The 118,384-nt window shown below is 32.5% G+C and overlaps 5 protein-coding genes, 2 long non-coding RNA genes and 1 other non-coding gene across 12 annotated transcripts; 4 read left to right on the top strand and 4 right to left on the bottom strand.

Moving 5' to 3' along the window:
• The first annotated feature begins 5,720 nt into the window (after positions 1–5,720).
• LOC105197044 (L-threonine 3-dehydrogenase, mitochondrial) lies at positions 5,721–13,637 on the top strand. 3 transcript variants are annotated; one of them, XM_011163244.3, is made up of 6 exons: positions 5,721–5,830; positions 5,962–6,154; positions 6,982–7,245; positions 9,397–9,657; positions 12,100–12,366; positions 12,741–12,901. In XM_011163244.3, exons 2-6 carry the CDS (start codon positions 5,989–5,991, stop codon positions 12,899–12,901), a joined length of 1,119 nt encoding a protein of 372 aa, XP_011161546.1. In that variant the 5' UTR covers positions 5,721–5,830; positions 5,962–5,988. The 3 variants fall into 3 exon arrangements, with proteins under 3 accessions (XP_011161546.1, XP_025993508.1, XP_011161544.1); XM_026137723.2 differs by having other exon boundaries at positions 5,729–5,833; XM_011163242.3 differs by lacking the exon at positions 5,721–5,830 and having other exon boundaries at positions 5,989–6,154; positions 12,741–13,637.
• Positions 13,619–16,385, bottom strand: LOC105197046 (DNA primase large subunit). Its single transcript, XM_011163245.3, has 7 exons — positions 16,232–16,385; positions 15,582–15,919; positions 15,279–15,506; positions 14,813–14,950; positions 14,352–14,730; positions 14,108–14,272; positions 13,619–14,027 (listed from the first exon to the last, which is right to left on the bottom strand). Exons 1-7 carry the CDS (start codon positions 16,383–16,385, stop codon positions 13,720–13,722), a joined length of 1,710 nt encoding a protein of 569 aa, XP_011161547.1. The 3' UTR covers positions 13,619–13,719.
• Positions 16,386–18,431: 2,046 nt separating this feature from the next.
• On the top strand, positions 18,432–62,944 carry LOC105197047. The gene is made up of 5 exons (XM_011163247.3): positions 18,432–18,686; positions 41,669–41,773; positions 41,937–42,050; positions 46,761–46,957; positions 56,058–62,944. The coding sequence occupies exons 3-5, from the start codon at positions 41,999–42,001 to the stop codon at positions 56,991–56,993; spliced, it is 1,185 nt and encodes a 394-aa protein (XP_011161549.1). The 5' UTR covers positions 18,432–18,686; positions 41,669–41,773; positions 41,937–41,998; the 3' UTR covers positions 56,994–62,944.
• Positions 62,945–70,404: 7,460 nt separating this feature from the next.
• Positions 70,405–95,501, bottom strand: LOC120358719. The gene is made up of 2 exons (XR_005575603.1): positions 95,209–95,501; positions 70,405–77,065 (listed from the first exon to the last, which is right to left on the bottom strand). It is a non-coding gene; the product is annotated as an uncharacterized LOC120358719 (long non-coding RNA).
• LOC120358720 lies at positions 83,400–85,402 on the bottom strand. The gene is made up of 2 exons (XR_005575604.1): positions 84,179–85,402; positions 83,400–84,098 (listed from the first exon to the last, which is right to left on the bottom strand). It is a non-coding gene; the product is annotated as an uncharacterized LOC120358720 (long non-coding RNA).
• LOC105197048 (facilitated trehalose transporter Tret1-2 homolog) lies at positions 89,407–108,436 on the top strand. 2 transcript variants are annotated; one of them, XM_011163248.3, is made up of 11 exons: positions 89,407–91,142; positions 94,435–94,720; positions 94,813–94,957; positions 96,387–96,522; positions 105,088–105,296; positions 106,031–106,300; positions 106,413–106,635; positions 106,768–106,964; positions 107,036–107,215; positions 107,876–108,010; positions 108,099–108,436. In XM_011163248.3, the coding sequence occupies exons 2-11, from the start codon at positions 94,698–94,700 to the stop codon at positions 108,204–108,206; spliced, it is 1,626 nt and encodes a 541-aa protein (XP_011161550.1). In that variant the 5' UTR covers positions 89,407–91,142; positions 94,435–94,697; the 3' UTR covers positions 108,207–108,436. The 2 variants fall into 2 exon arrangements, with proteins under 2 accessions (XP_011161550.1, XP_039309771.1); XM_039453837.1 differs by lacking the exon at positions 89,407–91,142 and having other exon boundaries at positions 93,493–94,720.
• LOC113005646 lies at positions 103,792–103,910 on the top strand. The gene has a single exon (XR_003269554.1). It is a non-coding gene; the product is annotated as a 5S ribosomal RNA (ribosomal RNA).
• A 643-nt stretch (positions 108,437–109,079) lies between the features above and the next one.
• LOC105197049 (enolase) lies at positions 109,080–113,842 on the bottom strand. Of its 2 annotated transcripts, none has more exons than XM_011163250.3 (7): positions 113,688–113,842; positions 112,686–112,791; positions 112,431–112,604; positions 112,139–112,296; positions 110,412–110,712; positions 110,041–110,327; positions 109,080–109,937 (listed from the first exon to the last, which is right to left on the bottom strand). In XM_011163250.3, exons 2-7 carry the CDS (start codon positions 112,746–112,748, stop codon positions 109,616–109,618), a joined length of 1,305 nt encoding a protein of 434 aa, XP_011161552.1. In that variant the 5' UTR covers positions 112,749–112,791; positions 113,688–113,842; the 3' UTR covers positions 109,080–109,615. The 2 variants fall into 2 exon arrangements, with proteins under 2 accessions (XP_011161552.1, XP_039309772.1); XM_039453838.1 differs by lacking the exon at positions 113,688–113,842 and adding an exon at positions 113,510–113,529.
• Between the last annotated feature and the right edge of the window lie 4,542 nt (positions 113,843–118,384).

The raw sequence follows: 118,384 nt of genomic DNA, 5'->3' as shown, positions 1-118,384 counted from the left end.
GTTTTTACGTGTGGAATCTTGAATGATATGTTCACGGAAAAAAATTGTGTGGTTGGCCTAAAAATCTGTTGGTGCCAATTAGATTAAATGACAAAACATGGAGCAACTATGGTTACTTGAATCGTAGTACAATGGTTGTATGACTTGTATTGGAGCCATGACGGTATCTGGTTGCAACAACTAAACTAATTTTTAATAAAAAAGAATTCGAAAATATTCTGAAAAATTCGATATTATATTTTATAAAATTGTAGTACGTTCATCACAACTGTAAAATTGTAATGCATGTGTACTATAATTCTATAAAATATATTAAGTTATATAAAGTATCAGATTTTGGAATTTTTAAGTTCCTAAATTTTCCTGGACAACGAAGTCGCGGAATATGTGTACATATTCTAAAGTAGAAGAAATAGACGGAAAAATATATTGTAATTTGATAAACCAATACCTGGTGAACGATTAAGAAATTCTGAGTGAAATTATTAAACTTATGTATGTAACTTAATCAGAGAAACTTTGAAAATTTAGACTGATTTTTGATGACTTCACTTCTTGAATCGCTTTTGTTTTCTGAAATTGCTGCTTCAATTACGATATAGTATTACGATTGATTCAACTTTACGAATAGTTTATTATGATAAATAATCTTCTAACAATAAATTGTGGTTATTACAACATCAATGCATAGTTGACACATTAAACTAGATAAATCATATTAATATACACACCTGTCATACAAAAATATTTAGAATGATGTTGCTTTATTGCTTATACATGTATCTAAAATTTTTGGTGACGCAAATTCTCAGATAGCAAGCTGGTATAATCTGTCGTCATTTTGACGTCAAAATAACGTCTTTGACGACACTTTGATGTCTAAATGACGACAAATAACGTCAACTTGTTACCTGAGTAATATTTTTTTCTATGTTATACTTAAATTCTATTTCTTGCAAGCTATATAAAGTAATAATTTTAATATTATACATATATCTATATGTATACGTACAGATTTGCAATGTTATCGGTAAAAGTGGAGCTGGCATAATATATAGCTAAGATAATTCTATTGATAAAGCAGAACTGTTATATTATGCATTTTATGTTCACCATGTAACTACGTTAAGACAACTACATTGGTATGCTCAGAATTGGTACGATGAAGTTAGTAACTTGTACTATCTGCGTTTACGATTGTAGGTACGTTCGATAGTCAAATTTTTTAGTGAATTATTAATGATTACATCTAAATAATAAATAAGATTTGTGTTAAATGTCGTAGTGATTTGATTGTTATAGTGAATGACATTAGTTCGAAATATTCGAGAATCGAGAATCGGTTGTTAAATTCCAAGTAGCCGTATAACTGTGGACATTTAGTGGAATTTTACCTTCTTGTAGAGCTTCTCTTATTTTAGGAATGTGAAGCAGTCATTAAAATCATTTATATATCATTGCTTCATCTGCGATTAACATGCCAAACTCATCTCGCGCATTGGTATAATGTGAGTACAATAGTTCTTTTGTAACCTTGATATTCGTACGATATCCTCGAACGTCTTATATATACTCTTACTATACGTTTTGTTATTCTCGCTATGCGGGATTAAGCAATAACCGGTTTTCGATCGTACGAGGAAAATAACTACGCTATTGGTCTGCACTGACCAAGCCTCCATCGATACCGTAAGCAAACGTCATAGGCACAAAAGTAAATTTCTGAAAAACTTGAATCTTAATTTAATCTTACGAAAAGAATACAAATTCTAAATTGAGAAGATATTTAATACAAACTTGGGAGATAATAATTTTTTAAATTATGAATCAAATTACATTTAATTATATTTAATTGCATTTAATACTAAAATTTATCAATGAATATTAAATAAAATAATTATTATTTTAAAAAATAAAAAGCTTTTGTCTAAAATTATTTTTACAAAATTTGTATTAAATCTATTGTTAAAAATTGAATTAATTAATAATAATACTATAAATACAATAGCCGCGACAAAATAGTCGAAAACACGAGATGACGTGATGTCTGTAAATGCCATTGTGAATAAATTGAATGTAACTTTAATAAAAACTTCAACACAATCCTCATGGCTGATGTTGTCAAACGAGTTATACATGCATAGGTGAGAAAGATTAAGAGCCATTTAAATTTCTTTGTGTAAAGACTCATTCACACTGCTTGTGAGCAGAAGTGCGATTATATCCGCGATATAACATGTCGCAGTTTTTATTATTTCTACCAATTTTCATAGAAGTATTTTTGACATGTTGCCTGACATTCTATGATGTGTCTTACGTTGATGTGAAAATCTTGAAAATATTTTCTTCGTGGAACAGCTTTTTTGAGAATTTTTACCTGACATTGTGGAATGTAGAGAGATAGCGATTGCAATGACACAAATTATTTGAATATTTTTGAAGTAATTTGGGATCTTATACGAAAAGACGATTTAATATATGTGTGTGTGTGTGTGTGTGTGTGTGTGTGTGTGTTTGTGTTTGTGTACATATATAATAATATAATAATAATATATTTAGCTCGCTACCCATTGGTCATACATCTCTGAATAGAAAGCATATTTTAGCTCATATTTGATAACATTAAAAATTTACAAATGCAATTTACAATTTAAAGAGACTCTCGAGATTTAAACGAAAAATATTGTCAAGGCTAATGAGAGTCAGCGCTGTTATCAGTGCGCACAAGAAAAAGTTTATTCTATATGTCAGTTATCAAAGAAAATGGACGTTTCGACTCTCTTTGGAGTCATTCTCAACATAGTACAAATTTCGACTAACATATTATAATCATAACAATTAATTGTCCGGCCATTGTCGATCCGATATTCGGCTGAGTCACTCACGATTTGCACAAGCCATGGTGTAGCTTTTCCACCGTGTATGATAGAGGAGATGGCAAGCTCTCTCTATAACTATATGGAAAATTCTGCATAAAATCTAAACGATTGATAAGATTATTTAAAACAGTGACTCACCACCAGATCACGACGAAGACCACCGAAGCCATAAATAAAAAATTGTGGCAATTTGCAGTTACTATACGGGTAATTTTCGATTGCTGTAATTCAGTGTTTTTGACAGCGCTGCTTACAAGTAACTGTGTTAACTGTGGATATACGAAACATTGAAAGTCAATTAGAGAACATATATATTCAAGAGGGAACAAAACTGGACAAATAATCTCCTTGTGATTTACGTGATCCGAGCCTTTTATCTTTCGTTAATTTTAATATTTAAGTTTTAATTTTTTATAACTATCCATACCTTGATTATATCGCGGAATAAATAAGTTATAGGAAATAAACTAGAAAATACACTCTTTTTTTTAGCGTTAACCGTGGATATATTTATACGAAACATTGAAAGTCAAATACAGAACATATATAATCAATATTCAAGAGGGAACAAAACTGGACAAATAATCTCTGCCGTTGAAAAATAAACAAATTACATGAAGGAAACAAAAGTTATTAGTTAGATAATAATTCATTTTTATTATCTAACTAATAACTTTTGTTCTCTTCATGTAATTTGTTTATTTCTCAACAGCAGAGATCTGGACAGAGATCTCTGCTGTTGAGAAATAAACAAATTACATGAAGAGAACAAAAGTTATTAGTTAGATAATAAAAATGAATTGTTATCTAACTAATAACTTTTGTTTCCTTCATGTAATTTGTTTATTTTTCAACGGCAGAGATTATTTGTCCAGTTTTGTTCCCTCTTGAATATTGATTATACGAGGTGTGTTCAAAAAGTATCGCGAATTTTGTGTTTTTTCAAAAATTATTTATTTATTCATGAATATCTATTTTGTCCCCTTCAAAGTAATCCCCATGAGATATTATACACTTGTGCCAACGGTTTTTCCAATCTTCGAAGCACTTCAAAAAATCATTTTTTTTTATCTTGTTCAGCTCCTCCTTCGATGCCGTCTTTATCTCGTCAAGCGTAGCGTAACGTCGTCCTTTCATGGGCCTCTTCAGTTTAGGGAACAAGAAAAAGTCACAGGGGGCCAGATCTGAGGAATACGGTGGCTGCGGCATCATTAGTGTGTTGTTTTTGGCCAAAAAGTCGCGCACAAGCAACGATGTGTGAGCAGGGGCGTTTGGTACGAATTTCGCGGCGACCCGTCTCATGCCCAAATCATTGATAAAAATCGAATGGCACGAGCCAATCGATATGTTTAGGTCCTCAGCAACTTCTCTAACGGTGATTCGACGATTGGCCAATACCATTTTCTCCACTTCATTAATTTTTTCGTCTGTTGTTGAAGTGCTCGGGCGTCCGGCACGCTCTTCGTCGTTCACATCTTCTCGGCCTTCTGAGAACATTTTGTACCACCGATAAACGTTGCTTCGGTCCAAGGTAGCTTCTCCGTATGCCACAGTCAACATTCGGAATGCATCCGCGCACTTAATTTCGTTTTTCACACAAAATTTGATACAGGTTCTTTGATCCATTTTTTTGAATAGGTAAAAATCGAAGACGATCCAAAACACGTGCAAGCAAAGCAGCTGTCAACAATTAAGTGAACATTCAAAATGGCCGAGCTTGTCGGCATAAGTGAGAGACATGAGTACCAACATAACGCCACAAAAAGATCGAAATTCGAATATACGTAACCCGCGAAAATTCAAAATTCGCGATACTTTTTGAACACACCTCGTATATGTTCTGTATTTGACTTTCAATGTTTCGTATAAATATATCCACGGTTAACGCTAAAAAAAAGAGTGTATTTTCTAGTTTATTTCCTATAACTTATTTATTCCGCGATATAATCAAGGTATGGATAGTTATAAAAAATTAAAACTTAAATATTAAAATTAACGAAAGATAAAAGGCTCGGATCACGTAAATCACAAGGAGAGAAAAGATACCTTAAGAGCCAACACAGGATGTTCGTGTATAAATTACAGTATATATCGACAGTAAATTATTAATGATTACAATAAATATATACTGTAATTTACACACGAATATCTTATGTTGGCTCTTAAGGTATCTTTTCTTTTTTCTAAATATTAAAGTTAAAAAGTTAATAACTTTTAACTTAATTTAGTTTATTTTGTGAGTTAAGTTTTAACTTAAACTAAGTTGTTTAAAAAAATCATAAAATTTAACTTATTAACTTTTTTCTTAAGTTAAAAATTCATTTATGTAAACTTTCTTTATGTAGAGATAAAAATATAAAAGAAAAAATACATTCCTAAATAAAAATAATATTTTTTTATTACTTCACATAAAACTTTATTTACAAATAAAATGTTGAATTTATTTGATGATCTATATTATAATCATTTTGAGTAATCTAACTTTTAAAAATTTCTAACAACTTTCTAACTTAATACAAATAATGTTTTTCGAAATTAACTCTTAATTTAATTGAAATAAATTTAATTTTAACGTAACTTTTTAGCTGAGTTAGTATTTTGTTGATATAATTTTTAACGTAACTTAATTTTATACGTCATTAACTTTAACTTAATTTAGTTTAAAAAATTATTAATTTACGCAAAGCTGAATGTAATTCTTCCGTTATGTAATATAAATATTGAGCGAGGCGTGATTCTACCTATGTGAACGAGCCTTCATTATAAATACACAGATGAAGCAGCATCCGTGATCTAACTGGTTTTGAAAATGGACCGTACTATAAAGTAGAATTATTGCTCGAGCCTCCAGTTGTCTATCGACCATCAACGAGAAAAGATTTCATCTTTCTGTTCTCTACGAATTTCTTTATAAAAATCTATTTTATTTTTGACACAGTGGACACTTTAAAGTAGTGCGAAACAATCTTAGACTATCTTTTTTTTTTATAAATATAAATTATTGTTGTATGAAAATTGTTCAAAATTAGATTGGAATCAGACCGATAACATTGTGACGAGATCTTTCGTTTATTTATTCCAGAATCGTGGTGCATCGATTACTAAAATAATGTTGTGCAAAAATATTATTCGTCTTTCGTCTTACTTTACGAGAAACGTTCGCAGAGACTTCCAGACAGCCATCAATCCTCTTTGCAAGATGATTAAAGAAACCGGTAACGTCAGGTCCATCAATACCGGAAATGCAAATAAACCTCCACGGATACTAATAACAGGTAAGTTAAATAACTAAAACTTGTTTACCTTGAATTAATGTATCTAACAAATTGTATGTGGTTCAACAAATTCAACTATTGATACTATTAATATTGATAAGGATAAAATAATAAGGATAAAACTATATTCTTTTTTTATTCTTTTAAAGTGTTTTTATATGGTGTTTTATATTCTCAATTTTATCTTTAGTTTATATTTATCTAAATTTATTTTAATTTGTAGACTTTTGGCCATATTGTTATTTTCGTTATATTTTCTTGTATTTTGTCAAACTTTGTTTGTTGATAAAAATTCTATGTAATTGTTAAAACGGGTGACAATTACTTGATATTTTTATGAATTATTGTTATTGTAAATTATTGTAAATTATATTTATTTTAACATCCTGTTTTGTTCATTCTTTTGTTTCTTAGCTTTTCAATTTTTTAATTTTGTTCTTTTAACTTTAATCATTTTATTTTATTTTGGTATTTAAAAGAATTTGAAAAACGAAAATTATTTTTACCGAAATTTGTGACGTTAAAAATAACTTATTTCTCATTATACTTTCACATTGCACTTGATACGTTTCTAATATGATTGTGTATTTCTTGAAAGAACTCGAGTTAGATTCAAGATAAGATGATATTTCATACGTGAATACAATCGCATGTTTTCAACCTTTCACATCATATGTTTGCAGTTTGAGATTTTATCAGAAAGCATTTTCGTGTTTCTTTATGCATAGAAAAGTATTACAAGGATAACATCGATATCTACGTTTTATCACGAAAGAGGTACTTTCGTCATTTAATAAATTTTCATGCTTTTGGCGATTTTTATTCAGGTGGCCTCGGACAATTGGGTACGGAATGCGCGAAATTACTTCGTCGAAATTATGGCAATGAGAACGTCATACTGTCAGACATTATCAAGCCATCGGAGGAGAACTTGGAGAACGGACCCTTCATCTTCGCCGACATCCTTGATTTCAAGGGTCTGCAGAAGATCGTTGTGGACTACAGGATAGAATGGCTGATCCACTTCAGCGCTCTACTTAGCGCTGTTGGCGAACAAAACGTACCGCTAGCTGTCAGAGTCAATATTGAAGGTGAGGGTCGTATGATGCACCTCTGTGTCATTAGATCAGATCGGGATCGCGTGTATCTAACGGCATATTATTATTAACAGCATAATTACAGAAAAGGAGACGATTGTGGAATACCATTTTGTTTTCTAACAATAACTTGATAAATATTAACATGATACAATTTTAATCAACACTAATTTATTAGCCATAGAGTTCCTCTAATCACCTTATAGGTAGATGTTCATCGAGTATATAAAACGAACGTAATTTATAATTTACTGAAGAGGGGAAAAAAGGATGCAATTGTGTATGAAATATTAGGAGGTTCGTGGAATACTAACAATTAATGTCACGAAAGGCACTTTTATTTATTTAAAAAAAATAATAATAATTTTTGTTGAGTTTACATATAAATAAGTGTCACAAAACAAAATTTTATGTTTCATTTAAAAAAATTTTTTTGGCTTAAAAATTTTTTTAAAATAAAACTTAAGACTTTTTAAAATAATTTCTTTGCTCCTAATAAACATTATACAACATACTACAATACAAAAGATTGTAAAATCGCAAGAGAAGTGCATATGGCGGAGACCATATTGCAACCACAGCCCACATACTAGTATAATATAATTTCATTTGTCAAATTCATACACATATTACGATACACATTAAATTCAATAATACTATTTGAAATTCGTATTGAATTCCAGGCTTTCACGTTAGACTAAAATTAATATGTAACATAACTTCTCAAAATTACATAGAAAGTATACATCTGTAAAAATTTCCACTGCCTGCAAAACTGAAATTTAGCTTTTATAAAAACATGAACACTAATGGTAACCATCCTATCTAAATAAACTGTAATTTTAACGAAGTAATGTTAACGGTTGCTTTTAGAATTTAACGCGAATTATACGAGATAACATGAGATATTCTACCTTCTCAGATATATTCCACGACCATCGTCCTTCTACTACTTCTTGTTTTTTTTTATATTTAATAGAACGCAAAATCTCTCGTGCGAGAACGTGCGTGGTTTTCCGCGAATTGCGTCCAAGTGAAATGGAATGTTGTGCCTACGAGTAAATTTGTCATTACGATATTAATTATGACGCGGTCGTGATCACGAAGGGAAGAAAGTGTCCGGGAGAAAGCGGACACAGAATAGTAGTTGTTGATAGTATCGCGATTTACAAAAACATACCTGAAAAACAGAAACCGAGACCGTTTTAAGGGGGCGTATACACCTAGGTCAAAACGAGGGTCTAACTTTGCAAATTTTTTGTAAAAAAAACAAAAAGAATAGAGAAATTATATTTCCTTCATTACAAAGATCATACTTTTCTCTATTTGACATTCAAATTTTATTTAAAAAATAATATAAAATAGCGTCGCTCTTCAAGTTTTTGTAAATCAAGTATCTAAAAACGCGTAGTAACCACTATATGTTGAAGATCGATCAATTTGCAATTTTACTCACTTTTTCTAAACTTTAGACAGTATAAAGTGTTGGAGTATTTTTTATGACGCTTAATGTTTGTTGCCGCATAATTAATAAGAATGTGCTATGTTGTCTTTAACAAACTGTTACTTTATTCAAAAACATTATTTCGAAAAGTGGCTACATCAAGCACTAGATTTAATTTTATAAAGTTTGTGTCACTTTGATTTCTAATGTATCTTGTGGCGGCTGATCACCGTTATTTTTAAAAAATACGATTCGAGAGAATTTGAAGAGCGACGCCATTTTTTATTATATTTTAATAAAATTTAAATGTCAAAGAGAAAAGTATGATCTTAACAATGGAACAAATCTTCTCTATCTTTTTTGATATTTCTACAAAAAAATTGCAAAGGTTTCGTTTTGATCCTTCTAGACATGTACAGTGTGATCCATAATGGTTGGAACAACTATTTACCATAAAAGATGACTTACCGACTGCACTTCATGTAATTTATATGGAGTGAAGTCAATAAGTCATCTCTCATGGTAAATAGTTGTTCCAACCATTATGGATCACCCTGTATGTTCCCTTAAGGAAAGGGTGCGTGAAGCTATGTAATTCTTTTAAAGATATTTAAATTATTTGTTTTGAAAACATTTGCGAATATTTGTTTGAGCTACATATAACTAATTAATCATCCCTGTTTTTTTTTGCAAAATAACAGGAATGCACAACGTCATCGAGTTGGCGAAGCAATATAAGCTGAGGATCTTTATACCATCCACGATTGGTGCATTTGGTCCCGATTCACCAAGAAATCCTACCCCGAATGTCACGGTGCAACGACCCCGTACGATTTATGGTGTCAGCAAGGTCCATGCCGAGCTCTTAGGAGAGTATTATCATCATCGCTTCGGTCTCGATTTTCGGTGTCTTCGATTCCCCGGTGTAATTAGCAGCGATCCACCCGGCGGCGGTACCACTGGTGAGAGAAGATGTTGCTTCTTTTTTATACTTATTGCGCATTTTGTTATCGTGTCTTTTTTTTAATGAAATATCTTAGATAACATATACATGCACAGAAAACAAATTAATATTAAATCAACAATCATTGTTTCATATATAAGCAAGAATATAAATCTTTTTGAAAAATTTATAATCTTAAACAGACATGATTTGTTTACATGAAAAGAAAAATTTTCTTGACGTAAGCAAATTATGTCCGTTTAAGATTATAAATTCTTCTAAGATTTTATAATCTTGCTTATATATAAAACAAAGATTGTAAATTTTTGATAAATCTTTTACTGTGAGTTTAAAATTAATTTATGAGTGTTTGTTCAGAACGTTTACAAACGAATTCTGGAATTATTTGAGTTAAAATGTTTACTCGAAAAAGATTAATTAGAAGAAGAATAGATAAAAGATTAGATAAAACTAATTTTTTTATGGATGGAGAAAATGTTCTAGAAATGTTATAGATAAAATTGTTTTGATAAACAATACTATTGTATATTGTAATTCAAATGTATATTTAGTACATTAAAAAATATATTAATAATCAATTTCTGCTGTGTTCAGCAGAAAAAGCTGTTGTGTACTGCTGTAAATTTTTTTAATAATTTTGGTTTACACATTTAGATTTGGCAAGAACTAAGAGCAGAAATTGTATTAAAGAATTTTACAACAGTTGCAAAGCTGTTTTTTTTTTGCTAAATGCAACCGATATTTTTAGATGAGACGAGCATTTCATACATGTCAGACAGTCTAAATAAATTTATACATCTCTCTCTCTTTCTCTCCTCAAACATATATTAAGGCATAAGAATATATTATACGAGTAGGTGGAATAGCTTTGGCGGATCAGATATTAAAATCGATTGACAGATATTAAGACCGATAGGACATAAATAAAGAAACGTATTGATACATTATTTATAGATAAAACGTATATATAATATAAAATAATAGATAATATTATTATATATAAAAAGCAAATTATGTATTTATTTCTTATATTATTTACAACAGAAAAAGTAAATCTTTTCTAACTACAGAAATCAAAAAACTACATTTTACGAATTATAGTTTTAAACGTTTCTTATTGTTTACGGTTATAAAATGTATAAACTATATGATTATAAAACGCATGTGCTACCTGGGATATAACAAAAACATGTAAACTCGCTTCATATTTTAATTATGCTAATAATGATTTCTTTACTATTAAAAGCAGCATTCGCTATTAAATGCGTGGTAATAGTTAATACAGTTTTTCTGAACAGGTTTTCTTGAATAATGCACACGCCTATTATTATCTGTTTACGAATCCACTATGGAATATTTTAAAAATGAGATATTTTTCAAACGAACGTTCGCGTGTTTCAAGTTTCCCGATTCTTGACAAGATAATCGTATTCATGGTTAAGAAACGCTTAATGCCGCATGTAGAATAGGCTGATAACTGAAAATTGATATCTTTTACCTTCTTTCGTAAAGAACTAGAGCATTAACTGCGATTAAGGTAACTACATAATGGAGGAATGTATCGTTTCTCAAGGACAATACTGCTGGCAAGTAATGCAGCGAGTCTTGATTCTTGATCGGTTGTTTTTGCATCTTTCTTATTGTAATCCTATTATAATGTGTAAAGTACTTGCAAATATATTGGCATTGATGAAAAACAGGTTTTTACAAACATTATTTATTCATTTAAAGATTATATATCGATAGAGAGTTTATTATTATCATCATTTTTTTCTATGAAAAAGTCTATTGTAAATGTAGTAATAAAAAGATAGATTTTATTAGGCAAAATAAATTATTAAATTATTAAATTGAAAAAGACTATTTTTTTCAGTGGTATTTCTTGCTAGAAAGAACAGATCAATGGTTTCCTCAAAAAGTAATTTGAAGTTCATAGCTATATTGAACTTTTTTTTAACGAAGAATTGCATTTTCTTAAAATTATATATTTTGATGCAAGTATTTGTTTATTATTTACGTAAAAATATTTACTTTCAAGTAAATATACATATTACTTTAGGTATATAATTTTGTATTTTTACATTTTTTTACATTTAAATAATGATTTTAAAAATAAGCTAATAATTTATTAAATTTAATTAAATTTCTTAGATGAGAAATCTAATTATCTTGTTATATAAAAATAATCTAATAGTAAATATTTTCTACAATTAACAAAATATTTGATTAAAAATTATTTCTTTATTTAAATAAAATTTTAATTAAGAAATCTTTTAATTTATAAGTAAATAAGCTATTAGGACCACAGAGTAAACGGTTTTTTTTTGTTTTTAGTATTTTTTCTGTCAGTATCTGTCTGCAGTTTTTAATTTTTTTATTTTGTTCGAAGATGTACGTTACACGTTTGAGAGATTTAATAATAAATTTTCCGCTTTCACAGATTACGCCGTAGCGGTATTTCACGAGGGACTGTTAAACAAAAAGTACGAGTGTTACTTAGAGCCTCATACGAGGCTGCCGATGATATACATCGAAGACTGTCTGTCGGCACTTTTTCAGTTTTTGAATACACCTGACAGATTGTTGCGTAGACGAGTTTACAACGTCACAGCCATGAGCTTCACACCCGAGGAGCTGTTTAACGAACTCTTCAAGTATATACCGGATTTGAAAATTACTTATAAACCTGACAAACGACAGCATATCGGTACGTATGCAATATTCAAAGTAAAAAATACTTTTTAAAATATTATAAAAACATTTATTTGATATTAAGGATGTTTTAGCTATACAAAATGAACTAAAAATTATCGAAATTTAAAAACTGAAGGGTTCTCTAGGTTTCTTTTTTTTCTTAATCAATAACAAAAAATTTTGGTCGCGAAAACCCGAATTTTAGTCCTGAAAGTAGCTACAAAGAAAACAAAAAATTTTTATTTAAATATTTTTTTACTTGAAAATGTATGTAAGTATATGAAGTTTTTATTTGTTTATTGATTGATGCAGTGATCTTATTGTAATTCGAGTATGTAACAAAGTAAATCAAATTAAAAATTTATTAAAACGTTGATATGATTTTAGCGGAAAACTGGCCGCAAGTTTTCGATGATAGCGAAGCACGACGAGATTGGGGATGGCAGCACAAATATGATCTACAAAGGCTGGTAGAATTAATGGTGCAGGACGTTAGCACGAATTTTCTACCAAAACACCGATTGAAAGAGGTCAATAGCTATGTATAATTACATAAAAAAAATTTATGTATATTATAACTATTGACTTGTTTCAATTGATATACGTTTTGTAACCTTTTGTATTATGAATTCAATACATTCGGTTTCATGACGAAGTTCTTCGATGGTAAAAGAAGCGACTCATGATAAAAAATCGCTAATTAAAAATATTATGTAAAAATTAATATAAGTATTTTTATACATAAATTATATAAGGTGGCTCAAACAAAATGTAGCAAACTGATATCTTTAGATAGACATTAGATAAAAATAGCGATTAGACATTAGATAAAAATAACGATTAGATATTAGATAAAAATAGCGATTTTCTCGTTACAAAAAGATTTTTAAATATATAAGGATTAAATTTCAGAAACTATTCAGAGAATGGATAGGGAAGAGTACACCTTTGAACTTTCAAATTGTAAAAATAGTACTGTAATTAAATTCAAACGCTAAAAATTAACTTTAACTCTAAACATATTTTTCTAAAATTATGTAAGCAAAATTTATGAAAGTTAAAGATCTAGACCTATATTCTCAATTCGCTTTTATCGATAAATACGTACATTTATTTCTGAGATTCTACAGTATTTACAACATAAACTACATGTTTAAAAATGCATTTATCGATAATAATAGAGAATATAGACTGTAGAGATTAATATTCCGCATACATAAGTAATATTTATGAAACTAATTTGACAATTATCAGAAAAGTATCAATAAATAGGAATAAAAATAATATATATTTGAAGACATTTTGTGAATAAAATCCAAGAAATATAAATAGATTTATATAATACAAAAAGACAAACCGCTATTTGCTAACTCTGATTCATGTCTACATCCATAAATTCTGTAAAATCATCATCGTCCAGCATTTCCGCAATGTTTACTGGTGTCATTTTACTTTTTTTCGAAGGCGTTCGATAATTTAGTTTGTGGTCTTTTATTAAAGGTGTACCGATTGTGTCTGCACTTCTGGTAGGTGTAGCATATCTATCATTTCTCTTTGGCGTTCCAGTAAACTCTGTATTTCTAGAAGGTGTAGGATATTTATCGCTTCTTCTTGAAGACAAGCTTCCGGGAGTACCAACCGTACTTTGAGAAAATTTCTCTTTGTTTTCTACATCTGCGAATAAAATATTATATACACGTAATACAAATGCTGAACCATTTCTACTTAAAAAATTTTTTTCCTTCTTTTTTTACCTTTACTACTCTCGTCTTCGGTTAAAATTGCACGACTTTCAGCATAGTATGCATTTGGATGCAGAAGTGGCTTGCTTGCTGGTTTTTTATGCATAACTTCAAAATACTTGGCACATGCTAAGTGATATTGTCCATCCTTGGCTAAGTCTAATATCTCGGTCATATCTAAAATAAATTAATATTAGATGTGAATGATAGAAAACAGTCTTGCTTTTTACAATAGTGACAAAATCAATGGTCTTACTAGAGGCAAATATGCCGTAACTGGTTAACTTTTGGCAAAGCGAATCGCGATCCATATGTCTGAAAGGACATCCATGATATTCTCCAGGTCCGACAGAGCTGGATATAATCTTTGAACAACCGAATGGAGTGTAATTCGTTTGCTTTCCCTCTTTACCAAAGTAATGCCTAATAGAGTATGCATATTTTTTCTCAAATGCAACCCCGTCATACTTTTTTGAAAAGGCATCTCTCCAAAAACGAAGAGCATCTTCTAAAGTGACACCTAGACCTTTCAAGAATAACCCATACTGCATGCGTCCTGAATTCTTTAAATGGTTGTTGGTGAGCAGTGCTTCGTGAAGTGTTCTCATACATAACGGATATGATGATTTTGCTAACTGAAAATAATTTACAATTAATTTCAAATAAGACAAGCTTAAGAAAATACAGCTCCTAATTAAAATAATAATTGACTTATACATCATTCAGTTTATCGATGGGTGTGGCTGTAGTTGACCACACGACACGCGTCATTCCAGAGAAAGCTGAAGGAAGACCCGTTAAGTATTTAGTCAATCTTTCGTCGTCCGATATATTGTCATACATAATTTTTGCAGTCTACAAAACAGAAATTAATTAATAATTTAACTCTTCGTCTGCAATCTTGATCTTTTTTTTAGTATAAGCGAAATTTTAATCTAAAATTTCTTTGCTTTTTCAATAAATGTTTTTATAAACTTAATATTTTTGAAAATATTTAATAAATATTTGAGTTAAAAAACTATTTGATAATATAATAGAGATGTTGAAAAGTAATCTTTGAATTTTTTTAGATCTTTTAAAAGCCTAGAACGGTAAAAAAAGAGCTAGACAAAAAAACCCAGATTGATGGAATAAAAATATGATTATAGAAAGCTAATTTTTTTTTAAATTAAAGATTATGTACCTCTAATCCTGCAGCTAGATGTTGTCTAAAATATGAGACAAACACAGAACTTAGATCCATATGAGTGATATATGCCATCCCTGCTTTGAGGTATACTTTACGTCCTTTGATCAAATCAAGAACTTTATCGAAAGGCACTTTATAAATGTCAGTGATGTCAATATTTGTAACTTTCCCAGAAGACCAGCTAAGTTCTTCTTTCACCTCAAACTTTTCATCTTGTGAAATCTTAAGAAACATTAATAGTCAGATTATAACACATGCTAATTACACAATCTCTTATCAAAGTACAATAAAACATACAGGTATGCAATCCAAGTTGCTGATATTCAATAGATACTCAATGCCCTTCTTATCTAACGAGCTAAATCTCAATTTGAAAAATTCAACTTCCTGATTAATAAACCACTTGGCTTGCTCGTCATTATGGCAGTACACTAATCTTAAAATAAAGTGTGAAATATGATCCTTCTTTCTAGTCTGTGAATGCTCTTCTGATTGTGGATTGGATCCATCAGCGTACAAGAGATTTGCATAGTACTTCAGTCCATCGGATTTCAGGGAATCGCAGAGGGCTTTCTTGCGATCCTCCAGCGTTTTCAGATCACTTCTGCAATTCATCGTTTCTATCAACCGTAATGCTGCAACAAAGTCAATCAGTAAACATTAGTGATTAATATCCATTTCTACTAACATAGATTAATTTTGTTTTCAGTTTGAGTTAATCTTTATCTTTTTCTCATTTTTAAAACTAGAAAAAGATTAAAAATTAAGCCAAAATTCATTGATAAAAATAAGTACAGAGATGCATTCAGATTCCCTCCCAAGAGTCCCTAGGTATCATTATATCTTTATTGTTTACTAAATGTTAGACAAAAATAAGATTATATTTTGAATCTGAACGTACTCCAGAAAGGTCAGAGGGTTCTAGAAGACTCTTTAATACGTCTTACCTTTCAACCTGTCAAATCCTAGCTCTTGAAATTCCTCCAGCGACATTTCACCTACTGGCGACACATCGTACATCTGAATGTCGTGAGGATAATCGTTGTTGGTGCTATGTACGTCCGCAACGGTCGTGTAACGCCGACGTGTCTTGTAATCCATTTTTCGATCTACGCTGATTTATTTCTGGCTGCACAGAGTGCACAGAGAAGACGAAGATAAACGTGAATCAAGTGCACGTGTAGAACGCTGTGGGTTAAGTTACGTCTGTGCAAACGGTAACGTTTGATATCTCTAGATCTTCGTGACACATCGACTACTCGCGATCAACAACGGGAAAGATGTAGAAACAAGACATTCCAATTCCGAGGAAGATATAATTCCAACGAAGAGTATAATTTCGACGAAGAATCACTTTGTAACTTCCCACATTCAGCTACTTCGACTTCTCGCCATCATGCTCTGTTTCCCGCCTTTTTCCCATGATCCCGTCACGTGATTTAAACGTCAGCTGGATTAAACGCAATCGATTGGAGAATCATTTAAATTAAATAATAGAAAAGAAATTAATCAGACTTACTTCGTCAATTTTTTGTTTTTCAGAAAACCGTAATTCATACGTATTTTCAAGTAGATTTAAAAATACTTTTTTATCGACACTGCTGCACACTGAGCCTTGTTAACAGGCGCTAGATGGTGCCTCATAACTTTTGTATCGTTACTATTTCAGATAGCTTACAATATTTATTATATAAAGATTTACAAAATTTTTGTAATAATTATTTGCATATTTTATAAATATTTTCAAAAATATTTCTTTAATATTTTTATGATCTTAAATTGAAAAGATACTAAAGATTTATCATAAAATTTGCATAAAAATATTTATAAAATAAGTATAAATATTGTTTACAATTTTAAAAGCTCGGAAGAAAGTTCGGAAAAAAGCTCGTTTTTTCTGTTTTTCTCTGGCTTTTCTCGCTTATAGATAAATTTTTTTCAAAAATTTATTTTAGAAAAATCACTTACAAGAATTTTTCCAATATATTTTGCTTTCTTTGAAAAAAGAATGAAAAAAAACCGTGGAAAAATTGAAAAGCTTCAGTTTTTTTAAGCTTTTAAAATTATGATATTACTATTAATATTTATAACACTTTTTTACTTACCATAAATATTGTATAAAACTTATAATCTATATTTTAATAACATTTTTAATGATTTTTTTTCTTCGTGAATATAAAATATCTATAAAATATTTTTATAATATTTAAAAAATAAATGATAATAAACATTTATAAATGTTTATTATAAATATTCCGTGCTATCTAGAATTTTATTTCATTCTTTTCCGCACGTTTTTCATTTCTATAATATTTTTTTCCGTAATCATTTTCTGTTATGCAAAGAAGGTGTGCAAAAATAACGTTTGTTATACATTGGCATGTTTATTACGTGTAATGTTTATTATATATTGATAAATTTTAATCAATATGGAATTGAAATGTATACACAATTAAAATCTCGTCTTCAAATCATGATCTTCCTACATTTCGTGATAAAGTTTTTTTCAAACTTTATATTATATAATATTATATAATAAATATTAATATAGTACACATAATATTGTTTAAATTAATATATATAATATTAATATATATATAAAATTAAATTAATATATATAATAAGTATTAATATTAATTACAATTGAAAAATTGTGTTTTCAATAGTCTTTCTCAGTTTTTTTATACGCCTTTGAGATCATTGTGAATCATTTAAGTATTTCAGAAAAAATCTTTATTCCAAAACAGTCGTAAACGAATTATCTGACAAGCATTGTAAGAATATTATTAAAAGTTAACAATTTTTTTCTGTATGCGGCAAGAAATTCTTCAAATATAATTGCATTAATATTATTAAACTTTAATTTATTCGTAATTTTGGAACAAAATAGGCATTTTATAATAATATTATGATATTTTTCTAAATCTAAATCATAACAAGGAACGTTTTTCATGTTTTTCAACATAATATTGAACAGTCCCTTATTCTCTTTCTTCTGATTTTTATTGTTTTTTTTTTTTATTATAGGCAATCTCTTAGTCTTCTTTGCGTTACGTTTTTTTATGACTTTTTAAAGATCAATTTAAACCGAAAGTTTGAGATGTAGCCCAGATAAGATGGACAGTTTCAAAAACACACGCATGTCTCGCTTTATTTTGACGTGCTCCATCCACCAACGAGTCTGCGCGCTGCAAGAGATTTCTGTTTGGCTTTTCCCGGCAGCGACGGATACACCTATTCCCGTCAGTCACGTGGTGAGCTTTCGCGGGTAAGGATCGCGTTCCTTTGTCGGCTTTTTTTCCTTCGGTGGTGTAAAAGAGACCCGAGAACCGAGAGCGAGAAAGAGAGGAAACATCTGGATTCATTACGGTTCAAGGTGCATTTTAAACATTGTCGCCAAAGGTAAATATCTTTTTAAAAGTCTTCATCAGTTCTGTCGTAAATTTTAAATTACGTTTATATGGAGTATTTACTTATTTACTTATTTTTACACAAATCTGTTTTGTGTGTAGTCAACTCTTACGGAAAAATATTATAAGAATACGAAACAATTACTGGTATTCGACACTGAGGGAAAAATTTTTGAAATAAAAGAAATGCGTTTTCTAAAAATCATATAGTATGATGCAAGTTTATTTGTTTATTCTGTTTCAATAGAAAAATATTTTTTTTTTAAGTAAGTAGATATATCACCTTAAAAATATAATTTTGTATTTTTATATTTTTTATATTTAAATAATGATTTTAAAAATAAGCTAATAGAATTATTAACTTTAATTACATTGTTTTCTTTGTTATTATTATGATTAAAAATTTGATTATTTTAAATATAAAAATAACCTAATAACAAATATTTTGTGAAGGTACAAAATGCTTGATTACATATTTTATTTTCATTTACTTATATAAATATTTTAATCAAAAAAATTTTAATTTATTTGCAAATAAATAAGCTATTAGGACCCACCGAATAAATATTTTTTTGTGTTAAGTAAAACGTTTTTGTTTTAAGATATTTTTTTTTTTAGTTTTGAATAACTGCAGTTTCAAGAGAATATAAGCAATTTAGATTGTTATAAATTAAATAATTAATACAGAATACAGAAAATACTATAATACAGAAAAAAGTAATCAAGTTGTAAAATTGTTCATATATCTAATTTATTTATTTGAATTTTATTATATTGATAAAATCAAAATATATTGAAAATAAAATAAAACGCAATACAATTTTCATTATTTGTTTCTGATGAAATCTGAGTCTACTATGATCTCTAAATTTTTTACAATTATTTAGACACGTAAAACATAGTTTACGTAAAATTTACATCCCGTACATGTAAGGCAGATTATTTGTATTTTATGCATAAATGTCCAATCCTGGTTTTCAGCGAAACTATCGTATTACGTGACTGAAAATTTTTCTCGTCTCTTTATAAACGATAAAGTTAGAGGTAAATGGCGTAAAAGAGCGATAATAATACAATATTCAACGTTTTAACAACGGTGGAGAAATTATCCATCAAAATTGTGTCATTTGACTTCCTTTTAGCAATCGACTTTATCACCGTTCTAATTTGTAACTTAAAGAGCCATACGTTTGATTATAAGATAATTCGTCATTTGACATAATTGCGTTATTAAAGAAAGCTGAGAACATACTGCGGAAGTAGATATACGGTCGATATCGAGCAACATAGAGTGTCTACACTTTGGAATCTAATATCTACCGAGGGAACGCAGGCTCAGTGTTCAATGATACTTGGTTACTGTATTGAATAATGAAATATGCATTGATGCTCACCTGACGATGGCGACATTCTACCTTCGCGCGACTTCTCGTGGATTGATCTAGAGAACAGAAAAGTGGAGTTGTCGTTATAAGACGAGTTTTTTACCTCGATTGATCAATTGCTTTTACAGAGCAAAGTTGCATTTGCGCATAATGCGATTGATCAATCGATGAATTAGAAAACGCCCATATTTTGATACGCACTATTTCGAATTTTGAATGCTCGATCTGTCACTTGTTTTCGAGTTTCTTTTTCACGAAAAAGGGGTTGGGTTTTACATGGATTTTATGTTCGTTTAGTTTAAATCTTCCACTAATATATGTATATATATTTGTTACAAAACTAATTATCCGGATATAGGATATTAGAAGTGTAAGCTAATATTATAATTTATTAGAAAAAATTTGATTAGAAGTAAACATCTTTTCCAGCGATGCATTTCAATCAAAAGCATACTTGTTTTGTAAAACTGAAAAGGTTCACTGTTCTATTGTTAACAAAATTAGATTGAAAGATTTATTTAAATAAAATTGCATTAAAGCGCTGATACTACTTTATCTCCGTTTTTTATTTAGTCTGAAAATATATGTAAAAAGTACTAAAATTATAAATTATAACGCAATAATAAGTAAAAAAATTTTACACGAGTAATCTTATACACAGTTATATGAAAGTAATTGTGTGAATATAGAAATGTTTATTTTATGCCGCAAATCAAAATACTCTTGATAGAAAAGTATTACGGGCAAAGGTTTTCAATTGTAATTGAGTAATCCCTAAAAAACAATTGTGACATTTGGGGAATTTGGAGCGTAAAATAAACCTTCAAAGGCTTGTGTCCGGGCAATTAGATTTGTGATTGTGCGCGCTCGAGCGTGTGTGTGTATGTGTATGTAAAGGAAAATCACCAATGTTAGTGCCCATTTTATTTTTAAATAATATTTCTTAAACAAACGCTTAAAATAAAACTTTAAAAATATAAATGCAAATTAGAAAGTGTCTTCTATTAGATGGAATAATAGTTTTATAACACTATTTCATATTTTGTAGTAATTATTGTTTTTGCAACATAATCCAAAAAGAAATTGAATCTCAAATTGGGTAAATTCTAGTAATAGCAGAATTCAAATACGACCCCGCAGGAAAGAAATTTATGAAACTGCACGCTGAAAACATTTTCTTAAAACACAGTTCTAATTGTAAGTTAAACAAGAAATAGTAACATCACGTTATTAAATTAAAAATTAATTTAATAATAAATGATGCTAACAAGCATCTACCTTTTTCACCTAAAAAACTGTAAAAAATTTGTCGCGAAAAATAAAAAATATAAACAGTTTTAAAAGAAGCTTTGAACATGTAAAATAATTTAATATTATTAATAATATACCTGCTATTCTTTAAACTAAGCGAAAATTGTGTAAATTTTATTTTTGTTTTTCAAGAATTCCTTTTCAACAGATTTTATATAGAAAAAAGTTACGAATGTATTCTAAACTATGGGTTTTTATTTAATTATCGGAGCAGATTACGTTTTCATCAGTATATCAGTTAATACGACGCAATGTTTAATTTCCGAGAAATACGGGGATGCTGTTAGATTTATAAGATGAGGGCCATTAGCGACGTTCCTTTATGTATTATGTACACAATTTTATCAGAATGTTGTTACATGTAGATATGTAAATAGCTGGACAATTATATTTGCATGATTTTATTGCGCTGTGTTTAAGGTAGTCGGAATAATTTTACTTACACAGTTATGTTTCAAGTTAATTATTTTGCATATCGATTAATATATTGAGAAAAAAATAGTTGCATTGTAAGTTAATGACTATAATCTATATAATCTTTTTTAGTATCAACTATATGTAGTGTTTTTAATGTATCTAGTAATAATATATATCTAATAGTTATAGAAATTATAACTGTTAGTTATTATTACTAGATAAATAATAAGCAAATGCTAAAAAATGTATTTATATTTACTATAAAAAAATGTTTATTGTACTTGTATCGTGGTGTTACTGTATTAATATTTATGCGTGGTTTTACTGTATTAATATTTAAATTCATAATTCAATTTTTTTATAGTCAGTAGAACCATAAACGTATAAGGATATTATTACTAGTATTATATTAATAATAATTATAAAAATGGAGCTTCTAATTATACACTTATTTTACCATGCAATTATAATCACAAACATGCCAAACATTTTTCTCTCAATATAATTATTTTGTTCGTGTCTGGTGCGCTTGCTCCAAAAAAGAGTGCTGCGGTTTGGATCCGGTTTTGTTCTTACCCCCGTTTGTATGAAATTTTTTTCATGTGATTTTAAGCTCTCTCCCCTTTTTCTCTTGTGTAATTATATACGTATAAACATTATCAGAGAATGATGTACATTCTTTTTATAAGACATCTGATAATAACACAATTTTTCTATTTTTTTATTTTTTTAAGAGTATTACATGAATGTTTACTCTCACTCTTGTTAAAGCGAAACAATTTTATTTTTGCCAGAATGTAATGAAATTTTTCTGATGATTATCTGTCGTACCTTATCGTCATCGCAAGAAAGAAATTACATACGTGACGCGAAGTTATAATCTTAACAGAGTGATCTATATATATATATATATATATATATATATATATATATACCTAGCACGAGACATTACTATATCTTTTGATAATGTACTTTATGTACAAAATAAAACATACGCAAAAACGATTTTGCTGAAATACAGATCTGAAAATAATTATGTTCAAATTTAAAAAATTATATTGGACGTTTAAACTAGATCGTCAAAATTTTTTGCAGCAATATTATCATACTTAAATGTCGTACATAATTATTTTAATAATTTGATATAAAATTATTTTCTGATCTGTGTATTCATCTAAATTTTTTGATACTGCATTAAAATTGTTTTTTGCGTGTAGATTCATTTATAAAATATTTTATCTTCCAAGTTTAATCTTTAAATTATAGACTGACAGTTGGAATTTTAAGAACAACCATAGCCTTTGACGAGAAATTTTTTTATACTTGTGTTTATTTGGTGAAAAAAAGTGCTAAATAAAAGCGCTTTTGCGTGTTAAGCAAATATCAAGAAGTTGCCGCATCTTTACGCAAATCGTACAAGCTAGCAATTTGTATTTATTTTCTATCAGTTTTACAAATCCGTTCGAAGACCTCGAGACCTATTGTACCTCGGTTAAAGTTTTCGAATGCATTCCCACGGGGTTGATAGACGATTTTCACGTTTCAGGATATAAAGCACGATTTATTTCTCTTTAAAGGCGTAGTGGTTGAGCTCACGGTCTCCCGGGACGGTGGTGGTTCATCTATTAGAAAGATGAAATTTTAAAGAGTTGAAAATCTTTCGTAATGAACCAGTCAACAATTATATGTTGAAACAATTATGTTTTGCCAAACATTATTTTCTTTGAAGAAATCTTTGAAGGAGTTTTTTGGGTGGGGGAAGGAATAACGCATGGATGCTTAACATTTTAAATTGTAATGCAAATTTATATGCAATTGTCTTTTGTTATTTGTTTAAAAATGTAAAAATATATGTATATTAAATGTATATTAAAAATGTACATTAAAATGTAAAAATATTTATAGCCCGTTGTATTCTTATGTATTAAATTATGGATTAATCGTGGCATGTAATGACGATTTACGCTGTTCAATCCTTTTATTAAAATTTATTAATTGATCAAATTTAATTGGGCGGAAAATTTGTGGTAATGAACAACGGCAACGGAAGTTTATAAAACATTAAAATATGCTGACTATGTCACGCAGACGTAGTCAGTTAGAATAATCGAAAAGTTTTAGTTCGCGCGCGACCGTAATTCATGTGATATATGCATAGTACGTTTATATACTTCATTTACTTTCCATGACATATAGTTAATATCTAACGAACGATACGCAATTACGAAATGGAATTTTTAACGAAGCAATTTGATTTCTCGATTTCCACGTCGACAGGATATTTGTGAACTAAGGGAGGACAGCGCAAACAAATACTTCCGATATAATCCCTGGTGATATTACCGCGTTGGTGAAAACTCCATTTTCCATCGGGAAACACAAAATCGCTTTTTTTCATGGATCAGATAACATCGGTTTGAATTCACCGCGTGTAAAAAAAAATTAAGCAAACGAGAACTTCTCCTGTATGCGTTCACCGCGTTTCACCGGGTTTCCGTAGAAAGGTTCTCGTTATGCAACGTATTTATGAGAACTCGTCAAAAAGTAAATTTCCTGACTCTCCGTCTTTTATTTATATACCTTAAACTCTTTGAGTTCTTCAGTTCGTGTTATAGTGCTCTTTTTTTTTTAGTCGGAATAACAAAATCACTAGAAAAATTAAAAGCGATGTTGAATCTTTGCTAATTGAAAATGTTAGTATCATTATTTCGGTCATATTAATTTTATAACATAATTTTTTATGCAATTCGATCACCTAGCATAAATATATGGTGCTTGTAAAGCTCTTTTAAAGGCGTAGTTTTGTTGCTTAGTTTACAGTTTAAGCTGAGTATGAATTCTATTGAAATTTGCATAATTTTTTTATATGAAATTTTTTATTACTGCACTATTTTTTTATTAAGAAATTTATTTTTTTCAAAAGCTTTGTTAATATTGCGAGTGGCTGCAATAGTACTATTATTCGATTTAAATTTATAAAAAAATGTTTCAGTACAATTCACATTTGTTTCGAACTTTAAACAAAACTACCAAATTGCGCCTTTGAAAAAAGTTTTAGGAGTAGAATATAATAATAATGATACCATTATAGAACTTTAACGAATAAAAAAATAGGGTATTCTTTAATATCATAAAGAAGTTTTATGTAAAGGAATAGATAATGTGTTTTTGCTTTGAAAATATGTATTTTTATAAAATTAAGTACGAAAATTAAAACAACTATGAATTAAAATAAATAATAGCTTTTTAAATTAATGCACGTATCTGCATAATAGCCATAATGTAATTTTGCATCTTCCTTTTTTCAATAAATATTTTTTAATATATATTTTGAAAACGGAAACACATTATATTATATATCTTCTTCTTTAATCAAAAGAGGACACGATGTTAAAAAATACCTTATTTTTCATTATCTTTACGGAAAAAAACTACAAGAACTAAAAACTTCAGTTTTTTTATTAGTACTCCAGTAATTTTTTCTAATCTTATTCTTGCAGCTTTTTTCTGTAAGAGTAGAGTCTCATAATTCCTTAAATTGCATATAATATAATGCTATAAAGTTAATATGATCAAAATAGTGATATCAACATTTTCAGTTAACAAAAATCCAACATAGATATGCATTAACTTAATTTCCCCCCTCCCTCCTCCCTCCTAAATATCTTCTATTGATGAAATTACGGATCATTATTAGGATTATTCTTGCTTATTCAAATTAGCAGAGGATTTATTTTATCTATTTATTATTGTTCTAATACCTTGTATACCTTTAATAGAATTATCCACATTATATAAAATATTTCAAATGGATGATTAATATATAACATCCACATTAACGGAGCAACATTCTTCTTCATTTGTATATGTACACATATTACCCGAGGAATTTATTATTCCTCCTTTAAATTAATACATACATGAATACATACATAATCGAAAGTTTTATTTTTTTTATTTCTATAACAACAGCATTCTTAAAATATATGTACTACTTTAAGGCCAAATATCCTTTTGAGCAGCAACAGTAATTACTAACTTAGTTTCAATTATTCCCTACCTTGGAACTATAATTGTTGAATGAGTTTGAGGGGGATTCTCAATTAATAATGCAACATTAAACTAATTTTGTTTATTCCACTTTATCATACCGTTTGGTATGCATTAACCTAATAGTTTATAAATAATATATTAATTAATTAAGCTAGGAAAGTGGGCATTAAGCATGATTGGAAAATCGAAGATTTTTTTCTAGTAGAAATGTCGAAGAAAGTCTATTTAAGCAATTTCACATTTTAACATTCTGTAATTTGATAGCTAAGTTTCAAGTTCAGGTATCATTAAAGTTGCATTAGCTAGGCAAATAATTTAGTCTCTAAACCACAGATGCGAGCGAGGTATTTCAGTGCGTCGTTGGGAAATCCGATGATGAAACGAGATGTGGGTGGATAGGAAATTCGATGCGCGCGGTCCTTTGTGGTGATTTTGATCCTCGATTGAGATTAACGAACCTGACCAGCGAAACCCTAAGGGTCTTGTGACCCATCGATTGTCCCGAATTTCTGCACACGAGCGAAAGGATGAATCTTTCGGGGACGTAAAAGCTACAAGGGAAAATTACGAAACGATATTAAAAAATTTGGATAGGAGAATTTTTTCGTGCTACACATTGTTTCGAGAGAATATAGAATATATTTCTAATACACGGAGAAACGGGGGACGTAGGGGAAGAATAAAGTCGATATTTCACGTAATCGTGGCATTAGATGAACTTTTTCCGTCGCCCCTTTCGTCGCGGCCGTTCACGGGTGAAATGTACCTACAGCCACTTCACTTTGATACCGAAGTCCCTTTGTGGGATCTGAGTCGTTGTTAATAACTTTAAAGCGCGGTGTCCTACGGGGAATTCGCCGGTGTATAACTTGGCAACGCACGCGGAACTTCACCGGTCGCTAGGCGAAGAGATATTGAACTCTGTGTCTCATAAAAAATGGACTTCAGCCGCAATTTTGCGGAACAGACACAGCGCCGGTCACTTTCGATCAGCCGTCGAGAGAGACAATGTTATGAGCTCGGCTACTATGACCGATGACGTAGAAACGTTCGATTTTACCAGAGAAATAAGGGCATTTCAGGCAAGGGTTGAAATCCGTCTTGCTTCAGCGAATTCAAATTTTGATGTCGTATATTCTACGATTTAGTCGATATATTCGCAACCAAACGTGAAACAAAAATTGAAATAGAATGCGTTTACATTTTTGTTTACAATTGAAAATTATGATAATATCTTCAGTGGCTCTGTATCGCAACTAATCTTCTGCATATATATCTTGTCACAATAATAGATATGTTCGAAAGTTATAATTTTCTCAAATTCCCTCTTGATGCTGTCAGAAATTAATGTCTTACAATTTTTATTTGAGATCACGTCGGTGAAATTGTTCGGAAACTAAATTGCGTCCAAGTAGACAATTTATGCCAAGAGAGAAAAATCTCGGCGAACTGAAAACTTTTGAAGCCGTCGCGATATTGCGTACTACTGGTCTCAGATATACTTTACTTTTTCATTTCCATCTAATTTGTGTAAGAATTGCAACGAGTATAAAAAACTACTTATAAAGTTTTCAGTTGATACGGAAAGGAAAGGAAAAAAGTTAGCTGGATACGAATATGAAAATGTTTGTTAGACCATTAAAATAATTACATAGAATGCTCAAGCTAATTACTAAGGTAATGTCAAAGCTTTTTGCAACATTGCTCGTCACGTTTGTACGCCCAACAAAATTATTTTTATGTCTAAGTAAATTTTTGAATACTTCAGCCGTTTTCCTCATGTAAATAGCCTCGGACAATTTTTTTATCTATGTGCCTCTGAAAAGTCTATTTAAAAAGATTTATGTGTCATATTTCAAAATATCAAAAATATAAAAATACTTCATAGAATATTCTTATATTATATTTAAGTGTCTGTGTAAAATTTGAGCACAATTTAGTTTAAAACTTATTTAATTTTTTGTTGACTTTTGATTGTTGTGTAAAATTGTGTGTTGCTGTACTTATTTGCAATTTGATGAGAAAGCATGACCAATTAAATTAAAATTTTTTACATATATTAATAAATTCTAATATTCGTACAAAAATTTATTTAGATCTACTTACTCGTTTAAAAGTTATTTATTTAAAACAACTGCAGCAAAATATAAGTAATTTTCGCTGCAAAACCATTATAAATCAAAGTTTTTGTTTTCTTTTTGTGCAGCTAGTTTTAGGATCAAAACTCGGGCATTTGCAACCAAATTTTTTTGTTGTTTAATAGGAAAAAAAAGAATAAATCTAGAGAAGACTTCAGTTTTCAAATTTCGGTAACGTTTAGCTCGTATTCTATAGCCAAAACATTTTTAATTAGTTCGTCATTGATTGCTGTAAAGAATAGCTTAACTATGATGTGAAAAAGTCATAAAAAAAATGTGTACGTATTAAATTGAATTGTCATAAATATTTTATTCAATTACGTCGCCTTTTGCTTCGACGCCGACGCTTGGGCCGATCGATCTCGGTCATCGATTGCTTCGAAATAATAAATGTTTCAATTGATTGTTTACACGGATTGTGCAGCGCGCGTCTATGATCGAATGTGCTGTCGACTTCTACATATTTGCACTGGTTCGAAGAGTTAATCTTATTTCATCGCCGAGATTCAGCGGCAGGTCTGCGCCATGAAGCGGTGAAAATAATTCGATCAGTTGTGCGCGGACATTAATCTCACTTATTCTTTCGAATCCTCTCCGACGGCAACGTACATATATATAAAATGGAGAGGAATGAATACGCGTTATCGCAGAGTGGATAAAAATGAAAGACATTTTCTTCGTATTACACCTTACCCTTTTGTCAAACGAGAATTCTTACGAGAAAAATATTATCGTTGGATTTTTGTGTGACTCGAGGATAAAATCCTCGAGTTTCCGCTTTTCTTCCCACGTGACAGATATAACGAGCTTTAAAGAATTATCGGCGCTTAGACCTTTGCGTCTCTTCCGAACTACGGCCGGCTGCTCGACGAAGGCCAAGTTTGTTTTCACAAATTCTTAGAGAAACCGCATGTTTCACCGTTGCTTCAGATTCGTTAATGGCATCCCCAGGCAAAAAGATGGAAGGCATAAGTAAAGTGAATGCCACTAAAAGTGCATTTTCTTGTGACAAGTTTGTTAGTGTCTTGGAAGATAACTACATTGCACGTTCAGACGGTGCAACGTCGTGATAATATTATGAAATTTTCTGATCTAAAATTAAATACAATGCAAGTCCCTTAGTCATTTTGTTTCTCAATATCGCCGAAGAAAAATATAATGCATTAGGACTTTACACGCAACAAATCTTTAAATTATCAATGTTGTTTTTAATCTTTAAGAACTTATATTCCGTATATTTTATGAGATTGTGATTTAGTCCGGTATTTAGAGTCACGAATAATTTTTAATCTTTGATTGAAAGAAAAAAAATTGCATGAATTTATGAATGAACCTGTAATTGATTACGCTTTCAATCAAAGATTAAAAATTATTTACGACTATGAATACCGGTTTTAAGGATTAAAAGATTTAAATTTAAATTTTAATCTTTAAATATTACCAGTTATTAAATTATACAGGTCTACAAAATTTAGATCATACAATTTTTTAAATTATTGTAGTGTTCTTAATACTCTTAATTTTTCCCAGCTGAACACGATCCGTTGTCCGAATTAGGTTACCACGTCATGATCTTGAAAAATGGCATCAGAGTAGCGGCAAAATTATCGTTTTTTCTTAAAATTGTGACATAATAACTAAAGGATAATAGATTCGTGTTCAGCAAGCAAAAATTGATTAGAAATGACGATTTACACGTGTATATAAAAAAAGGTTAAAGTGTCTCGGGCAGTAATTTCTCAGAAAGGTTTTTTAAATAACAATACTAAAAATATTCTTGACATACTTAGGCTTGTTGCAACTTTATATAATATAAAAATGAAGCGATATTAAGATAAATAAGATAAGGTCTATCAATTCTTATTTTCCTTTATTGAATTAAATAAGCTTGATTTATTGTTTTTGAACCAAGAATAATACATATAAATTTTAATTAAAAAATTTTTATATTTAGAATAAAAATGTATTCAATGTTGTAGCGCACGATGATTAATCGCTGTACGCAGTTCTGACACCATCGATTAAGGAACATGTGGATCATGTTCTCTCGTAGAAAAAATTCACATGCGATACATTATAATTAACTCATCCACGGAAAGCTCATCAGCTTTTGTCTACGTGTAAAACGAGTTCTTTACATTTTGAGAACGGTATTAGTGGTATCTACAAAGTAAGTTCCTTTATGAACCTTCGTGAAAATTTATTTTAAAAAATGCTTCAAATTTTTTTTCAGACAATATAGTATTGAATCAAGAATATTATAATTTGCCATAAGTTTCCATTATTCAATCTAAATCCATCTGAAAAAATTAATAAGGCAATATTATTTTGTTCTAGATTAAAAAATTTTTGTATTTAATTAAGTATAACGTATTTCATTTTATGATTTTTCCTTTATCAATTTTATTGCATGATACATAGAAGAGTAATAACATTGAATCCAGAAATCTTTTCTGTGTTACATGAAAAAAGAACTATGTTCAAATATTACTACATCTCAAAAATGAAAAATCATATCGAAACGAATCAAAGTTTATTTAAAAACTAAATGTGGATACTATCGCGTGGCATTAATAAAATTTAGAAAAAAAATTACTGCCTGTGCAATAATGTCATGAAAATCGTCTAGTGCATTGTTTTTAGTTTTGCTTTGACGCTATTTTGACTCAAAAATTGATGAATAATTAACTTTGGACAACAGATTCATGTTTAGCAGACAAAAATACATTAAAAACAGTTGCAATTGTTAAAAAAGTTTTTATGACTCAAATTCTGTAGCACTGTGCTACTGATATCTGATTGTTTTTTATTTGGTATCAATTGCGATTAAATTTGTCAGATCATTGCAAAAGCTATGGAAAAAGCCATATAGTTACATTAATGATTCTCATTGTACTCTCTAAAATCTTCGGAGTGAAATTCCATTCTAAAAGTGTGAAAATCCTGCCAGTCTTGATAAAGAGTGGCAGGATTTTCACACTTTTAGAGTGGAATTCTACTCTTTTAGATGAAATTTCACTCCAAAACATTTAGAGAGTACTATGTTGTTTTTTCGAAAAATACGAAACGTACATACGAGGGCTTATGGAAAAAGATTTAAACTATGAAAAACTTTGATGCAGCTCTACGCAAATGGATAGAATGAAACTTCGTTTTGATAAGCGAAGTTTTTAGAACAACTAGTGGCACTAGTGACAAAAAGCAGAAAAAAAAGAGGCCAAGAGTATCGTGATGGATTTACGTTGTTCTCCTTGCTACTTCAATTCACTGCCGACGAGTCTGATAGCCTTAATGTCTTGTACATTATAATGGAATCATTTTAATTTCATCTGTTTTTCAAACCTTATAACCTTTTCCTCTATCAGAAGGACTATTATTAGCAACCTCTTGGTTGCTTGGTTGAGTAATGTATAGTGATACATTACTCAACCAAGTCGACGTGTTCATTCTCGTGTTTCATACCTGTATTGTGCTTTTATCATCGAAATACAAGAATGAAAGACGGACCCTCTGATGCAATTGCTAACGCAAATATTAATATTTGTGTTATTTTAAGACTCTTGTTACGTTAAAATAAAAAGCAGTTAAAATTTGAAATCCATTTGTTCTTTGTTACAACCCCGTGATTTCATGCTGTGATTAATGCTTCGCTTTATCTTCTCGAAATGAATTACTCGCGCGAATCATTCGTAATTGTATACCCGTTCAATTTTGAGAGTGAGATTGCACGTAATGCAAAATCGCAAATTTAATCATCACAAAATCCAGTCAAGCTAGATATATCTTTGCCGATATCGGATCTAGTTATCTTCATTTTCGTTACCTCCCGGCACGAGGGCATGGATTAACTTGTGAGGATCCTATAAATTCCACATCGACGGTAGATTTCGTAGCATTGATTCAGTTTCGTTCGCTTATCGCGTTAGCTTTAATTAAATTGATTTAATTACGCACAAATACACTGGAAGATGTTCGATCTTATTTAATGCCATAAAATCATTCCTTTTTCCTGGCAAGAAAATCCCTTTTTCATTGATATCATTAAGAACGAATCCCTGTAAGGACAAATGCAAGGCTGGCCTAGTAGGGTCCAAAAAAGCTTCCGAATAACCCAAGCGTAATCCGTTTTCATCAATTACTGTCTACCACGACTTTCTTCGTCTTCTTTCCCTGTCTGTCTTCAATAAAAAAAAAGCTCGTCTTAATCACAGTGTAATTCTTCGCCTGCTGGTACCCGTAACTTTTTGCGCTTCGCTGGTGCCGGATATCCATTAATCGTCCACGATATTGCGCATTTATCGAAGTCGTATAGAGTTTCTCCGTGATATGAACTCTCAATAGGTTGCATCGATTTTTAAATAAAAACCTTACTTTTATTTATAGCCATAAATGCTAGGTGTCTATAAAAAAAAGTCTTCGTACATGCGAATATGTAGAAAAAGCACTCGTAATACAGATCATTCTTTCGATCACCAGAGATTCGATATTGAATGCATCGATCACCTCTCACGCCTTGAAATCGATCCAACCGATTAATTATGCAGAAATGCTAACGAATGGGCAATTGAAAGATTTGCATTCAGCCGAGTTCCGCAATTTCGTCGCAGCTTCAGTAGTATCGATCTTCCGACGTTGCAGTTGACGATATCTCGGAGATCGTTTGATAAAGCAGGCTCATCGAGTTTTCTCAGTATTTCAGTTAGCTTTTGACGAGGGCCAATTTTGTAGCCCGGCAACGTGATTTTGGCACAAACAGTATGCATATGGCTCACAGACATGAGAGGCCTACAGAACTGCAAAGGAAAGCAAAACATTCGGCAATCAGAATGTTATAGAAAATGTCAGTAAAATGCAAGACTCGTCAGTGCACATAGGATCGCAAGTTTGAAAAGCGAGAATAGAGTTTGATATAAATATTGATGTTTCCCTCCAAAGTGAAGAAATTTCAATAGCCGTTTTCGTGTAAAGTCAGGCCATACGTATATGTACATATACGGACAGAGATAATGTAACAATACGTAGACATCTATTTTATATCTTCTCGATTGTAGATCTTTTTATTTTGAAAGTCAGTGTCAGTTGTTGTATTCCTTGTTAAAAGTATGATACTTGCACGATATTTTTTTATTTCAATACTGTCACATATTATTGTCAGTCTTTTTCGATATTATAATAATGTCATAATAAGACAATATTGTTAACATTTTTTTTCCTCTGATTAATCATATTTTTTTTACAAACAGCTTTACATGCTCTTGAAAACTTTTTCTGTACGGGGTGTCTCTAAGATCATCCGATACACTCTTTCTAAAATGAAGGAAACATGAGATTTTTTTATGACAGATTTAGATGCTGATACGCATAACCATAAAATGATCTTAAAAATATGATGAAAAAAAACTTAAATAAAAAGTTAATAGAAGCACACATTTTCCGAAAAAAATGTTTGAGATAAAAGTTTTTTATTTTTTTTTGCGTGTAATCCAAATCTGCACGCACACACACACACGTATATATACAATAAAAAGTACCATGTAAAAGTACATTGAAAAATTTAACGTTTGGTCTGTATGTTTTTAGTTCATTTTTGCTTGAAAAAAATCAAAAATTGAAAATATTCATTTGAGAGCATATACAATTTATTAAAATTTTTGGGATTTTTGATAAAAATTATTATATTTCTCTTTATTTTAAAAAGAGTGTATGGATGATCTCAGATCTTGTATATCGCACTTTTGTAAGAAAAGTGATAGAAGTAAAAAATATAAAGTTATTCAGGAGAGAAGAAAGAAAATTGCATTGTATTTAAAAATCGATCATTAGTAGTAGGATACACAAGTTAGCTTATAACTAATCACAAATTGCTTGTTTTAAATTGTCTAGAAGTAGATATTATTTACGTTATGTTAGACTAAAGACTACTCTTTGATTTTGATTAACGTCTTTTTTTTATTTTTATTTTTCACAGTTTCCTTTTTCTTTTATTTGAATTTACACCTTATATTATTTTTTTAATTGGTCAATGTAATTAAATTACAATCAAAACACGTGCAATTCGAAAAATTTTACTTTTTCTGCGAGAGTGCGATATTCTTTCGGCAATAATGTGTGTATAGTTGAAAAATACGTATTTTAAGAAATACGTAAAACATTACAGATTAGATAGAAGAAGGTAGAAAAATCTATTTCTCTTGTGACACCTAAATGTCTTTGGTGATATTCCCTCGGCAAATCGAATTGGAGTAGTTCGAGATGAAATCATTCTCGCTCGGAAACGTGTTACGAGATATGGGAGGAGAGACGTCCATCGAAGCGGCCTCGCTTTTAGCTCCGTTCGTGAATTTTCTCGTGACCAGCCGAATGATAGAGGAAGAATAACGTGCGCGTATTATAAGCACCGTTCCATTCAAATGTTTCCCCGCAAACATTTCCCTTTGCTCTTCGCGGCAGTTATTTCCTGCATGGTTTCCTTCTTGAAATTGAAAGAAGAATGCAGCTTCTCTGACTATCCTATCTCTTTCCGTTATATTCGCAAACAAACCGATGCACTAGGTAGGTACAACGATAACGTAATCGATGTGTGGTTCAACGCGCATTCTCCTCGCGATTCTTATCCGAGAGAGTACGAACATCCATATCACGTTTCTCGAAGAATACCCGCATTACATGAAATACCCATGAAATAGTACTCACAGAAAGACCGGTTTTGCTGAAATATAAAAATTAAGTTAGATACAGAGATCTGAAAATAATTATACCATCAAAATAATTATGTAAAATGCTCAAGCGTGATGATACTGGTGTAAAAATTTTTACGTTCTAGCAGCTAGCTTGAGCACTTAATTTAATTATTTTCAGCCTAATATAATTATTTTCAGATTTACATTTAGCTAAACTTTTAAATATTTCAGCAAAACTTTTTTTCGATATTCGTGTATAAAAATAAGTTAAGTTAATTAGATCAACTTCACTAGAGTTTTGTTCAGCGCAACGTTCCGAATAATGTCGAAAGTAAAAGTAGATAGGCGCCTTTCTTCTAGTTTCAATCAATAACTACACAGAAAGAACAATTTTGCTGAAATACAGATCTAAAAATAATTATGTTAAGTCATTTAAAAAATTGGATATTTAATTTAGTTGTTAGAATGATAAAACTATTTGCAGCAACATTATCTTGGCATCCTACATAATTATTTTGATGGCTCAACATAAAATTATTTTCTGATCTGCATCTAGCTAAATTTCTGATTGCCGCAGTAAAATTGTTCTTTCAATGTAGTTACTTAATATTAAGCTTAAATAAAATCAAAAGCTTTCCAAAGATGATCTGAATGATATTTTTAGCAGCATCTAAATATATATATATAAAAAAAAAAATGGCATTTGCTACTTCTTAAATATATGAGAGCGTACAATTCGACATAACCACATTGGATTGCATATGATGCCGGCTATCACATTACTATAATGTATAACATTATCACAAAACTATAATGTATAACATTATAGTTTTACATAAAAACTATTGCGTGATTGATTTGTAATTATAGGAGCACTTGCAGAATTTTGAAAAGAAATTCTCCGTGAGCAACTTGATAAAGAAGTACAGTTGGAAAATGGTGCATGCTTCCACAGATATTTGAGAAAATGCAATCTCACTTTTAAAGCTTTCCTTCTTGTCGAATAGTATTTTCTTCACAATATGTGCTCTTGAAAACTATCCATCATGTATCTCCAATATTGGATGTTTTCTATTCTTTTACTTTTTTTTATGTCTTTTATTGTGAAAAAGGACAAACTTTACAAAAGATAAAAATCGTTATTCGACAAATTACTATCGCAAAAAGACAAATGATTCTAATGTGAACCACGTTGTGTAATGCGCTTTGTTGTGCTTGAGATAACAACTTTGTATCGTATTACATCACCGTTGGACAACTCGGAGTATATAATTCTATTTGGTTCGGTGAAACTGCAACTTTACTTTTGCATGTAACTATGTTACTCCTTTTCAATGTTATTTAACTGGAATAACTGTTTATTATGTAATTAATTACAACGTGAATACGAGAATAAGCTCTTTTGACGTTAATCATCTTTTGTTCATATTAGAGATTAATAGAACAAATTATTTAAGATATAGCAAACGCATTCATTGGCATTAATCAGATTAAAATTAAAATTCACAGAGATTAAATTAATTTTACTTTATCTTTAATAATATTAAAAGGATTATAGATCTTTAACTTTTGAAAATTGCCGTATAGTCAGTTTTTCTTTTGATTAAATTGTGACGAGTCCATTCGCTTGAAAGTTGCGTTATTATTTCCGTATAGTGCGAAGTTTAAGAGTCGCTGGACAGCTGTGTGTTCCCCACGGGTCGAGACAATGTTTGTTCTTTACCGCAAGACGCATTTATCGTGCCTGTGACTGAAGCATGCTGTGTTCTGGCAAACTTTGAGCTAAACCTCGGAACGCGCACCCTATTAGATCTTTGATATTTATTTCTACTTCCTTGCCGACTTATCGCATCGATTTTGTTGAAACTTTCGCTCAATTAATTTTCACAAATTCTCACATTGAAACACTGCATTTCGCTGAACTAAAATTATTATATTATACTCCATTGTCAACTGCTAAACGTAAATGAAATTATATAATCGTGAGTCATAACTTTTCATTAATCCGAATGGTGTGCACAATGGGTAATATTATGAAATTATTAAAATAATAAATATGTGTATGTGTAAAAAGATATTATTTTTAATTTAAATAGTTATAATAATTTGTTATAAGCAATTTATTCAATTTTATTTATAATAAAGAAGATGCATTTTTTGTAATATAAAATCTGAAAAAAATAATTGAAAATATAACTTGAGAGCGACTTAAGATTTTTTACCCCGAGAAGTAATTATAATTCTTATTACTTTTTCTCGAACGAGGTCAGTTATACGTTTAATGAACTTTCAGGTGGAAGAAAATTGATAATAACGACGTTGTATTAAAACATAATACAATTTTTTTCAAGCTCTATTGTTCAATATAGTTATACGTCCTTTTCTTGAAATAAAGCATCGGATTCTTGTGAAAAGAATGCTCGTACTGATTAAGAAGCAGCTTAATGCTGGTTTTATGCGGTATTTTATTACGTGTAATGCTTTATTGCATGTGTCCCGTTGCAGTAGCTTGACTCGTAGTTGGTGCGTAGAATCTCTTCAATTCTAGTGACCGTTATCGCACTCTTCAATTTTTTTCCCATGGTACGTGGCATAACGTCTGAGAGATGGAAGTTGCAATTTCTCGGAATTGTCGTGACAAAGTGGAAAAACTGTTATAAATGTAGAGAAGCAATGCTCAAGGAAAAAAGAGAATGTATGTAGGTCAACTTTTTTCTAATCATTGTAATGGATAAAGTATACGGTAATAATTCTATATAAAAATAACAATTGTATTTATAACAAACAAATATATTTTAATATTTTACTATTTTATAATATATTAAATAAAATACATTAACATATGAAATTAATATATTCTGTGTTTATATTTTTATTTTTACTTTTTCTACTTATATTTTGATATAAATTTATATATATAGAAAAATGTGTTGAAATATCTGTCACTATTTTTGTATGAAACATTGTACACATCTTTATCCTATTATATACAACTTATATTTTAAGAGTTAACGCGAATATGATATGACAGGTTTCATAAAGTATTTTCTTTGTAATATTTATTACAGACAAGGTATTGCAGGAAGTTTTAAATATATTATGTTTGCCTTTGGCTGTCGTTTCTCAAAATCTAAATTTTCCAAAGAAAACTCGCATTTTCTCTCGTTTAACGTCAATAGAAATATTGTGCATTTGATTTATTAACTTGAGTTTTATTTCTCGTAAAATAGAACAATCACTTTAGAAGCATACTTCTGGGTCTGCTAGATCTCTACATTCCTGCATTTGACGTTCTGCAGTTCTAAGATTTCCTGAAGCATTTCAATGTGCAGTGCTCTTTATGCCGATAGAAGTTGTAACGATAAATGAGAATTTTGAGATAATTATTTATTCGTACAAATTGTGTCTTTTAAGGAAGCTTGAAGTAATAACAGCTTTTATTAAAACAAATAAAAGCTGATTAATACAACGTATTATATATTAAATTAACATTTCAAAATAATAAAATTATTATGAAGTTATAATATTAATAAAATTTCACGAAGTTAATTTGATATTATTTATCAATTTTTAATATCATGAAAATTATTATTGCATTTATAATTAGCTATTGTATTATTTTATGAGTAATAACAGCGTTTATTTTACAAATTATTTCATTAATTGATAAATGCATCCAAGGGAAAATAATGAAGACGCATTTTTGTTCCGAAACAAGGTAAATCATCTTTGTAAATATATGTACGTTCTTCTTTGAGAACCGGTATTACTTATTATATTACTTATTATATAATCGGTCACGTCATGTCGGCCGACTTTACATAATGGAATCGAGACGGTTTCAGCACATAATAAATTTATCTAATAGCACCGGTTTATTTTCAATCAATAGAAGTAACATTTTCGTATAAGGCGAACTAAAATTACGTCATAATTGCGGTCTGGAAATAGCGTTACTACAGGAATAAAATGCCCGTGTAACAATGCCCCGTAGAGTTTTGCGCGCGCGTACATACACCGCACTGTAATACAAAGGTATAATTAAATGCATGCGCGTTGATCTCCCAAGTTTTTTCTATTGTGCAAGTACTTTATCATTCCAAGGTCGTAGTTTTTTTTTGCAAAGAACAAAAAAGGCATGCCGCTACTTTGCGGCTCCATTAAATCTCGCGCTTCGTTTAAGCGTCGCGATTATCTCTCCTTCCGCCCTCGTTGTCCACGGGAGAATAAAGCACGAGAAAATGGCAGAGAGAAAGAGAGAGAGAGAGAGACAGAGAGAAAGAAAAAGAGCGGAGAGAATTCCAGACGCGTAATTACTCTCGTGTGCTCTTCACGCGCACTCCGGCAATTCGTCGACACAACTCTTTCACCCTTTGTTCGCCGCCCGTCGGGCTTTTAGCGGTAAGCGAGAACCCGCTCTGAAATATGAGACTTCGGGATTTGTCGAAGATTTTTTCTCCCCCGGCGGGCAAGTGGCGGTTGCGTAGGTCTCTGTGGAAAATTGCGCCGCAAAGTCGGGCAAACTTTACGCCTCTATAGACGAAACTTTATTTCGACGCGACACGTACGGCGACTCTAACGCTTTAATCTCCCTCCGCCATGTCGGCCAATCTGCGAGTCCTCTTTCTTACGGCAATTCCCTTAATAGACGTATCATAGTACGCGAGTTATATTAGTCGCGTGCATTATTTACGGAGTCGCAGTAGCGGTCGATAGATTCGCTTTTTCATTATTAAAAGCGTATACGCTTGGAAAAATATTCGCGAAGCTTACGCGTAACCGGTGCGATAATTTCAGGGTCGAGGTGGAGTACGCGGGATGCGTGCTCGATCGATGATCTTTTAATCGCGCGTTAGTCTGGCCTAGCCCGAAACGCTCGGATGCGTGATTTATGCCGGAGGAGGACAAACGCGAGAAACTCAAGCAGATTTTGATATCGCTTTATCGGAGATATCGCGCGCGACGACGTCGCTCGGAAGATTTAGCGCCGCGCTAAACCAAAATGTCGAAACTGCGAAACGGGACGGGAGTGCAAACGAATGTCGCCATCGCGCTGTCATACGACGCAACCCTTCCCGCTCGCGATGAATACGCGAAGCAGAGATACGTAACCGATATATCAAACGTAGCCGAGCGTTGGCCTCTGAATAATGCATGCGGGCGAGCGATGCGCGAACGGTGAGACACATTTTCAGCACCACTGTCGTTCCTCTTTTTTTTCTGCATTCTACGAGATGCACTCTCTTCTGTTTCCCATTTTTGCTTTGCAAACGCAATGCGACATTTTTTCATGTAAATAGTAAACTTGCAGGTCTGAGAGACTTATATTACAGCGTGCTTTCAATTCTTGAGAAATGAATGTTTCTCGAAGACAATTGGAGAGCTACGACGATTGCAGTGCTAAGCTAACTGAAGTGCTAACAAAGAGGGGAAATTACTCCGCAAATAAAGCTTTCTTTAAGTGAATTCTATAACACAGTTCAATAAAAGAGAGAACGTCAGAACGAGTCTAGTCATTTTCAGTAATTTTAGTGGATCAAATACAATTTTAGTTTCCAAATTTCTCTCTCACGTCACAATTTAAAAAAAATTGTAATTAAAGTCGTAGGAAAAAGTTAGTTTTACATTTTTTTGTTATTTAATTATAATTATGATATGTAACGTGCTGGAGAAGTTTGATTTCAATCAAAATTAAGTGTTGCTAGAACTTTCAACCCTCAAAAAGAATTTTTTGTGTCGGCTATGATTAATAAAATATTCGCGCAAATATTCTGTTGCGAAAAAGTTGTGAATCATTGATGATTTATCAATTGGCTTTTAATTACGTTTATTTAAAAATTCAGAGTTTTTTTAGGTCTCTGCTTATAAAGCACGGAGCTTGCAGCAACATTGTCGCAGCGTTGCAGTAATATTGCAACAATATTTCTACAAGCTTTTATGTTGCATAGGTGAATACGAATCCGATGTTAAAATTGACAAATTTAATACTATAAAAGATCTCTATATTTGAATTTTTACAACAATTTAAACATTTTCTAAATTTTTCTATTCATATTCACCTAAAAAAAAATTCTTGAGTTTAAATAAATATAATTTAAAAGCTATTTGATAAATAGTCAATTATTTAATTCAGTTTTTTTGCAATAAATACATTTAACTTATAAATATCTTATTAATCATAGCCAAAACAAAAAGTCATTTTCAAGGATTGAAGATCCTGACAATGACACAGAATGTTGATTGCGATAAAATTTCTCCAGCATATCACATATCGTAATTATATTATAATAAGACAAAAGTACTTAAAAATAATTTTTTTTGCAATTTCAATTACTCTCTAAATCGGAATTAGTATATTATTCTTTGAAAAACAGTGAACAGATTTCAGTGATGTACTCTATAACTGTTATATCAATTAGTAATATTGCGTTGTTTTTCACTGATAATACACTGATTCCGATCAGTGAGAGTATATCCCTCTTAAGCAAAATCACTGAAAAAGATTGAATAATCATTGATGATCATGATTATAAGTATAGCACTGTAAATCGGTAAGATTTTACTCTGATTCAGATTTAGAGATTAAATTTCTCAAAATTATAACGAGATGGATTAATTTGGAAATCGGATTTATATTCAGCAAATTTTTCAGACAACTATACGAAATGATTAGTTTCATTTTGGTGTTCGAAAAAAATAATTTTTTTGTTGTACTGTGTGTTTATATCAGATTTTAGAATGGAATTTTGCCTACAATTTTAAATGTACTTTGATATCGTGCGTATTTCTAATTATTAAATTTTTATATTACACGGCACATGAATAAACATATAGTCTGAATTTTGATACAAATTACAGATTGTCTTATAAAATTTATTTAATATAAGATCCAAATAAAATAAGAAAATAGATCTGTAGCTTAATTTTAATTGTAACATATCATTTTTTATTAGTAAATCACTATTAATAAATTATCGTTTTAAATTAAAGGTTGTCACAGCAGACAATACCTCATTGTGGAGGGAAGCGATCGACACAAAAGACATCGGCATGTTTCGAACTCGGCGAGCAAACGTCGCGACGCCGATGGAAGCGGTAGGTTCACGTATACATATATCGCTACAAGAAAAGAAATGGACGGTAAAAAATGATAAAAATTTAATTAAAAAGTTTTAATTACTGTTGTAATTAACATTTAATCATGACACACCGATGATTAACGAGACTAGTTAAAAACTTTTAGACAATTTGTTTATAGGTAACGTGACAAAGATCGAGGTGGTGCTCCAGGAAGCACCAGACGCTGTTGACGTCGGTTCCATGTCATCGGAATTGGAAGCCACCTCCGAACTCAATTCGACCTTTCCCAACGGTGAGTCTAATAACTTCATATAATCCGGAGAGAGAGTTGTAACTCCAATATATTTTTGATCATGTTTCTTTGCCCGATCTTGTTAAGCAAGATATAAAGGTGTTCTTTTCAACCCTGTCTGTCCGCTTCCTTCTCTCTTAAAGAATGTAACAAGACTAACAAGAATTGATGGCAATTTCTGAAGTTTTCTTAATTCTTCTTCTTTTATAGTACTCATAAGAACTAGAAAATCAAGTTTATTTTTGAGAAAATTATGGAATACGAGAAATTATATAAGGTGAGTTAAGGAAAGATGCCTTTTTAGAGAAGATGCATTAAAGCCTTTTCGTGGAATAACTTTTTACCATGTTATGGAATTGAGCTCCAAAAAATTAATATAGTATTTTTGAGACCTTTATTTATTTATACAAATAAAGTCTTAAATAAAGTTTATAAAATTAAAATTTTGATATTTCAGATTTTTTTGGGAAAAAATTAATGGAGTCTTGCTAAAGTGATATCTTGCCTAACATTATATGTATGAATAAGATCATTTATAAAAGATGTCACGAGCTTTTTAATAGTATAACGTAACTCAGTCAGAAACGATAACGGGATCGACGTTAATTCGATTATCATTTCTGGTTGGGTTACGTTAGGGAGAATGCCAGGGTTTAATTAATTTTTGATAAATTCGATGTTGAATCAACGTCGATTTTATTATTTTTTCTGACTGAAAGAAATTTGAATGTTTTGCTTATTTATAATAGACAATTAACTTATGTTTAAACCTAGACACCGTGAAGAAAATTATAAAATGTCTTTAAAACGTCTAAAAGATATCTTTAAGATTTTCAAAAGTCTTATAGAGATGTCTTATAATCTGATTTTAGACTACGTGTCATCTGAAAATTATAAACGCAAAAATGAGATGAAACATAAATGGGTAATTTGAAAAGCAAATTTTTATACTTTCATACTTTTATAGATTTAAATAGCATTTTACAAATTCAAAGTGTTTAAAATTATACAAGGAATATAACATTTTAATTTATAAAATATTTTAATAAAGATGTTAAGTTTGAAAAATCATGTTTTGTATATACCGGTATATCACTTTCAAGTGTCACTGCAACTTGTATACACAATAATTTTACAAAACGTAATCTACATCAGCTGTATGATTGTCATAAAATATAGTTCAAGACTACAGTTACCTGGTTCTAAAATAAACTAAATAGAGCTTAACTATTACGTTACCGATTATTATAAAGAATATATTTCACTTATCTGTTTGTGTTTTTACAAACTTTTATCGATTTTTATTATTGGAACTCTCTTTCATAGTTACAGCTTTCCAACACAGGAAAAGAAGAATTTTATTGCAGCATCTAAAAGTTTAGCTAGATATAAATAAAAAAGTAATTTTATGTTGAATCAGCAAAATAATTAAGTAGGACGCCTAAGCATGATAATGTTGCTGCAGTTTTTTTATTTTCTATCAAGTTGGACATTTGTTACAATTTTTTAAATGGTTTGACATAATTATTTTTAGATCTGAATTTCAGTAAAATTGTTTTTTTCATGCAGCTTCTTAGCGTACATTTATGCGCAATTAGAATAGCTAACTACTGATCAATGAAAAGCTTTGTAATCAAAGTGACTTTTTTCCCCAACTGACATTTTATCCCGACTTACTTAGTTTTTCTCCTACGATTTTCTGTAAACTTGAAGTTTAGCATGATTTTTCATCTAATCGATTTCTTTTTTGCGATATTGGATAACATTTGATATTTTAAATAACGAAAAGGAAACCGAAACTGAAATAGGATGCGACTGAAAGAGATCTCTGTAACATTGATCGCAAATGTTTTCAATTCGGAAGAGTCTCAGGGGATGGATCTGGGATTTTTCGTACACTATTTGTGTCGTGAATTTTTGAGACGATTCTCCCTGTGTTTGTCGTGACAGACGAAAAGAAATGATCCGCGAGGTAAAACTGCGTTTTCCAACGTTTACCTTTCAAACTTTCGCCCCGCACGTCGATTTGATTTTATCTTTATCAATCAACGAAACTGAGAGAGGATCATTTCACATTCCCAAAGGGATCTTCGTGAAATTTATATCGACGTGGTAAAGTAACGATTTCCACGGGGAACGGAAACGTAACACGCTATTAATTGAGTAAATAATCGATTATTACAAAACGTGCGAAACGAGCAAATTTTCCGATCCCTGGGTTTTCACTCACAACATTAGATTTCCGTTAATCCGATACAGTTTAGGCACGTATATTCGCTATTTATTTTAATCTTGCACGAGGCTGTAAACGGGCATATTTATACTTAACGATACTCAAGAGACGTTATGAAAAGTTGTTGACGACGAAAGATCGATCGTATTATATAATTTTTCTTCGGGAATGAGAATATGAAAAGTAAAATTTTACATACTTGACATAGTTATAATGAAATTCGTGACGAACCACTTATGATCCGTTTAAACTTGCTACGAGGAAAAAGGAGTTATAATAGAAACTCTATAACTTGTTTTATTTTGTACAATTACTTTAATTAAATTTTCTTTCCTTAAATATGCAAAGAAAATGCACGAAAAATCTTGTCGCTCGAGGAGAGTCCGCACAAAGAGAGGAGATTCAAAGCGGATATAAATTACGTACGGAATGTCGTCTCTTTTGAATTGTACGTATATTTCATGTACAGTACGGATGTCAAGAGCGAGTATATGCGAGCGTTTGTATAATAGACTGTCTAGCTATTTTTTTTTTTTTTTTGATTTTCTTTATGATAGCCTACGAGGTGAAGTTCCCTCTTTGGATTCGATTCGACCTGCGTAGGACGGCGGATATCAATTTATCAGTTCGATCGTTTGCCATGCGAATGTACTATGAAACATCGTTAGACGGCATTGTAGGACGGCCAACAAAGGTTTACGTATGACTGAACATCGAATTGTACCCCTGAGCGATATATTTCCTGAGTTTATTTTCTCTCTTGCAGTTACCCAAGCACGTTCGCGTAGTTAGCTCACAGATCAAAGGATACACACGAGTAATTAGGTCATTATCGTGATGGTTGGTTCAACTCTAATGCTAATCTATATTAATAGAAGCATTCACCCATGCTGTGCACTCTTTCAATACTAATCTCTCAATGCACAAACTTTCTGGTACTATACTGAAAGAAAAATTATTAAAGTTTAATAAATATTTATTTGAACAGTATAAGATTAATGAAATATTTACTAAATGTAAATATACATTTGTTTATTACGAGAACAGTTAATTCAATTTAAATATCATTTTTTTCTTATAGAGTAAATATTTACGTATCGTAAATATTTTATTAGTACTCTATAGAGATAAATATTTATTAAAATTTAGGAATTTTTTTTCGCAGTGTACAGTACGGCCAATGAATGATTTACAACAAAATCTTAGTGCTCAGTAATATTCTTTATGTGGTGTTATATAACATTTTTCAATTCTTCAAACTGCGTTACTTTCGGTTTTGAAACGCAATTTTTAGTTGAATGAGAATAGTAATATATCCTACTTTAAATTTGGAGTGTATTGAAGCCTTTTCATTTTTTTTTTGAAGTTTTTTCTCGCGAGAGCGTAAACTTTTTAATTTAGTAATTGTTCAATTAATGTAATAAATTATTGTACAATTGTTTAATTAATGTAAATATTTGACAGTTCTACGTAAGAGAAGTAAAAATAGCTTAAACAATTGAATGCTATGAGCAACTCCCAGTATTACGAAGAAATACAATATATCCTTTCTAAAAAAAGCATGCAAAGTCAACACATATATTTCTTGAGGTTCGAATAGATTTTGAGGAGTTTATTTTAACTTCCAAAAATATGATTGTCGTCTTTACATGCCTCTTTTGCTTTTACATTGCCAATTGTTCTCACTTTCCCGCAGTGCCGATTGATTCTCTTGCTGCGCTAATTTTGTGAGCGACCGTCGCGAAGTTAACGAATGCCAATTTGTAAAAATGTGCATTAATAGAAGGTTTTTAATGCAATATATTTGCAAAAAGTAGAAAATAAGAAGCTAAACAGCATGGGCGAAACATGCGTCTGTCTAATCACAATATTCAATAATAATTTTAATAATACTAATGCTAAGAAGCATCTTTCGAAACGTTGACTCAACATTATTGTTGCGATAAATATTATCAGATACCTAGGTAGTTAAACTGGTTAAAGCTGATTTACATCAATGTATATTAACTTGCTTTTTATCTTTTTTTATATTCTTATAACAAAAAAAAATTAAAAATTAAACCGAGATTAAAGTTTATATACATTAGCACAAATGAGTCTAAGGCCGGTATTCATAATTGATTCTTATTTCAAAACTATCTTAAGTAATGTCTTAATATAGGCCGTACTTAAGATAAATTTAAATCTATTAATTTAATCGATTATTAAGATAAATGTAATCGATAAATATAATATAAATTGATTCTTATTTAATCGATTATGAAAATAAATATAATCGATTATTATTTGGGTTTCTCTAGATTTGAATTGTGTTATACATAGATATGTATATGTATGTATAATACCGTGATTTGTATCACAGCCTTATCTCAATTATTACTTAAATTTCTTTCTTAACTTATAATTTCCATGTTATTTGCACAGTTTTTGTACATTTAGTACATAGAATGGTAAGAAATGAGAATGGATTTAATCAGGGATTGCAGGAACGGGTACGATAGTGGTGCGAGCCGAGGAGGTCCTGATCGTCGTTCTTGTCTTGGTTCTGTGGGTAGCTGCCATCGCTCTGTTTTTCAATCGATGGGGCAAGATTCGAATGCTCGAGCCGTATCAACCGAAATTTCAGCAACAACACAGACAAAGCTGCGCTATAGTCGATCCAAGCCCACTCCAGGTAAGTGCGTTCATGCCGCGCTCATTCTTGTCCCTGTCTGAACTCCCCTATTCCACACGAAACAAGCTACATAGAGAACGTCAGTACAGTTGTTGGAACACTCAACTTGCATCGTCGGAGATTAGCATAATGCACATAATCTGCGCAAACGCGTGAACAGCTCCCTGTATGTCAGACTACATTCTATATGACGTCGAGTGATTACGATGTTCCAGAAATGGCTTGCATTAACGATGTTTTGCGACTGTTGGATAATCGGATTGGAGTAAATTAACGATTTTCATTTAGATAACAATTTTTATTCTAACTATTTAAGACACTAATTGAACGCATTGCTTGATCAAATTTAGACGGTACCAGGTAATTAACGGAATTAAATTAGAAATTTAAAAATTATTACGGTTCAACTGAGTGTTTGCCTCACATTTTAGAAATTCAATATAATTCTGGGCAGCGTATCGTCAGCGTTGTGTATTTAATTAAATTAAATAAATCGCGAAGTTTCTTCGTGGCACGTAAATTAGGTAATGCATTCTGCGGAACACAAATACCGCAGTTGTATAGCGGGATGGAAATTAAATTTCCCGATATATTCGTGTGGCGGCGCCGAGATTCTGATTATTTTCCATTTAATTACCAAAATAACGGCGAGCGTTATCCAGCTATAGCGCATTGCCGGGCAGGCAAACTCGGTATGTTAAACCGCCGTTAAAGGAGATTTGCAAACTCGTGAGACCCCGATGTAATAACCACCGTAAACCTACTCACTGATGTAGACTTGGGCCGGTTAAACACCATGTGTACTAAATGTCCTGAAGTGTATTACGCATTGTTACAATTAAAGGTAAATGCCAAGCTTTTAATAACGTGCTCGCTTTAAGAAGAGACCCTGTCGTTCAATTTGTTAGGCATGAAATGTATGTACGTCGTAAACTTCGTTCAATTTGTTAGGCATGAAATATTTCTTATCTCTTTCAATGAAGTTTACAACCTACTAAATAGACGCGTATACAATGTCTGGTATAAGGAAGCAGTAACGTGATGTTACTGGCACGAGCCTATGCGAGGGATATCGTATTTTCCGTACGCTACGCGGGTCACGTAGACGTAAACCTTCTTGCTTCTACATTGATTCTATGTATACGATCATAAATTCACTCGTATCTTTCAGTGGACCCTTATGGTAATTCAGCTTCAGCTTCAGATTCTTAGGAATTGAATCAGCAGTGCCGTAGAGCAACATACAAATTTTTTTTATAAAGAGAAGAAATGTGAATTATAAGTTAAAAAAAAAGTTTACAGAAATTGGGATTAAATCTTATATAATGTAAAAAAAGATATCGTACAGCAATGAGTATCGAGTGCTCGACTACTTTTTTGCTACTAATTTATCTTTAGGAAATTTTTTTTAGAGTTTAGAAAATCCTGTTACCGATTTTAGAATTAAAATGCTACTGTGAAAAAAGTTTGGGGACTCTTCGATTTCGAGAAACTTTCATGGATAGTTATTGATCGGACACGGAATATCTATGGCTGCGCATCGCAAGGGTTAGTTTAAAAATATCGTGTTTATTCCTCGATAATGTTAGGTTCTTTCAAAGGGGTGTCGAATGATTTTTTGCGCAAAAACGCTCGATCGGCGGCCCTGAAAGAGTGCATATTCAGTAAGTCATAAACCGTCGATATTTCCATTCGTTTTATATTCCAAAGCGCGCTGTGAAAGTACCAAAATCTTGTAGCATCCATTAAACTGCCAGACGCATTTATGTCGGCTTATTTATCATTTATAGAAGAATGCAAAATAAACGAGAGGATTTACTGCACTGCGTGTGTTTGTTATAAATTGACTCTCGAATGGTTCTCTGCCCCGGTACGGATGCTTCTCATCGTGTTTGGGCGCGGATAACGTATGTTTCGTAGCTGGCCTCGTTTCAGATGGCCATGTATACTTCATAATTTCGTTATACAAAGGAGAAGTACCCGCGAACATGAAGCAATTTATCATTTGTTATAGCAGAACGCTCTGAAATTGCTTGATTTTCGCAGGTCGATTATTTCGTTGCAATTTAATGGATATCGTTGGTGGATAATACAGCAAAAGGTGGTATAACGATCTCCTATCCCATGTACATTTTAGTATAACTTTGTTAATAACCAATATTTTTAAATGAAAATACAACATTGCAGTGTATTTATCAATGTACTGTTCAATTACTGAAAGTTATAAAACATTTATTATTTTGAATATTTTTTATAAAAATATAACACCGCAAAAATATGACTACAACATCAAATGGAAAGAAGAGAACAAAAATAGTAGCGTGGCTCCCCTCATATAAAAATAGATTTAAAAAATTGGTATTGTTAAAAGAAACAGTGTTTTATCATAAAATTATATATTATTCGTGACAATAAAAAAATATTGCAAATGGTATGCAAATATGCTGAAAATTTATAATGCAATGTTAATTATATATTAGCAGTAGAACCACAGTTACCTAGTAATCACTTCAACTGAAAACTTCGCAAAACAAACAGTATTAGGCTTGTTGAAAGGCATCAGTAAGTTCAAGTGGCTACGTCAGCAAAATCCTACGTAGCCCATGCTATAGTTCAACTTTGCATAACTCGAACTAAATATACAGTCGAATAAAATAACAAGAAAACCTTGAAGTACATGCATATTTTTATAATGTTATCGGAAAAATTTTGTTCCACCCTGACAAGTTATTTCATTTTGATAGTAACAAGCGTAAACGTTGTTTTGATGCTTAAAAAAAATGAAAAAATTAGAAAATTATGCTATTATAAAAAAAAATCTTGTAAAAAAGATGTGTCGTTGTTTGCAAATTTGCGTGAAACAGAAAGTGGCTCAAGATTGCGTGAAAACAAAATGAGAGGAAGAGCGATGTCGGACCCGAAGCATTTTTAAGTATTCTTTCTTCGAAAGGGCTCACCAGACTTAAATAAAATTATTGTAGCACACATAATAATACATTTGAAATATACGCGTCTAAATAAAATTTTTCCGATGACATTATAAGAGATGGCACAACAAAATCATGCAAATAATTCTTTTCCTCAGTTATCTGTATATTCACATTCGCAGAATTGTATTTCTCCCTCATTCTCTCTCTTTTTTTTCAAACAATCCATGTATAATAAAACCTAGATTAAAACGAGAAAATTTATATCGGATCATCTTTCATTTATTTAGATATAAGCTCACAATTCCATAGAGAGAGATTTTTGATAACGAATATAAATATACCGCATTTGCGTGGCAACATTTTTTTTTTTTTATGATTTTGTTGCATTGATGCGCGCGTTTTATTATTTATGCGGCACGATTTCGAAAAACTTTTTCTTTTTTTGGGCGAATAACGCATTGTGTCTGAAATCGACCTTTATCGGCACGTAGGATATGCCGTTTCGCGTATGTCAATCGCATATATGGTATTGGATTTACCGGCACAAAGAACTACATGGCACGACGCGAAATGTCCAAAACGCGATTCAACAACGGAGTTCACAGAAGCGATAAACTCGTCGCATACTGGCTGAGGTTTTTACAGACTCGCTATAGTTATTCATCCATTTGTTCCGTGTGTAAAATTTTGCTTTCCGATATTGACACTATTTTTTTTTATCGCGTCAATTAATCGCTCTCGTGTACATACGCGGCGAAATAATTCCGAGATTTGTTTGGACGCAATTGTAAAAAAAAAATATATATATTAAAATGTTTTTGTTGCGTGTAAAACAGAAGATTTTTGCTTCTACGTGTACAGAGACGGGAATGCATGTTCACTGGACGTTACACGGACATACGTTTCGCGTTCGTGAGCCTCGAGCAATTACTTTCAGATGGGAATCACCCGTTTGCCAATACGTATTTCTGCGTCCATGGTAATTCAATCCCGGAAACATTCGATTGCATTGGCGTTTACCATGTCAGAAACATGCCGACCTCGATTCTACCGAATTGGACAAATCGCATATCTTAAAATTGCGCATAGTGTTCTTTAACTCGGAAAAATTCTCGGAAATTGCGGGGAAAATTTTTTTTCTTTACTGTACTTTCTACTACTATACTGTCTTCTTTTTCAAGATAATGCTACTTTTGTTGTCTTCTACATCAATAGAGGCCGTACGTTTCAAGATTTCTTTCATATTTAAGAGCTTCAGTAACCCAAGTCGAAATTTACTTTTACTTTCGACCTTAATCGGACCTTTCAAGCTCCAATCTTGTGGGCTCCTATCTGAAATTAGTAGCTACCAGAAAATTTTCTACTTTGAGGTTAAAAAGAGGTTTTCATTAAACCTCTTGAAATTCTCCACAAAACCCTCTTATAATCAGTAGGTTCGAAAGAGGTTTATTTGAGTATTTTAAATATCAAAATAGATTTAACTGAAAAAGTAGTAAAAGATTTAACTGAAGTTGAAAGTAAGAGTAAAAGATTTAATTGAGGTCGAAAGTAAAAGTAAAATTTCGACTCGGGAATTCATAATTAAAGTTGCTGTTATTTGATCACAGTTATAATTTTTTCGTATTTTTCAGAGGAAATGAAGAAACTCTTTCTTCAATTTTAATTTTCCGGAAAATTAAGCACGTTAGTACTTCATTATCACAGTCGTTTTTTTCATTTTTTTCTTGAAAAAAAAAAAACAAAAATAACTCGGTTTTCTCTCTTGTTACTTTTCTGGAAAATTAAAAACGCTAATAAACGCGCACCACGTTCTGTGTTTCCGAGAGATGTTGATTTAAAGCTATCTTTAATTTGCGGATACGCACGACTGAATCAAGATATTAATGCCGCAACGACGATAAAACACGACGAACAATAAGCACAAAGTCTGATTGTAGAAGTGTAATTCAGTATGCCGATAACAACGAGCGCTTAACGAGTGCAACGATGTAAATTAACTTGTGTCTCTGGCGTGATGCGAGGAAAATTAAAGGCGATAACAATGTTGCACATCGATGACGCGCAGCGCGCCGATTGGCGAGAGTTCTTTAATGAAAGTAAATGAAAACTTGTCTCAAGATACTCGACGTAACTCTGTTTAACTGTCCTGGTTCGCAAAGCATCGTTCTGAATGTTCTTGATTGGTGAGACTTCGTTCCATTAGTTACAAGAGGTACTCGCGAGTTGTCGAAAGCCGGATCATCGATCGTCAAGACGAATTTACCGAAGTCTAGTTTACCGTTGGGATTCGGGGATTCTCAGCTAGGGAATCCCACTCTGGGATCTTCCGAATATTCGATTTAACATCCCAAAAGGAGGGATCGATTGTCCATTTGCAATATCGAGTGCGAATAGATTTACTATTGTTCTCTAAATTGTTCGAATACTTGGTGAGCTTCCAGGAGAAGCGGATTACAATCCGCGGTTAGAGGGGCTCTACGGCCTCTAGAGGGAAGTTTGTGTCGCGTGCGCACACCGTCTGGCATATTAACATTACTGCCGACTGCCTATCATGCATATTCCGCTCTGTGCAAACGAATATCCTCCCACTGATCAAGTAGACCCCAGAATATATCCATAAATCTGCGGATCTCTTAGACCTATATATTCTCGCGGTTATATATTCATAAATCCTCACATCCATCGTCGCGGACTTAGTAATTTACATTCCCACGTTGAGGTCGCGAAGTCGCGGGAATAATATTCGTCGTATTTGCACGATAACTTGACATGTTATTGTTATTCGAAGTGTCAAAGTTTCTGGATCCTAAGTCAGTTGTAACGACGTTTCGTTACACCGAGAATTCCAATCTGATAGCTCCATCTCCGCGAGATGCGACGATTATGCTAATGTTCGCGAATAACGGCATGACATTACATGGAATATTCAGGGCAGCATCTGTATAATGAAGCGGTATGTCGAACTGCGCACGAAACCTGCAATTTGTCATTCTCTGTACGCAAGTGTGCTCTGTGTATGCTCTTTGTTACATCGTTCCATCAAAGCCTTAAAGCAATGTCGTGCCGTACATTACACGCACTTTCGTTTAGGAGATATTATCCCATCTTGTGTGCGTGCGTGCGTGTATGTGCGTGTGTGTGCGTGTATGTGCGTTTGTGTGCGCGTGTGCGTGTGCGTGTGTGTGTGTGTGTTCCCAGAACCGTAATCTGATGCAGTCGCGTTAAGCGATATCGCTGTCTCGCGCAATTTTCATGATTGATGAGGAAGCTGCGGTGAGGGAGGAAGTAAGCCACCGATGGGAGCTCGCGGCGCGACTTTCGATCGTATACGAACGAATTAATCTCTCGCGGGCGTATTTTCCCGTCAAGTAGCTGCACGATATCCGCTAAAGAGGGTGATGAAATATACAACATATATCGTTAATATAACACAGGCGGAGTGAGCGAAATGTGACAATTTTGTCGCACTTTGATCGGTCATGTTGCGTCGTGATAAATGCCCCGCAATAATTGCGATATCATTATCGGTGGCATTCCGTTCGGTTGTACATCGGTTGCTTCATAAATATAGCGAAATGATCGGAAATCTCGCGCCAAGTTAATGATGACGAACGGGCTGTCAGGGTCAGATATATTGTGAAGATATATTCGAGCAAATTTCGATGTGTGTTCGGGGGGGATCACTTTATTGCGAGCGAACATCTCGTACACGCCCAAACGTTCGAACATTCTCCGATAATTAGGATTGCGGGAATTCATTCCAAGCCTCTCCAATCGTATGATTCAGGAGTTGAGTAATTAATTCTGCAATCTCTCTCTCTCTCTCTCTCTCTCTCTCTCTCTTTCTCCGTCTCTCGTTTCGCTGCAGACGCAAACGGTTACACCGTGGAAGAAAGATCGCAGCCTCATCGTACACTTTCGAAAAATTACGAGATGAAAAATCCCGTCTCGTCGCTTCATCGTTTACTTGCGCTATGATGTTTTTTTATCGGCACACTTGATTCTGTTTGTCTAATACGACCCGCGCTGAATTACTTTTACGGAGCAGAGGATCGCGAGGGAAATTGAGCGAGGCATCGGCGGCGGTGGAGTACGCGCGTCTCCATCCTGCTTTTGCATAATACATGTAAATGCAGCATCATCCCTGCCCTTTCAGCGAACCCGTGACACCCGTAATCTCGGAAGATGCAGCACCCGCGTCTTGGAATATCCAACGCGATAGCAGCGTACATACGCTCGGCGTCTCGGATAACGCGCGCCCACGAGGCTCGCAATGAAAATCGCGAGCAGCATGTGTGCCGCGCACGAGGGACTTCCCCCCCCGGTTGCAGCTTTTCAGCTACATAGTTTAGCGAAGCTTAACCGTTAGCGCGCGGTATCACAAACTCCTAAGATGTCCCATTTACGTTCCACGTGGAAATCTTGTAACGCAATCTCTCCCTTCCTCTCTCCCTCTCCCCCTGCCCTCTCGGTTGTAATAGAATTCAACAGAATGGGGTTTTAACCCGATTTTGGCACGAAGAAACTTCGATCGCGTTGGGAAACTTCATTTACGAAGGAACAATATTATCTCGGCTGGCCTCGAGGCTTTTATAAAACAAATTCCCCTCGTTATCACAACAATACTGCCACGGCCATTAAACTGCCATCGCGTCTACTAGAAAATCATGTCAACGTGTCCGACGGGCACACGCGCCTCCGTATATCAGGTCACGTCCGCCCAATACATATCTGCACCGACAGACAACCAGTCACGTATCCCGTTATACAATCCCGGTCCAAATGTTTCTACGGGAACACCACCATAGTTTGACCAACATTTATTGAATATAATATTTGTAGACTATTCGAGAGTTGTATCGCGTTTCACTAAAAGAAAAAAAAATCACATTTTTTTTGTAATCCGTAAATGAGAATACAGATTTGAACGTAATAATGGATCTGACTCAATATACTCACTCAATTACGGATCGTGTACTTATGGCACTTAAGCCGCTTAATTGTAATGTCAATAGCGCTTGATTGTCGAGGACATCTATCGCTGCATTAATTTTCTCAACCATCCGAGTTATCATCAGGGATCATCCGATCATGTCCAACAACTATTATCTCTCGGCATTACAGCTTGTAAGGTATCAAAGCCAAATAAGGTCCAATTTATTTATTTTTTTAAAATTGTATTTTTAGAGATATTGAAACAAACTAGGTGAGAATAACAATTTTATTTCAATCACTAAAATGAAATATATCTCATATGGAATATTTATAAATAAACAAAAGATATTTTTTAACTTTGACATCGAGCTTTTATTATAGTATGTTTATGAATATAAACCCGAATAAAAAATAAATTGGAAATATAACGGAACTAAACGTAATCAAGTGAAAGTTAACGGCTAATAACGAGCAAAGTAATTTATATTATTTATGTAAGTATTTTCAGTTTTCATAATATAAATTAAATAATATCAAATCTCAAACGTTTTGACTATACAGAGTTTTTTTGATTGTAAAAATTTAAATTACCACCTAACGTATGTAAAAAATGGTACAATTTTTTAATCTTTGGAAATTTTTAGCTATTTGAGAGCAATCTTAGTTTCTCAAAATTTCAAAATATTGAGAATCGTTATCCTTTAATACGAATTTCACAGATAATAAGTAAATAATGATAGTCATATCAATGGCCATATAAGTGGGCTTTATTTATTGAATATGTTGTGTCTAAAAAATATACCTTTCCCAAAAAATTGCGATACTTAAATTTGCTGCAAACTTTTGTAAAATCACCTCGCATATTCATTTCATCATAAGTTTTTGTTGTACTAAAGATTTTTGTTGCCAGTTCCTCAAGTCCTTCTTATTTATTTCTTATGTAGCATTTTTAAGCATACTCAGAGGATAAGCGTAAAGCTCACTTTTACGTGATGTACATATTCAAAAGTAGGTCTTATTTGGCTCAGATATCTTATATTTGCAACCGCATCGCATAAAATCGATGAAAAGATTTCAGCTTTACGTCGCGTTGCACATTTGTCAGACTGCCGTTTTAACTCTCGCCGCGGGAGTATTAACGTCGTGACGATGCCGTCGTAAATCGCGTCTCTAGATTGCGCAGTAAAACAGTCAGAGACCGTCAGAATTCGCCGGGACTTTCCTCTTGTTCGCAGCACCGGAGCTACTCAAAGTTCAACATCCACTGCATGGAGCATCCGGTGCACCAGATGAGCTGCGTCTCGGCTGCCGGGCCGGCCGCCAGGCTGCGCCAGAACAGCGTGTTCGTAGGCTCGAGCACGTCGCTGATACCGGCCAGCCAGGAGACGCCCAGGCGGACCAAAAGCGCGTTCGATCTGAAGTCGCTGGTGCACGCGGAGGGCGCGGGCTCGCAGAACGACGAGGACGAGCGCGACGGTGACACGTTGAGGACCCTCAGGTCTATCGAGACGTCGCGACTGTTGCATCGCGAGCGTCGACCCAGCACTTACCAGTTCGACCGTATGGACGTCCTGGCCAGGCCGACGCTGCAGCGTGAACGTGGCATGAGTATCTGTCACTTCGATAGGACGGACGTCCTCGCCAGGCCGCTGCAGAGGGACCGCGGCATGAGCATCTGCCACTTCGACCGGATGGACGTCCTGGCGAAGCCGACGTTGCAGCGTGACCGCGGCATGAGTATCTGCCACTTTGACCGGATGGACGTTGTAGCGAGACCGGTGCAGCGCGAGCGCGTCAACAGCATCTGTTACTTCGACAGAATGGACGTGCTGGCGAGGCCCACGTTTCCACCAGGCAAGTCCCTGCTGCGAGAGAGACGCGTCAGCATGTGCAATTTTCTGGAGAGGGACGAGGAACAACCGGACAGCAGGAATTCCTTGCAAACGGACAGACGACTGAGCGTCAGTAATGTCGACAAAATCGAGACCCTTGGGAAATCGTCGTCGCGCAGGGATCTGCGCGGCAGCAACAGTAACGTGATCGACAACAGGCAGGACAGCCTGGTGAAATGCACGATACGAGAGAGGAACAACTCCGTGCATCACTTCGATCGTCCATCCTGCAGCAAAACGTCCGACGTCGTGCTCGGATACAAAGCGACGTGCGTTTAGTCTTCTAGGGCTTTCTTCAAGAGGTCTGGTGAACGGACGAAGAAAACGGCGTTGATTCCGTCGACGACCCAGTCGCGGATCTACCTTGGACGAAATACGGCTGTGAAATCCTTTCGTATAATCGCTTTTTGCTTCAACGCCACCTTTATCGCTTATATTTCTTATATTCTTTTATGGATTCTCTTGAAAATAACACAGCCCTGAGCACCGATGATCTTTATCGAACCATCAAAGCAGAGCGCGACAATTAATCGCTTTATTTGAATCGGTCATCCGAAAAACAACGCAAGTCAATTTTTGTCGCGATTGAGATATTGGGAGATTCATAATCAGAGAAGTTAGATACACCAATTCTCTCAATAACCACATTAGTTAAAAAAATCATTTTTTTTCTAGATGCCAGGTTTACAAGACTGTCATTCACATGAGATTGATACTATAAGCCAGATTGTGTTTTCCTTACATTATATTCTGTAAAAATACATTCAATAATGAATCACTTTAGCATACTGGAATTCAGTAGTACGAGTTTATTTTTTCTATTTTATAAATTATACGTTTTTTTTAAATAAGTATTTTTGAGTTTTGTGATATAACCTGTTATTTTATAACATTTTTAGAAGAATCTGTCATTACAGAATTAATTTTTCTCGTTGCATTTTGTTTTACATTCTCTACGTCTTCAAATCTCTTTTATCGCCAATAATGACTTTCTTGAATATTTTAGGATTGTTCCTGATTAATTGCAAGTTGTAATTGCCTGAGCGGCTTTCATTCAAAATTTTTTTCCGATTTTCTGTCATCATTCGTGAAACGAATTTTGTTTGGTCATTTCAAAGTGCGACGCTCACGAGTTTGGATGTTTAGACAATTGCATATTGTTATCAATTGAAGATCAGCTGGACTTTACCGCTTGTTAGGGACACTCATGAATGTTCCACTTTCATAACTGAATGCTCTGTTTTCTACAATAGCACCTAGATACAAAGATGTATTCATAGGTCGGACACTTTCCGGACAGACCTCGCAGATGACTGAAACATCAAGCTACAATTTCGTACTTTGATTTGCATTCGTAACAGTACCAAATGTGAGATATAATAACAAATAGTTTTTAATGTTACGCATTTGGCAACTTTATCTTACAAAATTAAAAAAAAATGTCATTTTGTATGCACGAAAGTTCATTTCATTGAGAAATAACGTAAGTCAAAATTTTCAAAATTATTTAGTTTTCTTTTTAAAGGAATAAATTGTGAAAGTGTTATGTTCCGTTCACTTAATGCATGAGATAATGAAACATTTTTTATATATATTTAATTATTTATAGTAATTGTATTATAAGGCTAGATAGTTTCTTTCAATCTTCCTAAAGTGAGATTTTTTTGACTTTTGTTGTTTCTTCAAATGACCGATTCATTTGAATGTAACGCGAGATGACGGCTTTCCCTCATTTCCCTCCTTCGCACGATAAGCGTCGCTTCGACCTCGCTCGCTCGTTTTACAGACGGAAAACGACCTTGTCTCGGTCCGAGAAACATTTCTCGTCTATTTTCCGCGCGCGCGAAATTGTAAGTGCACTTCAAGTCTTTAGGTGTTCTCCGGAAATTAAAGGCGCGTCGAGTGGACACGCAACAGGAGGACGGACGTTGAAGAACGTTTTTCAGCGCGGTTTCTCTTCTCTTCTTTTTATTTTTACCCACCCTTCATTTTTTTGCCACGAGCTAAATGTAATAACGAAACTACCTACCGCGCCTCGATGCCGTCGCCCTCATGAATGATACATGACCGGCATTTCGACGAATTCGCTCGGGAAATGCCCGTTGAATTTTCCTTCGTTACTCGACGATTCGCTAATGATATATTCGAGAGTTTCGCTAACTGAACAATGAAACCGTAGAACGGATATATATCGCGCGAGCTTGGCTGCGCCAGTTCCCGTAACGAATACGGTGGCAGAGCGAGCAATCCGAGTTCACAGGTCGACGAAGAATCTGGTGAATATCGTATTAAAGTCAAACTGAGATTGTGTACGTACAAATAAATAATTAATTTGATGTTTCAAAATTTTTTCCACAATATGTGGAAGATATTGTGTAGTTGTCGGCGATGTAATCATCACTCTAAATTTATCAAACTGAAATCGAATCGACATCTCCATGTATCGACTCGATTGAATGTGCTCCAAATCTAGATCACGATCACCGATAATTGATCGATACTTGTACGATAAATCTTCTATATATGTATCAAATCGATCTGTATACGTTTATACGCTGAGAAAAAAAAGTTGTCAATTTGATGAAATTTCTTCATTTCACTTATTTATCTGTTTAAGTTAAATATACAAATGCTTAAACTAAAGTTTAAATATTTGATGCATTTGAGTTAAATACATGAATCGAAGAAATTTAATTAAGTTGAACAATTTAGTCACGTTAACAACTTTCTTCTCATTGTCAGTGTAGATGTCAGTATCGATAAAGTGTCGTTTCTTTTCTGAAGATGAATAAACGATCAATCGTTATCAAATCAAACATCCGAAAATGCTCGCTATCATATTTGATCGTCGACTTGAAAACCCGGGCAGCGACGGTAGATCGTTTCGTTGTAACACGTTTATTCGAACGGCCACAATTTTTAATTAACACGCTTTAATCGGCGAGGTCCGACGAGCGGGCAGCATGTAATTAGTCTAACGGAAAAGGAATCGATCGATCAACTTTATTCATCCCTATTCAATTTTCCTCTCTGCCTTTCTCTCTTTCCCCTCTTTCCATCCTTTACCCTTGTAGCCATAATTATAGACGGGAGACTCTTCTTCCTATTTCCGCGTTTTCTTCTCGGAACTTAATCCGTATCGTAGGGAGCGAACCGTAGAAATTGCTCTATTCTTCAGAGAGGCGAGGTCTCGCGTAGCATCTCCTCCTACTTGTAGACGTACGTACGGGCTCTCGTAAATTGTCTGCACACACGAGGCAGCGTAAATCGGTTAGACGCAACGACGCGCACGGTCGTTCGATTTGCAGAACCTGTCAACGCCATCGAGCATCAGCACGAGAAAAGAACGGCGCACGCTCTCAGGGATTTATTATTTAAAATTCTTCATTGCCATGGAGGAAAAAAAAGACATTCTGTCGTTTCAACATTAGAATTATCGAATGCGCATTTATTTATTTATCGCTATTCAATTAAACATTAGAGGAGCCTATTAATTGAACTAATGTCGAACAGATTGATATCGAATGCAACGGTCGGCTCATTAATCGAGCTTTGTGGTCGCCGATGTATGAAACGTGATACGTAATCCGCGCGTTTACGACCGTACGTTTACATTTAACGAGCGTAACGGTCATTAAAATTTCATTATCGCGTAATGGGTTTGATTCTGCTTCTCGTTTTGGCGGGGCATGCCACAATTCTTCGCGATTAATGCTGTCGTAAAGTACAAAAGTGTTTAAAGCATAACTATTCTAAAGTCACAGAGGGAAATGTGTAATAACGTATTCACCGTCATATCCACGAATACCTGTGTATAACGAGATAATTACCTATTTTGAATAATTGATAGATTTACATGATACATACATATGTATATGCGGGAACTAATGTCAGATATTTTCGGAGAGCCTACATATTTTTATCTGTCGGGGGATAAGACTAGTAGTTTCTTAATGAGATTACTCTTAGTACCTAGTTCCTTCAACGTTGGAAGATGCGCGATTACCGCGTTCGGTGCTAGAGAACTATATTAGCGTGGTTCGTAGCTGTACACGTGTTTGTAGCTCACGAAATTAAAAAGATGAGCTTGTTGAGCCGTCTCGGTGTATTATCTCCTTTCAATTTGAGATATTCACGTTAAACGATAATTAAGAGCGAATTTAAAAAAGAAAAGAGAGATGTTACACTCAATCCTAGCGTCTCTTAATTTATTAAAGGCCCCTGTCTGCTATTTGATGCTTTAATTAAAAGTGCAACGAAGTCACTGTATAAAAAGAGAGAAATCAACGTTATTTAATCCCGCGCAGTGGAAAGCGGCCTTCAATAAAAACGAGATATTAATGTAAAATATTTTCTCGCGCGCATTTATATAAAAGTGGGAGTGCGAATTTGTTTGCTGACGAGATTACCATTTTACTTTCCTTCTGACGTAATCGCACGCTTATATAATAATTAAAAAAGGCTTGGCTCAATAATGTATTAATCTACGTGAAACAGTAATCAATACAGTATTGATCCAAACCACGATCCAAACAGTTGATTGTATCTATAAAATAATAAATAACATGTCGCACCCTTCCTTGGAAAGTGAAACAACTGGAAAAATGACGAACCATAAAAGAGGAGAGTGCCTTTATCGGTTAAAGCGGATTATGGTGCCTGATAATATAATAATTTTACGTGAATTTTATAATATCATGCAAACCGCGCTTTTTTTGTAACAATGAAGTTTTCCAGGAAAGGGAAAAAAAATTCTGTAAAAATTAAAGTGACTAATTAAATAATATCGGCAAAAAGAATATATTGTTAAAAAGGATAAATTGTTTTTTTTTTCATTTTTTCATTTTCACTACCCTTAAAAAAATCAGTCTTTTTAAATTGTAACGATTTTGATATCCTTTCAATAACAATGAATTATTTTTAATTGTTTTTCTTTCTATTTTGAGTTCTTCGTTGTTTTAAAATTTAACGATCGATAGTTTACCCAATTTAATTATAGTAATTCGAAAATCAACGTTTTTCACTGAGCGTGTTCACTTTTGAAGCAAGGAAGCGATATGAAATCTTTCTTTGATGTAAAATGAAATACTACTTCTCGCGAATCAGAATCTCTGTTATCTCCATTATTAAACTTTGTGGAAGTATTGAACGCAGTTATAGCTCCCTCGTGTCCTATCGGAATTCATTAAAACAAGGGACCTTCTCTAATTAGCCGGTAATGAGAGAATATCGTAGAGTAATTAGATGTATACGTACGTAGACATGTTCAGACCAAGTGTAAGCTTTAAATTTTAAGATATTATAGTAATTACTATAAATAGTCTTTAAAGACTACTTATAGATTACGCGTTGGTTTCATGACTTCACATTCGGACGCGTCAGAAACGTTCGTACTTTCAACGACTCAGACTGTTTCCAATCAAAAGATTTCGAGAATTCTAAAAGTGTGTATTTTTCATGAATGTCCGATAAATGTTAAGCCACACGCAATTTATGTATGCCTTTTATGCATATAAGAACGAAGCGTTCTGAAATAATGCGTTGCATTATTTCTGTGAAATACTCAGTGTTGCATTAAATGCGTTGCATTAATTCTGTTAAATAATCGTTCGACAGACGATCCTACATTTATTTTAGGTACAGAAATTGCCAAATACTTTTAATAGTAATGATGAAAGTATTGCACCTACTTCAGAAACTTCTTGCGATTTCTTTTTATAAATTCCTACGAATACATCGGACATTTCTACAACGGATTTTTTCCTATATTTGTCCTCACGAAGAGTTCGAAAAGTTAAAGAAAAGTACAATGTATCAAAGTACTATGTATGAGTAAGAATAATGTTAGCCTTGAGTGGGAGATGATGTAATGGTATGATGAATGATTAAGAAGGATTGGATCGCTACATAAATGACTTCCGGCGTGGAGCATTTATTAAAGAAGTTAATAAATTATGTATACTTTATCATAACACATAGTGCTTAAATTATTTAGTTATTTATACTTTAATGAGTTTGTTACTTATGTAATTATAAATGATGTAAAACTCCGATTAATTAATAACTACATTAATTATCGATTTTTACGTCTTACAGTTTACCATTGTGTGCGTTGATCGAATAACTTTATCTAGTCGTCTCACAATAATTTTTCGATTATATGTAAATGGTAATTTTGTGAATATGTTAGCGAATGACTTTTTTACAATAAACATTATTTGAAACGATTATTGGAATAAATGTTTTTAATGGTGAGTATTTTTAAGTTTAACCATGCAGCTCATAAAGATTTTTCATGCGTCGCGATGATATTTAAAACGTCAGTCGCGTTGGAAAATCAGTTTCACGTCTTATCCTATCTCTATTGTTATTTTTAAGGGAGGTAAAGCGACACATCAGAAAATGTGCCCGGGCATTTGCGCGAGCTCAGGAGAAGATAGCCCAGCGGCTACCGCTCATTGTACGATAAAGTGTAATAGCGGCGAGCGAAATGCGTGGGGTTTCGCAAAATCAGTGGCTCTTTCGCTAACCGGAAATTTTCGTAAAAGCCTTCTATTTCGGAATATCCTGGGCCGCATGGCACTCTTTATTGCACGATGATTATTGTACGTGATGAGACTCGTTATCTTAAAACCTCTCGATTTTTAAAGCGGCACGGACCAAGTAGGAATCTTCCATTGCATTAGAAACCTTCTTATCCAATTCCTCGGCATTTCAGGAAATTGAAGAATTCAAGGATGTTCTTGCTTTGCTGTTTTCAATAATTCTCTCTGATCTAATAGATTTTGTACATCAAAAAAAAAGAAGAACAATATCAAACATCAATGTCAAATTAAAATTAATTTGTTCTATTTAAAATGGTTTCATATTTAAGCAAGAAATTATATTGTGATAATCTTGCTTACATATTATTTAATTTTCTTTAAAGAACTTTATCTTAAATTTTAGTAAAATGTATTTTTATTTCAACATTATAGTAGAAATCTAAAGATGATTATTTTGATACCATAATTATTTTGATAATAATAATATTAAAAAATTATAAATTTTGGAAATATATTTATTTTTTATTAGAAAATTAGAAATTTTCTTTCAACTTAGGAAAACTATTATTTAATAAAGAGAATATGTTTATCTTGATAAAACTATATAAAAAAGTTTTTTATATAAGCAAGTTATATTAACGCATAATTAAAATAAAAATTTCAATTATGACTAAACCATAAGATTCGAACAGTCTGAATTAATCAATTTTTGAGCATTAATTTTCGAACAATATTTAATATGTTGAAAAAAAAGATATTCTAAAAACAAGAATGTTCTTTTTTTTATGCAATTTTCTATAAATCGTTTAGTTTTAATAATTTACATATTTCTATTGAGATAATTACAGATTATTTATTTCAAACTTTTTTATTGATATTCGATCTACGTATTTTAGTTAACGTCGTATTTTAATTAATTGTCAATTGTCAACTATTCTACCGTATTACATGATATTTCGGCATTGATCGGACGTCGACGCATGGATTGCCTTTGTAATCGCGCTAAACTGTTTGAGCGTGAAGGGAACAAGCAGCTCATACTGTTTAATGCGACCTATCAATATTATTGACTAAACGTCAATATCTCTAAACTACGCATGCGATGGCCGTTCATTCGTATTTTCAATTCGTCATACTTTTGTAGTTTTCTTTAAATATTTTTCATCGTGTTATTACTTGTGTGACTAACAAAAATACGGTTCATCAATTTATTTTTTCTATTTGCGAAATCTTCATTACTTCCGCGCGATCAGCGATCATGTTTTCTATGGAGGACGTTAGTTAATCCGAAAGTAAAAAAACAAATATTAATATACAAATTTTAAAATTATGATGTAAAATTATATAATATTATATTAAAATATAAATATTAAACATTTATTAATTTTTGCTAACATCATGTTCTCGTTTTATTTGTTTTTATTGTTAATAATTAGTTTTATCTGTTAAATCACGAAGATTAATATTTTTTCTGTTTTTATCACTAATTAAATATTACTTGAAGTTTTATCATTATAATAATGACGCGTGTATCTCGATGCTTCTGAAGCCACATCGTTCCAAGACCTTCACTTATTTATCTAAGGAATATTTGTAAATATTTTACATTCCGCGCTTAGAGTATACAGACATTGTAACGCATGCTGCGTGGATACTATTTTATCGCCCCAATTCCTCCCTGTTGAACACTTAAGAATTTGTAATTTAACTCCCTAATAAAATAGCTGGTAAAATCTTTGCATATTTAGTAGATTATATTTCTTATTTTGCCTTACGTGTGTGTTCCAAAACTGCTTGATTAAATTTGTATACAAGTTGTTTAAATTTTTTTCTTCAGAAACATCGTTAATAAAAAGTGCGCGACAATTTGTCTTGTTACTTCTTTTTATAAGAGAAATAATGTTACGTGTATTATTAACTTTCTGACAGTCACACTATGAAGATATTTTAGATTTTTAATAGATAGGTCAACCGTGTGAGATTTCCACATGTTCCAAATCGCACGTGATTCAAAATGGATCGAGAGATCGCAGGATTGCTTGGGCTTAATATCCCGAGCCAGCATTGGCACGTTCTACTCAAGATTGTTGCTTTTTCTCACCGTACTTGGATGAACCCGAAACTAGGGCAACTATTTCGCCGTCGTGGTTTGCCAGAGTGAGAGAGAGTGGGAGAATAAAACGAAGTACCGAGGCGAGGGCAGGTGAACTTGGAAGATTCCGAGATGAGGGGCTCATGGAGAAATGCAGTAACGGTCCGCTGGCAGCTATCAAAAGTTTCATGGAGACATTTGCGACAGGACACAAAACAGCGACTGCAAAGGAGGTGTCCCAGAAGATTCCAGTTCTTGGGAGGTAAGTCACCGTTTTTCCCAAATGTATTTTATTAACTTTGAAACATCAGATGAAACTAGCAGAGAAGGCAGAGATAAAAAGAAATACGTAAATTTTTTAATTTTTTGTTATCTTTTGTTTAATTGTTAGCGCGTTAAATACGTACAGTGAGAAAAAAAATTAAATTTTAATAAATATTTATTTGAATAATTTACTAAATATTTTATTAATGCTATTTAATAAAATAAATTTATTAAATATATCTATTTAGTATAAGGACCACTAATTTAAGTATCATTTTTTTATAAAGTAAGTATTTTATTAGTGCTATTAAAATAAATATTTGTTAAAGTTTAGGAATTCTTTTTCTTAGTATAAATATCTGCAGCTAATATTTCTCATAGCTCTATTTCTTTTTATAAATGCATCGTAATTAATAATTTGAAAATTATTACATTTTTTTTTTTAGAATTATTCTATACTCCTTTCAAAAATTTTCAAGTCTCTAATTATTCAAGTTCCAAATTATTTTCATGATATATACATGCAGATGTCAAGTTTTTGTTGCTAGGAAGCATATTAGACAGTTGTATAATAGTGCAACAGAGCTTCTTGTGATTTGCATATGAAGTAAATTGTACTCATACACTTCTACGTTGTAATTCGAAACATTCAACGCCGTCGAAAAGCAATTGCGACTGAAATAAGCTCGACGAAAGACTCGTAAAATTTGCGTCTCCGTGAATAAACGTGACACCATAAAATGGGCTCCATTTAATCCGAAGTCCTCCGCGCTGTATTACGCATTTAGGCGAGTTAGCGGGGATGACGGAGGGATATAATCTAAGGCTCTGTTTTTGACAATGAAATAGATATGATTTATGAAGGCCGAGCATTACGACGACGCGGCGGTGACGGTGACGGTGAAGTGCCCTCCTTTTAAAGATTATTGAGGATGATTCGATTCAAGGACACGACGTTCCACCTTGACATCATTTCGCATCCGATAGTGCGAGGGTTAAATATATTGCTTCCGATATGTGTAATATGTAATGTTTCACAACCGACAAAACCGCGAGGCTATTTATTCGTCATTTTTGTCTTCAGCATTTCCCTTAAATTCTCCGAGATCTCCGAGTGCATTTCTTCCGCGCTTTCGTCGAGCTTCCGACCATATATTGCTCGCAACTCACACCATCGCATTTTTCCATCTTCCGCGTCTTCCGGACAGACGGTGAATTCGCACGTTTATTTTTACGGTCGCGCAAGACGCCGGATATATACTCGGTCGAAAAAACAAGAGGCTGCCCACCTTCGAAGGAACTGAACGATATAAAATGCGGGCGATGCTGACGGAAAGGATTTCCAAGAAAAAGGAGAAAGAAGATGGGGGGAAAAACGGAGAAACACCCAACCTCGAAGCCGGTGTTACCAACGACGTCTTCGGGGATCCGGTTCGTTCTTTCTTACGGTTCGACGGTCTGTAAGAAAAAAGGACCGACGGGGATATCACGAAGATCTGTGGCTGTGGTTTTGCGCACCGAAGACATAAATTCCCGGGGAGTACTGGGTACACGAAATACTTAACCCTCGGTGCTGGGTAGTCGCATGCGAAACGTAAAGATCCGAGGTTAAATCTGGGTGACGGTTTGAGACAGTTTGAAAAACGAGAGCTGTCCCTCTGCGCGCTCGCTTACAGTTGTAAACGTTGCAAGTGCATTATCCAAGTCGATGACTTTATGTAAATGGTGCTTGCGATCTTTCGTGGCGCTTGATCTTGATACGCAAAACTTCTTTTGACATTTCTGGAGAACTACCTCTCGGAAACGCGAAATTCTCTTTTGAGACAAGCTACGAACCTTAAATTTGTGATAAAAATTTCCTACCACTGCTACGTACGTACGTACTTTTGACGTCACTCGTGATTGGTTTCTATGGTGCTCCAGCGAGCTTTAAGTGGAGCACTCTAACTATTTAAAGAAAGTGGCGCTGAAACGAAATTGGATGTAAAAGGATTAATTGGGTGCGTGACAGACGCAAGGATTTTCTCGAGGATGTTTCTCTTACTTTATTGCATTTTTTTAGTTTCACTTGAAGAAAAATAAAAGGAACTTGTGCGCTTTGTAGATAAATTGGTTGAAATGAAAGTTCGAAGAAATCTGAAATTCGTGGATATATGCTTGCTGTTTACTTATGCTTCGCTCTGCGGAAACTGTTTCAGTTAATCGTCACGTCGTTAGCTCGTTAGTCTCCGGATTTTGTCGGACACTCCCACTAGTTTCCGGCAGAGACTCCTTAATTAAGTTGTGCATGACTTCAGAACATTATTATCTGCTTTGGCTCAGTTCGTAAGGACGAGAGAACTATGAGTAAGTGTAATACAGAATAGGCTAATATAGAATATAGACTTGCTTTTTTTAAAAAAAGCACTTAGGTAGCAATCATTGTAAATTTTTGCAATTTGTTGCATAATATATTATAATGAACAACGAACGTTTTGCGACAACGGTTTTTCGTTTATACAAATTTTATTTTATTTTTATTTATTTTTTTATTTACATGGGAAAAGATTTTGTTTGCTATATCAAGAGGCAGAGGGGGTAATATAAAATTCTTCAAAGATAGATAAATATATTATAACGTTTTTTGTAAAAAATATAATTATATCTTATAAACTTTCATATTTATTTTTTATATTTAACGATTTTTATTTTAGATTACTCAATTACAAGAATATAAACATTTTTATTGTTATAAATAATAATATTTATTTTAGATCATAAAATGTTTATTTTACAAAATAATTTAATGATTTAAGATTAAATTTTATGGTTTTTATTGTTGCTTTTTATACAGTTAATATACACCATTGTACAGTAAAGATATAAACTAGATTTTTAACTGTATTTTATTAGTTTATTTAAATAAATAATTAACTTTGTTTACTTTTATTTACTATCATATACATACTATTGATAATAGCAATATTACTAAATTAATAAATTCTTTGGAAAGAATTTACAGATGGTCGTATTTCTATAATAAATGTTTTATATTAATGTCACTTGAAAAGGACCTAAACCTGAGTTGCAAATTAAGTTAATCATTAAACACAATTTGCCAGTTAGAGAATTAAATTCTATTATTCATTATTAAATTAACAAGTTTTCATTTTATTTTTTGCGTTATTCATTACAGTTTCTTTTTAACTCGTATTTTATGTTACATTCCATTTTTAGAACCTTTATTTTTTGTTAAATCTAAAGTTGAATTTTGAAGACTTTCATTTATTGAACCTTATAGCTAACACGTGTTACAAGAACTCTGCATAAATGAAAAGTTCTTAATATACGCTTACACTAAGATAATGATAATTAAAAAACAGTTTTCCGTAGTATTTGTTTTTATCTTATATTTATTAGTTCATTTTTTGTTATTAATTCGTATCGCTATCCAAAAGTAAAAAGTAAACGTCGTATTTAATTTTATCGTCTATAGGCACAATTAATAGTTTCCGAGTATTTGGTAATTGATTCGTATCGCCTCTATTCAACAGTGTAAACATTTAGTTTCTACAGTTTCTGTTTCGTCATTTCGTAGACATGACTAAGGGTTTGCGAGGCTCCGTAATATTTCATAATATGGCTTTCTACGAGTGTATCGTTTATAGATTTCATCGACCGCTGTTCCAATACGCGTTTATCGAGAAAGGCACGGGAATCTCTGTTGAAGCAGCCGAGTTGTAGAGCCTCCTTGCATCGCTTCGGTTCCGATGCGTTACAAGTTATACGACCCGTGAAGTTTTACCTCGTAAATCGCGTTCGCCGGATGACAATACTTTTTCTCCCAGAGACGGAGGTGAAGGGAACGATCGGAGCTGCGGATGAGCGGAATTATGCCGCAATTCCTGAGTCGCGCAAAGACAAGATCCATCTTCCGGGGCTTGTTGGCGCCCTTTATATCTTGTTAAAAGTTTACGGCCAGGTTTGCGGAATATAGCGCCACAGGGCAGACCCTGTACTGTAATACATCCGCCCCTAGGAATTATGATCGCGTGCTTTTTCTTTGGTAAGAAGCGTGAGATAAAACTAAAAACTGATCGCTTCCACTTTTTCACTGATGAATATAACTTATATTACTTATATTACTCTAAACAACGTAACTAATAGACTGTACAAAATTCTGTTGCAAGAGAAAACTTTCTTTTTTATTAAAAACAAAAATTTTATGAGCCATGCTAGATATTATTCGCAAAGAGCCAATAAACAAAAACATTTATAATTGAACATAATAACAAACGTTTCGACGTTTAATTAATGAATTTCTGCAACGTAATATAGAATTGTAAACATTTCGGTAAATAGTTTCTTGCATATCTGGTAAAATGTATACAATATTTCGATATATTATAAAAGCGAACATTATGGATTTTTGTTACAGACGTTTAAAATTTGCGAATAATATTTAGCACGGCTAATAAACCCGATTTGTATTCATAATTTTTAATTCATACAAGCCTCTTTTTTTTTCTCTTACATTATTACATTTTTGTTTAATTTTTAACATTTTTTATGTTTATGAGCTGGAGACCAGCTTTACTTGGGAAGTTTTTTATTCAAAAGCGAGGAAATCGCGGGGAAAGCATTAATAAAAAGCTTTAAAAGAAACTAAATCTCTTCCAGTTGGCCAGTAACCTGAATAATTGGCGAACAAGCGAACTCAAAAGTTTACGTAAGTTTAGTGAGATTTCTGTTTCAGCTGCGACGTTGAAGATAATCTTATTTCCAGTAAAAAATCAATTCACGTCGGAGGTAATTAATTAATCATTTATTAATAAATTAATTAATAAACATTCTCTTATTTACACGAGACAACGGCAGTGTAATAACTATTCTTAATTGTACAGAAGCAGGTTACTACTAAATGTCAGTAGTTCAATATACACGGGAGAGTGCGTTAATTAATTTAAACGGATTAAATATTCCAACGTTCGCGTTCCTCATTTAATAATCATCACATCCGATCTACTTACTCTAGCTTATTTCCAGTGTACGAATTAATATTATACTGTTTGATCTGATCGACTGGAAACAGATACGTTCCCACATAGCTTTTAACGGGATTCGTTAAACATTCGATCGCTCGTATTACTAATGTGCCATGAGATAGGGTTAATGCGTTAGTCGCGGTTCACAGCCGTCGGCAAAGCCTGCTAGCTCTACTCTATAGAACACTATTTGATTACAAAATGTACCGTCAGACGTGGAATCTGATTTCAGTTAATTTCAAAAAGTAGGAATAACTTTGAAACGTGGAACATGCAGTCTGTCAAAATGACTGATGAATTTTTCGTAACGTTATTTCCTTTTTTTTTCGCAAACTCTCCCTTGATATTCTGAATTTTCAATTTGCGAAATTTAATTTTAACTCTGCGAGGAAGATGGAGAGTTCGCATTTATTCAACTTGGAAATTATTCAAAGCTGCCCTTTGGAATGCGGGACCTTTCAGATATTTCGTCCAACGTGACGTATAATTTTAATCGAACACGAAAATTAATTATATCTGGCTGCGCGCTTTTGCGTAACGATAGACTTTCCCTTTGACAAAGAGTAGCGTGATAGGTGGTTCCGAGGGTCGTAGGTGAAAAGGCAGTCGGTAAAAAAAAGGGCAAGAGTAGATCTCTGGATAACACACGAGGGGTGGAGAGATACACGACCGACTCACAGTCGGTGACATCTAATCTGGCGAAGACAGAGAGACGAAGCGAGCGAAATCCGAGCGGCACGGAGAGGTTTCTTCGACTTCGTCGCCTCGACATTATCTGGCATGATACGCAAAACGCAGGTATTTTTCAGTATTATGGAAACTCGCTGAGGGAAGGGGGGGAGGGTAAATTAACGTGGCTTTCGTGTCTTCGACGAGCAGGGAATGCGATTCGCTGAGAATTAATCTGTCCTTTAATTACAAACTGTACATACTACAAACGCTGTAGCTGTTAAACTTCAGCGCGGTGGTCGCGCGGTTGTGTGTACACGTATACACGCTGGAGAATCTGAGCATTTTGCTCGATGAGAACCGGACGTTGACCGCAAAAATTTCACTCTGCTGCGCTTTAGAGACAGAGTTTGGCAAATAATTTTCCTGCAGTTCTACCCGACGAGTTACAGTGTCCATCACCGAGACGTGTTTTCTCGTTACCGTTGCCGGCGGCGGTTTAATTCCGGATAAAGAAAGCCAGAATTGGGAACTTTCGGATTACCGCCGGGATCACTCCGTCCTACGCTCATTGTTCGGTACGTACGTGGAAAATCTCTCCGTTTTCTCATGTCAGCGAACGTTTCCGTGCTTAAGTCTGACGGTTTGCAGCGTCATCGAATACGTGTGAAACGATAATAACGGGAATCGTGTGCCTTACTGCGTATTGCCGTTAAAACTGACAGACATTCAGAATTTAGAGCTTTTTATCGACTTTTGCGGTACGTACGACTTGACTGTGCTAGAATAAAATTCTCTTCCTTGATAGAAGACGAAGTCAAACAAGTAACAATAAAAAACTAAATAAAAAGGACTGGAAAAGGAACTGACAAGAATTCAGTTTAATCAGTTGCATCTGGGAGATTTTATCAGCTTCAGTATTTGTCTTTGTTACTTTATTCGTTTGAGGTACTGTTCTTCTTTTGCACTATTTCAAAACTGCTTTGTCGTTCATCTTTACTTCCTCGTGTGCATTTAAGACTCACAAATTCCAATTTAATTATATTTGAAGACTTCAGCAAATTTTACTAGATTAATCACATTTACATAGGCCACTAAAATTCCCTTAAGGCATCCCTTTGTCTAAATTCGCGTAGTTAATATACCCTTGCTGGCTAACTTTCGAAACGATCATTGAATAAACGCATAAAGGACTGATAAGGATTCGCAAAAGTTTCGTGAACCTCATTGATGCAAGTTTACTCGTGCATACATATTCAGTGACTTTAACCGCGAGAACGTCCACAACGGAACATGAATTTCTAGTTGCTTTAAATTCGTATATAAGCCAGCGAACTGAGAATAAGTTAGAGCCGAATATATCAGAGAAATTTAATTAATTTTATTTGTTTTTTTAATTTTATGCTTGGCGACATTAAAATAAACTGAGTGAGAACAAAATCTTTATTTTAATCATTTTTTAAGATAAAAAGGTATATCTTTTATATAGATATATTTGCAAATAAACAAAAAGAATATTTTTAAATACAGACATTGAACTTTATTATGCTTATAAGTATAATAAGGTCCAAATCGAAAATAAATTTAAATATAATAGAGAAATTAAACATTATCTTCTAAATTAATAAAATGATTATTATTTACAAAAACAAAATTTTTTAGGGTTTATTTTACTCTTAAATGTCACAATTATTTTTAATTTGGTTTTTAATTAATTTTTTCGATTTTTAGAAATTTCTAGCCATTAACAGTGCAAATTTAGTTTTACAAACGTTAGCAATGTTGAAAATTGTTATCTTCTGGTGCAAGCTTTACGCAAGACAAACAAATAACATATACGGAAAAAAATTAGTTGCAATTAGTTGCAGCAATAAAAATTTGTACATGGTAGCTAAATTTTAGCTATGTATACAAATTTAGTTATCACATACAGTGTTTTATTGCAGCAACTTATCTTCTTTTCTGTGTACTTATAAGTAGGTCTCTGAACAAATATAATTATTTCAACAATTCGATATTTATATATTTTTATATAGTTAGAAAATTAAATAATATAATAATATTTTATAATAAACCATAGAAATGTAATGTGCACTTAATAAACTTTGTAGTGAATTTTTATAAAAACGGCTCATGTCCCCATTTGGTCACAAGTTTATTTAAGTAAATGCGTTACTACCGGTTTCACAATTTCCCAGCTTCTTTTTATCTACACTAAAAAAAATGTTTTATCGTAATAACAAATAATTTAGTTAAACAAATTTTTTTATTTAAATGTATTTTGCAGAAGCAATTAAATTTTTTACTATATGAAACAAAGTATTTACTATTTTAAAAATGTGTTAATTAAACAGTTTTTGCTGAAGGTAAATTTATGAATTTTGTTTTATATATAACAAGACATTTTTAACTGATTTTACGAAATGCATGTAAATAAAGAAAATTTTATTTATATTAATAAATAATTTGATACATTTTAATTAAATTATTTGTTGTTGCAACAAAGCATTTTTTTTCTCATGTACTTCTTATGACACATTTTTTAAACATACACGTAGGCGTAAAACGCGTTTTTAAGTGGTATATTCTAAATTGGATCTTATTTATCGTGTTGGACCTTATTCGGTTCTTTCTCAGGTACTTTATATTTTTAATCACATTGTATAAAATAGATAAAAAAAATTTAGCATTATACATTATGTATTCCGTTGACGTAGTTACGTGTTTTATCGTACGTGCCGTTGCCATTTGGGTCGCGCTATGCGAGAGTGTACGCAGATGCGACGTAATCTGCGGCTCGAGTGGCAATCGAATTTCCAGCGGCTTCTATACTCCTCCTTTGAAGGCTGCATTTAGAGATTCTATTTGCGGATTAGGAGCTTTGAACCCCTCCAAGACGCGATCTCCCTTGACTTGGCCGGACTTGGCTATTATATATAACTCGATTTATCCGTTAGCTAGTTCATCAATTCGGGATTTATTGCCTTTGTGCGGGGCGTATACCTTTTTACGAGGAGTATCCGGCGCCGTACTCTGCAGAGTGCCATTCTCCCGTCCCATACAATAATTCCAGTCCACGCCCGGAGCAGGTCACTTTCGATTAAAATCCGATTCGATTTTCGTTTTAGAAGCAATCGTACTGTAAATCGCAGAACATCACGTAATGACGCGCGAGCATTGGTTTTTCATCTTCGAGGACACTCTCGAGGCGCGTCGAGTTTTCCCGCCCACTGCTTTCCGTTTTCTTCGAAGTGCCGTCTTCGTTAAGTACACCGAGGAAGAAGTGTTTACTCACTCCGTCAGTGCTCTCCTGTGCACATTCCCGCGTCTCTTCCTTTTTCCATCGTCCGAGGACCATTTCGGTCTCCAGACGACGCGCGAGCGGCGAACACGGGAAGTAGCGTGAGCCGCGGAGCTTCTGCTCCTATTTCCAAACCGACGCACGTAAGAACCGCGGGAGATGCTTCATCTCGGATCACATTTCTCGTCGGAATTTAGAACAGGTTGCGGCACGTACCTGCTTTCGATTACCTGCCACCCTGCCACCCTCCTCCACCTGTCTCGGCGTTTTCACAGCTCGTCTCGCCATGCGCTCACCACCTTCGCCATCTTCGTCCTCGACCCGCGCTATTGTTCGCTAAGTGCTTAAGAACGGTTGCAGCTGTCGCCTCCCGACGGCTACAGACGTTGCGGAGACTTACCATAGTAGGATCGACGATGTCGCCGAGCGTATTCGAATCGCCCCATCTTCCATCCGGCGACGATTGGGGATACCGCTCTGCGAACATCAGCTTCATTTATCAGCCTGTCCCCTTGGTCGAATCTCTCGCGTCGCGCTCGACTCCACGTATTTCTTACGCATTGTCAGCCGCGGTGATGGATGGCAGGATCTCGTGGTCGCTCACTCGATCTCGGAGTCGATCATTATACGTTTTACGGGCCAGCATGGTCTCAAGGTCGCATCCCACCTTCTCCCCCGCCCCGATAGGGATGCACCTTATCTGTCGGAGTTATACCAACACTTTATAGGCGATTCGCACGAACAAATGGCCGACGGTGGCGTTATGGATTTATGGCGACGTCCTGTTTATGACGGTTTCTTCTATGACGCTTCGGGGACGTGGTTTATGGACCGTACAGCCTGTGGAGCGTAATATCGGACGGCAATCTGTCTGTCGCGTGGACGAAACGATTGGGTATCGGTATCCTCTGGAACCACGCGTTTAACTCGCTCCACCGTGATTTACGCGTTCCAAGTTTCGATGCAGGGAAGACCCCCGGATAATTTGATATTCTGCGGACGATATGATTGCGGACTAGCCCGCTGTTGGCTCCATGCCATACACGTTCTGGAAACAAAACGACGCGGCGGTGGCACGTGGAACCAGAACGGAAGCGGCAGTTGGAATGCGGTGCGGAACGTAGCGCGGTATATGTATAGTAACGCGGATTTGCATGTTATCACTCTTGCGTTACAGCCGTAATGCCTGTGTGAACACGAAAAGAGAGTTTGACATTATTACACACGTGTCCTCAAGATAGTCTTTAGTGCCTTGTGTTGAATACATGATTAATTACACACAGATAAAGGAGATAACGATAAAGCTTATTGATTACGTGTTCTTCAAATAGGTCGTTGTGTATGAATAATATGATAAGAAAGAGATAACGTAAAAGTGTAAATTATCAAAACGGAAGCAAATGCTTTATCTTGAATTGTACATGCAAATGCAATGTAATTACTGCAGCAGTTATTATTTTATAATATTTAATGGTAAATTATTAGTATTTAAAATATTGTTAATATTAATATATTACGGCGTTATATATATTATTATATATTATTATTAAAATAATACATATTTATATAATATATATATTACTTTTATATATTAATAATTAATTGAATGTAGTATAAATCAGTGTATGAATATATCATACACTTGTGATTTAACATTTATTTAACTAATGAGAAAATGTTATTTTATTCTTAATCATAGGTAAAGAATAAAATGTAAAAAATAGAGATTCAATATTTTCAACAGCATTTTTTATACGAGAAGCATTATCTGTTATTTTTCTAATTAAATGCTGTGCGAGTGAAGCTATATCATTGCATTAAAGCACTAATGCGCATGCATTTATTTATGCAAATATGTGACAAACGTGAATATAATACCTCGCTTGCAAATACGCGACGATATATGGAATACATACAGGCGCAGAGGAGATAGAAAGAGAGAAATTGTAGAAATTTAGAATGACAAGTCCAGGATTAATTTTTCTCACAGCAGTTTGCCTGTAATCATATATAGATTGCTGTTGTATATATGCATGTGCATATATATATCTTCTTTTCATACGGATTTCCTTCAACAAGATTATTTTTTTGCCCTTAATACCTTTAAATGCTGATACATCTGAAATTTATATTTAGCCCATGACAGATTTGATAAATCTAACCCGTATTTCTACGAAATAGGAAATCCAATAAATCTGTAAACATATTTTTTTGCTATCATAACAGAGCCTTCACGGATGTTGCGCACACGCGACGTAAATTGAGGTTCTGGAAAACGTGTGTCATGTTTAGTAATAGCTCCTAGTTGCCGGCTAGATTAGCCGTCTAAATTTATCTCGGAATACTATGATAAGTAGTAATAAAAAGAATTAAGTTCTGGTTACCTGTACGAGGCCGGCGGCAAAGTAGCGAATTTATTTCTTCTTAATCAGGCGCGAGGATGTATTTATCCTTTTCTACATTGAGAGAGAAAAAATGTCTTGAAACAAAAAATTTTAATACTTAACACACAAAATTATGAAAACAAAAAATTTGTATACTTAACACAAAAAATTATTTATTCGCTTATTTACTTGCAGTTAAGTTAAAAAATTTTTTAACTGAAATATTTATATAAATAAATAAAGAAATAATTTTAATCAAGTTCTTTTCTTTGCTGGAAAATGTTTATTGCTAGAATAAAAAATTACAAATATGATTATTAAGGATCCAAAAGACGCAAATCACTTTTGATGTATCATCTTAATCAATTAAAATTAACGATTACATCACATACGTTTCAACTACCTTCAACTCTTCTTCAGCGCAACAATATTTCTATAGAAGTGCACACAGCATCAATAATTTTTCTTGTGACTCATTTCCTCCGTATCAAACAAGCCACATTGTCAGATTACAGAAACTTACGTTTCGTACGTGAAACATTAAAAAATAAAACCTTATAAACGATCTGTGTCTTTTAAACTCTTAATAGTTATATTTGTAATTTTTTTATTTTAAAATTTCAAGAATTGAATCCAGATTATTGTTTGTTAATTTAATTAGATTATTTTTATATTCTAGGCAATTAGATTTTTAATCAAAGAAAACTAAATAAATGTAATAATATTATTAGCTTACCTGTTAAATCAATATTTAAATACACTACTCAAAAAAAAATAGGGAACACTTTCCAGACACCAAAAATTAGGCTATTTTCAAATGACTGTAACTCGGTGAAAAATCATCGTAGATAAGAAATAAAAAAAGCATTTTGAAGCTTGAAGATCGAGCTTTAACGTTCTACCAGCAGATTTTCAAAATTCTTTTAACTTCCTTGTCTTATGCAGTAAAAAAGCACACCTTGTTTTGTTCGTTAAAATTTCGTATTTTTGACACTTTGCAGATCGACCAACAAACTTTTTTCGAATAATTCAAGTAAAATTTCATAAACTACAACATTTTACCTACAAAATGCTTTTTTAAAAATTTCTCTACGATTTTTTTTGACCGAGTTACGCAACTTTGAAGCTAAACCTGCATTTTTTACAAATGATATCCGTACTCCGTGAAAAATCATCATAGACAAAAAATTAAAAAACCATTTTAAAGCTCGAAGTTTCAGCTTTAACATGTTATCAATAATTTTCAAAAATTTTTTTCAATTTCTTAGTACTATGCCCCAAAAAAGATACACTGTTTTTTCCTTGAAATTACGTATTTTTAATAGCCTGTAGCTCAATAAAAAATTTTTTCTTGACAAATCCAATGCAAGTGCCATAAAGAATGACATTTTGTCTATAAAATGCTTTTTTAAAATTTTTTCTACGATTTTTTTTGACCGAGTTACAAGACTTCGAAGAAACACATTTTTTACGGTACATTTTTTTGAAAAATGACGTCTACCGCCGACATTAGCATTACCCAATGTGTACCACGTGGAGGTTGCCGGTCGGATTTTTGCACATCGTGTGTGTGTGTGTGTGTGTGTGTGTGTGTGTGTGCGCGCGCGTGTGTGCGTGTGTGTGTGTGCGTGCGTGCATGCGCGCGTGCGTGTGCGTGTGCGTGGGTGTGTATGTGTGTGTATCACAGCAGAGATAAGGACCCCACAGTTCGTCACTTCTGCGGTATTTAATGACTCCAAACCCTCTCTGCTGTGTGTGTGTGTATGCGCGCGCGCGCATGAGTGTTCAATAGTGTGTATTTCCTCCTCTCTGATCAATTACTGCTTGCAAGGCTTCTCGCATATTTATACATCTTGCAATACGATCTTGCGGAATGTTGTGCCAAATTTTCGTTAAAATTTCTCCCAATTCTTCTAAATTTTGCGGCTGTTCTTCGCAACGCCTTAATCGTCGTTCCATTTTATCCCAAATGTGCTTGATTGGATTTAAGTCCGGGCTATTGGCGAGATGATTTAACAGTCTAGTTGCGTGTCGTTCAAAAAAACGTCGCGTTATATTCGCCGTATGAGGTCGAGCGTTGTCCTGCATGAAAATAAAGTTCCGACAGGTTCAATTTAATTGCAAAACGTGTGGTCGTAGAATATCGTTGATATAACGAACACCCGTCATTGCCGGAGGTGGAGGATCACTAGATCACTTTGTCTTGTAAGTGATATACACCCCCTCCCCCCATCACGGAACCGCCGTTGTAAGATCGTACTGGCATAACGCAACGTCGATCATAGCGTTTATTTCGTCGACGCCAAGAACGATGATTAAGGCGTCGCGAAGAACAGCCACAAAATTTAGAAGAATTGGGAGAAATTTTAACGAAAATTTGGCACAACATTCCGCAAGATCGTATTGCAAGATGTATAAATATGCGAGAACGCTTGCAAGCAGTAATTGATCAGAGAGGAGGAAATACACACTATTGAACACTCATGCGCGCGCGCGCCTACACACACACACACACAGCAGAAAGGGTTTGGAGTCATTAAATATCGCAGAAGTCACGAACTGTGGGATCCTTATCTCTGCTGTGATACACATACGCACACGCACGCGCGCACGCACGCGCACACACACACACACACACACACACACACACACACACACACACACACACACACACACACACACACACGATGTGCAAAAATCCGACCGGCAACCTCCACGTGGTGCACATTGGGTAATGCTAATGTCGGCGGTAGACGTCATTTTTCAAAAAAATGTACTGTAAAAAATGTGTTTCTTCGAAGTCTTGTAACTCGGTCAAAAAGAACTTTAAAAAAAGCATTTTGTAGAGAAAATGTCATACTTTATGGCACTTGCATTGGATTTGTCGAGAAAAAATTTTTTATTGAGCTACAGGCTATTAAAAATACGTAATTTCAAGGAAAAAACAGTGTATCTTTTTTGGGGCATAGTACTAAGAAATTGAAAAAATTTTTGAAAATTATTGATAACATGTTAAAGCTGAAACTTCGAGCTTTAAAATGGTTTTTTAATTTTTTGTCTACGATGATTTTTCACGGAGTACGGATAGCATTTGTAAAAAATGCAGGTTTAGCTTCAAAGTTGCGTAACTCGATTTAAAAAAATCGTAAAGAAATTTTAAAAAAAGCATTTTGTAGGCAAAATGTTGTAGTTTATGAAGCTTTATTTGAATTATTCGAAAAAGATTTGTTGGTCGAGCTGCAAAGTGTCAAAAATACAAAATTTTAAGGAACAAAACAGGGTGTGCTTTTTTACTGCATAAGACAAGGAAGTTAAAAGAATTTTGAAAATCTGTTGGTAGAACGTTAAAGCTCGATCTTCAAGCTTCAAAATGCTTTTTTTATTTTTTATCTACGATGATTTTTTACCGAGTTACAGTCATTTGAAAATAGCCTAATTTTTGGTGTCTGAAAAGTGTTCCCTATTTTTTTTTGAGTAGTGTATAATAAATATAAAAATACAAAATTATGTTAGATAATATGTATAGTTACTTAAAATAATATTTTTAATTCAATAAAACAAACACATGCTTGCATCAAAATATATGGATTTAAGTAAAAGTATTTCTTTATTAAAGAAAATTTCTCTCAGTGTATTCATAGTTATTTAACTTTAAAGCAAAAATATTTTAACAAAATTTTTCTAAATTTTGAAGTCTAAATAAATAATGTACTAATAAATAATAAGAAATTTTATTTAAAGTTTTAATTTTAACTGTTGGATTGGAAATTAACTGATAAATTAATAAAAAACTAATTAATTAATAAACATCGTTTTTGAATGAATTTTACTTAAACAACGTCACAAACTTTTGTTTCAATCTATTATATTGTACTCGAGCGTCGATTTTTGCGCGTATTCAGAATTTCGCGCGATAAAAACTAAAATAAGAGTTAAATCTTCACACGTAGCTTGGCATATGTGTCAGAGCTTGCGAGAGTTAAAATAAAGGAACGGATTATGGATGAAAACAGACTTCAGAAGCAGAGCTTTCTCTTGGCAAAATGATTCTGAGAGAGGAACCGCGGCCGACCTTGCACTAGTTCGGTTGTAAGAGATATAGGAACAGGATTCGCCGAATTGTACGTTGCTTCCTGTTATCTAATCTAAGCTCTTAAGCTCCAACAGTTACGAATGATGATCGGCTTGCCCTGAAAAACCGCATGTAAATATGTACATGAATTTTGCACGTGTCTCACACAGTCCCGAACAATACGTAAATGTAACTTGCAATATTTATGTCGATGCACGAAGATATTCTATGCTTGCAAAATAATAGAGAAATGTTAGTTATTGATAATATGATAAAAAATTGCATATGTAAATTAGTTTCGTATTGTGGATGTATTAATTGCTAGATAAAAAAGATTGAAAGAAGTACAGAAAATTTTCTTTTAGAATTTATCTTTTTATAATCATGGCCTGGGAAATAATTCTTTATATACAATTATATATAGTTATTATATAATTTTCATGTATATTTATAAACAATTATATATAAAATATGTTCATATATGTATATAAAAATATTTAAAATATGTTCATATATGTATATAAAAATATTTAGTAATCATACGTATTTAATTACAGATATATAATTATACATATTTAATTAGACATATATAATTATATATAAAAAAATTTTTCCCGGGTGTAGTCGTACCGAGTCTGAATTTTACTTCTACTTTTGACTTCAATTACATCTTTTAGACACATTTTGATACTGTAAACACTCAAATACGAATCAAGATGTCTTTTGAATCTATTGACTGTAGGATTTGTGTAGGACTGTATAGGATTTGTGAAGAGTGTTATGAAAATCTCCTTCTAACTTCAAAGTGAGAAATTTTCCGATAATTGATATTTTAAAGTAGAAGCTCAAAAGATCTAGCTGATGTCGAAAGTGGAAGAAAAATATCAACTCGGGATGGAACAACATGATCTTTAAAGAATTTTACTACACTTTTAATAAAATTTATTGTGAGACTTAATCAACTATTTTACAGTATAAGTTTACTAAAATTTTACAAAAATTATAGTAAAATATTTTGAAGTCTAGTAAATAAATTCTAAGAAAAAAAAATTCTTTCTATGTACGCTCGCTATTTCTAAGTTAGATGAAAAATATACTTTTAGTAAAAGCGTTAGCAGCTCACACGGTCAGTCGCCCCTGATAATTGAAGTAACTCGAAGGTAAGAGTCAAACGCGTATATTTGATCATGACATGCACTTGAGAGAGCCGCGATGAAATCGTCGTAATTGTTATCGCGGCTTCATTTTTGTCTGCATCAGTGAGCGGCGTGTAGATGCGACCCTGGACCACTTTGTGGTCCATAAATCTAGGAAGAGCTCCCGTTGGGCGCTCTCCGCGAATCAACGACTGTGCATGTATACAAAATGGCCCGGTCGGCGCGGCCTCATACGTGTGCACGTATCGAGGCAGTCTCAATCTAATCCGCCAGGTTGAGTCGTCAGCCTTGTCGACGAGTTGTCTGAATATCGGGTCAAGGTTACCCAACATTATGGGCAAACGTTCGGCACCACGCTGGCTGATTCTTGATGGCGCGATAAAGATGACACTTCGTTCGAACGAGCGCCGCGCCGGGGGGTTCATCTCTGTCGGCTATATCCACAATTGAAGGTAGCGGCCACTCGAAACTCGTTTACGGATTCACTTGTCGAGCGTCTGTCGGCACCGTAAACGTCGAATTACAGATGCGAAACCGTTTCGCATTGTAATATCGTGTAGCATTAATATTTTACGGTATGGCAAATGAGATGGCCGGTACGAAATGTGTTTTAAACGGTTTGAGTGCACGAAATATTGAGGATAGACACGAATATCGACATAGCTCTTCTAATGCGGCACTCTTACTTCTCGGAAACCAATTGACCTGTTTTAATAATATAAAATCATGATCTGCTTACATAAGTAAAGAAATAAAAATCTATACATTCATTACTGTTCTGTGTATAAAATCTACTAAAAATAAATTCTTAAAAAGCGAAAGTAACATTTACACAAATTTCTCTTACATTTTGCATAGTTTAAACAATAATTATTATAAGAAAGTAATAATAGTTAGTATAAAGCATACTACCTCTCTGCGAGAATAGAAAGTAATTATGAAATCTTCTATAATGTTGACAGCTGTTTCACGAATTTTTTTACATTTTCTTTAATTAAGGTAGGAAAAATAGCGTTGGACGCGACAGATCCACATATGCACTAAGGTGTAAAAAAATGTATAAAATGGGAGGGAATAATTCTGGCCTTTTAACTTTATAAACTTTGTTGTTTAATACGTAAAAATATATTTTGTTAATTAGTTTAGCAATTTACTTTTTAGTTAATTCTTTTTCTACGGGGCCGTGTCTGATTTCTGATATTGCTGCCTACTGTGCCATTTTCTCAGATACTTTTATGTTGCGAAAATATTATATAATAATTACAAAATGTAAAACATTATAAAAATAGCTATACCATTTAATAAAAAACATTTTTTAGTTTGTATTCATGTTTATAATATTTTATTTTTAGCTTTTGCTTATTAATATTATCTGAAAACAAACTGATATGTCAAATTGATCTTTCTCTATATACAATACATGTATGTATATAATTTCTTGCTTTAATAATTTAATTGGTTCTAAACAGAAGAACGTAATTTCAATAGCGTCATGTAAATAGAGAAGAGTAATTAGTGTTTCAGTTAGGCAATAACATTGTTCATTCTGTGCACGCGATTGATTAACCCGGATTTGGAATCTTCACAATAAACGCAAACAAAATGAAACCGAGTAATTACAGATTCACTCATTATGTGTACATAAAATTATATAAGATAATTATATTCCTAACATGAATAATAAAAATTGAATTAAAAGCGATTTGATTTTTTCCGCCTTGATTTTACAAATTCAAAGGTTCCGATCAATTGTAATTATTGCATCGATAGAGTCAGTTAATTAATTTCGATTTCGAGCTCATAGCTCCGAGTAAAACATGCCGAACAAGAGAGCTTAATTAACTCGTCCGCAGTCTCCGCAATTGTTGGAGCATCCCTAAAAAGCAATTTATTTTGTTCTTTACTTTAGATGTAAATTCTATATCGATCGAATAAACTAGAAATAATAGATTTTACTTTTTCCCACTTTACAATTCTGCAAAATTTTCCGCAGCTAAATTTCCATAACCGAGATCTCTCCAAACTCAGATTTTTTTCTTAAAAGGACAGAGTTTTCTGAAAACGTTGATTTAATACAATGGAACGGAATTAGCAACCATCCTCATTTGCTTCATCTCGCTGATAAGGGGTAATGGTTAGCTTAGAACAGTCTCCAACAATTCCATTTCTAGTGATTGTAATTAGCGTTGATTGTCTACGAGCAGCACAGGTGACCCGATTAATTTCCAAATAGCCGGCGGCCCATAATTACAGGAGGGGTATCCGCAGAACCATCCCCTTGTATATCTGACATAGATGCGGGAAATATACAGTATCTACTATAGCTACTGGCATCGTGTGGCTCTGATCTCAGTGGATCTTAAATACCTTTCACAATGAGTAGTATAAGATTAATTAATCTGACATTAATTAATCTTGCCTTTCTTGTACAGGGACACGATAATCTATAAAAGGACAAGTAGATATTAAATTAATATGAATTAATTCAAACAATCGATCTCGGTGCTGAAATGCGTTAAGGCAACGTCAAACGTTGACTGTGAGAAATGCACGTAAACACCTTCATCAATCTCCGTTATTGCTCGCGGAATTATGACATTGTCACAAAAGATCATCGTCACAAAAGATTTCTCCGTAATTTTTAATATTTTAATTACATACACTACGAAGAATATCTGGTGATTTATCACGTGCATCCAAGCAAAACAACAAAGTCACACAATAATGTTAAAATAACTTTAAAATAAATCGTGATCGAAAAGTGACTCATCAATAATTATCTTGAAGTTATTTTGACGTCGGACTGATGTCATAATGATTTTTGTTTTGCTTGGAAATTACGAGAGTGACGTCTTTACAGATATCACACTGAATACAGATAATATCTGTTCGTTCAACTAGGTGTCAAAAAAAAAAAAACGCAGGCACTCTATGTGATAAGCTTTCTATAATCCAGTAAGCATTATTACTATGTTACTAAAATAATGTTCAATAACGTTTTTGAATGTTTTTAAAAAATTTCCAAATTGTTTCAAAAAAGTCATGTATCAAATAATCTTTTACAAATATATTGTAATTAATACAATATATGTTAAAAAGATTATTTGATACATTATATACAATTCATACAATTTATACAATATTATTTTAAAACATTTAAAAATACACTTAAAATCAACATTCCTGAGAAATAATTGCTAAGAGAAAAGTGTTTGCGACTACAGTTGCATAATAAAATAATTATGGTTAAAAGTTTCATTTTTATAGTTATTACTGCTCTAATGTTAGTAATAACAATAAGTTTATAGTTCTAATAATTATGAAAGAATTTACTATGAATTATAATGATTGAAATTTTAATACAGTGAAATATTAAGGTATAGATGGTAAAAGTAAAATAATCATAATATATGTATATATAATAAATGCAATCATAATTATAGCGAATGTGACTGTTTTTAAATATTCGTTTACTATTTAACGTCATTCTACATAAGATACAAAATGTGGGTCTCAAACCTCAAACACAGATGCGACAGCATGAAAATGTTAATTATTAATGCTTTTGCTTGGCTGTCACATCTGCGTTTGAGACTTGCGACCAGCTGTTCTACATTTTATGTGTAGAATGATCTTAAATAACAAATGTTAAAAAACCCATTACTATAATTATGATTACATTTATTATATAATAAATGTTTATTTATTCTTATCAGCCATATCTGATATTTTGCTATATTAATATTTAAAATTATCAAAATTTATTTGTATAATAAAATTTTTTTATTTGTAAAAACGCTAATATATAGTTATTATTTCTAACATTATAACAGAAATAATTATAAAAATGGAGTTTCTAAACATAATTATTTTATCATGTAATTATAATCATTAGTAGCGAACATTTTTCTGTCAGTTTATATTACGCATATGATAGAAGTGTAATAGTTTGAATTTAAATTTGTGATTTACCAATCTTGGTTGATTTGGTTCCGAATCGATCAATATTTAAAATAATTCAATTAAAATTGTAATACCTCCAGTATTATTAATCTTAAATCAATGTATACAAATTCTCGTGCTTGATTGTTCATCGATTTCTAAAATTTTTCAACTGTTCTAAATTGTATAAACTACTTATTTAAAAATTTATGTACACAATGGACAATTGTCTTGATAAATTTGTTTTAACATTTTATAGATTTATATTATAATTGTATACAACAAAATTAGAAACTGTTCCGTTATATTTTATTAATAAAGTACTGTGAAGTATTATCATTTTAACAGTAACATGCCATGTATTTGTATGATATGTATTCAATATTTATTTATTAGTATAAGGTCTTCACAATTATTATCTATACTATTTATTATAAATTTTTATTTAGCATATTATTTTTCTTATCATTATTTTTTAAAATTCTTGTAACTAAATTTTTTGTTATTTAAAAGGGTCTGCAATATTATTGAAAATACTTTATTATATTTAAATTAGCATATAATGTAAATCCAGAAAAATTTGATTCATATTCGAGTCAAAGAAATTCAGTTAGATTTGATTCGACGTGAAAATTTCAGATTCAATTTAATTCAACCACAAGTGCTTTGTACATCTGCAGCATATGTATCGTGAAACTAAAGTAAACTTGGTAATTAAACTGTCGCGTTATCACAAATATTTCAAAGATAATGTACATGCAATTAATAAAACGTATAATATCTATGATGGTATATATAGATATCACAGAAAGTACACGCGCAAGAGTTGAGTCAATAAATTTTTATTCCCCCAATGTTGAAGTAAACATTTTAAAAATGTTAAAGAATATTTCTTCTAAAATCTTTATTTTTCAAGTAAAGATATTAAAGATATTATTTAACAAAAATATTTTAAAATAAAATTAGTATTATTTGGAAGATTCAATATATAATATTTAACAAAATTTGTTGCAACAGTAAAAAAGTTTCTGCGTCAGCATATTGTTCTATATATAAATCCCTAATTTGTATATTTATGAGACTAGTGATATGTAATGTATATGCTTGCAGTCGTATCGGTATTTAAGTGATAGTATGCATTCGGACTTGATGCCGTGAGCACGTGTTGGTATAAAACGAGTAACGTGTTAATGTTCTTTTACTTCATCAAAAGAAATTAATTTCTATGGACAAAACTTATCTAAGGCTTCATTCAAGTCGTCATCAGTCCGAATGAGGATTCATGAGTAAATACAGTATCAATTAAAATAATTTTTCGACATCTAAAATAATTATATGACAATTATATAGTAGAGTGTCATTTTTTGCGACACGGCCACGAGAAAATTTAGTTTTAATTAAAATAATTTTTACATCCAAAATTATTATACAGTTATATATAATAGTTAAGTGTCATCTCCTACTATCACGGTTAAAGATGCTACTACGGATTTATCAAACCGATGACGACGATTCCCGTTTTCGATAACTGGTGACGGTTTCTATTTCTATTACTTTTACTATTTTTCGTTGCGCTGAAGATGACTCCAAAGAGAGTCGAAACGTTCATTTTGTAATTTTGAATTGAATAAATGATTTAATCTCGATACTTGTGATTGCGCACTTTTACTCGTGTTTATTCTCATTAGTCTATTTTTCAATCATTAATTGTGTTTAAATTTCGAGAATCAGGAAGTAATTAATTATTTAAGTGATGTCATAAATTTTACTCAATAATAAAAATATAGATTTAAATAATTTGATGGCAGTGCAGTTCGTGCATATATTCAACATAAATTAATTTATTAAATCTATATAATAACTGCAATATAGATAATTATACATTATTTTATATAATAACAATAAATTAAATAAGCCGTTTATAATTTACTCTTATTGGAAATTAAATTGACGCTTCATATTCATAAATAATACAGTTTAAATATGAAACTGATAATACTTTGCTTTTAACATTTGTAATAGAAGGGCATGCTACAAATTAATTTTTAGTTTTTAACTGTTTTAATTTTTTTTTAACATAGTCATTTATACCAGTTTTTTTAACTTAATCATAAAAATCGACGTATTATTGTTTTTGCAAATATGTCGATTTAATTCTTACTATAATTGCTCTATTTGATTAACCGGATTTTGTAGTGATCAAAACAACAAAAAGGTATCTCTTTTAAAACTGTTTTATGATCGTCGATGTTGTGTTTAAAGTCATAGTTTTATTGGATATATGTAGCTTTTGTTTTTCCTAAACTTTTGAACAAAATAAAACTCACTTTTTTTAAAAGTAATTCTATGTTTTATTGTCATCAATTTTCCTTCAATGACAGTAAGATTTCTGACTTCCTCGTTATCATTAAAATCCCATAGAATTCACAGATTCACAGACGTATTTAACAATAAGAATTATTAAATCTTAAATCTTTAATATTAAATTTTATTTAAAATTACTTTTGTTTCTCTATTAATTTTTTTTTTAATTATATTTTATATCAAATTTTGATTTTTTAGTTTAAATTAATTTCTTTTAAAACAAACGTATTTTTCTGTAATACTTTTTTTATACATTTAAGGTGCTTTGTGAATTTATTTTGAATATGTAAAGTTTTCTCTGTGATATGCAACAGTGTACATACATTAATTTTATAAATGCAAAATTTTATATGAATTATACTTGTAGCAAAAATGGTTTTCTAATGTATTTTGCAATAATTAATGAATTAAAAAAATTTTTGTCATTATTTTCCCGTCTAATGGACAATAATTTTTCTATTCTTTCCCATTCTTAATAATTTTTCATGCTTTTTTGTATCATTGATTTTTTTTACATATGTTCTTTTTTACATATTATCTGAACACCTTCTTTTCGGTTATTAAAATATCTAACGCTCTTTGTTGCAATAACTTATCTTCTTTTTTCCTTCTTTTGTATATCTATACTCAACTGTATTGTAGATAATTCTTTTATTTGGCATTCAATGATTAACAAATATTTATAGATAAATAAAATCGAATATTCTTAAAACGTAATTTTGTCAATTTATATAATACCAATTATATATGTGCAGTTGCAAAGTTTTATCAATAAATTTAATGAAGTCACTCTGATAAGCATGTGACTCTTATTTATTATCTCGTTTTCCTTATATTATAGCATATAATCAACTTAATAATTTTTATAATCTAACAAAAATTTTAAAACTTTATATTTAAGCACAGAGAGAATTGAAAGTTATGGAAATATTTTGGAAATATTAAATCGTAAAAAGAAAGAAATATTAGACCGTCTTTTCCTTATATCGAATTAAAGCCTCTCAGTTAGAATAACATCGATAGCAGCTTGATCGTCTGAACTCTTCTTGAAAATAATAAAGTATCTACTATATCGAAGTAACTGCTATTTTTACGCACGCATCGTGCTCCATTTGAGTGCGCTTCCGCTCGAACCGGCTTCCACTTATTACCTCCATTGAGAAAAGAGAATCCCCGGACATTTCCTCACAGAGGTCAGCGAGCCAAGGCCTCACAGCGGACTGTGGATACTAGTCGGTCGTCGTCGAAAAACGGGGTCTAATCAAAGTGAGCGGCCTATAAGAGCGAGCCTGAACAGATGTCCGATTCAGTGTAGTCGGCGTAACTCGTAAGGCGATGTTGCGTTGGAACACAATATTTATCCGTGCCTGACAGTCAACCAACAATATTACTCGCTCGTGTGCATACTTGTTCGTCGATACCACGTGTTGTTGAGCGTAAAAATTAGCATTATTATCAGTTCCTAGATAGCCGAGAATTACACTGTAGTCATTAGAAAGATTGTTGCGATGGTGAATCCGATTATCCGCAAAAAGTGAGATAACCGTGATGGGATCGAGGCCGCGTCGATATTAGTACACTTCGCTAATGATCTGGTTACGGAGATTGTAACGGAGACGTAACGCTGATTGTCAGTATATGGTAACACAGATTTGAATATTGTGAAAGTGTTCATCAAATCCGGAAAGAACCAGAAGTATCAAAGCGAAGATCGAGAGAGCCTACGTCTGTAGAAAGAGATCTGAAAGATTGATTTTACTTCTTTCGATCGGATCTCAACTGTCAACAGATTGTCGGAGGCATTTGCATTTCTGCTACTTCAGCGAGATTAAAACTTCATTTCTCATGAAGAATTGAAACATCTGTTCGCAGCAACACTCCGTATTGCAACTTGCGAATTTATCAGTGTGTAAATTGAGTATTTCGCCTAGGCACACACATGCATACGTGAGGTCGAAAGAGAAATCGTCGTTCTACTCTCTTTGATCGTAGAGGTCTATCTAGTCTATGGCTGTATAGCTATGCGGTACTAAGCGGCGCGCGCGTATTATAGATCTGATGACTGTTGCTGAAGGCGACGTTGCTTCCAACTTGATCGATTATTCAGAAGGCTGTATTACTTCTGGAAACAGACAAAGCAACGCCATTAGCCTTACAGCTGAAAGTCAGAGAGCATTACCAAGCGCGCGCAGGCTCTATCTTACGAGTGACATAATCGATAGCTAGATATTCGCGGTCTCGTGACAGGCGGCTTCGCGTCGTTTAATTCGGCTTAGTCATTGTAACATCGTGGGGGAATCAATTGCTGCTTATCCCTCCCTCGTGTCGTTCGCGTCTTCGTAAAGTTCGCTCGTTACACGCGAAACGATAGAAGCTACTACTGAGATTGGCAAATGAAGATCGCGCGGCTCGCTTCTGCCCGGATATTTCCGAAGTAACGAGAGACTGACAGACGGGATCGGACGAAGTTTCTACGAAGGTGCTTTACACCGTGAATTACGATCTGCAGACTAGAGTGCAATGTTCTCCGGGAAGATGAATGAATCCACCCGCGCGTAAAGTCGCGGCACCACGTGACTTTCATTCCTGGGTCAAGACAGAGTTGAGTCATATCGTAAGTTTTCTTCTCTCATTTTCTATTTTTGCGAATATTCTCGTTCACTTCGCAGTATTGCTTTCAGTTCTGGAATACATTCCATTTCGTACAGAATTCCAAGGAAAATATTTATGCGATCGCATTGAATACAAATGCAGTAGAGGAATTTTTAGTGCACTCGTTCTGGACTTCTTTTATCTGTATATAATATAAAAGAACGAATAAAATCATGTTTTATTAGAAAAAAACATATGCAAAGATTTAAAATTATTATGAATTTATGCATATTATAAATTAAGTTTGAAGAGAAATTTATCAATTTTACGAGTAGCTTTTAATCTTATTTGATACGCGTGCAATTTGAATAAGCATTTGTCTTACGTTAATCGATTAAAGCCCGTGGCTAGATAAACGAGGCTAGTTCAAAAATAACAATTGAGAATAGGACCGAAAAAACATTTTTGAAATAAAAACATATTGCAAAAAACAATTTTGTAGTTAATTATAAACAAATCATTCAAAATTGAGGTGAGAAGTGCCATTTTTTAGTCAAAGCATTTTACAAAAGCTGTAAAGAATTTATTGTGAAAAATATCAATTCAGCGAAAGTACGAATCTGGAACACTTTCAATCCGTAACGGGTATCATATCAATTATATCGACTAATTTTTTACAATAGATTGTTTACAGTTTTGTTTCTAAACACTTCTAACATTATTATTAAATTTGACCATCAAATTAATTTTAGATATTATTTCCAGTTTCAATTTATGATTACGTTTTAAGTTCGACAATCATATCGACACGCAATTTATAGAACTGAAAAATATATTTAATAATTGAAAATATTATTAAGCAAAGATTCGCTTTGACCGAGAAATGGTACTTCTTATTTCTTGTACTGTTCACATATCGTTTTAATTCTGAATTTATTATTATTAAGAGCGGAGTTTGATTTAAGTCGCTATAAAAGTCATTTTATGAAATTTCTTTCAAAGAACCACCGTAATGGATCTTTTAAAAATTGTTTACCGTTTCATAACAGATTTTAAAAGGCACACAAAATTTTTTTGTTAAAAAATATTCCTTTTTATAGTGGCTATAAACATTCTCGTATTATATGTGTTGACTTGACCTCGTTGCTGTAATTGTGAATTTGCGAGAGTTATAGCGCATTCTGTAATCGTCTGAAAAATAAAAATAAAAAAATTATTACATTTTTTATAAAATTACTTTGTCGAACCTTTAAAAAGACAAAAAATTAAAAATTGAGTGACACTTAAAAAATATTACCATTTAACAAAAATTTTATTTTATTTATGTAAGAAGAATTGATGTTAAATTAATTATTTTATTATAGGTTTATCGACAAACGATGTTAATAAACTGCAGGTATGCACTGAAAAAATTCGGAATTGATTGAGTAATTTGTCAGTAATATTTTTCTCAATAATATGTTTCGAAAAAGTGGTTTTGAAAAAAACGCATTTAAAATTTTAAATTAAAATTTTTTAATATCAGAAAAATAAGCAATTTTCGCAAACTTCCTGCCAGTCTGTTATTTCAAGCTGATACAGCGAACCTTCAGCTTTATCGTAAAACTCGTTTGACTCGATGTGTTTTTATCTTGTATTCATTCGTGCCTCTTTAATACTGCTTAAGTTGAAACATTCCTGCTTCGTCACTCGTTCAGTGTCAAGTGCATCAGCACAAAAATTTGCGTTGCTGTTTAATTTTATAATTACCAACGTTTTCATTATTTTGTTTTTTATCAAAATGAAGATGTTTCGGAACTAGACGCCAAACGGTGGGGTTGAAGCACTCTTGGTATTTTGTGCATGCTTAAGCACCTTTTTAACAGATCTTCTTTTTAGCACTAATTTACAAACAATTTAGAAATATATGCTTCTCATATTACTGTCGAACCGGACAAAGGGTCTCTTGTCACATACTCGTATATCTACATGCAAGAAATGTACTTCCTTTAGACTGTTAGGTTTCTTAAAAACTTTATATTTTATTTTGTAACTTTGAGAATATATTTTTTATATAAACTACTTTTGATTACAGCAAAAATTTTTTATTTTTTAAATCATTAGACTTCCCTTATAAAAATTTATTTTTGAGGAAAATTGATTATGCTAGTCGATTTTATGGAAAAAATTACTAAAGAAACATGTACAGCTTTTCTCCAATTGTTCTCCAATTATGTAAAAAAAAAAAATAATAGTAAACAATATAAATTAATAAAACTCATTCCTACCCATGTTTATTTTCAATTTGAAATAAAACTTGAGCCAAAAGAAAACATTTCTAATATAAAAAGTATATTACAATAAATTTTGCAAAATATCATTGTAAACAAATTATTTTTCTGCATAAACGGAGAATAATTTAAGAAAAAGATATACATATGTTTTTTTAGTAATGTAGTAAATTTTCCGTAGAATTGGTTGGCGTAGTTAGTTCTTCAGTACTTTTCCTTTACTGTCAATTTACTAATTTGTGTGGACTTTGATGAGTTAAAAAGACAATAAACGTGTAATAGACTTGAGCGCCATTGAATAGTTTCATTATTGTAGCAATTAAGCAAGAAACGTGCTCAATTATTTATGTACTATCATTTGAAAAAGTGAACGCTATTCTAAACATTAGAAGACAGGATATTGGAATATATTAAATATCTGAAATTTCTGATGCAGCGAGTATGTAAGATTGTTAAAAACTTACGTTAAATGAGAAGAGTTTAGCTTTCTGATCGTAATTATAATTTTATAAATCTCATATAATCTAGTTAGAGAACTCTTTGAAAGTCTGCAACAAGATCTCGAGGTCCCTTCCACTTTCCTGCAAAGTTTAAAAAAGAAAGTTGGAAATTCGAGCAAGCATAATAACCATTAAAGACGTGAAAGAAAGATTTCATAAATAAAAGAAAATAAACTTGATATAAATCAATTGTAAGGAGACAACCACATAAATAACAGTACGGTTGAACGTCGATAAATAACAAATTTGCATCTGTGCAATTTTAAACGATCGTTTCTATTATTATTTACTTATATAATAGTGTTATATCTCAATAATTACAGCAACGATGCTAAGAATATATTTTGCATTAACTTGATGTATTCGATAATTAATACGTTAATTGACAATTCCAACAATGTTTTTAAAGAAAAGTCGTATGTGCGTGTATGCCTATTATGTATTTCCACTTTAAAATATTGCTTCATACTTTATAAGCATGAAATATTCGTAGCGAGTTTTTTACATTATAGCTAGAAAATTATCGGCACTTATCTTAAAACAGGTTTGCATATGCAATGATCTCATGAAAAGTCACTTTATGAGGTTAGAAGATTTCTTATGCTTTCCGAGAGAGGACAGGATTAAAGTTTCAAGATTTTCTTGGATTACATAATGCGGAGCGGAAACTGCAGTAGGGTGCCAAACGTGACCGGAGCTCGTTGGTGATAGATGTAGTGATCGAGACGCCAATCTCGCGCGACCACGGAGGTACTGAGTACTGGAGAGATTTGAGGATTTCATCTATCGCTATTTAATTAAATCAATATGGCTGTCGATTTGACGCATAGGTAATCTATAATTTAAACAAGTCAACAAATTGCATTTATTAATAAACAGATTAGATAACGTACTTTTAATTTCTCCAATCGTTGGGTTACAGCGAGGAAGGACGTGCCATGTTGCGCTTCAATTCGATAACTGAGAATCCATCTGACATGGAGAATAACAACAATAACAATGTTAAGAGGGAAAAGAAGGAGGCAACTGTACAAAAATCGTCGAATTCAAAAGCGGTGCTTGCGCAGGTGAGCTATACATATAATTAGATGTATATGAAATTACTTGAAACAATTTTCGTTAACATTTTAATATTGTTGAATCGTAACACACACACACACACACACACACACACACACACACACACACACACACACACACACACACACACACACGTAGCAGTGGATTTCGGTGAATTAAAATCCAAGAATTGTTTAAACCTGACGAGAACTATTGTCGGTAAAAAAAATTGCTTTTCTCTTTGCTCACTATCACTCACGTGTAAACTGATGACTCTCGTACAAAGGAAAATTTGCAACGCAGCAGAGGCGTACTGCATGCTCAACTACGCGAGATCAACGCAGATATTCTGGATTAGTGCCAAAACATTTTTCCGTTTAAAAATAGATAGAAAGGTACCAAATACAATATATACACCATTTTTCATCACCCGCGCTTTCTACGTGTTACTCGACGTTTTATCTTTTTTTCGGAGGAAATATGTATCACCTACGACAATATAAGTATTTTTATTTTTAAAAAACGCTGAATGCGGAATTGTGCTATCATTTCTTCAGAGAAATATAAAATTCTAAATTCTGCACACAAGCTAATTTATTACAAAATATAAATTGTGTTTCTTTAATGTTTCTGTAATATGCAAATTGCGTTGCGTTGTAACAAAAAATTTCGTTTACCTTGATGATGACTTGGCTCATATATACGCCTATATTATTTTTTTTTTATCTCTAACACGTTATTTACTGCATTTCGCAAGTTACACATCTGTGTATATACATCTCGGGCAGCGAGAATTCTACTGAACCGTATTACCTTGAACGTCATAAGGCGCATAAATATCCTCCAGCAGCTTACGTCAGTATCTATGAACCTGGAGAAACGAGACAAATTCCACGCGATGTAATAGCGATTTAAGTTTTGTAGAAAGAGCAGCGAAGCGGCTAGTAAATCTTGGCGGGTTGTCAACCACAGGTTTCTTATCCTCTTTTCGATTAGTTCGGGCTTGCTCCTGTACATGACTATATATCCGTTTGGGAACTGCTCCAAGGTTCTTTCTCGCGACTTCAATTCTTTTGCGACAAAAACTAACAATAAGTAAAAGAGCCGAGGACCACATGTATCGTGCGAACGTTAATCTTTCACCGCAGTGAAACTGAAGCGGTGAAAGATTATGTCCAAACTTACACGTGCCAATCACTTAACGATTGACATCTTTTCTCATCTTCAGTTATTTTAATTTAAAACTGCGGAATTTAATGATAACTGACTTTGAGATATAATTGATCGATGTATTTGAGATATAATTGAGCGACTGTATACTTCTTCATTAATTTACCGTGTTGAATAGAATACTGGAATGTACGATATAATACTGCTAACAATTACGGCGAACACAATGGATTAACAATTAATGATTAATGATTGAATTGTTCGTAGTGTTTAGTAACAGGTGCAGTATTATTGGTGGCGACGGGAGGTGGCATGCCGATTGGTTACAGCGCTGTTATGTTGCCGCAGCTATCAGATGAGAACAGTACCTTTCATGTGAATCGCGAAACTGGTTCCTGGATAGGTAAGATCGCATGTTTAACAATTCTGTTCTTGACAAAGAGATATTCGACAGAAAATTCTCACAAGACTTTTACAAAGCAGGAAATAAACTTTTATCCTGTTTTGGAAATAAATAACATGCTAGGAAACGTTACATTAAATCGAGAGATAGGTAAATGTCACGCGTAATTTTTATACTTGAGATTAGTGAGATTAGTGATCCCTTCGCAGAGACCTTGCGAGTTCAAGAGCCAACAAGCAGGTTCAAGGTTGCACTATCATGACCCTCGCGCAAATGAAGCGATCGTTGAGCCGATCATTGTAAACTACATGATGTTACTGACCTACATACTGTCTCATTGGATAATTGAGCTTGTCTCTTTACCAATGAGTGTCAAGGCCAAGTTCGTGCAGGAAGGATACCGATTACCGAAAGTATATGTATGAGAGCCTTAATAATAGAGATGTGCGAATTATTTGAGTACGAATTGAATTGAATCGAGTCGAATTAGGTAAGATTCAATTCAAGTTTAAATCTCTGTAATTATAATTCAAATCATTCTAAAAATTTTGAACATAAGAGATTCGAATCATATGTTGATCATGTGATTTGAACATACTTATGTAAATTAAATGATTTTTTCTTACTATACTGTATCTTTAATATAACTAGAAATTGCAGAAAACGGACAGACTGTTCATGATATTATGACAGCAAGGTACTCTGTTCTTGTCGCATTTCTGTTGTATTATGGCAAATTGTAATGACAGAAGCTAAGTTTAAAGCGGACACAATGGATAGAAATTTGCTCTACGGTCATAATCGAATTTGCTGGCATACTGCTAGTTGACATACTGCATTTTGTCATCTGGATAATTATCAATTTAATTTGATTCGAACAAAAAGATGAAATTTAATTCAATTTGGCATAAAAAACGGTTCGTATATCTTTACTTGATAATGCTCAATGTCATAATTAATCGATCACTTGAAAAATGTATGATCCTTCATAAATGCCATTTGAATCGGTCGAGTGATTTTATTTTCATAATCTGAAGAATTAAAGAGCGGCCAGTATATGAATTTTAATAATTTTCCTCATGCATTCCCGTTTATTTCGCGCGCACATCGCGTACGAGCTATGCAAAATACATTTGCCACCCTAAAGTACAATACATTATACATGGTGGAAAAACAACACACTGTCTCAGCACATAATGCGGTATCACTACTTATATAGCGTGGAAATATATTTTATCACGTCGTAAAATTTTTGCGATGCTCAGCATTATACATTTTACAGTTTGCAAATGGCGATGTGTGTCTGCTACTATAAAAGCCACGCATTTATGTATAAGGAGCCACATGAGGATCCGTAATTTCGCTTAATGTCGATTCCATGGATAGCAATGATAAAGCAATAAAAAATATCTTTAAAAAAAAGCTATACAGAAAAGATCTCGCTTGCAAAATAGACTACAAATCCAGCGAGGATAATAAAGATTAATTAAAGAACAATATTTAATGATGAAACTATCTATTGAAATTATCGAAAGTATTTGTCGTGTAGACCTCGATGGGACGTTTATTAAATTATAAAATTATAAAATATATAAATACAATTAATAATAAAAATCTTGTGTTTGTAGTTTAAACAACTATGAAAAAGTTTTATTATATAGCGTGGAAATATATTCTATCACGTCGTAAAAAGTTTGCAATGCCGAGCACATTATACATTTTACTGTTTGCAAATGGTGATGTATGCACATCTGCTACCGTAAATTACAATAATTTCAAATATTAACATAACAAAATATCAAGATATGGATGTTAAAAATAAAATAAATATTTCTATGTAGCATGTGCAATCACAGTTATAGTAAATACAACTATTTTCCTAACATTTGTTTATTATTTACACAATAATAATAACACAGCAGTAATAATAGCTATAATTTAAATGGTTAAAATAATTGTAAACATATAATTGTTTTAGTAATAGGAGGATGGAAGAAAGAGGTGGAGAATATTATTCTCTTTTTTTTAAATAACTCATTAAATATTAACGCGACACAATTTTTATCAGAAGTGTTAGCTACAGTATTACTGATCATTCCATAGGCAGAAATTTATTGGGAATATATTATAGCATGTTGATATTATGAAGAGAGAGGAAAGAATGTGTTTGTGAGATAGCGAGAATTGTGAAATACTAAAAACCAATGTTACAAAAGATACTTTTAATTATACAAAATTGTAAATTAATAATCCTTTATAGATTTTACACACTAATCAGTGTCACAAAACACTGTTTTATAAACATTTTATAAAATATATTTTATTTAAACAAAAATAATTTTTAAAATAATTTCTTTGTTGCTAATGCTAGTAAGCATTATGCAACGTTCACTGTGAGGTTGTAAAGTTGCAAGAGTAATGTTACGCTCATAATGCAAATAACTCACAATCATTTCATGATCCCTCTCACTATATGATATAATTTTATATGTTAAATTCAAATATACACATTAAATTTAATTACATTATTTAAAAATTGCATTCAAGATCTTAAAGCTAGACCAAAGTTAAAAAATTAATATCTAATATATTTCTCAAAATTAAGTAGAATCTGTAAAAATCTCTGCTACAAAACTGAAATTTAGCATTAATAAAAATGCATTAATGATTAATAACCATCCTACAATGTTAAAAATTGGCATCGGAATTTAATGAAACGTAATAGAAGCAAATTTCAAGCAGGTACGTTAAAGAACATTTAATATAAATTTAATGTTGTCAAAAATGCATTACATTCATGCACAAGATTGTATTTATTGAGACATTAAATTTAATGTACGTTATATTTAATGTATCAATACATTAAATTTAATGTACATTAAATTTAATGTTTAACTTAAAAATACATTAAATTTTATGACATTTTTAACAGTGCACAATGTCTAAATAGGCTGTAATGAAGTAATTTTAATGGTTGTGCTTAGAATCCAATGCGAATTATACGAGATATCTTATCACCCCACATGTATTTTATAATCCCTGACTTTCCTCTATTTTAGTAATGTTTAATAATATTTAAATAAAACAAATATCAATCTCTCCAAAGACAGCAGCAAATCACCACTTTAGTTGAGATAGTCATCAAAATAGATGTATCAAGTGAGATCATATCTTCGGTCATGAAGGACCGACTTAAGAGGAAAATTTATAAAATATTTAGATATATCATAATTAATCCATTATAAAAATGCACAATTATTTTCAAATTATAATGTAGAAATTTTGTAACTAAATATTATATATTCAGCATGACAAAATTTTAAATAAAAAATTAAATAATTTCTAAAATAATTGTAAAATGTTTATAACACAAATTTTAATCTTTTTTTTGACAAATATTATTTAGAAATTTTATTCCGACAAAACTATTGCGTTGTAGTTATTTTAACGCAATATTATTGTGAAAGTTTTGTCAATTCCATGATCTTATTATTGTGTAATATTAGTACAACGTGCCTATCGGAAGAGCTTCCAATTATTTTAAAATTAGTGATACTTATGATAAAAAATATCTTTTGTTTATCATGCCTCTGTCTACAAGATTGCTTATAAGATTAGATAAGACTTAAAGAAGTTATTCTGAAAATATGCGAATCATGCACATCATGCACATGTTGAAAGTTTGTCGGCAAACACATGAAATATGTTGTGAGGTCGAATTGCGACCCGAGAGTCGCTCATGCTTTCGCATGAATAATTCCTCCATTACAGTTCGGAATTTATTTTGCTATTTATCATGGGCGACTATCGTCTCTGGCAGTTGCATGCATCTTTTACAATGCTGATTGAGATGGTTCATTTGATGATCAATGATTTTTAAAAGTTCAAAAAATCATTACTCAATACTTGGAAATGACGTCTCAGAATTCGTGCCACCCATAAGTCGTCCTGTTAACACATTAAGGTATTTTGTCACAGTCGAAAGCATTATTAAATGGGCACATACCTCTACTAGAGGCCAGCTATGCAAATTTTTTATGGAAAACGGAAAGTATAGAAGTCATGCTTATTCCATTGTAAGAACCATAGTTTTCTTTATTCCATATTTAAATTTTATTTAAAAAATTGTACAATATATTTTTATTTAAAAGTAATTTATTTTACTTTTATTAACAAATATGAAATAACGCCATTCAAATCATGTTTTTAAAACGCTCAATCATTATAAATTAAAAATGGCTCGACTGAATGACTTGCAATGGTACTTTTTCTACGTATTAAAAACAGTGCCTGAAGTAAGATTTTTTGCGTTACTTAGTTACATCAGGAAGCGCGGGTAAAATTTATAGTAAAAAACTGCTAGGTTGACTTTGGCTAACTATACATTGCTCAAACGCAATATTTAAAAAAATGCCCACGTCAAGCACTAAATCATAATTTTAATTTTATGCTTGCGTTATTTTACTTGTTCATAAATCTTATCAAAATAATAGTGGTTACTGTTCTTAAAAACATGTTTTAGAAACTTTAATAGAGACTTCATTTTATATTATTCTTTAATAAAATTTAAATATTAAATAGAGAAAGTTATTATTTCTACAATGGCATAAATACGACGTCTTTCTGTCTCTTTTTGTTTTTCCACGAAAAATTTGCAAAGGCCTGTTTTGACTCGTCTAGGTGAATAAATCCCTTTAATACATTGGTTTCAGGTATCACGGAACAACATTTGTTTTTAAAGTCTACAATGTATTTAAAAATTTTGATTTTAACTTTATTATAAACATAAAACAGCATTTCTTTATAAAAGTTGAATTTAATCAAAAATTAGATATACATCACATTAAAAAAATATAACTAGTGCTTTATGATAAGAATGATATAAATCTGTGATTTGCAAATCTATTTTAATACTATAAGGACCAAATTTGACGATCTTCTGGGTAGACAATTAAATAAAAATTTAACTATAACATATAATTGAAAAAAAGTTTTTATTAAAAGTAAAAACATGGAAAATAATAAAGTCACAAAAAAATATCATGTAGAAGTAAAATTGAAAAAAGTTACGGCTGTAATTGAATTTTACGAGAAGCCAAATTGGCTACCTTGGTCCTTCTAATATTAAATATAATTTTATATCTGAAAAGAGAAAATTATGTGTGCATAATGTATTAAATCATAAAATAAAATTTAAATATCTGTATATTAACACATTATGTTAATAATAAAATGGACTAAACGATAGATTTCTTTCGTTCTTTTATAAATATATTCAGCAACTTTTTCCTTGAATTGAGAATGTCGTAGCTGTTTTGCGTCTGATTAAACTTGGATAACTCGTAAGATCGTTCTTTACTGACAAAGGTATGTATAACAAATCCCTTTAATTTCATTAAAGTGGAAGCAAGAGAGTAAAAAGACAAACTCAATGTAATGGGACACTGTGTGATACTGATTGCATTCCCCGTGGATGCACGGAAAATGTCAATAGCATCGGACAAGAAGAAGTGGAATTGCAATTTGCATTAATTAACTAGCGCTACGTGCATTCCGCAATGACAATTTCATTGATGTCGGAATACGAATAATAAGGGCTCGATAATAGCTAGATCAATACAATCGCGTTATTTAAAAAATTTTTACTTCCTCGAGTGCAAGTTAAAATAGTTATCAGCTTTGAAAACTTTTTCTGTGTATTATGCACTTCTAATTATAAAATGTAAATTTTTACGATACGGGCTAACTTTTCTCATTTCCGGCAGAAATGCGCAGCCTTGTATCTACTCTGATGATCGTCTTATTCAAGTATGCATGCAATGTACTCATAATCTTATCCCCTTAAGTCACTGAATAATAGCAAGAGTAATCTGAGTCAACAGCCCTTCTTGCGACGTCGCGTCGATAGAAATTTTCAGTACATTAAGTACTTTCTGCGCGGGCATCTTGTAACGTATCGATAATTATGTACGCGATGATAATGCACGATTATGACCGTGTTATTGCGAGTTAAACTTCTAACATTTAGAACAGAGGCGTCCTACGCTCAGTCCAATAATAGTGTCGATACACGCGATCGTAAATAGATTGTTAATTGCTTTATTATTACGTTCTGTGATGTATAGTAACGCTTTAACAAAACTTGGATTCTACGATCACGCATCGATTGTGTGTCGTTCAATATGTTCATTAGTGCACAAATTTGCATTTACATCGCGCTTAGACGCCCTAGACTCCAATTTCATTAGCTTTTTATGGTACACAAGTACCTAAACGGACGAGAAAAGTGCGTTAATGCTACCTTCCAGATTCTTTGTCTACTTTAGAAAAGCTAGCATTGAGAAAGATGTTAGAAAGAAGGACAGGATAGAGTATTTGTATTTCTTCTTTATACACGGAACAAAATTAATAACAATTAAAATTAATGTATTTTATTTAAAGTAATCACTGTTTGGACTAAAAAATTGATATATTTTAATATAAAATATAAAATATCTTGTAATTGTTTTTTATAACACATTTATGCCAAGAATAAGATAAATCAATTAGTCAAACATATTTTAAAAAAAAAACAATTATGTGTTTTGTATGCAGTGTTGCGCTTAGAGAAATTAAAATTTATTTAGATACAGATAAAATAAATTACATATAAATGTATCTTACATTAGAAAGGATAAAGATGATTTAATTTATCTAGATAATTTGCAGATAAAATCGTTATCGAGCAAAAAACAATTTAGAATATGAAATATGTTTATATTTTAATTTCTAAAATAATGTTTTTAAAAACAAAAATTCTTCAAATAATTATAGTAAGAACAAATATTTCTCATTTTTAATTATTACGCAAATAAAAACTATAATTAAAAATATAAAAAAATATAAATATAAATCACATTATATAATAACTGACAAATTTTTTTGAAAAAGTTTACAAATTTATAGTTTTGGGGAAATTTTTATATTGCACTACTGTTGATTTAAATTGCGTTTCGATATACATATTGCCGATATGTATATTGCCAGTAAAAAATTTATAGTTAGTATTACGTGTCTATAGATTTTCAGTATTAGCAATAAATTTTGAAATCTTGAAAAAATTTATTAGGATAAATGGTAATTTGGAGCTAAAGACTATTGTTTAATTATTTAATTAATTAATTAGCTAATTAATGTGATATGGTTAATTCTTATGATATTCATTTTATATAAAAAAGAAACAAAATTTTGGAACATATATAAAAGTCGATACAATAACGTAATCAACCGGCCAACTTCCATATCACGCCGAGAAAACCAGTTCTCGTCCGATCACTGAAGTCAAGCGGCGTTGAGCACGGTTAGTACTTGGATGGGTGACCGCTTGGGAACACCGTGTGATGTTGGCCTTCAATTTTTTTTTGTTTTTTTTTTTAGGCAAGCACATACATAAACATTTATAATTTCTTTTTTTCCCTTAGAAAATAATGAGAAAAAATTTTTATTTTAAATTCAAAGAATCCATTTTTGAAATATCATTTTTTTATCTTATATTCAATATATTAAAAACTTTTCTGGGAACTTACAAAATATTCAGGGTTGGTTAAGTTAATATTTAATATTTTTAAAATTAAAATTAATGGTTTAGAAAATAACTTTCGGCCCAATCAAATTATGATGCTTCATTTTCACTATTTGCATTATCTCAGATAATTTAAAAACATAATTACAAAGATTACATTTTATTGCGCACTACTTACCGCGCTTTACTCGTATTTGCTGTCTTTATGTTATCATTATTACCAATTTCACGAGTCTTAATTATTCCGTTATATTTAAAAACATAATATTTCTTTATCAAAAATAACGTACAGTATAATAATTTAGATAAAGATAAGATGAGATTATTTCTTTATCTAGATGATTATCTAGATAATTTTATATAGAAAGCGACAAACACTGTTTGTATTTATTTAATTTATTTAATTAATTCATTTCATTATTATGTGCATAAAAGTATAAAAATACGGTTGTCAAATAATGAATAAGTTATAAGATATTTTTATATTAATTTTTGTGTTAAAATATACCAATTTTCAAATTCGATTATCTCAGAAATAACATATAAAAAAATTTATTCTACGTTTTTCAATTATTCTTTCACGTAGATCACCTTCTTCCCGGTTGTATCGCCATAGGAATATCGGAATACTGTAAAATTTTTTTAAAGACAATCTTAAATATCAGCAATATTATATCCTTATTTCAATAATAGTTATTTAAAGCATAATTATTGTTTTGATAATAATGGTATTAAAAACTCTACTTCTTTAAAAATATTATTATTTTCTAGTGATACATTTTTTTAAACACATGAAAGTTATGAATAATAAGAATTATTTATTTGTTGAAACTGTATAAAATTTCTTTATGTAAACAAGTTATGTCTGTTTAATTCAACATAATTTCATTTCAACATTTATACTTCAAAAAAAAAAAAAAAATCTCAAAATAAAAGAATCTTCTTTTGTATATAAAGTATGGATCAATATAATTGTTAAAGTGACAAATTTTTTGTTACTTCAGCTTCGATACACAGTCTGGCTACTCCTGTCGGCTCACTGTTATCAGGACCACTTCTCGACGCGATCGGCCGACGAGGTTGCCTTCAACTGTCATCGATTCCCTTGTGCATAGGATGGTTGATCATCGGTTTGTCAAGGAGCGTCACTTCTATTTTAGTAGGGAGAGTCATATGTGGTGTGTCTGTAGGATTCATGGCGGTACCTGCTCAGGTAAAAATTCCATTTAAATTTTATGACCAATATTTTAATAATACAAAATTTATGATAAAAGACTTTCCGATTGGTTCCGTAGTTGGATGCAAATTAACGTTGCATATTTTTATTCAAAGAATCATAATTTTTTGCATAAAGTTATGATTTTTTGGATAAATATATGCAAATTAAAATTCGTTGATTTAATTTACTTACTTAAACTTTCATTTAATTTATTCATTATCATTGTACGCTTTCTCGCTCATTAAAATATTAATTTTACGTGGCATATATTTTTAATGCACAATGACGTTAATACAATTATCTTTCTTGTGATCGGTTTAACTTTTCTCATGAATGAACTCTATTATCATGTGTGGTTTTCTGTTTGACCAGCTTGACTTTTATTATTTATTTTATCGATCGGTTTCTTTACTTATTTCACTATTTTTCTCTTGTTAGAAGTACAGTAGTAAAAATTTGTAGCATTTAACAATGCTGTTACCAGTTATCCAAGCAGATGATTCAATTTATTAGATTGCAATGGAATCAATTAGAAATTCTTTTACCAGAAATTGCGTTCTATTTTATTTTATTTAAATACTAATTGTTAAATTTAAATAGAATTCTTTTATTTTTTCAATTAAAAAGTCGCATTACCTTTATACATATAATTAGTTACTTACTGAAATGTCATTGATATTAAAAGATGAAAATTACTTCAAACCATACGTTGTGATCTGTAAATTCAGGTATTGGTGGGAGAAACAGCTTATCCAGCTCTTCGGGGCTTCCTGGTAGTTGGCTCGTTCGCTTCGTACTGCGCCGGAATCCTGCTGGTTTATGCTCTCGGCGCTTCTTTTAATTGGGACATCGTGGCCTTCTATGCCATCATACTTCCTGCTGTGGCCTTTGTCGCCCTTTGTTTAATTCCCGAAAGTCCCGCCTGGCTCATTAAACGGAAGAAAATTGAAGAAGCCAAGAAAGCACTTCTATGGCTCAGAGGCGGTGATATTGAGCAGGTAGGATGTCGTAAATTTTCTCACTTCAACAATACACAAAATTTTTGTCTAACTAAACTGTGAAACTAACGTAGCCGTGCAACAAATGATTAAAATTGTTTCAATTAATCAGATGCTTAAGGAGACAGAGTCGCTTGAAGCAACTATAAAAGCTGATCTCGCTAAAAAGTCTGAAAATACCTCGTTTAAGAAGAAGATCTCCTCGGCGATGTCTACAATGCGCGATCCGGGTGTGATAAAACCATTGATTATCATCAACGTGTTTAATGCGTTTCAAACAATCAGCGGGACGTACATTGTTATTTTCTACGCCGTTGACATGATCAAGGACATAGGTGAGAAGGAGCTTCAACGTTTTATTTTTTGGGGAAACTTTAAATTTCCAACTTTATAATGGAAATCTCTAAAGATAGAAGAGACAACAGGATAATTAAAATACGGCAATTTTTGTCGTGCTTTTCTTGTAGGTGAGAGCAACGTGGATAATTATTTGGCGGCTGTAGTGACGGCAGCTATCAGGTTTGTTTTCTGCATTCTCTCCTGTATTTTGTTACTTAAAATGGGCAGACGACCCTTAGGCATCGTTTCGGCGCTCGGCACGGCCTTGGCCTCGTTGGTCCTCGCAGGATATTTGATTGCCAGAACGGAGGGATCGTCCGCAGATGTGAGTACTTGGATTTGCATCTCGTTTTTTAATTTGTTCAATTTGTTAGTAAAGTTAACAAATGATTTCAGGTCTACGTGTTGACCGTATGTTTGTTGTTTTACGTCGCCGCAAATACATTGGGTCTATTAACACTTCCTGGGCTGATGACAGGTGAACTCATGCCGCTGAGAGCTCGTGGTGTCGGCGGTGGATGCATCTTCTTCGCCTTCAATCTGTTTCTGTTCTTCTTGATCAAATCCTTTCCATGGGTAAAACATATAGATAAAAATTTTTATTGCAATTTTATATCATTTATCAGTTTTAATAATACAAATAAATAGAGGGTAACTCCGGTAAATACGCCGCACTGATCACAAAAATTTAATTTATCAAGTATTCTTTTAAGAAAAATGAATTATACCAATAACAATTTCTTATTGTCTACTATTATAAAATAATTAGAAATGCAAAATAATTATTTTCTTATATTTGGAAGAAAAACTTAAAAAAACTCTTGCATTTTTGTTGTATATCAAAAGTGGTGGGAATTATAGTCATTTATGAATGAAACAAAATTGGACAAAGAATACAAGAGTTTATATTTCCGTATACTTCATCCTTTACTATCTCTTTACATTAATGTATTACGAAATTATCAATAACCTTCATATTTCCTATTATCTTCATTTATGTCTACTCTTTTTTACTGATTTTTGCAGCGTAAATACAATGGAATTACTCTATGTATATATTTTAAAATGTTGTACGTTAATAGTTCTTCCCTTGAAAAAAAAACTAAAAATGTTTCAATAAACTGATTACTATATTAGTAACTGAGGATGTTTCAATTAACTGAATAGTAATCATCAGTTATTGATATAGTAATCAGTTTATTGAAATATTTCATTAATATGTTAAATGTGTTAAAGGTAAATAGCGTAGTTGGCACTACGGGAGTCTTCATTATCTTCGGCGTCTCCTCTCTTTTGGAAGCAATTTTTATTTATCTTGCTCTACCAGAAACGAAAGATTGTTCGCTTCAGGAGATTGAAGAATACTTTCAAGTAAGAAAATTTAATTTTAAGAAATGGAACATATATACGAGATTATAAATGGCCACAGCATGATAAATATATAATTGTGTTTTCACAGCAAAGTAACTTCCTGTGGATAAATAGAACACGAACGAAAAGAAAGGATACAGGAATGCCTGCGAGAGCTGAATCTAATTGTTTAATTCCTGTATCCGAGTGTAAATAAGAACAAAACGTGAATAGAATTTGATATGACTGCGATATTATTTTTTATATAATAGAAATAATTGTATATTTTTACTATTTCAAGATATCTCTATAAGAACATCGCATTCTTATACAAGAATATGTGCGATTAGGTTTAAGTGAAAACTACAGAACACAAACATGTACACTCTCAAGTTGAAAGCTTTAAGTTTTATGATATTTGAATAAAACATTTCTAATAAGAAAATATCTCATTTGTTCCATTATTTTATAAATTAAATGTATTTTATACATTTAATCAGAAATTCTTTCACAACAGGCAATGATATACTAAAGTACTTTTGATAGTCATATGCATGACAGCAAGCATAAAATGAAAATCATGGTTTTCCATAGAGAAAGGATTTAAGAGAGTTAAACAGTAAAAAATGATAGCTAATTACGTATGCCAAATAATTTTTTTATGATCATTGGCTTATATCGGAATTTCAATTACCTTTATTTAGATCTTTTTCTAATGCCACATACGATTGTATCTATTATAATTTATAATAGAATATACTAATATGTACGAGACACAATAAGTTCTATCATCACATTAAAAACGTAAATTATACTTGTTCAACAATGTTCAACTTCTGTCTATATAACTCAGTCCTTTTATTTTTATTTTGTCTATAAAATAATAAATAATTTATAATAAAACATAAAATGCAAAGAAAAATCGTTTCTATGGATGACTCTAAAGGACATCTGTTATAGATTAACTCATTTTTATTGAACTAAACTTTATTTGAACCTTTTTAATTTTATTTTTACAGATATGGTTTCGAGGATAAAACTTATCATAATCTAATATGATCTTTTTTCGTATGTGATACTCTGAACACACTTTAACACTGGAATAAAACTTTTATTATCTTTTTTTTTTACTGTTTTCCTCTTTGTACATATTACATATCTATAATCATTAGACATTTTTTTACATTTATTATTTTTTTAAGCATCCATTTTTTCGATAAATATTTCATTCGGAATATAATATTTATAGCATGCTAAATGTATTGTTGAGAAGATTATTTATTCTTTAACATCATACATCTCGTAAAAATAAAAGTTATATATGGCTCGACAATTTAATGAAACAAAAAAGGAGGACTATAATGTTGTGAACTTTACATCTATTTTTAAATTCTACAATCTCCTTTTCCTAGAATGACAACTGCGATATTTGGCATAATCTTTATTGTTATGTGCGATGTGTATCATCGTTTATGATTATATTGTTTAACAATTCATGAATATTGTTTTTCAAAAACAATATGTCTTCAACTACACTGCGTCTAGAATGATTATAAAAATGAACGCTTGATTCACGGATTGCTCAAATCTCGCAATAATTGTGCGATGGACTGAGTTATTTTATTTTTAAGCATGAGGATTGCGGAATTTTTCTCCGGCGTATTTTGCGGCTGCACCAAGCTCCTCCTCAATACGTAAGATCTGATTGTATTTGGCCAAACGTTCTGAGCGGCAAGGCGCACCTGTCTTTATTTGGCCAGTTGACAGACCAACTACCAAATCGGCAATAAATGTATCCTCCGTTTCTCCAGAACGATGAGAAACCATCGTACCCCAACCGTTACTTTTGGCGAGCTTATGAGCATTGATGGATTCGGTCACGCTACCAATTTGATTAACTTTTAATAATAGACAGTTGCAAGCTTTCTTCTCAATAGCGGTCTTAATTCTGTAAAATAACAGCATACAATAAAAATAACAGTAAAGTTTAATTTTTTTTACACGAGCAAGTACAATTTAAACTGGTAATGATAAAGCTTCCATTTCGTTACCTTTCGGGATTCGTAACAGTAAGATCGTCACCGACGATTTGAATGGGGGTAGCCGCGGTCATGGATGTCCAAGAGTCCCAGCCATCTTGATCGAACGGATCCTCAATCGATACAATTGGAAAATCTTTGACAAATTCCAAATACAAGTTCTTCAGTGCTTCTGGTTCCAGGTATGTGCTTGGATCAGAGTTTTCATTCTTGAAGTCTAAATCGTATTTCCCATTTTTGTGGAATTCTGAGGCAGCAACGTCCATGCCGATTTTGATCTTTCCTTCGTAACCAGCAGTCTATAATTTCATAACATTATTGAGAGCTAACGATCATTGGAAAGTAACAAATGTATTCGAATCATAAGTCTTTTATCAGTTTACCTTAATAGCATTTATAATCAAATTAAGAGCTTCCTTGTTTTCCAAAATGTTTGGCGCAAAGCCACCTTCGTCACCGACTGCTGTGGCGTCAAGGCCGAACTTCTTCTTAATGCCCGCCTTCAAGTGGTGATAGACTTCGCTGCCCATTTTCATCGCTTCTGTGAAATTGGATGCGCCAGTAGGTAGAATCATGAACTCTTGCATAGCCAGTTTGTTGCCAGCATGAGAGCCACCGTTAATAACGTTAAATGCTGGTACTGGCAGAACGATGTCGTTGTTCCCAGCCAATTCAGCAATATATCTGTAAAATAAAAATATGTACTTTTGTACATACATATATATATTTTTACATACTTTTGTAAGAGAAAGAATACGTAGAAAAATAATATTACTTTAAGACAAAGAAATTTTATTCAAAGACAATGGTTTTTTTTTATTCAATAGTAAATTGTAACCGGCAGTGTTAATTATTAAATATAATATATTGAAACGTATTAAAGTCTCTTCTGGTATGCCGCAGGGCTCTTTTCTCGGACCTCTACTTTTCAATATTTTCATTGCCAACTTTACCTACTACATCAAGTCTGTATATGTATGCAGATGATGTTTTCATTTTTAAATCATTTAAACTCACTGAAATAACGTATACCACTACAGCATTAAACAATGGCATCAACGTGATAAATAATTGGTTGATTGAGAATGGACTGTATCTGAATCCTCTAAAATCATCATTTTTACTTGCAGATTCCCTGATCCTACTATCACGACTTCAAACCTTCAATCCAAGTATACATGGTATTTCATTAGAATCTTGTAACATAATACAAATTCTCGGTTTGTATATTGATTCCTTATGATCTTTTGAGAATCATATCACAATGAAATATCGCCTTAGCTCGTCTTAGATGTTGGACCCTCTTCGTCCTATTCGTTTCACAAAAATTACATGTTACGCAGTTGCTTGTCTTGTATTTGTTTGACTAGGGGATGTTGTGTAAGTACAATATCTACCTAAACGTTTACTGTGTAGAATATAATTGATTCAAAACTCCTGTCTACACTACTCTTATGGAAAATACAAGCATATTATCCCATCTTTTCAAAACTTAGATTGGCTGAATATCTATTAGTGTTTCATCGTACACCTCTGCTGTATGATCCACAGAATACTCCACTTAAATACACTGTCATACCTCCGAGAATTATTGCATCTCAACATAGAATATCATTCTGATACGTTCTCTAATCCGCAACAACAGGATCAACTCTGGTGTCCTCGGCATCGTACAACCAAATTTCAAGATGCTAACCTCACACACCGCAGTGAAATTTTACAACACTTTTCTGCTGTTTATACGCTTTATATCTTTCCCTTTCTATAAATTAGCAGCGACTCATTTCATCGTCTTGCACTATAGTTGATTTAGTCATAACTCATGCAAACTTCTTTGTGCTATTATACTATGCGCATTATATGTTACTTAAATTTCACTTTTATTAACTCTTATTGAATATGCTTTGCAATTATTTCTAGTATACAATGTTTTACCTATATCTTCTTGTCAAAATTGTTATATATTAACTTCCAGTGATAATAATTTAGGCAGAGCTTTAGTTAGCACCTTAGCTGCCCTGCCTATTGCGTGCAATTGGTATCTCCATTGTTGTACATGTATCTGTTAATAAGCTTGTAAAAATAATTGGTTTGTATCAGATATACTTACTTGTATAAAGGTAAGCCTTTTTGTTGAGCGCCAGCCTTGCAAACTGCTAAAGAGACACCCAAAATTGCATTTGCTCCAAGTTTGGATTTATTCGGTGTGCCATCCAGTTTCAGCATAAAGTTGTCGATATCTGTTTGCTGTGTAACGTCCAAGTTGGCCTGGAGAATAAAAAAAAAATCATTAATCAATTGTTTTTGTTAATAACCATTGATAACTGTTTTATAACTGTTTAATAACTGTATTATGTAACACAAATATTCTGCATTTATATATCATAGAGAGAAAATGGTACCTTTAACAATTCAGGAGCAATAATGGAGTTTACGTTTTCAATAGCTTTAAACACAGACTTCCCATGATATTGCGATTTATCATTATCCCTAAGTTCTAAGGCTTCATGAACGCCAGTAGACGCACCGGATGGTACTGCTGCGCGGAAGAGTCCAAGGTCGGTAACAAGATCAACCTTGAAAAGCAAATAATATTAATAAAAAAATATTTAATTAGATAATAAAAACATGTCTCGTAAAAAGTTTCAATAAATTACCTCTACTGTGGGGTTTCCACGGGAGTCATAGATCTGACGAGCTTTGATGCTTTTTATAGGCATTTTGATGCAATTACTTGTAAAACGGCTTGTTGAAATTACAAGACTACAACAGAATAAGACAAGAAAATTGTAAGCAAATTGTGTCAATTCTTTAAGAATAAAATCATCTAGCATTTATAAAAATTTATTTTTACTTCTCACACCAAGATCTTTGTTACTACAAAATGATTGTCATGCTAAATAAATTTTGTTGTTTGTTCAATATGCTTTTACTATGGATGTAATCATTTTTACCTCTATCTCTTTTTTATCTGTATCTATTTTATTGAACAATAATAAATGATAGTATTCTATCAAAAAATCATTCTACAAAGTCATACATTAAAAAAGATTATATCCTGTGCAACAAATTATGCTAAAATATTTTTGGTTGATAGTTCTCTTTCTTCATATTAATATTGCCAGTTGTATAATCATTATATATATACTAACGAACATTACAACATGGTGCAACATTTGCTGCACAAGAAATAACAATAAATTTTTTAGTGTAATTTAGAAAAGAATTATATAAAAGTGAAAGTAATATTTTGTAAATATCTAAAAGTTAACACTGAACCGAGAGTGTAAACGTTAAATATCGATACATCTGGGCTGATCTAGATGTCTGTCGAGCCGTATGTCGACCTTCACAAGGTCATCGCACGATTCGCTCGGTATAAAAAAAAACTGATGTCCAGCGGGAACCGTTTACTTTACATCGAAAACAACGTTACATGTCAAAGGATCTCATTGTTAGCGAAATCACGATTGTTAATGACCTTGTATTAACGAAGTTTCGACATGAGACAATGCAACCGGCACGCAACACCAGCATTTCGTCAAAATGCTCGATTGCACAAGAAAGGGCATGTAGACGAGTTTTACGCGATTCCGACCCATGAGGATGCTGCGATTTTTCTTGACAGATATGCCAGACGTTATCCCGAATATGCTCACCTAACGTAACAAGCGCAACAGACCGTACGGAACGTTTGACTAGGAATGAAGCTTGACCGAACCGACGACCTCGGACCTCCTCGAGTGTGATGACTGTGATGCAAGCAGAGAGCTATCGATTGCAAGATGTACTTAAGATGTTAGGTTAATATATGGAATGAAAAAGGTCTCTTCATGTTAAAATAATTATTTTATTTTATCTCTTTGTTATACATGGAATGTTTGAAAATCATATTTGCACTATCGTGCTCTGATTATGCAGATAGTACATTTTTTGACATAATCGTAAGTCAATGGTTGAGCCGGTCGAGCGACTTTGGGATAGTAACAAAAGGCTTGTTCTTTTAACTGAATTGGCTGCATTAGTTCACAGTTTATCTTTTTCCCTCTGTGTTGGAAGAAGAAAGATAAACTCTGGACTGTGTAGAGTCCCTAGAAGTAACTACTAGCAGAGAGGAACCTGAGAGCGGCCACGGCGGCCTTTTTCCTATAACGCTTCGAAACTCCCGTACACCCAACCCGTTTGTTTTCTGTTCCTGAACTCTCTAAATAAGTGTACACTTAAAATGAAATAGATAGATGTTTCAAAGTTAGCGAAAGCAAGAAAGAACGTTCTAGTGCAATCTAGTGCAGGAATAGAAAACACGCCTAAGGACTTTGATTCTGTCCATGGGGAAATTTTCCAAACTAAGAAGTCACCACTTTCTACATACTCGCAGTTCATGATTAATGAAACGACTAGAGCTTATTGGTCGTTACGTTAATCATGAACTGTAAGTATGTAGACATATAGCGACTTCTCAGTTTGAAAAATTTCCCCATGGATAGAATCAAAGTCCTTGGGTGTACACTAGTGACGCACATCTATTCTGGTCAGAACGGGAACTACGTGTCACATCCATTTTGCAACCCGCCGTTAAAAACAGTGTGGATGTTAGCACGGACAACAACCCACATCCATCTCTCGAGAAATGGATGTAGGTTGTTGTCCGTGCTAACATCCATTTTGCTGCAAATAAAATCTGACGCGTATCGCGTATGATGCATCCAGAACAGGGGTCGAGAATGTGCACAAATGATTAATTACGTCTACTTTCGCGTAATTTTTTATTTATTATAGTCTGAATTATTTACATTAACATTGATATTAATACATATCAATACGTTTAGGCCCATATTTTGCACAATCATATTTTTACTTAAAAAAGATGTTTAATAGTAACAGAGAGAATTTGGTTCTTTAATAAAGAAACATTCATTTTACGCAGTACTTAAAAAATAATTATAATTAACATCGCATCATATGATGAAGAAGAAATAAATGTCTTTCCACGAATAAATATACCATCTTTTTATTTTTACATAATTCTTTATTATTTAAATGTCTTCAAATTATGCTTTTGAAAAAATTAGCTTTTTTAATTTTTTTAAATCTTGACGCAACTCTCTCTCTCTCTCTCTCTCTCTCTTTATCTCTTTATCTCTTTCTCTTTTTCTCTTTTAACGTGATTGTTCTTTAATTGTTTAGGCCTTCAGTTAGAGAGAGAAAGCATCGCGGTGATAGACATGGAGCAAGCGGCGATGTTATCTCTATGGATACCCTCCTCTTCACTCCCCTCTCGAACCAACACGTTTTCCGTGCTACGTTTAGGCCGTAAAATTCAGAAAGAGGATTTCGGACGATTTCTGCGCAGGGACGTAGAGAGACTAGAAAGCGCCCACTCTTTTTTTATTATGTTACAATGGCATATACATGCATACGCATGATTTACAAATGACAATACGCGCGATTAATATGGCACAATAAATAATAATAATAATAATAATAATAATAATAATAATGTAATAAAAATCAATGAAATATATGGATACTTGAGTATTATTTTTATTCTCTAACTTACAAACGTGAAGATTATTGATTTGATTTTAATACAACCTTTCAACAGTTTTTACGAAATATCACGTAAAGATTAATCAAAACTTTACAAAAAAAATTAATTAAGTATTATATAATAATATACGATATAAGGTATTAAAGTGTTAAACAGTAAAGTAACGGATTTTAATCAAATTCTCGATATTAATCGATGGCAATTGTGGAAATGATGGAAATGGGATGGCAATGGGATGGAAATATTGGAATGAATGCAATGATGTTAATGGAATGGCAATAATGGAAATGAAGACAATGACAATATATATAGCCTAACGGCAATGACGGCAATGGTGGAAATGATGGCAATTATGACAATGTTCTCGATGTTAATGATGGCAATGGAATGGCAATATGAAAATGGAATCGCATAATGGAATGAATGCAATGATGGAAATGTTATCAAAAAGATGGCAATGATGGCAATAATAAAAATGGTGGCAATGTCGGCAGTGGCGGCAATGGCGTAATAATAATGGCAATGATGAAAATGGGATGACAATGATGGCAACGATGGCAATAATGACAATGATGGAAAAGATGAAAAGTAGGCCATCCCATTGGATGGCAATGATGGAAAGAATGAAATTATGGAATGCATTTATCGATTCCTGAATGACATGAGCTTGCTGCTGTATTTGGTCTGCAGCCATATAATATTTCCATTTCATCATAGAATGGACAACGTTTAGTTGCAGCTCCACTAACATTATTATCTCTTTAGCATTTAAAGTATGCAAGTTTAAAATTTTTTAATTTTAGCTTTATCTGCTCTGCAGTTTTATTGTAACCTCTTTGTTCCATTTCTGAAACAAGTAGCCGGAAAATTTCAACATGTTTATGTCTTTTTCCATCCATTATTGATAATATTTGTTTTTCCGTGCATAATTCTAAAAAAACACGCGTCTCCTCTTCTTTCCAATTTTGTCTTTTTTTACACATTATATTAATTATCGCAGATTTATTCTCACAAGACGAAGACATTATTAACTATTAACTGAAGAAAACTTGAGAAAACCTAAATCGCCTATTACATAATACGGAAATGTTTACACCGTTACAAGTGTGCTGAAAATGCGTACTATTTTGATACGATACGTCTGTTTGATTTGTATCGTACCAGACTATACGTCATCGTTTACACCATCGAATTAAATTAATTTAGTACGTATATTGTACTTAGTACGCGTATCAAACAACCGGTGTAAACTAAGCCATTGCCATCAATGCCATCATTGCCACGATTGCCGTCATTATCACAATTGCCATCATTGCTATCATTGTCACAAATGCCACCATTTCTGCTACTGTTATCATTGCCATCTTTTTGATAACGTTACCAAGCATTTATTCCATAATGTGCTATTCCATTTCCATATTGCCATTTCATTGCCATCATTAAAATTATCGAGAACATTGCCCTAAGATTGTCAGGCTATAGGCTGACTAATGGCACTGATGTCAATCATGTGCATTGTTGAAATGTTGAAATGAATGCAATGATGGTAATGGGATGGCAATGTTGAAATGAATGCAATGATGGTAATGGGATGGCGACGATGACAAAGATGTCCATGATGGCAATAATGGGAATGATGGCAATTGTAGAAATGACGGAAATAGGATGGAAATAATGGAAGGAATGTTATGATGGCAATGATGAAAATGATGGCAATAATGGGAATGATGGCAATAGTGGTAATGATGGCAATAATGGGAATGCTGTGAATGAGACACTATCTCACATATTCCAAGCAGAACAGGGAGTCACGACTACAAAATAATATCAAAATGATCATTAAAAGTCACTTTTCGATCAATTAAGATTTGATGTCATTTTCACTTACTGTTCTGCTTGGGATTAAGCGGAACAGTAAGTGCGGACAAATAGTGAGAAAATCGACCAGAGACCTTTAGTCGATTTTTTGACAAAAACTTGACGAAAAATGATGAATTTTTTCAAAATTAAAAAAAACTTGGAAAAAATTAACTTCTGACATTTCATATACGACAGGCGAAAGGGCTATTAAAACGCGGAATGGTCCATAAAATTTCGGTAACAATTTTGCCGTAATGCTTTGAGCCGCGGACGATAGGACGTGGTATCTCTTCAAAACGAGCTCCCACTACAAAAACTGCACCACGCCGACGCTGATTATAATACATAACTTGTTTTTGGTAGGCTTGCTCGAGATTTTCCGATACCCATTCAATGCTCGTAAGTCTTGCATACGTCGTGACCGATATTTTGCCACTATAACGACATGAATTTTTAGCGGAAAAACGGTGAAAGATAGTCCAACTTTGGTCAATTTTTTGACAAGAATAGATGTCAGAAGTGAATCCTTTTTCAAGTTCTTTTTAATTTTGCAGAAATTCAGTGGACTATCACTAACGCCACAATTGCCATCATTCCCACTATTGTTATCATTTCTATCATTGCCATTTCCATTGCCGTCGTAATAGTGACAATACGAATGCCCGATCATCATCGCCATCATCGCTATCATCGCCAACATCGTCATAATCGCCATCATCATCGCCATCATCGTCATCATCATCGCTTTCATCGCCATCATTATCAATATCATCGCCATCATCGCCATCATCGCCATCATCGCCATCATCGCCATCGTCGCCATCATCGCCATCATCGCCATCATCGTCATCATCGCCATCATCGACATCATCGCTACCATCATCGGCATCATTGACATTATAACCACCAACATCTCCATCATCGCCATCATCGCCATCATCGCCA

Source organism: Solenopsis invicta, chromosome 9 (genome assembly GCF_016802725.1).
Source record: "Solenopsis invicta isolate M01_SB chromosome 9, UNIL_Sinv_3.0, whole genome shotgun sequence".
NCBI classification, from domain to species: Eukaryota; Metazoa; Arthropoda; class Insecta; order Hymenoptera; family Formicidae; genus Solenopsis; species Solenopsis invicta.
Note: the sequence above shows the minus strand (reverse complement) of the source record. Positions and strands in the feature narration are given on the sequence as shown.

Coding starts and splice junctions, on each gene's coding strand:
- LOC105197044 (XM_011163242.3), top strand. CDS start 5,989: ATGTTGTGCAAAAATATTATTCGTCTTTCGTCTTACTTTACGAGAAAC. Junction 6,155..6,981: donor TCCACGGATACTAATAACAG/GTAAGTTAAATA, acceptor ATTTTTATTCAG/GTGGCCTCGGACAATTGGGT. Junction 7,246..9,396: donor TGTCAGAGTCAATATTGAAG/GTGAGGGTCGTA, acceptor GCAAAATAACAG/GAATGCACAACGTCATCGAG.
- LOC105197046 (XM_011163245.3), bottom strand. CDS start 16,385: ATGGATTACAAGACACGTCGGCGTTACACGACCGTTGCGGACGTACAT. Junction 15,507..15,581: donor GCAACTTGGATTGCATACCT/GTATGTTTTATT, acceptor ATGTTTCTTAAG/ATTTCACAAGATGAAAAGTT. Junction 14,028..14,107: donor CGAAGACGAGAGTAGTAAAG/GTAAAAAAAGAA, acceptor TTTTATTCGCAG/ATGTAGAAAACAAAGAGAAA.
- LOC105197047 (XM_011163247.3), top strand. CDS start 41,999: ATGTCATCGGAATTGGAAGCCACCTCCGAACTCAATTCGACCTTTCCC. Junction 42,051..46,760: donor CAATTCGACCTTTCCCAACG/GTGAGTCTAATA, acceptor GGATTTAATCAG/GGATTGCAGGAACGGGTACG. Junction 46,958..56,057: donor TCGATCCAAGCCCACTCCAG/GTAAGTGCGTTC, acceptor TCTTGTTCGCAG/CACCGGAGCTACTCAAAGTT.
- LOC105197048 (XM_011163248.3), top strand. CDS start 94,698: ATGGCTGTCGATTTGACGCATAG. Junction 94,721..94,812: donor GCTGTCGATTTGACGCATAG/GTAATCTATAAT, acceptor GTTGGGTTACAG/CGAGGAAGGACGTGCCATGT. Junction 96,523..105,087: donor CGAAACTGGTTCCTGGATAG/GTAAGATCGCAT, acceptor TTGTTACTTCAG/CTTCGATACACAGTCTGGCT.
- LOC105197049 (XM_011163250.3), bottom strand. CDS start 112,748: ATGCCTATAAAAAGCATCAAAGCTCGTCAGATCTATGACTCCCGTGGA. Junction 112,297..112,430: donor TTGCTCCTGAATTGTTAAAG/GTACCATTTTCT, acceptor TTTATTCTCCAG/GCCAACTTGGACGTTACACA. Junction 110,713..112,138: donor AAAGGCTTACCTTTATACAA/GTAAGTATATCT, acceptor TTTATTTTACAG/ATATATTGCTGAATTGGCTG.